General features: G+C 35.6%; 6 protein-coding genes, 1 long non-coding RNA gene and 2 pseudogenes across 23 annotated transcripts; 4 read left to right on the top strand and 5 right to left on the bottom strand.

Annotated features, from left to right (window-relative positions):
* Positions 1 to 5,269: 5,269 nt before the first annotated feature.
* On the bottom strand, positions 5,270 to 10,109 carry LOC147409682 (valine--tRNA ligase, mitochondrial 1-like; annotated as a pseudogene). Its single transcript, XR_015170587.1, has 5 exons — positions 10,101 to 10,109; positions 9,719 to 9,977; positions 8,758 to 9,258; positions 6,869 to 7,012; positions 5,270 to 5,875 (listed from the first exon to the last, which is right to left on the bottom strand). The product of XR_015170587.1 is annotated as a valine--tRNA ligase, mitochondrial 1-like (transcript).
* Positions 10,110 to 20,587: 10,478 nt separating this feature from the next.
* LOC147409683 (beta-xylosidase/alpha-L-arabinofuranosidase 2-like) lies at positions 20,588 to 28,113 on the bottom strand. The gene is made up of 7 exons (XM_086431422.1): positions 27,470 to 28,113; positions 25,271 to 25,558; positions 24,771 to 24,940; positions 23,818 to 23,915; positions 22,924 to 23,274; positions 21,722 to 22,132; positions 20,588 to 21,334 (listed from the first exon to the last, which is right to left on the bottom strand). The coding sequence occupies exons 1-7, from the start codon at positions 27,881 to 27,883 to the stop codon at positions 20,757 to 20,759; spliced, it is 2,310 nt and encodes a 769-aa protein (XP_086287548.1). The 5' UTR covers positions 27,884 to 28,113; the 3' UTR covers positions 20,588 to 20,756.
* Positions 28,114 to 43,845: 15,732 nt separating this feature from the next.
* Positions 43,846 to 48,594, bottom strand: LOC147409684 (pleiotropic drug resistance protein 2-like). 6 transcript variants are annotated; one of them, XM_086431435.1, is made up of 10 exons: positions 48,133 to 48,593; positions 47,460 to 47,631; positions 46,939 to 46,999; positions 46,686 to 46,846; positions 46,484 to 46,587; positions 45,073 to 45,177; positions 44,856 to 44,975; positions 44,664 to 44,715; positions 44,421 to 44,491; positions 43,846 to 44,296 (listed from the first exon to the last, which is right to left on the bottom strand). In XM_086431435.1, exons 2-7 carry the CDS (start codon positions 47,575 to 47,577, stop codon positions 44,907 to 44,909), a joined length of 618 nt encoding a protein of 205 aa, XP_086287561.1. In that variant the 5' UTR covers positions 47,578 to 47,631; positions 48,133 to 48,593; the 3' UTR covers positions 43,846 to 44,296; positions 44,421 to 44,491; positions 44,664 to 44,715; positions 44,856 to 44,906. The 6 variants fall into 6 exon arrangements, with proteins under 6 accessions (XP_086287561.1, XP_086287568.1, XP_086287573.1 ...); XM_086431442.1 differs by having other exon boundaries at positions 44,614 to 44,715; XM_086431447.1 differs by lacking the exon at positions 44,664 to 44,715 and having other exon boundaries at positions 48,133 to 48,594.
* Positions 48,595 to 62,521: 13,927 nt separating this feature from the next.
* Positions 62,522 to 69,400, top strand: LOC147409685 (putative oxidoreductase At4g09670). The gene is made up of 2 exons (XM_086431474.1): positions 62,522 to 63,085; positions 68,689 to 69,400. Exons 1-2 carry the CDS (start codon positions 62,624 to 62,626, stop codon positions 69,307 to 69,309), a joined length of 1,083 nt encoding a protein of 360 aa, XP_086287600.1. The 5' UTR covers positions 62,522 to 62,623; the 3' UTR covers positions 69,310 to 69,400.
* A 2,641-nt stretch (positions 69,401 to 72,041) lies between these two features.
* On the bottom strand, positions 72,042 to 88,559 carry LOC147409686 (pleiotropic drug resistance protein 2-like). Of its 10 annotated transcripts, none has more exons than XM_086431521.1 (9): positions 88,022 to 88,543; positions 86,171 to 86,342; positions 85,646 to 85,988; positions 85,404 to 85,564; positions 73,446 to 74,949; positions 73,214 to 73,287; positions 73,022 to 73,073; positions 72,779 to 72,849; positions 72,062 to 72,654 (listed from the first exon to the last, which is right to left on the bottom strand). In XM_086431521.1, the coding sequence occupies exons 3-5, from the start codon at positions 85,840 to 85,842 to the stop codon at positions 74,870 to 74,872; spliced, it is 438 nt and encodes a 145-aa protein (XP_086287647.1). In that variant the 5' UTR covers positions 85,843 to 85,988; positions 86,171 to 86,342; positions 88,022 to 88,543; the 3' UTR covers positions 72,062 to 72,654; positions 72,779 to 72,849; positions 73,022 to 73,073; positions 73,214 to 73,287; positions 73,446 to 74,869. The 10 variants fall into 10 exon arrangements, with proteins under 10 accessions (XP_086287664.1, XP_086287660.1, XP_086287653.1 ...); XM_086431507.1 differs by having other exon boundaries at positions 72,063 to 72,654; positions 85,646 to 85,983; positions 88,022 to 88,542; XM_086431527.1 differs by having other exon boundaries at positions 72,055 to 72,654; positions 72,972 to 73,073; positions 85,646 to 86,342.
* An 8,597-nt stretch (positions 88,560 to 97,156) lies between these two features.
* LOC147409687 (putative oxidoreductase At4g09670 pseudogene) lies at positions 97,157 to 99,708 on the top strand (annotated as a pseudogene).
* A 5,490-nt stretch (positions 99,709 to 105,198) lies between these two features.
* Positions 105,199 to 110,064, top strand: LOC147409688 (very-long-chain aldehyde decarbonylase GL1-9-like). The gene is made up of 2 exons (XM_086431484.1): positions 105,199 to 105,819; positions 109,275 to 110,064. Exons 1-2 carry the CDS (start codon positions 105,589 to 105,591, stop codon positions 109,815 to 109,817), a joined length of 774 nt encoding a protein of 257 aa, XP_086287610.1. The 5' UTR covers positions 105,199 to 105,588; the 3' UTR covers positions 109,818 to 110,064.
* A 1,646-nt stretch (positions 110,065 to 111,710) lies between these two features.
* On the bottom strand, positions 111,711 to 118,819 carry LOC147409689 (uncharacterized protein At5g64816). 2 transcript variants are annotated; one of them, XM_086431498.1, is made up of 2 exons: positions 118,702 to 118,819; positions 111,711 to 112,243 (listed from the first exon to the last, which is right to left on the bottom strand). In XM_086431498.1, exon 2 carries the CDS (start codon positions 112,188 to 112,190, stop codon positions 111,813 to 111,815), a length of 378 nt encoding a protein of 125 aa, XP_086287624.1. In that variant the 5' UTR covers positions 112,191 to 112,243; positions 118,702 to 118,819; the 3' UTR covers positions 111,711 to 111,812. The 2 variants fall into 2 exon arrangements, with proteins under 2 accessions (XP_086287624.1, XP_086287619.1); XM_086431493.1 differs by lacking the exon at positions 118,702 to 118,819 and adding an exon at positions 117,710 to 118,069.
* Positions 118,820 to 125,084: 6,265 nt separating this feature from the next.
* Positions 125,085 to 127,074, top strand: LOC147409690 (uncharacterized). The gene is made up of 3 exons (XR_015183123.1): positions 125,085 to 125,276; positions 125,417 to 125,528; positions 126,970 to 127,074. It is a non-coding gene; the product is annotated as an uncharacterized LOC147409690 (long non-coding RNA).
* The last annotated feature ends 1,691 nt before the right edge of the window (positions 127,075 to 128,765 follow it).

The following is a 128,765-nucleotide window of genomic DNA, read 5'->3' on the forward strand; positions in this document are numbered from 1 at the left end:
TCTTTCATTTAAATTAAGTCAATAGTCGATCAAATGTGTTTGCAACTTAAATGAATAAGAAATATTGGAAAGCTTACTGAAAATACACACTGAGTCTTTGAATATTTTTTTTTTTTTTTTCTTTTTTTCAAAAGAGGGTTTACGGGTGGTTCGTTCATTGAATCTTCACTTCGCCGTGCTTGAGAATCTTTATTTCAAGATTTAGGCCATGTAAAAAAGACAAAGATGGACTTCTCACCTAAATTAAGATACACCACAATGTCTAATGTTGGCTTTAGAACATGTTTTAACATATGCCAAGATCGGCCAGCGGTTGCACATTATCCTCTCTATAAAGCATTCTCTTGCTTTAAACTTTAACACTCTATTTGGATAGAGAGAAATGGAGAGAAAGGAAGAGGAGAGAAAGTTACTTTCTCTCTATTTCTCCCCCCATCTACTTTCTCTTCTCTTTTCACTTAACCTTCGAAACAAGATAAATGGAGACAAAATCGATTCCTTTATCTTCTCTTCTTTCCATTTCTCTCAATCCAAATAGAATGTAAAGGGGACATTCCTCACCATCAAAATGTGTTATGGAATGATGCTAATGAGGCACCCAATAGTAGGCAACAACCTTAAGATATATATATATATATATATAGGGTCCCGTTCGGCACCCAACCATTTACCCAACCATTTGCCCAACATGTTTTGTCCTACATGGGTTAGAAGTTTTGGAATAGGCTGATTTTTGGTGAGGATGATCTTTATGGTGAGGAGATCATCCTCACCAAAAATCAGCCCATTCCAAAACTTCTAACCCCATCACAAATGATTTACAAAAAATGGACGGTCCACAATTTTTCAACTTGTAAACATGGGGTTAGAAGTTTTGGAATGGGCTGATTTTTGGTGAGGATGATCTTTTAATCGTAGAGATCATCCTCACAAAAAATCAGCCCATTCCAAAACTTCTGACCCATGTAAGACAAAACATGTTGGGCAAATTATTGGGTAAATGGTTGGGTGTTGAATATATATATATATGAGAATAAGATGAGGCCTTGGAAACTTTTTTTCGGCATTATGATTCATTCGGGATCGTTTGTTCATGGGGCGCCAATAGTAGCTCTCTGAAATATTTATATTACTTTATAAATTATATGGCTGATTGCGTGATCCTAAAAAATCAAATTTGTAAGGTTTATAGGATAATTGTTAATATAGTGTTATAAAATAAAAAAAAGATGGACCAACCGGTCCGAACACATTTAATTAATGATAAAATCGATTCTTTTAGTGAACCCTAGATGCTTTTAATGTTGTTTTTTAACAAAAATAAATTTAGGTAGTTTGGGCAAAAAAGAATATACCTTTTAAAAATATTTAATTTATGTGACTTGGTACAACCAAATTGAACCAATGTTGGTTTGAATTTGGGTTCGCAGTTCATGTTTTGCCACTCAAGAATGAACCTCGTTCGTAGGGGTAGAGGGAAATGAGGGCATTTGAATATTGAAATGATTAGTAGGGTAAAAAAAAAAAAAAGTTGAAGATGACAGATTTTAGGAAGAAAAAACTAAGTTTTTTTTATTTATAGATTGAAGATGTGGGTTTTTAGTCATTTTTCATTAGTCTATTAATAAATCCTAAGGTCAAAGGGGTATGGTATCAATTTAAAATTTTAGAAGGATATCTCAAATATTATCAAATTAATTTAAAGTAGAATGGAGTTCGCTTAATTCGCTACAATGCACAAACCCACAACAAACTGTATCACGAACTAATTTGGTACTTTATTAACAAATTGGGTAACCCTAGTTTGATCAATTTAATACATGTTTGGTCTGGTCATTGTTTTGGTTTTTAAACATTGCATAATACACATTTATATTTAAATTTATATTAAAGAACTACTAACCACTTACTCGTTTGCTTATTAAATGAAAAATAATCTATGATGGAACTTTCTAATTATATTATTATTTTTATCGCAAATCATTTTATTGTTTATAAGATTGTTAATGAATGAAAATCACAATGATCATCTAATGAGTTTGACTTTCTAATGACAATCCCTGGATTCTAAAAGGTTTTTTTTTTTTTCCTTTTGATTAATTAAAAGGTAAATTTATCAAAAGATGCACTAGAAGTCGAATAATTCCCAAAATGGAGCACTTTTGAACTTATTTTCGAAAATGGTAAATTACCATTTTTGAAAATATGTTATTTACAAAATGTTACAAATGGTAATCTTCAGAATTTTAGTACCTAAAATATCCTTTTTTTTTTTTTTTTAAAAGTTCAGTGTTAATGTGATCCTTTTGACATTGGACACAAATAAATTCTAATCTCATGTTAAAGGGATCCTGTTGACATTGAATATTTTTTCAGTGTTAATGGGATCCTTTTGACATGAGATTAATCAATGTCAATGGGATCCTTTTGACATTGTACAAAATAAATTTTGATCTCATGTTAAAAGGATCATATTGACATTAAGTATTTTTTTTTATAATAAAAGGTCTTTATCAATGAGATTCTTTTGAGACTGTACAAAAATAAAATTTGAACTCATGTCAAAGGTAATTTTTTTTATAAAAAATACTCAATATCAATATGATTATTTTGACATGAGATTAGAATTTATTTTTATACGATGTAAAACTGATCCCATTAACAAAGAACATTTAAAAAAGAGTAAATTTCCAAATAATTAAAAAAAAATTGGTATTTCCAAAGTGTTGCTAATGTTGAAAATTTTATCATGTAATGTTAAACAATTTGATAGTATTTTGTCAACATTATGTGGTAGTTGTGTCAACACAAATAACACTTTCGACATTTTTGAAAATTTCAATAATAATTTTGGAATTTACCCTTAAATTCAATGTCGCCAGGATCATTTTGACATGAGATAATAATTTATTTTTGTATAGTGTCAAAAGGATCCCATTGACACTGAACTTTAAAAAAAAAAATGGTATTTTTGGTACTAAAAGTCCAAAAATTATTGTTTGTATCGTTTTGATGAAATAAAATATTTTCAAAAATGATAACATACAATTTTCGGAAGTAAGATGTATAGTGCTCTGTTTTGATAAATAATTATGAAAAATGCTCCATTTTGATAAATTTCTCATAACAGATATCTTTGAACATGAAAGCCTAATTTGATACTTAAGTTTTCTTTAATATGTTGGAACATAACTTAAAGGAGAGGAGATCTTACCATATCTTAAAATTAAGTTCTCATATGAATTCATTATAAAATAACCCTCACAAAAAGTTATACTTTTATTGATTTTGAAGGAATGTAATCTACTTGCTTGTATCTCTACCCCCAAAATATATTTTGACTATATTTTAGGTCAAACTTAGAGCTTCCTTCTTGGAGAATGTTAAACCTAATCCCCATTTCTCTCACCCCTATAAAGATTAAGATCTCAAGTCAAGAACACTAAATTAAAGGAGAATGTTAGACCTCATCCCCATTTCTCTCACCCCTATAAAGATTAAGATCCTAAGTCAAGAACACTAATTTAAATCATAATTGATTAATAATTATTTTTATCTTTCCATGGATAAATCAATCTCGTGAATGATCTCTTCGGATTCAAGAACCAACATTTATGTATGGGAGGGAATAATATTCATGTCAAAATCATATTTTGACACATGTAAAACCCAAGCACTGCCTGCATAATGTACGTACTTTTCTTCAGCTACGAGACTGAAAATGGTTTCTCTATAACATGATCTGATGCCACAAGGTTGTAGAGGAAAAAATTCTATTAACTTTGAAAGTTATTTTCACCATTGAATTTTCGTTTTAAATTTGGTAGTTCGTTATCTGTCCATTTTCGACACTTTGGATCAAGCTCAAAACAAATGTTTTTCTGAATTTATTTATTTATTTTTGTTGAATCTGAGTTTTTCTATAAAATCTGTAAGGTTGTGACGTTGCATTGCCAATGTGATAATCCATGTGGTCCAATGACCCATAGTAAGGTTTGAAATCTTACTAAGTTAGTCAGGCTAGCCTAGTTTTCACTCGAATGTTGTTGAGTAACAAATTTTATGAAGTAAGGGTGTTTTTGTAATAAAAATGCAATAGATAAGTCTGCCCAGTAAATCTCTCTATTTATAAAAGAGTGCTGATAATCTGACTTAGGCACGTGGCAACTCAATCGATTTACCTGAAGTGATAGTCTCGAGAACCGTAGATGTGTTTTTCTTGAGATACATAACTATGGTTCCCCATAAAAAAGTGCAGTTTTGTATCTCGGGGAGAGCAGATCTATAGTTTCTGAACCTATCACGTCAGGTAAGTAGATTGAGTATGCCACGTGCCTAAGTCAGATTATCACGACTCTTTATAAAATACTATTTTCTAACAAAGCTTCTATTGGCACCCAAACTTTTACTTATAATACCCCAATTAAAGAGTAAAAAAAAAGGTGAATAAACATTTCGTGTGTTGAATATGATGAAATTCCGAGTTTGGTACAATGTTCATATTAATTCCAAAAACATGCATGAATCATTTTTCAGGGAATTTGTTGATAGGTATTTTTAATTTGAAGTGGCGAACTTGCTGATAAATTACCAACAAATCCGCCATTAAAAAATACAGATACTTTGTCTTAAAATTTACCTCTGAATCGTCTCTTTAGTACAAGCGAATTTGTCACTTTAATACCAGAGAAATTGTCACTTTAAATCAAGGATATTTTGACTTTAAATTTACCAACAATTTCATCACTTTAATACTAGCGAATTCATCGCTTTAAATTAAAAAAACTTACCAGTGAATTCGCTGGAAAAAGATTCATGCATGTTTTTGAAATTAATATGAACAGTGTCTTGAAACCGGAATTTGAAAAAAAGTTGAGCACGTTTTTGGGAGAAATACCAAAAAAATAAATAAATGAATTGTTGAGAATAAGTCAAATGGGGTCCATTGGACACTCTCCCTTTTGTTTTTGTTAGATTTTTATTTTTTAGGTTTAGGAAACAACTATTGAAATTGTTTGAATCGAGTGTCGTAGTATTTTGTAATGTAGAGATAATAACTTAAGCCAAACCTTAGTAGTGTTAGGAGAGTGTTTTTTAATCTCTAATTGAGGTGTAATAAGTAAAAGATTGGGTGCCAATAGCTGCTTTATTTTCTAATGAATTATCTATTTTTCTTCTCTTCAATACTTCATTGCAATGCAACTTGGAGACTAAAATTGCTGCAGTGATGATATGGGGTGTAATTAGTGATAAAAATTGAAATTGCACTACAACTAAACAATTTGCCATTAGCAACGATTACAGTGAGATGGTAAAAGAAAAAAAAAATGATTTTGGGTTTGGTAAAATATTCTCTCTCATTCATATATCTATTTCATCTTTGTCATTTACGGATTCTCTCTTGTTCTTACATGGGATCACAACATTCTCTATACTCATGAGTTCAATTCGTCTTACGTCGCGTCGTTGTAGTCTTGAATTGGTCTTACGTCGTCGTTGTTGCCATTTAATGGAACAACATTCGAAAAGAAAATGAAAGAGATAAAAGACTTATACCCCTTTTATGCATACTTTTTTGTCAGGAGAATAGACATCACTCCTATAGTTATAGACATCGTTTAGAAACCAATGTCTTTTCTGCACAAGTGTGAGTAGACAAACAGAGAAAATTGCCAGCCATAAGAGAGATTATTTTACTTTCTTCAATCATCCTCACCAGCCATTGTGTGTTCCAAATTACGGTTTGCTTCTTCAACAATCTCAAGTTCTTGCATGAGCTTCTCTAGCTTTGCAACGTTCTCTTCATGTAACATGGGTTGGGACTTTCTGCTTATAACCTGAAGCACTCATCTTCTGCTTCAAGTTTTCCTGTTGTCTGCCAAACGAAATTCAAAAAAACAAGAAATGAAATGCAACATAGAAGTTCAATTAAGGACTACTGCAGTTTTGCTTTTCAATCAGAACCCTTAAAAGGGTAAGATGATCTGATCTAACCAAACCTATATCAATATAAGTAGTAACACGGCAGTTCTATCATGTAAGTACTGTAAAGATTGAACCCATCTAGGTCATAGGACATAGCCCGTCAAAAAAGACCACAACACAACGCTCAGAGGCAAATCTCAAGGGCCCTGGACATACATCCAATTGGTCATTTTAAAGAGAGATGTGATGCCAAAACTAACCTACTCTGTTTACAAAGGCAAGCTTTGTGTATGGAAATTTTTATTATTCTCTTTATCGGTCGAGAAAATATAGTTAATCATATGAAACAGATGATCTTGACGGTCTTAACCGAAGTTAAGTTAGTTCGCTTGGTTTGAATTTGGGTTCGAGGATCACCACTCTTGAACGAACCCAATTCATAGAGGTAGTTTGTGGTGGCTATTTAAATCATTCATGTTAATCTCATAGAAGAAGATTCAGGTCAAGGGGGCATATCATCAGTTTAAAAACAAAGGGGTATCTTTAACATTGACCAAATCTTGGGATTTCTAAAATAGGACCATGGGGGTATCTCTAAAATTCACCAAAATAAGAGGATTCATTAGGTTCATTGTTTTTTATGAGCTCACTTCGAACCGAACCTCGAATTGGTTCGGTTTGAACTAGTTTGCAGTTCGCTACTACATTGGTGAACCCAGTAACATAGGTCTTAACCGTCCCAATTAAAAGTTGTCCAACATGGCCCAAGTGTATGTGATATAGACCATATAGTTATGTTGTGAAATCTCATGTGCCATGAGTAGAAAGAACTTACCTACTAGAGAGTCTATCTTATTTTACCACTAAAGGGAAAAAAACTTTTTTCCCAAAATAACAAAAAAAAGGAAAAAAAGAAAGATTGAGCCATGGAAAAGAAACTCACTTCTGTATCTCCTCTCTTTTTCCTAAGCTTTTCAAGTTCGGCTTCTGCATTGAGAGCTCCTTGTAGCCGGAGATAAGTTGACAACTGTTTGTTTACGACATCAACTGCACATTCAATTTGCCTAGCATCGTTCTCACCCAGAACCTTCAAAAAAGTTTATTTTGGTGGTGTTAAAAACTTTAACCATACAGAAGGACCAGAGTGTGAGCCAAAAATGCAATTAACACTATAAAAAAAAAAATGCCAAAATGCAATTTATGAACTTATATTTGGGATTAATAAGATTATAGAACTGATATTGGCACTCCAACTTTTACTTAATACACCCCAATTAAAGATTGAAACACACTCTACAAAGGTTTGGGTCAAATTACAATCTCAACAATACAAAATATTGAAACACCCGTTCAAACAATTTCTGTAGTTATTTACAATTATAAAAGTTGGGGTACCAATAGCAGCTCGCTAAGATTAGCTGGAAAGCAAAATACCTCATGATTCCATATACTGTTGAATAAACAACCCTGGTTAATAAAATGATGTGGATTGCTATTCTTGATTTTTTTGGGTAGGTGAAGTTAAATACAGTAAATAAAAATAAGTGCAGAAAGAAACAATTTCCATGTACAACAAGCCTTAAACGGCAAGCAGTCAAGTTAAGTAACAATGCCAGTGACACTACAAATACTATTTTGACACAAGGCAAAGTAAGAGTAATATCAGATATAAACTAGAGGTAAAAACATTTGTCTAGAGAGGCATGAGCAGTAATGCCTTCATATGAAATATTCAACAGCCTGAGCATGCCCATTGAAATCTGGCTGACACCTCATCCTTCCTTGGAAATCAAATTGATTTGAATTCCCTTCCAAAGGTTAGGAATCAATACCAAATGTCTCGTAGTGGAAAAAAATGTTCATATATAATTTTAAAAAAAATCTGTGTTTTGTGTGTGGTTGCATCTTGCTTTATTTTCTTTCTTTATTGTTCTTGGATCGATTTCTCTACACGTACTACATTCTACAGATAGTATACTGAGAATAAATGACGGATGTAGTTCATACATGAGTAGAAAAATGATAATTGACACAAGGAGATCATTCCAACTTCAAAGCATATGTAGTTGTAAGAAAATAAATAACCCAAAATCCAACTTAAAAGGGAAGCTATGAAACCCACTTCCAAAGATGATAGAGAGGCAAGAGTAGAAATCTCCAATTCGTGGCTTTTAATGATCTCAGTGACCGCATCAGTCCGGAAAACTACAATAGCTGGTCGTCTAAAGAAAACCGCAATATTACTAAATTTTCTTAAATTAGAAAGCTATTGGAGTGCAAAGGAAAATAATGAAACTGAGGTCAATTGTGCCATAAATCAACCAATCAAATGATTGTCAATTTTTTCTCTGGCACATTCATCATGTCCTCTGACCTGGAAAATATATAAGGCTAAGGATCACTTGATCAGATTCTTTACAGCCTGAGAAATTCCCTAGGTAGCAGACATCCTACGGTGTCCCCTACCCCATGTTACACCATTCTAATGGTCTACTCTAGGGTTGTCAATGGATGGGGCTCTAAGGATCAGGGTCCTGATTGGGCCAAACCCAATTGATGTACAAAATCTTAATAAACATCCTATATTTATACAAATATATAATTTAATTTATATAATTTTGAATATTTTATCGGATCAAGACATGGTCAATCTAGATCAGATGCAATAAGATATCATATCAGAACCTTAACGGATTGGATCCTTATCAGAATCTAAAACATCAATCCAGACCCGAAGTTATCAGATTTCGGGTGTGATCCAACCCATTGACAGTCCTAGTCTACTCAATTGGCCTCCTATTTTCCCATATGAATTATAGAATTTGTTCTGACCTCTGTAACTGATGGGTACTCAGATACCATTAACAATTCTTTTCGGGCACAACTTCCAGGTACTTGAGGAAGACGTTGCCACAGCTCTTCCGTAACGAATGGCATAAATGGATGGAGCAACTGCAACCCATTGTCCAAACAAAACCACAAAGTGTTGCGGGCAGCTTCTTTGAAGAAATGAAATTTGGATCAGTGCCAGCAAAGTAAGGTTTGATAGCTTCAATAAATATATCACACAATTGGAATTGCCACCATGAATATACTGCACTGGCTCCATCTGAGAACTCATAGGAATCAAGTGAAGACACGGTTCTCAATATTGCTTTGTTCAAGACAGAGTATCCATTTACAGCTGAATGGCATAGATTCCAGTACTAGACCTACAGGAGAGGTATAATCGTCTCCAAGTTTGGTAATGGCAAAGCGAGTGGTGTTCCACAGTTTGTTACACCATTGTCGGTACCCAACAACTCTTTGTATATCCAAATTTATCCTATCCAACTGGAGGAAGAACAAATAATTACTTCGTTACTAATTCAAAATCAATCCGATTAGCCTTACTAAGATTTCAACTCTTACCAAGGGTCGTTGACCTCACCTTGTGGCATCCAAAAACATGATCCGATCCCACAGGATTGTAGACAACGAAATTCTATGAACTTTGAAAAACAAAAAAATTATCTTTCGGAATTTTAATTTTAAATTTGGGGAGTTCTGTGGAAGTCAAGTAACCATCCATTTTCAAAAACCTTGGATGAAGCCCAAAAAATTATTGAATTGTTTTTGGATCTGAATTTTTCTATGAAATCTAGAGGGCTGTGGTGTTGGATTGCCAATGTGGTAATTCATTTGAGCAAAACGGCCCTTAGTATGGCTTAAAATCTTACTTAGTAAGGAAATTGTTTTTCATTCAAAATTACAAAGACAACAACAAAAGAAATAGATGGGTGGAGAAGAGAACCTGAGCTGTGTACAAGACAAGGGTAAAACGAAGAGCATCTGCACCACATTCAGTGATACCATTTGGGAAATCTTTCACTTGTCCTTCTTTGGCAATTACCAGTTCACTAGGGTCAAGGTTACCCTCCACCAACCTTCTTTTGTAGAGAGATCTTCTAAGGACACCCCATTTATTACTTCAAGCGGATCAATAACATTTTTCCAAGGACTTGGGACATTTTACGCCCATGAGCATCCCGAATCATTGGGTGCAAATAACCCTGCAGATTAACTTAGTGAATCCGAGTCTTCGCTACGAAAACTAAAGCATATCAACTAGACCAACTAAATGTGTTGAGTAGCCCATGTGAAGCCCATCAATCAGACACCTAAGATCCACTTACATCTACCATGTGTGAGCATGAAGGAGTCAAAAAGAGAGATGCAAGAGAAAATGACAAAAAATCATTTACTCACATATATACATCATAAGTGGAAAATATATTTTACTTTAAACGATTCATTTATAGTCCCTGAGCTTATACTAAATTTCCTTGATTATAATAAATAGCATTTTAGAAATACCCCCCTCTTAAAATTTGATAATATTAGGTTTACCCCTTTGACCGTAAGTCAAGGTTGCGTTTTCTTGATAATTTTAATGTGAAATTTTGATAGTTTTTTTTTTAAATTCTCTTCAAATACTTAAATTACTAAATCAAAATTTGAATTTTTTTTTTCAAAATTTCACTAATTATATCATCAGGAAAAAAAACTGTTGACTTACAGTCGCCGGGGGGGGGGGTAAACCTAATCTTGTATTTTGCAAGGGAGTAAACCTGATATCACAAATTTAACACGGGGTGTTTCTAAAAACCCTGTGGTAAACCTATCCCCACCTATGGTATCCCAATGGTCTAAATGGGATGGTACGATAGGCAACACATTGGCAACTGATTCCCAGCAAACATTCTGTTTGCCTCCAACTGAGCTTCTTCTTCATTCCTCCCCACCACCCAATGGTCACAGTACGCGCCAAATTCGTTTAATTGGTCATCCTCTAGAGTAACATACCATGCTGGAATATGTTGGCCCCACCAAAGTTGCCTTGAAATACACCAATCACGAATATTCTCCAACCATCTGTAACATTTAAAAACCAATTAAAAAATAAATTAGAGAGCTGCTATTGGCACCCCAACTTTTAATTATAGCACTCCAATTTATTAAATTATTTATCACCCCAAATTAAGATTAAAACACACTGTTCAACATTACAAAGGTTTGGCCCAAATTATAATCTCAACATTACAAAACATTATAATAGGGGTGCAATTTGGTCCGGTTCAAACCGATAGCTTTAGGGTGGTGTGGTTCGGTTCCGGGTTACGAAAATGGGGAACTGATCAATTTGGTTCAATTCTCGAATCAAGCTTGTATAGAACCGAATCCCTAAGAAATAAATAAATATATATGTATGTAATAATTATTATGAATTATTTTAGGAGTTAGGATATAGATTAGAGATCTTTTATGAATAAACTAATGACTTTTTATAGATAGATTTGTGATTTATTGTATGAAATTTTATGTTTGTTTTTTCATTAAAAAATATTACTTATAATTTAAAGAATATTGGCAATCCATCATACTGAACCAAACCAAACTGACTTTAATTCAGTTTGGGTTGGTTTGGTTCTAATGGAATTTAGTTCGGTCCTGGTTCTTATTTAGTGGAACTGACTTGTATGTTGGTTCGGTTCCAATTTGACCTCAAACCGAATCAAGTTGCGCCCCTACATTATAATACTCGTTCAAACAATTTCAATTATGATTAGGCTCATATAAAATCCTAGACCCAAAATATAGAAATCTAGCACACACACACACAAAAAAAATAAAAATGAGAGAGCTTCTATTGGCACCCCAACTTTACTTACTCGGAACCATTCACTTATTTTCTTTATTTTGAATTGGGGTGTAATAAGTAAAATTCAAGGTGCCAATAGCAGCTCTCGAAGATAATTGATCGGGTCTATTTGAGCCAACAGAAATCTGCTCGGTGAGTGAACCTCCCCGAATCATTTACATGCTCATGAAGGACATCATACTAGCTGTTCCATATAATGTACACAATAAAAATGTAACATACAAGCAATAAGATGGCATGTGACAGCACCTCTTCCACTCTGCAGAGTACTGCTTCAGAATGATCTCAATCCTCTTATTATCATCATCCATAACAGCATCAAGAGCTTCCTTTGCCATACCATTACAGTTAACAAACCATTGCGGCTTTATCATTGGTTCCACAACATCATTGGTTGGCATCTCATTATTTTGGGCAAATATCCAAATAGTAAATATAGCAACCTGAACTAAAGGGACTGAGTGAGAAACAATCTAAGAAGGCTAATTACTGAATATCCCTGGGCTGGAAGAGGTTGAATGTGTTGAGTTGAGTGTATATTTTCTTCCAATCTCAGGTGTGCCATACCCTAGTAATGTCCCGTGACCCACTTATATATGCAGTTCTCCCCCTCTCCAACAGATCGATCTTTTGGAGTAGTTGGTTGATTGGTTAACAAGGTATAGGTCACAGGTGAGGGGCGTGTTGAGTGTATATTTTCCTCCACTCATGGGTGTGTCATACCCCCAGTAAAGTCTTGTGACCCTCTTACATTCACAGTTCTCCCCCTATCCAACATACCGATCTTTTGGAATAGTTGGTTGGTTAACAGAATGTACCTTAACAGCACCAGTCCCGAATTCTGGATCAACAAGTACTGCATCACAAACTATGGGTAGTTTTCTTCCATTGAATGGATGCATAGCAAATTTTGTACCTGTTGTCTTCAGGATGTATAGCAATTGTTGTATCACCAAGCATTGTTTCCACTCTGGTTGTGGCAACCACAATGTCACCCAGCCCTCCCTCTCAAGGGTAAGCAAAAGATGTCAAAATGCCAAACTCCACCAATTTCTCATACCCAGGAACCTTCAATAGAGTCCTTTCTTTAATGTCCTTGTAATCTGCCTCAATATCAGATATAACCGTTCGCAATACACAATCCCAATTACACCAATGATCCCTGCATAAGAAGAAACAAAGATAGAAAGCTTTAAAAAGAATATATTAAGTGAACAGAGCATAAGTGCACAGTAGTCATGTAAAAAGATTCTTGGTGTATATTTTTTTAAATTTAAAAAAGAAATGAATCAATTATTATGCATTCACTTGCTATGATGAATCACAAAAGGCACATAAAATACTGGGTAGTATGGATGAAGCCAAACCAAAGATAACAAAAGCAACTAATATCATAAAATAAAAAAAATAAAAAAGTCTCATTTTAAATATACCTATAAATAAGACCTTCCCTGTATAGCCGGACAAAAGCCTTGGTGACAGCCCTTGAGCTTTTCTCATCCATTGTGAAGCACTGATGATAAGCAAAAAAAAAAAAAAGAACAAAAATAATGCACCAAGTAAAAAAAAAAACACAGTCAAAAAAGTGTTGCAATCAAAGAGTTACTTTTCCCAGAGCAAAGGCAAAAGGCTACTCTCAACGGTTGGACAAAATTTTAAATCCTAACCTCGGGAGTCCTGTCAAGAGATACACCCAATCGACGTTCTTGATTTAATATGGTACCTCCATACGAATTTTTCCATTTCCAAACCTTTTCACCACAACATCAACCAGATTCACCGAAGTTTAGAAGTTAATGAGGTAATAAACATTTGTATTGGAAGTTCATTCACGTTCTTAATAACGTTGAAACTAATTCGTGACAGTTCAAACTTACTTCAGACACAAGCACTCCTGACCTATATCATGCCTTGTTAATTTACTTTCACGCATTATCTTCTTCTCCACAACAACCTGCAGAATGGCATGCAGATATTAAAGAAAGTTATCGAATAACATCAGCATACAAAGAGCAGCAATTCTTTATAATATAAAACATGAAAATCCAAACAGACATAAAAAACCCAAATAACTTCTCTAGTTGATGACTGGTTGAAGGGATATTCTCTAGCTAATATTTCGGCAACCTCAATTCTCTCCTAACATGTGAACAAAGTAATCGTAATGAGTCAATAAAATCCAAGAAGATTTCATTCACAATGAAGGCAAGCCTACACAGAATTGAGAATCAATCTAATGAACTCAATTATGTTTGATATGAAACTTTGACATATTGCATCAGTGATAATGAGTACTAAAGCATTGTGTTTCATACTTGAATGTATCAAGAAAGCATGGCATTAAGTTTCTACGTTTCATACCAAAATATTTATTTTCCACAGGGGCTCAACAGGAAATTCTACATATATACATACAAGGGGGGTTCATTGTTCGTTTAGTGAAATATTTCAGTTTTTGAAGTGTAATAATCAAATTTCAGGTATAAAAATGCAACATTTTGATGGAAATATTTAGGAGAACAATTAATTTTGACCAAAATATTACTATTTTAAATTTGTAATTGAGAAACACTCTAAAAAAATCACTTAAATTATAAACTGTCTAGATACATGGAAATTACATAGAATATTCACTTATAAGTAGGAAAAACTATATATCAACTCATTTTGACGTATCCTAAGAAAATTAGCATATGCATTAATGTGAATGCAAATCATATTTTTCATGTTCTCATTAATTGAATATAATAATAATAATTTGTTCATTGAAAAGGGGAGTTGTTCTACATATTAACCTGTATGTAATTAATTTGACAAATTTTTTTTTTTTTTTTTGTTAAGTTAAAATTTTATTGATTTAATTGGACAAGATTATTATCATTTCTGTGTAGAATCAATCATTTTGGCTGATAGGTTCTCAGATACCTATGTCAGTGTGTAATGGAAGGTTATTGGATCTTCATTCCCAGACTACTTATGGTTGTTATTGTAATTTTTTGATAACTAAAAGTGTATTCCATGCTTGTTTTTTCATTTCCAGCCGTTTCAATGATATTTCTGCAATATTTTCATCATTTCCAGGAAAAATTTATTAATTTCAACATTGAACAAAATAGACACTGAAACCAACATAAAAATTTAAGTGCAAGATAAATTGTTGCAAGCTATTCAATACATCACTTGTTGTATTCGTAATGGAAAATGGGATTATACAATGACATGGAATATAACGGATTTCCCTAATAAGTAATAAGCTAATCACAAATACCAATCATTAACGGATAGTTAACTTGGGCTTCGCCAAACAGGATTCATCTCCAACAATCAGGGACGGAGCCAGGATTTTGCTCATGTGGGGGGCAAGCAAGAGTAGAAAAAAATTTGTGGGGACAATTAAGAGTGAAAAAAATAGTTGTGGGGGCAACTAAGAGTCGAAAAAAAAATTGTGGGGGCAATAGTGGCAGATTTCTTTATCCGCCGCTAAAATCTGTTTCAATAGCACATTAATCCATAAAATTTGAAAACTCTTGTGGGGGGACTTGCCCCCACTCTAAATCTGCCCCTGCCCACAATTCAAAGGCCTTCTTCACATTAAATTAAACAATCTGAAATTCGCAAAACAACCCTTGAAACCTAAAGGCAATCCTATTTTTACCTAAAATTTTTGAAACTCACGTGCAACCAACTAGCCGCATAAAAACATAATATATAACCTTGATAATATACAATCCAGCGATCAGTTACAAGTTTATCTTAACTATTATAATGAGAGAAGGAAGAGTAGAAGTGGTTCGACACCAAAATTTGGATCCCACAAACACCCCCACCTTTACATTTAAACTTAGCACAACGTTTTGGATAAGTAAATTGGGCCAAACCAGCCTTTAGAATCAAATAGAAAAATTCAAATCCCTTGGTGGTGTACCTGTTAGAAGCTTGGCATGCAATTACAAAATTCCAACAGTTCATTACTTTTACTGTAAGGAATTGAAAAGTTATTGAGCAATCTCAATGCCTATAATAAGGCTAAAAGCTGCAAGAAGATTCATTATACATCCACCTTGAATCCGATTGTACCAACTACCAATGGAGTTTCTTTATTATTTGATTACTCTTTTATGTTTATTCGCATGATCTAATATTCAATTCCTTAAAGAAAACTAATAAACCAATAATTCTTAAGTTTCTTAGAACATTTTATCTTCTAAGTTGGCTGTTTGGCAACTTTTGTTACCAAACCATACTACGACATGAAGTATCGAATGCAAGGTTGCAGTACTCCTATTATGATCCATAGCGGAATACTATATGTTTAATGAGGTTAATATGTGAATGAAAAAAAATCAATACATGAAATGAATGATCAAAGAATATTTTCAGTAATTATAATTTGTTGTTCACAATTTATATCTATACAAATTTAAAAGGGAAAAAAAGATTAAAAAAAAATTGAAACTATTATTTTGGCATTGTGGGGACCCAAATCCTAATACTATTTCAGTGGAATGAAGTTCATTAAGAAATATTTTCAAGAGTTTTTGGGATGTTAGTAAAAGTGTCCTAATTTTCTTAATATAGTATATTCATATATAAACTACCTAGCTTGGATTTTATTTATTTTTTAAATATTCATAATAAATAAAGAGATGGATCAAGATAAATTTTGGATCAAAACTGTCTAGTTTAGCTTCTAGGAGTATGATTACAGTAGTTTCTGGTAGTTATTACAAGGTATTCTCATTGAATCACTTTCTTGCCACTAAGTAGTTGGTCAAACTGATCACATCCAATGCAGAATTGATCCAGGAGAATCTACATGCATAATCTATAGTAAATTTGACATAACTTTGTCATTTCAACGATTCCAAAGGCATTGGAAATAGGACTTACGAAAGCGTTTAAACATCGTTTACCCCTCTAAAATCACAGTCAAAGTTGGACTTTCTATTTATAGAATCTTTGATTGCGAATAATTTTAATTCGATTGTGATTCTGAAGTTGTTACAGAAAAGAGTTTTTAGGTAATTCAAATTCTTAATTCAATTACAAAGTAATTAGTATTTTACTATTTTTAGTAAGTACACCAATTAGAATAGAACTAGGTTTTGTTCTTTCTTCTTTTATAAATACCATTGTAACTCCATTTTGGAGGAGAGATACAGGAAAGTAAGCTCTTTCTTCTTCTTCTCCAATTATTTGATCTTGTTCTTCATTATCGAGGATTGTTTGGATTAAGAATAATGACAATAACTCTTATTTTCAAGGTGTGGTTGATTTGCTTCCACATCATAACACAAGAAGCTTAAAGATTTTTAAAATTGCAGGATACACATATCAGTATTAGATTATTTTTTTTAAATGTGTTTTTTGATCTCTTAGAGGTGAAATCTAGCTTTTATCTCCTAGCTTAAGACAAGATTTTTTATTCTTAAGAGAAACAATTTTCTTTTCATAAATATAGTGTCAATCGTTCTTAGGTAATTTATTCCACCCAATAACTAAGAATCTAGAGATCTGAGAAGACACCATTAGCAATAGTAAGTGAAACAAATAATTTATCCAGATCATGGCTCCCAACCAAAGGTCAAGGCAAATGAGTTGTAAATTATATTCATGAGATATAATTTAATTATCCATTAGATTTCTTTACGTTTAAATTATATTCATGAGATTTTGAACTGGCTTGAATCATGGGAAAACCTTTAGAAGTAATTTTTGAAGTCACAACCATGCAAATAATATAAAACAAATACTATAAGAGAAAAGAATGGGTACCCATTATAACTTTGGAAATCCCAAATTACCATGACAATGAACAAGGATTATTATACAAAGCTCTAGGATTGTTCCCTTTAAATATTTGATGGGATGTTTCGAAGTTCTTTTTGATAAAGAAATATGGAGGAATTGACATTCACAACTGAGTGAAAAAATCAACTCAAGAAGTATTATGACAAGATTGGAAACGAAAACAAAAACGAATTTGTTTTTCAGGGATTCATATAATTATCATTACTAACATCTACCCATCTATCCTAATTGGGTTTATCTGATTGGTCGTTACATGTCACTATAGTATCATGTTTCATATCTTGCCTAATGCCTAGGGTAGTACATGTTATGGACAACTTCATCACTATTTATAAATTGTGACATGTCACTCCTACTATTACATAGTAGTAGACACTTGAAAATGTTGATCTATTGGACAGATAAGTAAATGTAAGCTTTCATTAATGTCTCTCATTGCACCAAGTCTTTAAAAAGAGGATTCATTGAAACAGTCCAAAACCAAATGTAGTGTTAGTGCATAGGTCATTATAATATTAGAATTGTTTTTTCTCACTGTTAGATAAAGACTTGGTGCAATAAAAAACGTTAATGGAAGATTTTCCAAAAACAAACAGTGCTGCCAAAGTTAAAGTCCAACAAGCGAAAATATAGGATAATTAACAAAATTTTTTTTTATTTATTTAAATTAAGGGACATCTTGATCACCTTTTTTGTGTAAGGGGAAGAAAATGACAATCTAAATAGGGCTTTCTTGGAGATTACCTATGATGGAAGGGTCATCTCCTTTGCCTAACCAACAAAAAACCTCAACTCCTCTCAGAAAGTCAACCACAACAGATACATACCAAGCTTTTTTTTTCCATAGAGAAAGAGAGATAGAGGGTGGAAAGAGTTAAAGATGATGTATTGAATATAATAGATGTCGATTGATGAATAAGAATTTGTAGAGAAGTTGAGGAGGCAGAGTCAGAAACGAAGTAGGCGTTTGGATAGGACTCCTTGGCTACTTCTGACTCTTGCTGGGAGTTAGAAGTCGTTTGGATGCGTTTAGATGAACAACTCCTTCGAAGAGTTACTCCGCGCAAGAGCAAAAAATTACTCTTTGTGAAGAAGTCGAGAAAACCTATTTCTCAAAACTCATCTTGCGGGGAGTCAAAATCTAACGGTTCGTTTTACCAAAATACCCTTAACTTCATTAATTTTCTATGAAAATATTCCTAATTCATTTGCCCTTAAATCAAATGAAAGAAACATTTATTAATATTAATTTTTTTTTAAAATTTTGGGTATAATGGATTTAAACACATTATATTAATATTTAATATTTAAAATATTATATTATATTAATATTTATAGTTAAAATGTCAAAAACAATATAGTTTGAAGTCATATTATGACACTAAAAGACAGTTTGTCAATTTTTTTTTTTTAATTTTGAGTATAATGGATTTAAACACATTATATTAATATTTAATATTTAAAATATTATATTATATTACTATTTATAGTTAAAATGTCAAAAACAGTATAGTTTGAAGTATATTATGACACTAAAAGACAGTCTGTCAATTTTTTTTTTTAATTTTGAGTATAATGGATTTAAACACATTATATTAATATTTAATATTTAAAATATTATATTATATTAATATTTATAGTTAAAATGTCAAAAACAGTATAGTTTAAGGGCATATTATGACACTAAAAGATAAAAAACGGTAACTGGTATAATATAAGGGTATTTTTAAACTGAATAATCAAGGTCATTTTGGTTAAAAAATCAAGAAAATTGTGACTAAAAATCGAGTTAATTTCAAAATTACAAAACTATCATTTTTCACTATATAATCTTCATAAATAAGCCCTTTTCATATATCGATACATGTTTGCACATGCCACCTTCTAGTAAAAACAATAGCACTAGAAAACTCTAGCATTGCTAACGATATTCTCATAAATATGTTGCTCAAATATAAATTTTAAAATAAATCATTAAAAACTTGAGTTTTAATAATATAACTATTCCATCTATTTATATCTCTTTTGATAAATTACTATTAGGTGTTATTTGTTAAACTGAAAAAAAAAAAAGTGTTGAATGACTTTAAGTGCTGAAACTTATAAGCGCTGAATTTAAGTACTGAAAAAGTTGTTTGTTAGATGCAGAATCATGTTTGTTACACATTGCTGAAATTGATAAATTATCTTTTTTACCATTATACATTGTTTGCATGTTTCAAATGTTCATTTCTTATCAAACACAATAAAATATATTATTTCTTATAAAATTAAAATACAATTCATTTTTAAATAATAAGTAATACTCAAATTTTCAATTTCTAAATAATAATCTTTATTTCTAAAATTCCACAAATTTTAAATTAAAAACAATAATGTCATACAAGTCACCAAAATTTGAAATCAACATTGAAAGAACTTAATTTTGGATGAATAATTTTCGATGGAAATGAACGATGTGTAATTATAAAAACACCCCACGAATTAATAAGGGCAACTCACACCATAGCCAATTTTTTTTTTATCTTATATGGGTTAAAGTTTTTGGAATGAGCCAATTTTTTGTGAGGATAATCTATATGATTTGGAGATCATCCTCACCAAAAATCAGTCTATTCCAAAACTTCTAACCATATCAAAACTGGTTTCCAAAAAAAAAATAGACGACTTACGATTCTTAAACTTGTTTTGATGCGGTTAGAAGTTTCAAGATGGGCTAATTTTTACTAAGGATGTTCTCCTCGTTGTAGAGATCATTCTCACCAAAAATCAACTCATTTCGAAACTTGTAACCCATGGTGTGGGTTTATTAATTTGTGGGATGCTTATATAATTATCCATGGGAAATAAGAGGTAATATTCTTTTAAGTATAAGGGCATACTTGTCCGTGCCAAAAAAGAGAAATGCTTACCACTTCAGCACAAAAATTAAACATCAAAATATTGCTGAATTTTTTTTTTTCTTCTTATTTTCAGCTATAAGCATTGAAAATATGGAGTAGACAAACACGCTAATTTGACAAAAAGTGCTAATTTTTTTTTTTTTTTTTTTACAGCATTAATAAGCACTGAAAAATAGTGCAAACAAACAGCCTCTTAGTCTCATCATTCAAAAAACATCAATCAAAAGGTAAAAACCATGCAAAGATATTGAAAATCAAAATTTGGATCAAATTGGTTATTGTAAATTTGAACAATTGAGAAAATTTAAAAAAAACTCTCTCAACTTACAATTAACAATTGCCTTTTTGTTGAAGCTCTTATTATCTCCTAGGAAAGTTGGAGAAATTTTCCTTAACTTTTCCTAAAAAGATCTAATTCAAATCTTCAAACTTAAAGAATGTTTCAAGTTCCCTACATGAAGAACATGCAAACCCAAAGCCACTTTTTTGCTCCCAAGTTCATCAACCAAACTCAAATCCTTGCAAACATCCACCTTGAACTTCACTAAATCTTCACTTTGGGCTGTCAAGAAAACCTTCTCAAACCCTAACAAATGCTTCTTAGGGGCGTTGTGAACAATAGGGGGACTAGTGAACAAGAAAACTGTATGGCTTCCATCCATGCTTCCCGTGTTCTTAATTCTTAAATGAACACCAAAAGTTAGGTTTTGGCAACTGTTACTGTTCTCAAACAGTTCAATAGACTTGCATTCTTGGGAGTGACAAATATGATCCTTTTCTAAGGGGATGGAGACTAGTCTAGGTGCTTTAACAAGATTATGGTTGAACTTGGAGTAACTTAGGCCATCGCCGAATTTATATACAGTTTCACCGGTGTAAAATCGGTAGGTTCGGCCGGGGTATCCATTGGCGGGGTCTGGTCTCATGTTCATGTTTGTCATGGGTACCTTATCTACAAAATCTTGTGGGTACCATGTCATGGGTAGTCTTCCACCTGTGGACAAACCAAAAGAAATAAAATGATTAAGCCGCAAAATTATGAGACATTCGAGGTTTTAATTAGTACAAGATGACACATTTCTGAGATTAGCCTACATAGTTTATTCTTCGATGAGTAAGATTAGTTCGGGTACAAAACATTTTATAAGGTTGATCCATCTAGACTAAAATCCTCAGATCAAATCGATAGACATGGCTCGGGTATGTCATGGAGATGGTTATAGGCATGTGGCGGGGGGCTTACTTCCCCCCTCCCCACACGTGGCACATGAAGAAATGTTTTTTTTTTTTTTTTTTGATGATGCGGTGTCTTGACCCATAGGCTCGACTAGATATTTATAAAGTCTACTCGCTTTCATAAATAAATAAATAAAGAACTTACTTGGGTTGAAGTATCCAAAGATCACATCAGCTATGGCAGCACCTCCGGCTTCTCCAGGGTAACCAACCCATAGGATGCTTGTAATCTTGACGTTGTCTTTGGCAAAAGAGATATCCATGCCCCCACCAGACATAATAACAAGAATCACAGGTCCCTTCGACGCCTTTGCAACCTCGGTGATTAGAAGCGGTTGTTCTCCCGGGAGAACAATATTAACCCTATCTCGGCTCTCTGCCTCAATCGATTGATCAGCTCCTACTATTAAAACCGTGGCATCCGCTTGTGCTGCAATTCTCTTTGCATCATCTAGTTTTGCACTCGCACACGCCACATTCGAGCAACCAGCTTCATAATAAGTTGGAATTATGGCTGATAGGCCTGCGAGAGGGGATGTGTACTTGCATGGAGTGCCTGAAAACAATATTAGCAAAGGTCGAGCGAGATATTAGAAAGCTAAAGCAAGGGGACCATGTTCGGATTGGTGAGCGATGATGGGTTGGCTCGGTTTGGGGTCAAACATTGACCATAGCCTAACCCAACCTGACACCGAGCTTGAGATGCTCAACCCAAGATTTTCGCTAGTCAATTATTTCACAAAATCCTCACCCTACATTTCAAAACGATCATTTGAAAAAAATTTGAGATCATAAAATTCAAGGGGTGTAAAACTTAGAACTAGGGAAAAACTTTTAACAAAACAACTAAGAAAGTATAAAAAGGTTTGGATTGGTAGATACATGGAAAGGGAACTCATATGTTCACTCACAATATCAACTGTCTACATGTGAAATACAAGGGTCATGATGAAAAAAGTAACCCGAGAATATAGCACGAATCCCAAAGATAGATCCTAACAGTTGGATTTTGTATTTACATGGTTGGATTTATGTGTGAACACATAAGTTCATTTTCATGAGTCTACCGTCCCAATCACTGTAAAATACCCTCTATATTAATTGGACTCGGGTTGTTCGGTTTGAACAAAGCCTTGGTCCAAGCCCAATATCTGAACCAAATTACAGTCATATTGGGCTCGGCTGACCATATAACAGGCTAGCTCTTAAGCCCTCAACCCAGCCCGATAGCTAATTGGACCTAGTAACACTACACAAATCAGATCCATGACTTATTGGACTGGGAGAAATCAGGCCCATTGACAGCCCTATATAACCCTTGTTTTCTACAGATATAAGTAGAGGTACCTTCATAGTTGCCAATCATGGTTTTTGTGACATCGACATTGGGTCCTATCAGTGCCAATGACTTGATGACACCTGGCGATAATGGCAACGTTCCTCCAGTGTTCTGTAACAAAACAATCCCTTGTCTCGCAGCTTCTCGAGCTAGCTCTTGGTTCTCAGGGGTACAAACGTCTTTTGGACCGAGATTTCCAAATTGTTGCTTACTCGGATCGCCATCGAAGAACCCGAGTCGAATCAGTGTGGCGAAATTGTTAGAGATTGCATTGTCGATGGCCGATTCATTCACTAATCCACCTTTGACTGCCGTTTCGGTATGTTTACCAAGGAAAGATCCACAATCAAGATCCAAACCTGAACCATCAAACACAACTCTTAATCATTTATTAGTTCCATTGATCTAGCCATTACGAATACGACAATGATCATGATCAAGCACCGTCAATGGATTGGGTCCAGATCGGATTAGGGTTGATCCGGATCGATTTGATAATTATCGTTAGATCCACAACCGATCTTATAAACATTCGATCGGGTTTTTATCCAAAACCTGATCCAATAACAATTGGATAGGGTCCGGATATAGTAAAATCCAAATAGACATAGAAAATCTATATAAACTTCATATATATGAAACGAAAATAAAATATAACCAGTCCGATATGTTATCGGATCGGATCCCAAGTACTGTATCCATGCAAAGCTATCAGAGTCGGGTGCTGGATGATCCAGAACCAGTCTGATAGTTATTGGATCGGATCCCAAATAATCAATCCATACTGGAACTTATCGGATGTGAGCTTTGGTCTGATCCGATACATAGATACCCCTAATCATAAACATCAATCACTATATGTTGACCATCGTGACTAAATCCAACGGTGAAAATTCAATCACCTGCCAATATGGTCTTAGCGGCAGCCTCCTCTGGTGTTTTGGTGTAGTGTTGGGAATTATAGAGCACATCCACTGAATCACAATCTGACACAATGTACCTGCAGGCGCACGATAGCAAAGAAAGGGATCAAAATACAGAGTACATCTCTTATTTGCGCAAGTTGCGTAATGCGCTATGTGGCCCAACTTGTGTCGGATAAATTCATCACACATGATAACCAAGTTCGGATTTCAACAATTACATTATTGGGAAAATTTCAAGCAAGCTTTGATGAAAAGACATTCAAATACAAATAGGGAATTTTTTTTTTTTTTAAGAATCCACAATTTTCTTTACAAAAGTGCAACAAATTTTTTTAGAGGCTCTTTTTCAACAAATTTTTTTTGGCAAATTTACCAAAATATGCACCACATTTCGACTATTTACCAAAATGGTAAATTGTAGTAATTAATTCCGAAAATGATAATTTACCATTTTCGGAATTAATATTTTTTTACCAAAATAGTAAAAACAGTAATTTACCAAAAATACCTTTTATTTATTTTTTTTAACTAAAATTATGAAAAAATCCTCTCCTCTTTCATATTTCTATTTAGTGTTGGGAAGATTAAAAAGAAAAGAAAGATTTAGTTGGATTTTAATTTATTTTTAAGGTTAAAATGGTAAATATATATGTAAAACAAATAAGGGTATTTTCGGTAATAAAAATTATATTTTACTGTTTTTACCGTTTTGGTAAAAAATATTAATTCCGAAAACGGTAAAATTACCATTTTCGGAATTAATTACTACAGTTTACTGTTTTGGTAATTAATTTTGAAAACTGTACCGTTTTGGTAAATTATTCTTTTTTTTTTTTTTTTCCAAAATTTCATGAAAAAAAGTCAGCAAATTATGTAACTATGAATCGAAAATCTTAAAAGGATAAAAGTTTAAGGGAAAGAGAATAGACCCATTTAGCTTCCAATCGCCTCGAATGATCCCAGAGAGGAGGTCGGGATCAGCACAGGTTGGTATCCCATTAACTTTATTGTAAGAGCACATCACACTCGCAACATTTCCATCAATTACACAGCTCTTGAATGGAGCATTATAAGTATCATCCAAGTCTTGTTTAGTAACCTACCATCAAAACCAAACCACAAAAGATAAATCACATTTCATAATTATCAAATTGTTAAAAACCAAAAAAAATCTTATAATCTCCTTAATTTTGAAAGTCTTTGTTGAATCTAGATTCAATTCCTTCATACACAATTAACGCCGTAATTAGCATAGTAAAGTTCGGAACTTGGAAAGTTTTGTCTCAATTAACGTCTTATAGACACTTTCCAATAAGTTGCACACAAAAAAAAAAAAAGTCATGATCATTTCCTGAGAATTGATTTTCCTTGAGAAATTTTTTTTTAGAAAATCATAGAGACCCTTAGTAGTACTTTTAGATTTATGTACCTTGGCATCGAAGTGGTAGCGATCGACTCCTTTCCAATTATCCAAATCGTAAGCTGTATAATGTTTACAGCAAGCTGCAACCTTAAGCCGATTTGGGTCACCTCCATCAGCTTCCTGCAACCCTTTAACATAACCGGATCCATATTTGCTCGAAAGTAACGGATCTTCTCCGGGTGTCTCTTGACCTCTACCCCATCTCGGGTCTCGAAAAATATTGATATTTGGACTCCAAAATGTCAACCCGGCTAAACCCACATTGTACATTGCTCTAGCTTCTGTTGAAACTACCTGTAAACATGTTTCCAAGTTCTATAAGTCATCTTTAAGACTTTAATTTAGCTTTTTATTCACCAAATCAAGAAATATTTCAGATTAAATTTTGTAGAAAACTGGGTACAAGAGAATCAATGACAACAATATAAAACACAGATAAAAAATAAATAAAAACAAAATTTTACGTATTTCGACAAGAGTGTCTACGTCCAGGGGTGTAAAATTTTACAAAATCTTAATTTTACTTATTATTAAAAAAAATTCTTAATGGAAACCCTAAATTGAGTTAGCTATGAAATTATAATTCATACAAAGACGAAATTGCCCTTTGAGAAAAAAAAAAAAAAAAACTGGGAAATTTTGGAAAAATAATTATGAAATTTGGTAAATGAACCCTTTTGTCAATCTTGACAAAAAATAGCTGGTTCAATAATTTTTAAAGAAGGAAAAATCTAGTTTCAGACACCTTTAGATAGAAAATCTTACTTGGATCTTAAAAAAATTTAAGTGCTTTAGCAATAAATTCTTCTCTCAAGAATCTTTGCATAGTTGGTTAAAAGTCATTCAAGATACCAACTACCTTACTGTTACCAAGTACAAATTAGACTTATTCTATATCGTACCACCAAAATTCAAAGTTGAAAGCCAACAATTTCCAAACCTAAATATTTCAAATTACACCAACTTTTCTTTATGCATCCGCCAATGAATCTCACTTAATGCTATATCGTTAAGGTTTTAAAATAATTTATTAATATATATATTATATGTAAACAGGACTTTAATATAACTTGAATTCTTATAAAATAAAAGACTAATAATAGTAAAATTGGATAGTATAGCAATTAGAAAGGAAATGTCGCAAAATAAATAAAAATATATATATATATATATATATATATATGGGTCGGGTTTCGTATACCCCTATTACGACACATCGTTTTGTCTTATATGGGCAAAAATGTTTGAAATGGGCTGATTTTTTTTTTTTTAGGATGATCTCTATGGTGAGAAGATCATCCTTGCCAAAAATCAGCTCATTATGAAATTTCTAGCCCCATGCTTACAAGTTGAAAATTTTAGACCGTCCAATTTTTGTAAATCAATTTTGATGGGGTTAGAAGTTTTGGAATGGGATGATTTTTTGCCAGGATGATCCCCTCATCACAGAGATCATCCTCACAAAAAATCAGCCTATTCCAAACATTTTTGCCCATATAAGACAAACGGTGTCTCGCAATGTGAGTCGTAACAGGGGTCGTAATAACGCTATCCTATATATATATGTTGAACAGTCACCAACCCGAATCAAGTAAGTCGGTAGAGTCGGATTCGGACACGGATCCAGATCAAAATAAAAATTGGATATGGATATGCTTATATCCGACCTAATTAAAGTCCTAACTTGATCCCACGACCTCAATCATAACACAACTTACTATTTTAATTTATATCTTTAGATCTATAAATCATCCTTCTCATCTCTAATAAAGATCAAATGAAAACAAGGAAAGAATGTGAAACACACAGTAGATATGATGATACATTATTACTATAGAGAGAGAGAGAGAGAGAGAGAGAGAGAGAGAGAGACTCTAAAGGATGTCTATGAAGCTTAGAAAAGAATCAAACCCATAACTCAAATTCAAACCAAATTATCAAACAACAAACATAAAACAAAATAAAGAACATAAGCAACAACTCTCAACCCCATTGCCCAAAAAAAAAAAAAAACCATAATCAAAATCGAATTATAAGACAAACCCATCAACCAATTCATTAAAAAAAAAATGGATTGAAGTACAGACATTAATCAAATCCATCAAAATCAAATTATATATAAAAAACCCATCAACCAATTCACTAAAAAGAAAGATCAAACGAACAGAATTCTCCAAAAGAATAAGATAAAAAAAAAAAAATTACCTTTCCAATGGTCTGAAACAGAGTAGTATTAAAAGAAGCAGCAGTTAAGATGACTTGAGGGAAGCTTGTAGCACCAGGAACCACATTAGAGAAATGTGTCCCAGGACCCACATATGAGACTCCATGTAAAGCTTCAGACCACCACTCATAGCTTGGAATTCCAAGCCTATCCACAGCTCCAGCTTTATTAACCAAAAACCCAATTTTCTCCTGCAATGTCAGCCTCTTCACCAAATCGCTCACTCTTGAAGTAATATCCAACTTAGTATTACAGAACCCAAAGTTACCATAATCGGGATTCTTATCAACATCACAAGAAAAAACAGGAGAGTCGCCTAAAACACTATTAATTAAGAGATAATGAACAAAGAGTAAAAAAACAGAACATTTTGCTCTGTTTTGAGTAGAAGACATATTACTTCTCTCTCTTCTCTGGTTTTGCAGAGAGCTTTAATGGAGGATATATGAGTAATGGGTTTTTTTTTTTCAACTTGTATTTATGGATTTTCTAAGTTTTAAGAGATGTTGTTTGATTGCAACCCGTGATTGAATATATGTGGGCGTCTCTGTACTCTATTAGGCTTACTTGCAGGAGAGAGAGAGAGAGAATCTAAGGCTGAGGACTCAGTGGACTTGTTAGTCCGTGAAGATATTTTTTTTTACGAGTCTTTGGGGGTTTAAATAAAGACGAGAGAGAGAGAGAGAGAGAGAGTCTTCCGGGAACAAAAGATACACTGTGATTCACGGGAAAAGAATATAGTGGCTCCATCGTAGCTAAGCTGCCAAAGATGACGGCTAAGAAATGGCGTAGCTAACTGGCACTAGTAGCTTAAAGTGAGCTAAATACTTAGATAGTCAACTAGCCGTCGGCTAGCGGCGGGTATTGTGGGATGAGGTCCGGAGACCGAGTTTTACAAGACCGATTCAAATTGATGACACGTGGTACACTTACTGGTATCCGCCAACTCATGATCTTATCTGATCTATCAAACTCATGACATGTCTCTTGACCTTAGTCTTCTCTAACATATAATAAAAAAATGACCTAAATACCCTCATCTTCTACCTCTAACAAAAAACTGATAATCTTTGGCCTATTGGGCAAAAATTCTTCAATTTAGTCATCAACCTTTAGATTCTATTTACTTTTCAACCTTTAAACCTTAAGGAAATATAGGATTTTTGAAAAAAGAAAAAAATCTAGAATTTTAGGTAGAAAACTTAGGATTATCTATAAAGGATGCATGCCATGGATTGAAGACAAAATTGATTAGATTACAAATAATTCACCATAGAAGTTGAAGAGTTCGAAGACTACGAATATTTAGGAGAACAATCAAAGGATTTTTGGTTGGAGTTGTAGGTGATGGTATTTAGGTCATTTTCTAATCATTAATAGAAAAATTATAAAATGATTATAAAATATTGGACAATGCTGAATATCATTGAAATTACCATTATTTGGGACATTGATGATGTGGATGTGTCTATATACCCATAGATGTCTTTATCGAGATATGAGTGAGAAGCATCTATAGTTCCATGCACACCAATGTCCCAAACAATGTCAATTTCAATGTTACTGCAATACGTGCGACTTTAAATTATTTTGTGTATTTTAATGATTTTGAAAATCATTTGACATTCCAAGTCATCTCAGTAACGTTGAGACGAAACGCTATGACCAAGTCACCTTTGTTTTGAGGATGATCTCTACATGTTAGGGATCATGTCAACTAGAATTAGCTTTCTAAACTTGTAACCAAAACAAGTGGATTTGAAATTTGAAATTGAAACCATTCTTCATAGTCTATTTTCAAACAAATTTTGAGTCTTTAGGTTTCATAAATATTCCTTTGAAACATTCTATACCCTAATAAATAGCCTTCCAAAGTTGAGTGATTTTATTTAATAGCCATTTGACATGTAACGCAAATACATTACCACTCGAGAGAGAACTTTTCTCCTGACTACTCTTTCTACACCTATTAAGTTTCTTGAAAAATCTCTATTAAAAAAAAAATCAAACTTGATTCAAGGTGTTGAAATGGATGGCTATCGAGCACCCAAATTTAACATTGAAATTTCACAGTGAAAAATATCATTTTTTTTTTTAAAGTTCATAAAATTTCGTTCTCTAAATCACATGGCATCAGATTATATTTTTGAATGCTACAAGGTAATTCGAAGAGAAATTTTTCTTTTTTCATTTTGCGTAAGAGAGAGAAATTTTCTATCTTTTTGTTGATGTTACTTGTGTCACATGTCAAATGGTTGTTGGGCTATAAACGAAAAATCACTCATTTCTTGGCTTTGTCAATATTTGTATATACAAATGTGTGGTTAAAAGAATGGGATTGCATCCAAACCACAAGTGTCAAAACATCAACTAGAACCTAGGACTAGTACTAAAAAAAAAAAAAAACCCTTAATTCAAGAATTTGATAACAAAGATAGGACGATGATTGGGAATCAACACTACCACATAATTGATCTCGAGAATAAGAGAGAGATGACAATTACAATCGCTAGAAATCAAGGACAACATTATGAATACATTGATAATGGAAAGGGAAACTTCATGAAAGAGGGGAAGAATAGATCCATATAAAAACAGAGGTAATTGATTGGATTTGTGTGAATTCGAATATATATACACACATTAGTTTTAAGCTGGCAATTTAAGGAATCCGGGCTTAAATTTATATATTACACTAATGCCTACAATTAGAGAAGAGTGGGTTGATTGTGTGAAGGATCTTGAGGTGTATGATAGAAGAAAAAATTAATCCCATAATAAAAGGTAGGGGTACAACTTGATATGATTCAAACCGATAGCTTTGGCCTGATTTGGTTTGAAACAAGTTGTGGTTCGGTTTTGGGTTAAGAAAATCGAGAATTGATCAATTTGGTTTGGTTCTCGGTTCAAGACTTGTATAGAACTGAACCAAATTGAGAATTAAACCTTTACAAGGCTAGATAAATATTCCTCTCCCACACCTCATTCTATTACAAGACTAGATAAATTTTCTCTCTCTCTCTCTCTCTCTCTCTCTTAAATATTGATGTTATGGCCCCCACTTTTAGATGGTTTGATTGTTGTCAGCCAAGTAGGCAATGATATAGACTAAAGGATTATTTATAGCGTCGTGTTGGAGTGACACAGGATTTATTGTGATTCTCACAAGTCGGACATGGACATGTATACATAACCTTAGATGGTTTTTATTTGTATTGCGAGGAAATACATTTATGGTTATATGCACATCCCACGTCAGACTTGTGAGAATCGCAGTAAATACTTTTTGTCATTTCAGCATTTTCCTTATTTATAAGGTAGATTTGAGAACGATAGACTCATTTATGTCAATTTAGTTATTAGGAGACACTTTTATCACAATTCATTTCTTTGACCCAGCTCAAATTTCCATCGAGTCTAGTTAATAACTCCAGAGTAAATTAAGACTAGTTGAACAATGATTTCTTACATTTATAGAAATTAAAATTATTTTTAAAACTTTTAAATATTGTCCTCCACAAAAAATAAAAACTCAAATAACTTATTTGATTCATTAATGCAACACGGTGCATTTTTGAGATGGCTCAACCAATTTCATTAGTTGACTTGATGAGCTGGTTTTATGGAGTTTTGTAGTCAAGTCATCTCCACACATTCTAGTTGACTAAACAAATTCGATTCAAACCAAACCCAAAAATTCGATTCGGGTTTATGATTAATATAAAATAAGATTTTGTGAATCACCTTATTTCGATTGTCCAATCTAAACCGCAGAGAAATCCTAAGACGATTAATGGGTAGGTTTAGGTTGCGATCATAAGCTTGGATAAATCCTAACCAAACCCTAAAGAGGCAGAATGTACGTTAGACCCCTAACCAACGACGATTAAGCCCAAACTTGACCCTAATAGGTTAGAATTAAGTTGCATAATAAAAGTGTAAATTCATGCATCTTTAAAAATCGTTTAGAACATTGGGCGCAATTTTTAATAAAAGGAGTCAAACATTGATTTTAAATGAAATAGCGCTGGAGATCATAATGAGAGTTAACTTATATTTTTATTTTTATAATAATATATCTAGATAAAACAAAAATATATACGATTGTTGGTACAAATGTTTTATAAACCAAATCGAGGATTGGACCGAAAATTTGACAAAGAATTGTGAGGAGTCATGTGATGATGGGCATCTTGAGGATTATGTTTGGGAGGGTCAAGCGCAGGTTGCATAAAGAATTGTGCCAATGATATTTTATGGAAGTTTTGTGCAAAATTTGAGGCCTACGGTCTTTTGGGAGGGGCCACTTTACGAAATTTTGACATCTCAGACGTAACCCCCTTCAAATTTTTGTAAATATTTAAGATACCGTCGTAAAATTTATTTCACATCTCTAAATTTCCATCAAAATTTGAAACACCTCCTTGAAAATACCACGTGTAATCCAATGGAGAAGGTTCCTTCAAAATTTTTTCTCTCTGTGATTAGTTAAAATACCTTTAAAAAGTAATGATAATTTGACACTCCCACGTGACATACTCAAAATACTCTCTTGATGTGGGAAGTGCCAGAACCATAGATTTTCTTTCATCAGGATACACAACTGCATAGATTTATGGGGATGTACAATTGTGTATTCCGAGGCATAAAATTTATGGTTCGTCATGTTAGGAGAGTATTTTGAGCATGCCACGTGGGAGAGTCAGATTCTCACAACTCTAACCTAAATGCTCACGTTTTCAAACTCAATCCGAAAACCTTAGTATTTTTCTCGAAAGACAAAAACCCATTGTCTTCAAACTCATCAACTTCCAGAGTACCTTATCTTCAATCCATCATCAAATTCAACCTCATCCTTGATCACCCTTTATTTTTCTCAAATTTTAAAGGTTAAAGGAAGTAGAATCTTGATGTTGGGAATGAGCGTAAAATGTTTATCTGAAATATTAGAAATGATAGGTTTAGAGAGAAAACAATCAAACTTTTCTAGTTATAAGTGGAAGAAGAGGGCATTTAGGTGATTTCTCTATTAGTCTCTCATAGAAAACCACGATCAAGGTGGTATGTCAACAGTTGGGTATTTACATGACTTGACTAATGTCACTAATGGCACTACATCATTAATCTAACAACCCCAACTAAATAGGATGAAATAATTTTGGTTGATATTATCACTTGAGATTTCTTAGGATCCAAAGATGTTCAATATTGAGTTTCAAGCAATCGATATATTGAGACGAAAAGTGAAATGTGAGTTTCTTAGGGACCAATTATCAAAGGGAAATTCCCCTAGACAATATCCTCTCATCTCAACCGTATGTTGGATTATGTGTCCAATGATGTTTAATATTATAATTTTCTTATTATTTACTAGAAATGGAATTTGGTTAAAATACATTTTATTTTATTTGTACTTGAAAGTTTTCAGATGAATTATATAATTTAGCAACATTTTAAATTTGTATACTATTATATTATTATTATCATTTCTAATTGAATAATTGTTGATAATGAACAAAGTGGATGGAAGGGAGGTTATTAATTGGATAACAATTTTCTAGATTTCAAGAACATCTTCTAATATTTTGTGAGCTAGGTTGGAAAAAATGATCAACTCATGAAATATTAGATTGATTCATAAAATCCACAGATGATAATACGCACATTCTATTCCTACCTATGGGTGATGATATGATAGACCTAAGTCTGATTCTTGTTAGCACTGACTTACTAATCTCATTAAAATCAGACCTACTAACTTAACAGAAAGAGGGTCACAAAAAATTTTACTCCTAAGGAAACATCACAAGATCCTCCAATTATTATATGTGAAATATGTAATACATGTTCAACATGTAAAGTCTATGTTCATGGCAAAGTTGGTGTTCGGATCGACTGGGACCGATTTGGAACAATCTAATAAGGATCAGATTGGACTCAAAATTAATCTGATAAGAATTGGATTAGACCCTTTTTAGATCTGGTTTATTAACAGATCTCAGAAGAATTTCAACTCGAGGATCAACTTGACTCAATCCAAACTTGACAAACATCAATTTATTCCCAATCTAACCTTGGGCATACAATGCTCAACCCGAGCTCAACTCAAGTTGGATTGGTTAAGTTGGCTTATTCTCATTAATACTAATCATTTAATAATGATAAGGGCTTGTATAAAGACAAGTGGAATATAAATAAATATAAAATCTATAATTATTTACCCTAAAAATATGTTCCAAAGTTTACACATGAAATCATAATTATTTTTTTAAAGAAGATGATGATGATTAACTCAAGCAACCACCTCTATTTATTATTAATCACAATTTCTAGTAAGAGATGCATTTACCTTTGGTTGAACTAATTATAATAAAATAAAAAGGAAGTAAACCCTAAGCAATGGAGTGAAATACATAAGGGACATTAGTGACATTGTATTTACTTGAATGATACTACAAATCTCCATCAAAGTATTTATGATTGAACAAAAGAGAAGTCTTCTATCCTTCCTTTTCGTTTAGATATAAAAGGAAAAAAATAAAATAAAGATTCCGAGCACCTTTGGTCAAAGTCTATCTTATTTTTACCACAAGTAATTTTCTTGGCTAATGAAGTTACAGTATAAAATTGTATGACAATAGCAAATTACACGAACAAAAGCATTAATAAGAAAAAAAAATTGATTATTTAATGAAAAAAATCACAAAATGATTTTGATATTTAAATAAACAAAAGTATACATAAAAATGTGAATGAAAAAATTAAATAAATACAAAGAGTAAGACAAGATCGTCTCGAAAAAGTCTATTTTGAAATTGATTTGGAACCAATTTGCTAAGAATTGGATCTAACAATAGCACGAAAGAGACCAGATGCAAGAGAGCAATGTATGAAAGAGAGAAGAACTCAATATAATCCTTTTGAAAGATCCCAAATTTAAAGCATAATGCTAGAAGGAATAATAATACAATAAATCAAGAGCTAGCTGCTTCTAGGGTCGTAGTTTGTTCCAATCACGACGATCGTTATCAACAATTGTTTGTGTGTATCCTTTCAACTAAGTGTCGAAACCAATCTTATAAGCATCGGATTAGACTCTTATGGGATTTTTATTATTTTATTTATTTTTATATTAGATCTCAATATTAAGATCCAAACCCAATTATTAACAATCAGATCGGATTTAGATCCAGTCAAAACCAATTTGAAAGATGAAATTTAAATAAATCTCATATATAATATAATGCATATCCTTTCTCACATTTATCGAATCAGAACATAATTGATCAATAATCAATTTGACCTTAGCAAATCAAATCTTTATCAGAATCCAAATCCTCGACCCACATCCAAAGTTGTTGGATCGGATTTCAGGTCTATTTAGATCCATTAAGTGCATTAAACTTCGAGTCTAGCCGAGCCGAGCCGAGCCAAGCTAAGACATCAACTTAGCCAAATCCAAAAAATTCTATTCTAGTTCTATAACACCAAAAGTTCCAAGCTAAGCAAGTCTAATAGGTAGTCTGGACTCGAGCCAAGCTGGAATTTTTTTTTAGAAATTCCGTGTGGGTGCGGGTGGAAAACGAGGAGAAGGAGACAAAGCAAGCGCAGCCACTAAATCAATTGAGGCCGCCCGTGATTGGCTGACCGAACAGCCGAAGCTGTTCTAGATTTAGAGCTGTCTCTCAATCTCATGTGAGCATCTGTCAGATCACCTAATTCTCTTTTCTTATTGGTCCATTAGTTAGGCCTGCAGTTGTAACCTCACCCCCACCAAGAAAGGTGGGTTATTTAGAGATACCCCTCAATGTTTTGCTGAATATTTGAAAAACTCCTTGACCGTGGTCTTTTTAAGAGCTCAACTTACAATGACTTAAATGCCATCGTCTCCAACTTTCTAGCCAAAAAAATCCTTTATTTTTCCCTCCAAATGTTCATCATTTTCAATATCTAACGTAAATTTTTTAATCTCTATGGTAATAAAACAAGTTTTTTAAGAAATTTTATTTTGAGAGAAAATTCAAGGTTTTCCAAGGGTTATTTCTTTCTATCAAAAGGGTGCATAAGAATACTCTATAAACAAGTCTTTCGTTACACCTACTTCTCCATTTCGGTGGACCACAATAGATCTTATCTATCTTATGTGAACAGATTCGACAGGACAGTAATTCTCTTCTCATTCATATTTTCTTGATTTGAATCGTTCCAATAAAGTCTTTGTAACAACAAATTCACTATGGTCAAACTACGAAACCTCCTCAGTGTAGGTGCCTTAACTATCTCTTAGATTATTATCAAGAATTGCACAATCAACTTCGAATGGTTGGTTCACCCATGCTCACCTTAGATGCCTCATGAAGTTAAAACTTGCTATAAATTGAAGTTAAGGGCATTTAGGTCATTTTATTTTTCTTTCATAGAAAACTGATGTCAAGTTGGCGCATGTGAGTGACAATAGGGTATCTAAAATGTTCATCAAAATGAGAGGGGCATGTCTAAATTACCCAAATAATAATAATAATTTGTGTAGGTGGTGTGTGTCATCAATCCTTTGGGTGGGCCCTATCTCCCTACCAAACTACCTTTATCCCTTGTTTGGATATTGCATGTAATCATCTTGGGTATCCACCTATTTTAAGATTCTTAGAGTATCAGTGAAGCAAAAATCATATAAGTATGTATCATTGTATCAACCCTTCATCACATCCCTATGTTGACCTTTAGATGTCTTTATTGTTTGTGTGATGTGAATCTCAAGGTGATTGGCAAAGGATGATGAAGGCATCCTCAATCATAATCAAATAAAATTGACAAGGGTCTTCATCAAATAATGAAAAAGAAAGTGATTGAGAACTTCTATGACTAGAAAACATACTTTCAATAAGTTTTATATACAATTATCGATAAATTATCATTATTTTATATGAACCGAACGTCTGTCCCAACCCATAATGGGGACACATTTTGCTAATTAATCCACATAAATTTGAATCAAGATTTTGAGCTAATCGCACCGACGAATAATAAAGAGGCACACTGAGCATTTTAATGTCTATCACTTTAAACTTAAAATATGATCTATGAATCATTTTGAACGTAAAATATGATCCACAAGGTGTGAGATGCGACATAATCAAATTGGAAGGATCGGCACGACATCCCCAGACAAATGGATCAAATGGATGGTGAAACTTGGTCCTCGAAAAAGAAGTGGGCCCACTTGGTTCAAATAGATCTTTAGGAAGGACAAGATTCTTTATTTTTAGGAAAATTATTTATCCATCATAATTTTTTAGGTCTTTAAATTTGGAGATAAGAGTGTGATGTAAAATATTGATAAAAATATAAAAATGGAAATATGTTTTGTCATACTCATTGGTTGACATATTGCAACCTCAACTTGGAGGTAATGGGGTCAAATTCAACTTAAAATATTTACCGAAAGGGTATAGAGTCCCCTAGCCTTACTAACTTAGTAAGGATTTCACCCTTTCTAAGGTCCTTTGGTTCACCTCTTGGCATCTAAAAATGTGATCCGATGCTTCAAGGTTGTAGAGTATAAAATTCTATGAATTTATTTATTTATTTATATATATATATATATAAAATGTAGTTTTCACCGTTGAATTTCATTTTTAAGTTTGAGAGTTATGGAAGTTCAGTAGCCGTCTACTTTCAAAACCTTTGATGTAGTTAATTTTTTTTATCTAACCTTTTCGATGAAACTTAGAGGACTGTGATATCAGATTTCTGATGTGATAATCCATTTGAGTAAAATGACCCTTAGTTAGGTTCAAAATCTTACAATATTAATGAGGGAAGGGTTTCACTTCTGTGTATCTTTAATTTTGTCAAAATGGGTTTCAGTTGTACAATCTCACGTTTGCAATTCTTATAAAATTAAAAAAGAAGAAAGAATTATATTTGTTATTTAGGATTTATTTCAGGTTAAAAAAAAAAAAAAAGACCAGAAAGGTAAAGTGTGAGGAAAAAATAAGAGAGATGCTATTATCACACAAACTTTTACTAATGTCACACCAATTCTTATGTAAATCATCAAAGAATTGCACATAACTAGTGGGCTGTGAGTAAAAGTTGGTGTGAAAATAGTAACTATTAAAAAAAAAAACCAGTTCATGACTTAAATTCACTTAATTGACCTTACAATAGTTACCCATTCTATAAAAATAAATAAATAAATAAATAAATATCAAAATGGATATATAATTCTTTTGATAAATATTTTAAAAACACGAAGAGTCGATAATTTCAACAAAATGCATGAACGTTTCGAAAAACCACTTTAAAGGTCCCCCAAACTTTGATACTGTGCCATCATATTCAGCCATGGCTGGATAAGCAAGAAGACAAACTATATGTCACCATCAATAATATGTTGGTGGACGGCAGGTGAGTTGGCTATTAGCTTTAACCCTTTTATAGGCTAATATAATTTATTAGTAATTCCACACTTTTCTGATTTCTTCCCTCTCTTTGTCAATGAGATTATCCTTTTTCCACAAGTGGTGGTTGTTGAATAGACACCACCCCATGAGGTCTAGGGTTTATTAGAAGAGTATGGTGGAGATAATGTGAATGGAATTTTATCTTAATAAGATAATTAATTAAATTTTAATATAATTCTAATAAAAAAATTTCATGATTCTTAATCTTTATAATTTTATTCATTTTTTTTAATCTTTCAAAAAGAAATGAGACGCATTCATTGAATCCGTAATATTCCCTGAGTTTGTTTGGTTTGAAGAGTTGTATTGTTAAGGTTGAACTTCTGAAGTTCAACTTCTGAAAGTTAACATTGAGAGTAATTATAACTTCTGTATTTGATTGCGAGAATTCACTTTGGAGTATGTTGGATTAGATATTGTAAATCCTTTAATAGGGTTGGTTGCCCACTAATATCAATTGTCGCAATATCTATGGACCACTAATATGACTTATTCGTTAATTATTTAGGAACTAAAACGACGTTTGGCAAAGGTCAAGTTTCTAACAATGTATTTTGATTTAGTAGAATATGATGATGACCATATCATAATTTGTTTCCTTATATTAGGCTTTAGGGTGAGTTACCAACTCTCGCTTAATAAAAAGTTTTAACCTCACACATTGGACTATGAAAAGTTGAAAATTTTAAAGTTGGGTGTTCAAAACACGTATGGATCGATATGATAACTTCTATGAATTGTCAACTTTCTTCCCTAACTTTTCACCTTCAAACATATCCTAATTTCGCAAGAAAGTCCAAGAGATATTTTAGATAGGAAGAGAAATACAAATTTCTTACGATTCAAATTTCTTATGGAATATCTTACCTCTACAGCCGTTCAATGGTTTGAACTACTATATTCAAAGTTATGATATAGGATTTTAATGTTCTAAATGACTAAATTATAAGAAAAAAAAATTAAAGAAATAAATATATTTATGAAGAAATATTAAGTCTTTTAGGATGAGAAATCATCATAAGTTTTTTTTTTTTTTTTTAATGATAAAAAACGATCGTTCTTAAAAGAAGAAATGTGGGTTTCTAAAGAGGATTGAAGTTGAGGGGGATTCTTGGAAGAACACAAAATCTCGATCATTAAAACTCAAAATCCAGTGGTTAGGATACGTACCCCGATAATACATATTCCCATACACATAAAAAGAATAATGCTCATTTCAATAATTCATATCCCTAGGATAAATTTTAACAGTTGGATTTTGTGTTTTAATAGTATTCGGATCATGTGTTCTTTCACTACGTGAAAATTAGAAAATTCTATAGAAAAATTCGATGGGCCAAGGCCCATGAATTTTAGAAGCCAATTTTGAACCGCTTCAAGCCCTCGTAATTTGTGATGTTCCCTAGATTCGATGGCCTAAAGCTGTCGAATTTATTCCATCCTCCATTAATTTGACAATTTTGGCTTGTTGAAAAAAAAAAATTGACAATGAAAATTTTGATGCCCTGATCCGTCAAATTTTACGAAATTTGACGACATCGGGCCATCGAATATGAGCTTTTTTCATGTTGTGTTTGATGAGTCATCTGATGGTAATGAACCTTTTACAAATGTTTTGTATCCTTTTCTCAAAAGGTATCATATATTGACATGGATTTATAATTTTCATTATAAAATAATAATAAAAACAAAAACAAATCAATTCTTTATGCTTTATTTTACCAAAATAGCCCCCAGAATCAATTCTCTGCACTTTTCTTTTTAGGATGCCCCAAAAATATTATTTTTTTCTTCTTCTATTGACTCTTAAATAGAAAATTGTGATCTTTTGAAAAAAAAATTGGTTTGTGCGTTTTTCTCAAAAGACACTATATATTATTAAATTTGTATTTTTCTTTCTAATATTAAAAAATTATAAACAAATCTAATTTCATAGATACTTCTTTTTTTCTTGATGAGATAGATCCTTTGACCATGTTTTTAATGTTGATTATTTGATTATACCAAAACACAATAACATTCCTAATCTCGGGATAATAAATAAGACTTGAATTTTAAATATTTGGAATATAGGTTACAGTTTCATATCGTTTGTACCGTTGGATTGGACTGATATTTTATGATGATTATCAACGTAGTGGAAACAACTTTGTTTAAATGATAAAATATTGTTTGATAGAAGAAGGAAGATCTATTGCTTGTTGATTAATATTATAAGGTTTAAAATCAGGAAAACTATTAAAAAACAATCATAATTCTTAATCTTGAGGGGAATGATTGTCCCAATCATTCGTAATTGTCATGAGATTATGTTATGGTACACCATATTACAATGAATCATTTCCCTAAGACATTATTATGAACAAATAAATAATATTTTTACTTAATTATTAAATAATATAATGGCAAAAAAGTATCTACACACCTTTATTTTAGGAGTAACAATTCTAACTTGACTTAAAAATGAGACGAAGTTAATGAGTTTGTGTTGAGACTAATGGTGTCTAGATTGTACTCACGTCGACTCATCTAACCGACTATTTATTAAATGGGTCATATTCAGGTTAGAGATGTCAATTTGTGTAACTTATTTTGACATGTTTAGTTGTCATGTTACTAACGTATCGTGTTGATTCGCGTACAACCTGATGATCCGTATATAATCATTTAATGATTTTAGTACTATTTTTTAGTAGTGGAACTTGTTTTATATTTTGTGATATTTAATTTATATTAAAGTAGGTTGGTATCAAAAGTTATACTCATGTTTGTGTCATAATTATGTCTTGTTCATGAGTTATATGTGTCAAGTGAACATGACACATCCCAACGTAACACTAAATGGGTTAGATGGGTCCACGTCGTGTTACCCCTATTTCATAAATGGTTTAGGTTTGGACTTGTTTAACAGTGAGATTTGGGTTAGATAAATTTTCAAAATACCCTTAATTACTTCATCCCCATTGCCACCCTTACTTAAACATAAAATGACACCTCAAGGTCATTAAATCTTGAGCCCCATCTTCTTAAAGGAAACATGAACACAAGATCTAATTCCCTAGCCAAGAAGCAATATATATCGAGATTTGACATCCTAGTACGAAGTTCGAACAACTCCAACATTCAAGAAACAAAAGTAAATATAACGCAAAGGGATCAAATTAAATTTTGGAGATAAGAAAAATATAACGATTAATTGTGATTCTTATAAACCATTAATTGAGATTAAATACTATGAATTACGATATATATGTTGTTTGATTGGGCATGTTGTCCTGATAAAAGATATCCGACGTTCATTCACTGTGTTTACAATTGGTACAAATCTCATCTCTTGGGGACCGACGAAGCAACAAACTATCAATTGCACCATTTGATTACAAAAATATAGAAAAAAGTTAGTATAGTTTTTTAACTCATCGGATGACTTGAATTTGGATCGAGTCGATTGGAAACTCAATGGAGTCATCTCGATGGAACAAACTCGTCAACTAGACCAAGTTAACTCGAAAATGCACCAAATTATCGCTACATTAATACTTCTATTGATATATTTTTATTAATTATTTAAAAACTTATAAAATTAATATATTTTAATTTGAATTGTTTGAGTCGACTTATGAGTTGTCGACTTTGCTCGATTAATTATAGGAGTTAGTTATGAAGATATTATATATTAATGAAAAGTCATTGAAAATCACATGTATATAGAAAATAATTGCATGCAAATAATTAGGTTGGGGTTGAGAAATCAATTTCATATTGGTAGCTTCTAACTTACATCTCATAATTTCATAAATAAATTTGAAGATATCCTTTAACATGAATGTCATGATAAAGTATTCCTCTTCTGGCCCCACTGATACATTAATGATTGGTCTACCCTTTTGGTGATGCTACACCTAAAACTAGATTGATTGGTGATTTTTAACTACTGGTTTCTAGGATCCCTTTTATTTTGGGAAAATTAGACTTACTCCTTTGGATTTTGGTGAATATTTGGGATATCTTTTTGTTTTGAATTGATGACAACCCCCTTGACCTTAGTCTTCTTGAGAGGCTAACTGAAAATGACTATAGTACATTTGTCTTCAACCTCTTATTAAAATTTCTTGACTTTTTGCCTTAGAAAAGGTTCGCCCTCGACGTTGGGTTTTGATGAGGAGATCACCACTTGTTCTTTTACACGTACGGTTTGATTAATTCCAAATTTTCTTTATTATTTTATCATTTAAATCATTGAGAAGAAACTAAATATGTCTTGTAACCTTAGATGACTTGGCCAAATAAATCAAGGATTGAAGATGATGATCAATTTTTATTTTTTTTAAATTTGAGAAAAAATCAAGAGATTTGGTATTTTAAAAAAAAAAAAATCAAAATGTGGAAGAGTTACTAGAAGATCATGAACAAGCGCGATATATCATCAATCTGAATGCAAAAGTATCGTAAATATTCACAAAAACCAGGAGAAGAGTGTCTAAATTACCCCTTTTTTTTTTTGCCTTTTCATTTGCCATGGGCTTTCGATAAAATAAGTGAACTGAAAACCAAATGTTCTGCTGATTGGTGATGGGTGGATCCACATACCAAAAATCAGCTTGATTGGCAATTTCTAATAATTGGATTTGAGATATTTTTATTTTTTATCATAGTCTTTATGAATGGGTCACTTGGTGGGTCTAAGCCCATGATGTAAAAAAGGGTTCAAGTCAACGGTTACACTTAACAAATCAGGCATATATTTTGATACATATAGTTCACCAAAGCAAGAGCCAAATATTCATGTAGAAGTGGGCCAGAGGTTAGTCTTCCAACTGAACAGACTTCGCCTACCCAACCCAAAATCAAATTGGATCTCTTTTATCTTACTTAGCCCGATCTATTTCGGGCTGGGCTTCATGTACACACGGCCATTTTCTTTTAGGAGTGTAGCTTACATTAGTGGACCCTAGCACCTCAAAAATTGTTTCTTTCCATTTTCAAAATTTGGGTTTTAAATTTATCAATTTCTCTCTTTTTATTTTCTGATCTGGTCATGATTTTGCGAACCGATTTTTGGGATCGGTTAGTGCAAAATCTGTTGGACCAGTTTGTTTCGGTTTGAATAGGCGAGTCAGTACTTTTCGAGTTTGCTCAAACCAATTTTGATATCAATTGATAGTATATGTTTTGATTTCAAAAATAATACATTTTTCTCTTATAAATCGGATTAAGCTACAATCACAAAATAATCTTATATAAAAAAGAGCACCAAAATCTATCCAAACCGCTCGTCCAAATTATCTAGTAAACCAGGCAAATACAAACTAGGATTGGGCGAGATGAGGCATATTTGAGCTTAAAATTAGGATTGCACGAGTATAAAATCCAGTCATGACCATTAATTTTATGTGATTAATGTTAATCAACCAACTACTCCTAAAGACTGATCTGTTGGAGAAGTGGGAGAACTATGAATATAAGAGGGTCATGTCGAAAAATACATTCGACTGTTTGAAACAGTAGAAAATATTTTCGACGGTCTTAAAACCGTCAAAAAAAATAAATTTGACAGCTTTGGACTGTCGAATCTGGAGCTGTCGAAGGCTATTTCTTTATGATGCTTCTAATACATTGTTTTCTTTGCAAAGGTTACCAGTCGAGGACCTTCTATTAGAATACATTGTTTTCTTTTATTTATAATTCCATTGTTACTAAGCATTGAAAGAAACACAAACCTTTGCACGCAAATGGATTTACATTTGTGTATGCAAAGCAAAGGGCTACTGAAAAAGGAAAAAAAATCAACTAATTTGACACAAGAAAGTGGTGGAAAATCCCTTCATACACTGGTGCTGAATTTTGGCCTAAGAGGTTATCTTAAATGTCACATCAGAACCCTAAAGCAGTTTTCTTGCAAAATCATTCGCGTTTGGTCTATCAATAACTTTTCAAATACAGATTTTCCCCACCAATTTATAGCTCAAAGCAATGTAGATTGCCTAGTATTTGCCTGCCTCACCAGCAAGGAGAAAAAACGTACAAAGCCGAATAATATCCAACAGTGCTGCCCTCTTCTCCATCGCTTCAGTTGAAATTAGAAAAAGAATACCCAACATTAAAAACTAAACCAGCAGCAAAATTCAAACTATGTTCTCACAATTTTTCCCAAAAATACACCAATCGTGCAGCAAATTGGGTGTCACGGGCATTTCATGAATAGGAGTGTAGTAGTTGTAGGTTTTCTAAGATTCTTTTGGACCATCCCCGGGCAGGCCAAATATGCGGAGGTTTCAGTCCATTGACCCTATTGCCATATATTTTGCATCTGCGCCAAATTTTTGACACACGTTGCTTTGCCTGCATTCGGCACAAAGTACAATACCCAAATCTCAGAAACTGCATCAATCTAAGATCATTAATAATTTCACAGCACTAATGATTCATTTAAGCATATAAGGAAGGAATGTTTCCTGTACAATACCTGTGCCTGACAAATCGGGGAAAGTTTTGATACATTTCCATTCTGCTTTGACATTGGCAACTTGGTAAATTCTGCAGTAATTAAATTACTTTAATGAGACTGCAAGATTCCAAGTATTCTATAAAATAGTGTGTTAAAATAACTGCATTTGTAAGCATTTATACATCAAGTGTAGTCAAAGATTGGTGTGTACTACAATTCTAAATTGAATTCCGATTCTTTGGGATTTATTGGATTACCGACCTTATGTCTGAGCCCACAGTTGCAAGATAACTTCCACTATGATCAAAGTCCACTGCAAATCCAGACACAAGATCATGCATTATGTATTGTTCTTGTTGAACTAGCCTAATACCATACATTGAGGAAAAGAACACAAATAAAGATTTACTCATGGCCATGAAAAAAATCAGTTGATGAAGAAAATTTAGATACCAGAATTAGTTGGTGTGCTTGAATCATAGGGAGTAAGGGTCTGGAAGTTCCTCAATTTACGTAGATCCCACAGCTTAACACCATCATGAGAACATTAGAACGTGGCATGACATCCCCAACCTGCAAAGCAACTAATTATTCAACTTGGAACACACAAAGGAAAAAAAAGAGGAAGAGGTGGGGGGGGGGGAGGAGATAGAGAGAGAGAGAGAGAAACCTGAGTAAGGCACAACCCAGAAGAAAGATCATAAAAGCACCAAGTACTGTCAAGTGAAGCAGACACCAAATACTTTTGGGTGGCATGGATTGTAACAGCTTGCACCTGACAGAATTAATAGAGATGTTTCCAATCAAAAAACAGGCAGAAACACTGCTAATTTAAAATAACATGATTGAAAATGGAATAATACAATTCAGTATATGTGATCTACTCAACTTATAAAGGGACAAATCCAGGGAGCAACTTGAGAGTTTTCATTTAGTTATTACGAGTATACATTTAATTAAACGAAAGAGAATGTACAAAGGCAGTCGGGGCGACCTACCTCACAACAATAAACAAGAATTAACTCGAACACAACAACTCCCATCTAAAGACAAAATCTTTGAAGAAAACACCTTTGAACTCTAAAAAGTCTACACCAACAAAATAATAACCTGAGAATACTTAATAGGAGCTCATGACCCAAGAGATAATTTAAAATAACACAATGCAATAATACAATTCAGTATGTGCAATCTATTCATCTTATAAAGGAACAAATCCAGGGAGAAACTTGAGAGTTAAGAATTATACATGAATAAAGTAGGTATCTCATAACATTTAAGCAAACCCTTACATATCTGCAATTATTTAGGAATGCTGTTAGATTGAGTGGTGTCCTTGCATTAAAGGATTGTCCATAGAAAGAATGCACAGCCGTGATTTCCTTTCGATATGTGGTGTGAGTGCTCCTTTTAGGAATGATAATTTTTATAAACTTGTTTTTTTCTGATTAAAATTAATCAGATTGATAAATTTTCTGTTCTACTTGTTTTGTTACCCATGTGTTGTTTTTATTCTAAAACCATCAAGCATCACATAGTTTCAAAGGGTTAAATGTTAAAATTGGGAACATTCTGTTCTTTTCAGCCCTGTTGTTTTCAATTTTCCAGTTAAATTGATGAATCCAATTGACTCTATGACACCCAACAAAAAAGAGACACATCAATGCAAGTTCAATTGATTGTTCCACATGCAACCGGACTTCATTATTACACATAAAGAAGAATAGTATATACACATCCCGAAAACTTACTATCTTGAAAACTGCTTATGAATTCAATGTACAAAACTAATCCAACACAGAATATAGTTCTCGAACTTGAGAAATGATCACTTACGACTGAAGTAAGTCAATGTTAGAATAAAGAGAATACTGAATAAGAGAGAAAATACCATAAGAGCCCCAATACCAATACTCATCCACAAACAACCCTCTTCCCTTGAGAAGGGCCTTTCCAACCGTGGGTTGACGAGTCAAATAGCATTAATCTTGGATGATGGAGGCTTGTTATAGTTTAGATGTAGATGCTAGCATTCAATCAAGAAAACAAATAATAATTGTGAAACTACGAGGAGATCTTACATTGTTCCATCTGTCATCAAGAAATTCATTGATGGTTATGGCATTTTGCCCATACATCATAGGAGAAACATAGTAGCCCCAAACCATCCATGGTTGAAGATCATCTGCCGACATAGATAGAAATAAATCCTTAGAATCCAATATTTTTCATCAAATGTTAATAGAATCCAAGTACACATCAGTACAAGAATCAAATACTAACTTTTGGCGACAATGTAACCTCCGAGGATAAAAACCGTTAGCAAGGTAAATGTACCAAGCGTATTTGCAACAACCATTGTTCTACCCGCTGCAGCAATGAACCGAAAGAGAGAGAGAGCCATCTGATGTACACCAAAGAACGCCAAGAACTGTCGGAAAAACCTACATATATAGAAGATGTGTCAGAAAAGAAAAAGAAAATCAAACAAAAGACCTTCCAACTTAATTGGAATCATATTTTTAGTGGCAATTACCTGCTCGCAGAAGGAGCGAACCCAATCGTGTAGTATGTAAGAAGAATCCATATCCCTGATTCTAGAAATGAGATGGAAATCCTAAGGACCCAAATTGGCAAACCAAAAGCCCAAGCAGGGAAGAATAGAAAATGTCTTTGTTTATAGAATACAGGAAGCCTGAAAACAGTCATGGCAATTAAGCTCTACCATCCCATCACTATGTGAAAATACTGAAATATCGACGCCCAGAACCGTCGAATTATGGATCCATTCGACAGTCTCGATCGTTGAATTGGACCATCGAATCAAGGGACATCTATCCTGATGACCTCATCAATTGGAGGATTGTGCTCTGCACTAATATATGAACCAAATCCAAGCACAGAAACAAAGAAAAATGCTTGCATAGAGTTTCAAATTTCAATAGTGCCTGGTGTCACAACCACTAGATTAAGTTTCAAAATTTTATTCTAACTTACAAATTCAAGAAGGCCTTAAAATTAAAATTCTGAACCACAAACAGTTCAAATCAGAGTTACCTGGAGCATCAGCAGTAGAAGAGGTTGGCGAAGGCCTACGGCTCACATCATTACCTAACCGAGTAGCAGATGCTGCATCCATCCCCCCTTCACATTTCTGCCGGGCCTTCTCAGCCATGAGTTGCAATTGACTTGCTTCCTAGTGTTCTTGACTTTCCATCTGTTCCTACTCCTGAGGCAAGGCAACATTGATTCAAGAACAAAGTGAACATTAGTTGTATTAAAGCTCAACATGGATCGAGTTAAAGTAGACAAGAGATGCTAATCAAGAACACTAGGAAGCAAGTCAATTGCAAATAATTTAAAATGAAAGACTTAAAAAAATAGTGGGTGGTGATCCCATATGGAAATTTTATCAAATGGAAACAGAACACTGTGGGAGCTGACCAAGAATTCAGTTGAGGGAAACCTGAAGGGTTCACCAATAAAAAATAAACAAAGATGCAGAAATTTCAGACACCAAGCTCTCTACAAAACATAATTTAACTCAATAAGATTATTCAATTGAAATAGCTACCATTTTTCATTGAAAACTAGAAGGCAATGTATCAACAGATTTACAACAAAGAAACAAAATCAGAAGAAATTAACAGATTAACAACAAACAAACAAAATCAGAAGAAATTAACAGATTAACAACAAAGAAACAAAATCAAAAGAAATTAAGCAATACCTCAGACGAAGAAGAGAGATCTAGAGTGATTTTTTTAGGGTTTGTTCAGTGTCACTGGTGAGTGAGCTTCAGTTCTTAGTGTTTTCGACTTGAACCTTGATTTACTCTTCAATTTGAGCTTCGAGAGATCAAAAATCCATTGACGAAGTGAAAAAAGCTAGGTGTTCTTCGATTTGAGGGACGTGAGCGATTGAAGAGGCGTAGAGTGAGAGTGAGAGTGAGAGTGAGAGATCGTTCGGTGCTGTCGAATGGCTCATTTGATTGATCGGTGTTCTCTAATGCTAGTTTGATCGATCGGGATTCAATATTGACGGATTTGTGAGTTTTCGATCGAAATGGGAGATTGAGAAGAAATTCTCGTTTTCCTTGAGAAAGAAAATCGAATGGGAGATTGAAAGAGGAGGTTTTCGAGAAACAGGAGATTGAAAGAGGAGGTTTTCGTTCGGTGATCGAAAGAGGAGGATTTGTGAGTTTTAAAGAAAATTTTCATTTTTTATTTTGTTAAAAAATGAAAAATCCGGTGGTTCGTTGGGCTTAGCCCGTTAAATAATTTTGTTGGGCTTACATGTGGATTTTGGGCCAGCCAAAATAAACGCGAGACTTGGGCCGTCGAATTTAACGTTATATTAATAATGAATTTTAACTTTTTTGAGGTAGTGACAAGACTTAATTGGGGTTTGACCTACACGAGAGTGGACGAAAATATACACTCAACACTCCCTATCACTCATAAGGGTGGAAAGTTTTGAACCCACTCCTTGTTACATTACGTGCACCTCATCATATCAAACAATCAGACATTCACCAATATTTCATCTTTAACCAGAGTTCAGTTCTAAGAGTCTAACCCCACTATGAACATAGGGAGTGAACATCGAACCATGTGCATTATATGCAAAAGCACTAAATACACGGTCGAGTACGATCCAAGATTTTTTACAATTAAGGCCGAGCATGCCAATGCCATCAACTCATACAATACCTTTAGGAAACCTAAGTCCAACTCATATAGTTAGACGTACCACCCCGATACTAAATATCATCATTTTCCTATCTAGAGCACGCTCGTTAGATCAAAAACCTGAAAAGACAATCTAGGCAAAAGATAGAACAACAAAAAAAAAATTCTCCGTTGAATCGAGGACCTGAAAAGACGAGCCGAGCCATAACATCAGAAGTCTGAATGACCAAGCTTCAATACTCAACTTAAACCAGGCAAAGACTCAAAAGCCACATGTATCTTATCTACGATTGATCTGAAAAGTTTTACTTTTCTAAATGAATTAACGGGGATAAAGAACATATTCTATGATGAATTTCATAAAGAAATACTTTGTTCAAATTTCTTTGAGCTTGACTCAAAATCTTCAATATAAAAAGTCAAAATTAAAAGTTAAACTTTTATTACGCTTGCGACAATCAAAGATTTCAAATTATCATAACAAGGGCACTTCTTTTTTATAAAAATTATATTCCCCCCCCCCCCTCCCCTCCCCTCCTCTCCTCTCCTCTCCTCTCCTTACACTAGGTGCATTCTTTTTCAAATAGTTTTCAATTGTCTCCAATACCATGTTTCCTGTCAAACTAGGAACATTTTGTTCTAAAACCTCCCAAAGGATAAGGTTAACCTTGAATTAAGTTACCCTCTTACTAGCAATTTTTGAAAAAACCCAAGGTTCAAAAAGAAGTTAAAATGTTGGTCCGAGATTCATTTTTTTTGAAAATCCACCGTCGAGGGTCTTCTCGGATTATGCTCAGACACCGCATTATCAGATTTTGCTCAGGCACCGATGAGGGTTTTCTCGAATTATGCTTAGACACTATTGAGGGTTTTCTCGGATTTTGCTCAGACACCGCCGAGGATTTTCTCTGATTATACTCAGACACCATCAAGAATTATCTCGGATTTTACTCAGACATTTCTTGGATTATGCTCAGACACCACCGGGGGTTTTCTTGGATTTTGCTCAAACATTGCCGGGGGTTTTCTCGGATTATGCTCAAACACTACCAAGGATTTTCTCAGATTATGTTCAGACACCGTTGGGGGTTTTTTAGGATTATGCTCAGACACCGCCAGGAGCCGGGGATTTTCTCAAATTTTGCTCAGACACCGTCGAGAGTTTTTTTATATTTTGCTTAGTCGCCATCAAGGGTTTTCTCGAATTATGCTCTGACCCACCAAGTTTTATCAAATTTTACTCAGATTATGCTAAGACCCCACTAAGATTTTTTCTTGGATTTTGCTCAGATTATGTTCAGACTATGCTCACCTTAAGCTTAGTTTTGTTCAGATTATGCTCAGTTATGCTCAATTTGTGCTCAGTTATGTTTAATTCATTCAATTTTTAATTCATAATTTTCTTAGGTTTTGCTCAGATCTTATGTTAACCTTGTGCAGTTTTTCACTGTTAAGTTTGTTATCCTCCCAACATGAATGCGCATAATGGAGATGCACCATTTCAAAATCATTACTACACTATTGCACATACACGCACTCTCATTGCATTTGCATTAATCAAGAAGAATTTTTCGAAATTCAACGATTTGACATTTTTTTAGCCTAAGGAGAGCTTACCTTCAAGGATCTGGACATTTTGACAAATTGCTGAATTAGACTGCAAAATGAACTATCACTGGCTTTGGCATTCAGATATCGCACTATCTACCACAATAGATTGACCATCTAGTTTACTTCCACCCTCTGTCAAAGAGGAGCATCTGTAGATACCCCACTTTTGCATCTGCCTAATTTGACAATTCGTCGTCCGATTGTCATGAATTCCTAATAATAAGCGCAAAGAACTCAAAGGCTTGTGAGTACTATTCCTAATTCCTTTTGTTTCTAGTCTTTTCATCCCCCTTACTTGCTACAACTCGACATAAAAATTTAAGCACGCTTAGGACCGCTACACCTGACACCCGATTTAGCAAATACGTACACTTAGGTTCGTTACACATTTCGATAACTTAGAGATCTCGCCACGTTAGAAAAATACAACTTTGAAACTTAGAAATAATCACATTGGGACTGAAAGAAACTTCACGCTAAAATTCGTAAAAATCTGCAAAAATCACCAAAATGACGAAAATACCCCTCATAAATTTCAGACCTCCAGAAAATCTCGAAAGCACCTCCATTGCACTCAGAATATTATTTCAAATCTAACAGGATCCAAATCGATAAAAACAGAGAAATTTAGGAAAAATCATAAAAATAACCGAAATACCCTTCAATATCCAACTCTAACATAGAGATCTTAATCATTAAGAAAACATGAAAAATAATTAAAATCAAACCAAGTTAAAAATTCAATCTAATGAAAATAAAATTTAAGTCAAACTCAAATAAAAAATCAACAATAAAAATTAAAAATCAAACTCAAATTAAAAATCAAACAATTAAAAAATTAAAAAACCAATCAACCAATAAAATCAAAATAAAATTTTTAATTAATCGACTAATCAAAAAAATCAAAATAAAAATTTTAATTAATCAACCAATCAAAAAAGTAAAAATCAATTAACCAATAAATTCAAATTCAAATTCCATTGAAACCCAACTAAATTAAATCAACAAATTCAAAATTCAAAATCGAACTCAATCGATCAAATCAAATTGAAATTAATTCCTAATTGAACAATCAAAATTCGAAATTGAATGCAAACTCAAATTAAAAGAATTTTTTTTAAAATTTAAATTAAAATGTCGACAAAACCCAATTTAAAATCAAATTGAAACCCGAAACAAAAATTTATCAACCAACAAAATCAAAAAATAAATTTACCAATCACAACTCATCGACGGAGGGCTATCGTGGTACAAGTAGCATGGGATCCCCACCATCATTCTCTAAAAAGGAGATCAAAAAAAAAAAAAATATATATATATATATATATATATATATATATATATATATATATATATATATGGGAAATGTTGAGCACCCTAAGTTTTACCACACACTTTAACAAACGTTTTTTGTCCTACATGGGTTAGAAGTTTTGGAATGAGCTGATTTTTGGTGAGGATGATCTCTATGATTAGAAGATCATCCTCCCCAAAAATCAGCCCATTCCGAAATGTTTAGCCCCATGTTTACACGTTAAAAAATCGTGGACCGTCCATTTTTTGTAAATCTATTTTGATGGGGTTAGAAGTTTTGGAATGAGCTGATTTTTGGTGAGGATGATCTCCTCACCATAGAGATCATCCTCACCAAAAATCAGCTCATTCCGAAACTTCTAACTCATGTAAGACAAAACGCGTTTGTTAAAGTGTGTGGTAAAACTAAGGGTGGCGAACGGGACCCTATATATATATATATATATAAAGAAAGAGAGAGAACGTATAAGAAGAAAAGGAGAAATAAATTAAAAAAAAAAAAGAAGACTAAAATAGAAACCTAGGGTCTGTTCTTTACAGAAGCCAGCTCCAGCTCCAGAAGCTGGCTTCTGGGAGAAGCAGAAGCCTAGAGCCTGAAAAGCCATATCCAGCAGAAGCCTGTTCGTTACAGAAACACAGAAGTCAAAAAAGCATGTTCGTTTTACAGCTTTTTATTGCTGGATTCTGGTAAAATGACCAGAATACCCTTAATGTTGATAATACATCCAGAATGCACAAAAAATGATCAGAAGAATACAATAAATATATAATTACACTAATATATATATAATTTCTATTAAAAAATTATTAAAATAATTATTTTCAATTTAAATCAATGTATAAATTTTATGATTTTATCGAAATTTCGGCAGCACTTCCTCTTAAAAATGGACATATGAAATTTTTCTGATAAAGAAAATACCTGTATAATACACAATTTAATATCAACATAACATCCCATATATAATCCGACATTCACATAACATCTTATATACAATCCGACATCCACATAACATCCCATACACAATATTCAAACAAATACATACTATACGGAAATCAAAAGTGTTACAATGTCATACAAAAATATATATAATTTTCATTAATAACAAACTCAAAATATATCAAAGTTCTTAAACTCTATCATAAGCAGCATATAATGCATTAGTTATTCCAGTCCTTGTCCTCTCCATGGTAACACGAGATCGACGATCTACATGCTCATTATTATTATCATGTTCAGATGCACCCCCTTCATCTTCCACAATTTGTTCTTGCTCGAAACGTAAAAATTCTTCGTCTGCAATTGCATGCTTCCTTATGAAGTTATGGAGTGCCATACAAGCCAATGTAATATCTCGTTATGTTTGAAATTTGTAACGTGGCATTTACTTTAAAATTGTCCATTTGGCTTTTAAAACCCCAAAACATCGTTCAATGACATTCCTAAGAGAAGAATGCATATAGTTAAATAATTCTTTATCTGTTCTTGACCTTGACTCTCTTCTAAAATCTTGTAAATGATATGTTGTACCCCGATAAGGTGCGAGGTAGCCTTCCATCAATGGATATCTAGAGTCGACCAAATAATATTTACCTTGAAAAAAAAACGACAACTTATTAATAATGACATTTTCAATATTTTATTTTATCTTTACTTAAAAAAACTAACCTTGAGGAGGATGTGGAAATTGTAATGATGGCTTCGCAATAGTATCAAGGAACACACGAGAATCATTAGCAGATCCTTCCCATCCAGCTACGACATGTGTAAATGTCATATCAAACGCACAAGTGGCCATAACATTTTGTGTTATGCCTTTGTGTCCTCGAAATCTATTTTGATGCACGAACGGGATATGTGCACTGATGTGAGTCCCATCGATCGCCCCAACACAGTCCTTATATTTACATAATTCAAATATAATTAATTATATTTGACGTTATTTATAAATAATGATAAATAAAGAAAAATCATTGAGAAAATACCTTGAAATATGGCCAATATCTTTCATTGGTTCGTATATGCATAGGGACTTCGTTGAGATTAGGAGGAACGATCAAAAACTTTGATATTTCAAGTAAAGCTCTAAGAACTACATGAAAATATTTGTTAATAGTATCCAATGAATGCTTAAAAGTAGCCCTAAGTACCCTATGCCTTTCATTGTGACCCACGGTGTAGACAAACATTGCAACTTGTTCTTGGATCGATATCTTCTTTTCATCTTTTATCAGACCCCTTCCTTCTAATATGTCACACAAACTTAAGAAAACATGTCGTTCCATCCTAAATAAATCATTGCATGTGGTACCAAGTCCATCAATGACATCACGAACATAATCTGCTCCAATATAACAAGAATTCCTATGTGGTTCTCTATAAATAAATGTGTCCATGTATTGATGCATTGCAACAATGGTACCTGTTACCAAAATATCTAACGACAAATCATCATCTACAGCATTCACGTCATGAACTTCATCATTACTGGATATATCATCGTCGGTAGACGTACCATCATGGGTGGAAATATCATCATTGGAATTCATAAGTCTGTATAAATACATAACTACAAATTATTCATTTAAAACTATAACATTCAAATAATATAGATAATAAGATAAATATGTTTAACATTCACTATATAATAAACATTGTCAATAGCATTCACCACGTAACGGACATATTACACAATCCAAGGAAAACATAAAATAATAAACAGGAATTGTCATACCACCATAGGGGTGGCATATAGTTATAACCATCAATGAAAGATGGTAATACAAAAAACACATTAAAACCACACAAACATATTAAAATCACACACTATTTGGAATGATGAACTCGAGCATCCTCCATTTCGCCATCCAACCACCCAATACGGAGTTCATTTGTTTTCAGCATACACCAAATTTGCCTGTACTCCTTCTTCATACTGAATAATTTCAGTGCAAATCGATACCGCTCACTATTAAGAATGATTTCTGTTGTTGCATCCAACAAATCAATACATTCCTTAATGCTACCGGGTTGTGTAGGTGGTGGTGGGGGTGTTGCACTACTTGCACTCGTCCTCGTTGACACTGCTTCAACTAAGCATTCAATTTGTCGTCCTAACATAGCTGCACTCGTCATTTTTTGTCGTTTGGAGTGTTGAAAATCTAGGTTACTTCTAGATTTCATGCGAGATGGTGCAACAAATGGAGGGATACCATCACCATCACCATCACCATCAAAATCAGGACTAATATCGATAGGTGGTTGGGACCTTGATGGCTGGGACTCTGGTGGTTGCGTTTCTTGAACAAACGCAGCATCATCATCATCATCATCATCATCATCCCGAAGCTCGTGCTCAACTGCTCTAGATGATTCAGTGGATGGACGCACACCAGGATTACAAGAGCTTGCAACATACTCTCCGGTAGCATAAGTCCCTCCAAATAGTATGTCCAACTCTTCAACATGTTCCAGTCCGATATAACGCCATTGTGTATCAGTTTTATTTTTCTACAAAATAAATAAACTTGTTTTATAAGTTTGAATTGATAAACGTAATATTCCTATTTGGTAATCTAATCGAAAATTACCTCCAACCAAGAATTCCACCATTCATCGCTCGCCAATATCTTATTGTTAACAGCATCGTAACCCACTCCAGTACATGCTTTTAATTTAATCCATCTAGCCCAAATACCTTTCGTTTTATCCCAATGATTCTTATGTTGTTTCTTTGTGTAATTAAGCCCGGTCGTTGTCTGAAATTGCTTCATTAGAGATGAATACCCTGATACATTCAATGAAGTACCGGGTCTCTTTCCCTTCTTAACCAATTCCACACAGATATCAACCCAAATCTTATGAAGATAGGGTGTCCATCTTGCGGAATCAATTTTTGACTCTATTTCTTTTGGTTCTGTTACTTTTTGTCTCGGCATCTGACAAATTTGATTATTCATTTAAAAAAAAATGAAAAGTAATGGATAAGAATAAGGAATAAAAAACGTTCTGAAATATAAGTAACAACAACAAGAATAATGAGCAAACAAATAATTATCATAAACAAATATCACTGTAAATAAATGTTAAAAATATCAAACAATACACTAAACCCATCGGTCAACCGTTGCGTGTGCAGACACATACTACATAAGATCTTATTTGTCGTTAAATGAACACTTTAATGGAATAAATACATCAGAGATTCAACTAACAGGCTTATTGGATTAAGAGAAGAGAAAAGTAAAAGTTGGTGCCAATAGTATCTTTCATAAATATTGAGAGATGCTATTGTCACTCCAACTTTTACTCATTTAATCATATAAACTTTAAGTCATACAAAATCTAAAGAGAGTTTATATTAAAAATAGAGAATGAAAACCACATGATTACAAGAAAGTAAAACAACATACTAGCATGATTACAATATAGATGTCATAAAATTAATGCCCATGTTTAGGAGTAAATTAGTTCAATCCAAAGACCCAACGGTGGTCCCATGATTAGGAGTAAATGGTTTCATATGACATCTAAATCCTTAAAAATAATTAATTATTTCCTCTTTCAGCATCAAAATTCATGTTCAAGAAGATAACAAACACAGTCAAAGCTCTTATGGTTTCAATTGGAGAGTAGGTTTGGAAAAAATTTCAGCGAATTCTAGAAATTTGTCATAAAAACTCTTATGGGGAATGAACAAAATATTTGGTGAGTTGAACTTAGGAATCCTAGAAAATGAGATCAATAATGGATGTGGTTGGAAAATTATGAAATCCAATTTACCTTAAATTAGATCAATTTTCTCATCTGCTTTCATCTATAAATTGGAGCAAAAGGAGGGATGTCCCTACCAATCATTTTTCTCATCTGCTCTCATAATGTTTCTGTACAAAATTTTGGTAAAAAATCATCCAATCATTTTTGTAAAAAACTGGTTGCATCATAGTTCCTTCACAAACAACTAAACAATGAGCTCCATAAAACACAACTGGTTTTATTGTTGTGTTGCAAAATCACTCTTTTATTTCAATGGATACCGAGCTCGCCTATTATTCTAATACCATTGAACAATCAGATTCTACCAAAAAGATGGAAGAGAGATTTTGACAGAGAAGTGTGTGTCACTTGAAGAGGTGCTGAATATAAGTCGATTGCAAGGTTCGAGATCAGTCATATGTTGAACCATAGTACATTCACAGATCAAGTCGATTTACAATAAAATCCATAATAAAAAGAACTCCCCAATTTGATTTACAGTAAAATCAGTAATAAAAATAAATAAATTAAAAAGCAATACCTTAATTGATCGTTAATGGAGGAAAGCTAGGGACGAGAGCTGCTGTTACAGAAGAGATCGTTAATGGCAGCCTGTAATGAGATGAGACGAGATCTGCCGTCACCGTTGGGGCTTTTTACTCGGTTAGTTATGAGGAAAAGATGAGAGAGAGGGAGGAAATGATCTGTGCAACAAGGATCGATGAGAGATTCGATCGGTTTGAAGGAGACGAAGTTGAGTTCGACAGTCGACAGTCGATTGGGCGAACTTGTTGGAGAAGATGAGAAACGTAAAACGTTTCTCGTTTCTTGTAACGTGAGGGACAATCGATCGATTAGGTTGAAGGCGATGAAGTTGAGAGAGGAGAAAGGGTTGATAATCGATCGGCTCGAAGAAGACGAAGAGGATCAGTTCGATTCTCTTTCGATTTAGGTTAAAATCAGTTCGAAAATTTTATTAAAAGTCAGGGGTATTTCGGTATTTTCACTTAAAATATATTTCGGTAATTAGCTCCGCGCGAGAGCCCAACTTAGAAGCGAGCACGGGACGACTCTTAAAATGAGCCATTTTTTGGCTTTTTTTTTAATCGGTTAGCGTTAAAAAAGCTTAAACGAACGTTGATCAACTGGCTTCTTCGGCTTAAAAGTCAAAAAAGTTCAAAAAGCCGGCTTTTGAAGCCCAAACGAACAGGGCCCTAGCTTCTATAAAAGGAGCTGGACGAAACAAAGAAGTTCTCATTTGTTTTTGAATTGGTTGTCTTCTTCTCTATTGCTGCAACTTGGTGCAACACTTTTTTTGACTGAGTTCTGCCCTTCTCTACTCACTTTGATGTTCTATAACAGCCCATTGCTGCCCAACATCTTCCTCAGAACCTGCTCTCTCTCCACGTTTTCTTCTCCAATGAAGTTACCCCTTCTTCCCTTTGAGACTGCACTCATCTTCTTCTCTGTTGCACCTCTTCTCCTCTCTCTGCCCAACCAACTCCTTGTTATCATAGCTTCCTTTCCCTACAATAACGTTCTGCCCAACTCTTGGCCCTCATAGTCCATTATAGACCTTCTCCAACATGTAGCTGTTGCACCTCTTTCTTCTCCCTCATAGCCCACCTGCAACACCTCTCTCTCTGCTTGCACCTCCCTCGTAGCCCACCTGCAACGTCTCTCCCTCTCTTTTCACATCTCCATAGACCACATCTCTATTGAGTCTTCATCAATCACATGTCTTTTATTCTCTCTGCCTTCATTTCTCCCATGTTTTTCAGCCCCCTTCTCCTTCATATTTCTGTCCTTCTCTCTCACTCTCAGCCCTCCTCTCCCTCTCTCACGTTTGGTCCTACAACAACCCAACTCATTTTCATCATCTCCATTGCCATACTTCTAACAACCCCACTGCTGCATTCACGTCAAAACCCACAACCCTCCCAGCCATCTCTCTCAGCCATCATCTTCTTTAGAATACAACGCAGCCATCTTCCTCACCACCACAGTGCATACCAGTACATCTCTCTCTACTCTCGTCTTTTCGCAGCCGCGAATATTCGCAAGTCTTTAGGTTGGATCTAAAGGAATCAATTCACTACTATTTCATTCTATAGGCAAGTCTTTTTTAGTTTTTATTTATTTATTTATTTTTCTATTTACTTTTGCACGTTGGTAGTATTAGGAGAATCTTTTTTTGTATTATTTATGTTTTCATTTATTTTTACGTATCAATAGGATTGGTGAGATATTTTTTATGTATCTCTTTATGTTTTTATATCAAAGAGATTATGAGAACTTTTTATGTATACTTTTCTAAGTTTTATTTATTCTTTTGCAAGATGATGAGATTAGGAGAATATTTTATATGCATTTTTTTATTTTCTTATTTTTTGCGTATCAATAGGGTTAGGAGAATATTTATTTTATATATCTTCTTTAGTTTTTTATTTATTTTTGCATAACGCTAGGATTAGGAAAATATTTTTTTATGCATTTTTTATTTTCTTATTTACTTTGCACATCGGTAGGACAAGGAGAATATTTTTATGCATCTATTTTATTTATTTATTTTATTATTTTTTTTATTTTCGCATGTTAATAGGATTAGGGGAATTGTTTTTTTTTTTTAAATTTTACAATTGTTGTGCTTGAATCGGATTTGTATGGCTTATGATGATATAGGTTTAAACTTTTTGTATTATTTTAAGGTTATTCCATATGATTAGTGCCCTTCTCGTCTTAACAAATATGCATGTCGTTGAATGATAATTATTTTGAAAAAATTGAAAATTACGTGTGCCTGTTCGTTTAGTTAATTCAAGAATTTGATGAATGTGGATTTTTTTCTTTAAATTTGAAAATTTTGTATGCATTGATATTTATCAATCTCCAATTTGATAAGCATTATAACATTTTTTTTTTGTAAATTTTCAACTTAGTGATTCATTGTAGACTCATGATTTTTCTAATTTGGGATTCCATATTCACAAGATCCTTCTTTTGGAAAGTTATAAATTGTTGGAATTTTTCACTCAAATTTTCTACTTTGAAAAGTTTTGAGCAAAAGTTTGTTTCGAAAAATTGATATTTGAAACTTTCTAATATGAAAATTGCATGATTTTCTATTTTGGAAAAACATATATTCATAAATTTCTAATTTAGAAATTTCAAATTTTAGTAATTTCCCAATTTAGAAGATTTTATAATTTCTTTTTTAGAAATTTCATGTTCATGGAAATTCTGGATTTTTTAATTATAGATATTTTATTTTTTTCAAAACTTTCTATTTTGGAGAGTTCATTTTTATAAACTTCTAATTTGGGAATTCATCACATTTTCTTCAAATTCTAATTTAGGAAATTTCAAATTTCAAATTTAGAAACTTCATAAGTTGCCAACTTAGCAGTTTTATATTTATAATTTTCCTATTTGAGAAATTTCATGAGTTTTTATTTTAGACGATTTGAGAAATATTATCATGCGAATTTTAGAAAATGATATGAGATTAGGGCTTTTTCATAAATTCTGTTTTTTGTGCGAAATTCGAGAAATCATATAATAATTGAAGAATCTTAGTAGTAAGATTCGTTTGGCCAACCCGGTACAGATTGATAATGATTGGACCTTAGTTTGATTTTTAGTCTTTGTATGTTGACCATAGGATAATTTTGGATTGTAGTAGAGACTGATTATCTCGATTGGGCGGGTTCAGTGCCTAACCCATTTCGAAACCCGTAATCTGACCCCTTACCCATTTCTCTGATTCGTGGACCGATCCGTATGCATTCAGAGTTATTTGTGATTCCTAGACCTAAATTAGGTGGCGATTCTCATTTTTAAAAAACCCCAATTTACCAATCAGACCCCTCTACACTATTTAGTGAAAAAGGGTCGAGGCAATTTCATGCTCATCGTGAACTGAGCACGAATATCGTCAAGTCTGAGCCTATAATGCTCTGCCAACTTCAAGTTTACCAACTCAATCATTTGAATGATTTGGTAAAAATTAGCCGTCATTTGGCTAGGGGCCTTGTGGTAAAAATTGAGGACTTGGCGAGTTAAGGGACTCAAGGGAATTTGGAGTCAACAAGGAGCTGATCCTAGTAGATTACTGTAGTGTCCTTCTCCCATTGTTCCAAGGGTTCGAGTGCCTTAGTATAGGAGGTGGGGATAGAGTTAGCAATGGCGAATTGATCATTGACAGATTCAATTTCCAGTTTAACAGGGGGTATATAGGTTTTTTTTTTTTTTCTTTCTATACTAAGAGTTTAAAAGAAGGAAAATAAGAGAAAAAGAAATTCAAAAAGAAAGTTAAGAGAGAAATGTACATTAAAGACGAAGAGAAGTAGAAGGAGAAGAACCAATCTAGGAAAGAAGCACATGGAAAGAGACAAGGGGCACTAGGGCGAGATAGAGGAGAAGATGACAAGAAATGGGGTAAGTGGTCCCTTAAATAGAAGAAGGGTCTTCTAGATTTGTGAGAAGTCAACTACCTGAGTCACATTGAAAACCCAAGTAATGATGGGGAAGACGAACCTCAAGAGATGATGCCACCAAGTAAAAAACTTGTATTATGAGGCACGACGATCAAGGTCACCAAGTGGAAACGGTTGGCAATAGAGCCAATGAAGGTGTAATACGTGTGTGTAAGTAGTAAATAATCGCCAACATAATACATGAGACATAAACACCTCTTTGAATCCATTCACATTGTTCTGTCAACACATTAAATATGACATATAGGGAATCAACACGTAAGCAAGACCTTAAAAGAGGATCTGGGGATGCTCAATCAACACGCCCATTAAAAGGGGAATGAACCTAGCAAAACCACATGTACAATGCCTTGAGGCATAGGATTGGATAATGAGCCTTAGAACCTTAGGTTGTGCCTAAACTTCCGAGAGGGGGCATTGTGGAGGGAAAATTTATCAGCCTTGGGTTACAGGACACGTGGCAAGAACATGCAAGAGTATGGCATCCGAACCTTCGAGAGAGATGTGTGATCAGTAAAACGAACGACATAACGTACAAGGTCGGAGAGTACGTCTAGGTCCAAATAACATTGTAGATCCCTAAAATTACGAGATTTAATACTAAATGAAGCAATCCGACTTCGAATGGGATACGAACCGACAAAATAGGAGAATATCAAGGAAAAATGCTATTAGAGAAAATGATGAATAAGGAAACTTACTAAAACATGGAAACTATCTTAGAAATCTATAAATGGGACTTCTATACTATGAAAAAGGTATGCAAAATTTTCTTAAAGTGAGATACATATTTTCTAACATTTTCGTGACTTGGACGTCAGAGTGTTTGTAGTGCAGGGACCACCAATTGAAGGGTAAATCAAGATCGATCGAGTGAAGGAGAGCAGATCTCGAGACAAATCACAAATTTGACCCCTACAACTTTAATTTTAAGAGCTTTAAATATAAATTAGTTTCATAAAAATATTTTCTAATATCCAAATCAAATATATTTGGCATCTACGGTTATAGGCACGCCATCACATCATTTTTGTCACATTTGAATATCCGTTTGTGTCATTCCTGCATTTTCCTAAACAACAATACTAAAAAGTGCTACGTTTCTCGTAAATGAGGAAATACGCGGATGGTGCGGCAAGGGTACATAATCACGTTTTCATCGGGATACACAGGAAAAAGATGTGCGGTTCTGTGCCCTTGATGCGTCAATTCATCGTTATTCATTTCTTAAAGATTCTAAAAGATTCCCATCCCTTGGCTTTGTTGGAAATAAAGTGTCCCAAAAGCCCAAAACCCGGCCTCCTATAAATCTTCCACAATTTTATCTTCTAGTTTCTGAACCAGAGTCCATTAATGGCTGAAATACCGGTCCGATTCGGAATCCTGGGTGGTGCAGAGATCGCTCGCAAGGTATCGCGAGCCATAATTCTGTCTCCCAACGCAGAACTCTACGCCATCGGGAGCCGTTCGATCGACAAGGCCAAGAGATTTGCGGCTGAAAATGGTTTCCCTTCATCAGCCAAGATCTACGGTAGTTACGAAGGGGTTCTTGACGATCCACACGTAGAAGCTGTGTACGTGCCTCTCCCTACGAGCTTACACTTGCGATGGGCAGTGTTGGCTGCTGAGAAGAAGAAACACGTGCTTCTGGAGAAACCAGTGGCGTTGAATGTAGCTGAGTTTGATCTGATATTGGAGGCTTGTGAGTCCAACGGTGTACAATTCATGGATGGAACCATGTGGATGCATCATCCGAGGACTGCAAAGATGAAAGAATTTTTATCCGATTCGCACCGTTTTGGTCAACTCAAATCGGTAAGTTCTGTTAAATTTTACCATTAGAATTTAATTCAAATTATTATTTTAATAATTTCCTATTATATATGAATTTTGTGAGGAACTAAAAAACAAATCAATTTTTTTGTTATTTACCTGTATGAAATATATTATAGAATAAATTGGTAAAGAAATTCTGTTAGATTTTTTGCATTTGGAATTAGAATTTCGTTGAAATTATTATTTGGGTGATTTTTCAAAACATGCTCTGAAAATTGAAAAATTACCAAAAACGGCACACTATTCATTTTAATTCCAAATTCGGTAATTTACCATTTTCGGAATTAAAATGTTTTACTTAAAGTAAAACAGGGAAAGTATTTACTGTTTTATAAAATAGGAAAAAAATTTCCACTTGAACGAAAATGTTTTAATTTCATTTTCGGAATTAAAATGAATAGTGTACCGTTTTTGGAATTTTTTCAAAATTTTTTTCTTTCCGTTATCGTATTGATATTTTTGTGTTGTACTTGTATATTAATTTTTTGTGGAGCTGAAAATTCGATTATTTATTTATTTATATATGGAAAGATTTTTATAAAATAAATTTGGTAGTGAGGGATGAAGTAGCTCAATTCAGGTTAGTAATATCATAGCAAAGAGGATTTTTAAGGAATTTATGAGGATAAGGAAAGTTGTTGAACTATTTACAGCAAGAGAATTTAAGTCAAGTTGCACGTCACTTTAAAAAATCCTCACTGTACTCCAAAAAAGAAAAAAAGGGAAAAGGAAAAAAAAAATGACGGGGGTATCCCCATCCTTCGGGTGAGACTAATCCTACGGTCACACACACACGCACTCCGCCCCCTTAGAAAGTTCTGCGTGCAATTGGTTGAGTCGAGGGTCAACCGGACCTTGGAGGGTGGCCCCAAGGAATCCATAGCTTTGTGGGGTTCCTAAGGAGCTTATCAAGGCCCGGCTTGCCACTGGGCCAATCCCTTTTAGCTAATAAGGTTAATATAGAAATTTAACTATGTTGCTAATGAAGTACAACTAGTAAGGTTAAAATAGAAATTTAATAAGGTTGCCCATGATTGTAAACATGCGTTTTTATATATTAGTTTAAAATAATACATACATTTCGATAGTAGCAATGCTGAGAAGTGCAACTAATAAAGTTAAGATATAAATTTAAAATATAAAAATAAAAAGTAGAAAAATGGGTATATTCTTATGTTGGGGTGTAACCGATATCTTGTGAAAGGCTAACAGTCAGTCCTTGAAGTCAAAACTTCCATATTCGGATTGCTTAGTCAAAGCTGAGAATATTGAGCTAGCTGAGTTTGGCAGAGTCAAGAGTCACCTAAAGATTCTGACTCAACAATCTTGATTTGACTCTAGTGAGTCAAAAAAGGTTCCAAACCACGAGGCTTTTGATAATGTGTGTTGTGAAAGGCAAACTTTTTTACAGTAGCATTGCTTAGTGCCCTTCACCAATCATGTCATTGTTAGAAATTATATTCATAAAATTGGGCATACATAGATCAAACCATGAAGACATGTCGACAGTCAAATCAAAGGAATGGATTGCTAATGGAACCTACTTAATTGGTTATCAATCAATACATAATAAGGGTCCATAACACATCCTACTCGTACAATAGGGCATGTAGTATGTGATAGAGTTAATGTGGAATCCATTGATTGTATAGAAACCATGTACAAAACGTGCCCCTTTAACTATCAAGTAGAAACTGTGTTTCGTTTGTGTAGAAACCATGTTGCCTTTAAGGCATGAATCATCTTTTATGATGGGTTAAAGACGGTGTTAGGGCCTATAAATAGGGTTATGATCCCCATACTACCTCAAAAAATATTATGTACTTTCCCACCAAGATATTGCATAGGAAAGAGGCGGGACAGAAGACCACAACCATCAAAGTAGCGATTAAGACCATTGATAACCGAGATCATGGCAACAACTAGACTATCTATTAATTTACTTTAGACAGGCAGATCATATCCTTGATTAAATACATGGATTGGAGTATGTTTGAATCCATCAATGATTGATGATGGACTTAAAACCATTTGGAATTCATAGGACTTGAAATTGAAGTCGAAAAATGATTAAGATGCTTTAACAATACATCAACTGTTTGCTTTATAAAAGTAGATAAAGCCAAAAGAAATTCTGTCAGTCAAAGTTGCACCACGGGTCCTAAACTACGTTGAAGTCGATCAAAGCAATCTGGGACAAGATCGATATAAATTATAATGGTTGATTGGGCTGCTATATGACCCATTGAAAAGAAAGGTGGCTTAAAATGATTGCTTGAGCGGAGAGGGTTGTGAATCATTTAGTTTAAAATGACTTAGTCAACTTTTTCATTCCAACTTTTAGAAGATCGGGAAATTCCTGTTGGTTTAAAAAAAAAAAAAATTCAGAATCAATCTTATGCAAATAAACCCCTTGTAGAAAAGAATTTTGAAGCATAAAAATTTAAAGCATATTTGTCCCACCATTTTTAGCATATTTGACAAGAAAATAATGGAGGAAAAGTGTTGGTGATAATACCAAATTCCCATTTGAGTATCCAGGGGATGCAATATTTAGCAAAGAAGGAAAGGAGATGATAAGTATATGGATACCAGACATTATCAATTTTATGCTGAAGAAAGGCCTCTTTAAGGGGAGAATGGAGGATATGAACAATTGCCCCAAACTTTTTAAACCAAGAAACAAACCAATATGGTAATGGAGCTTGGAATATTTGAGCAAATTGGACAAACCATGAATGTTTGAAGACAGTTTTGAACCATGAAGACATTTTCCCAGGCTTTCTGTAGTCGAAATCATTATAGAAAACTATTGTTTGTCGAGAAGTGCAACAATGTGCATGAATGTTCCCACATTCTTATCTATGTCGTGGAATGACATCAATGATTATGAATTTTGAGAATGCCCAAGAAATTGCCTTCTTTGGCTGAATGAGATTTTCAAGGATATATTGATAGTAGTGATGGGTTTTACCGTATGTTCAAGAATGAAATAGGTTTTTGAGGGGAAGAAGAAAATTATTTAGCAATAAGGTATTCGATTTGAGAATGTGGTGGAAGGTCACAAGGTTTAAGGAGAGAAGACAAAAGGTGGTCCTGTACATAAAGGCTGTGTGTTAATGAATTCTGAGAGTTTTCTCCTTTAAAGCTCTTTTGAGATGATAATCTTTCTTAAGAATCTTTTTAAGTTCTTTTGGGAGTAGATGCATCTTAGTCATGTTTATTACTTTGCCTTTAAGATGGAGTTAATGTTAGTGATTATGTCCTTTGGGGACTAGGTAAGACTTTAAATTTGTTCGGTTGTGCCATGTCCCTGCAAAAATTCTGGAGTAAGTAAACCACAGAGAAAAATTAGTATTTCCTTTGATAAATTAAAATATTAAATATCAAAAAAAACATCTTTCTTCCGAAACTTCTTTCACAGATCCACAATCAATTCTTAGAAGAACTTAATAAAAAAAATTCTTACAAGAATTTTCTGATTAAGTAGATTGACTTAAAATTTTTGTTAATACACATAACTATATAAATAATCTCTTTCTTTAAAGTGGAGAATTTAAATTAAGCGAGATCCATACTCGAGAGGTAAATTTTTCCAATTTTTCTTCACCACTTATTTTTTTGTTCAGTAATATTATCATATCTTATGTCTGAGGTGTCATTTTAAATGATCGTGTGGGCTTTTAGATGGGCAATATTTAAAAAAGGGAGTGTTATTGATTCCTTGGTTATCCTTTAAACTACTTGAGTGAGTGAAAAATTCCAATCAAGAGTATTATTTTTTAAGACATTGAGAAAACAAAGCTTTTTCTTCAACAAGATCTTTATAAAAATTTGAGACATGGTTAAGACATCCAAGTAATCTTTGTACTTGAGTTTGGGAAGAGTTTTATCTTCTTGCTAGAAATCACTAGACCATTACTTTAATTACTTTAAAAAAGATGTTTAAATGCTTCCAATGTTTAGAAGAATTTCTATTTTCTCATATATTGAAAAGTTTTAGTGCTCACACTCATACCTTTATAAACTACCTTATGTGTTGTACCCAATCGAAGGATGGGTGCACTTACTGCCATCTGACGGTACATTGGGAGGTGAATTGAGAACTTAACAAAGAGCTTAAGAAGCTGATTGCTTTCATTGATGTATGACTTCTCAATGGCTTTAATTGAAGGATTGAAATTATCTATTTTATTTTTTCCTTTTGTGGACCCTTCAGATGTCATTCATGGGCATTTGTCATAGAAACCTATTCTTCCTTCTCAAGGGGACAATATTTTGGTACATATCATCAAGCTAAACAAGTCTTGGATCTGGACATTTTTGTCAATTATGCACTAGAAATGCAGCTGATCTAGTCTTCATTCTATAGATTTTCGTCTATTCTTCTACAGTTATATAAGTGTTCTCTCTGTTTTATCTTTTTTTTTTCTTGACAATATCTTTGCTTTATTTCTCTTAAGATAAAACCTCAGAAATTATTAAGTGAAATACTTTTTTTGCTTTTGTTTTGTTGTCTTGTTTCATAAGCATGAGATAGAACTTATAACCTGATAGTTCAGGCACAAAGTGCTTTTCTGTTGAGATACAAGTTTTAGCTTGTTCTTACTTATGTCCCTTGAACGCTCCTCCAACTTAAATAACCATATAATTGCTCTCTATCACATTTTTATTTGTTTTTAAGAATATTATTGGAGTTCCAACAGCAAAGTAAATAATAATTTTATAATTAAGTTGAATAACTAATAATGGATATCATTGTAAGGATCTTAGCAAAAGCCTTCCAATCATTCAATTTTTACTACAAACCAACCTATTGAAACCCACTAGAATTTGAAAATCCAGTAATTTAAAAATAAAACAAAATATTTTGAATGGAATGGGAACTTGTGGGTTGTTATTGAGAAGGGGAGAGGGGATTTATGATTGTTTTGTCTCTACAAGTTACAAGGCACTTTAATTAAAATGACAATTGTTCTTAATTTTGCAGAGGTTTCATATAAAAGTAATGTATTTTACTAGTTGAGATTATGAGGGCTTTTGATTGAAGAAACATGGGGAAAAAAAAAATTCAATGGCTATAGATGATCTGTTGTTTTTCTTATGAGATATACATTTTCCTTTACAATTATGGTTGCCACCTAGATAAAGAGACCTGCCATTAGCACCTCAACTTTTACTTATTACACCCCAATTAAAAATAAAGAAAATAAGTGGATGCCTCAGAATAAGTAAAAGTTGGGGTGCCAATAGCAGCTCTCTCATTTTTATTTTCCGCTAGATTTCTATTTTTTTGGGTTTAGGCTTTTATATGAGCCTAATCACTATTGTAAACAACTACTGAAATTGTTTGAATGACTGTTATATATAATGTTTTGTGTCATGTTGAGATTATAATTTGAGCCAAACCTTTGTAATGTTTGAAGGGTGTGTTTTGACTGGGGTATGATAAATAATTTAAGAAATTGGGATGTAATAATAAAAGTTGGGGTGTCAGTCGGTGAAACCTCACTCCATATGGTTCATTTAGGTGTCTACAATTGTTCTTGATATAGTCAGTCAGTCTTCCATGGGCTTTGCAGGTACACAGTGTCTTCACATTTGGTGCAGATCCCAATTTTCTCAAGAACGATATTCGGGTGAAATCAGATCTCGATGGCCTTGGAGCTCTTGGCGACGTTGGTTGGTACTGCACCAGATCGATTTTATGGGCTGTAGATTTTGAACTTCCCAAAACCGCAACCGCACTCCGTGGACCCATTTTCAACGAATCCGGAGTACTTCTATCATGTGGGTCTAGCTTTCAATGGGAAGATGGCAAGGTAGCAACCTACCACTGTTCCTTCCTTTCCAATCTGACCATGGATTTAACTGTGATTGGGACAAGTGGAACCCTTCATCTTAACGACTTCGTTATTCCTTTTGAGGAGGACTCCGCTTCATTTACTCTCTCATCGAAATCTGGATTCACAGAACTTGTAACAGGGTGGAACCCGTTGCCAAGCAAGCATATCGTCTCGACAGATCTCCCCCAAGAAGCCCGCATGGTGACGGAATTTGCAAGCTTGGTTAAAAGGATTAAGGAGTCTGGTTCAAAACCGGAGAATAAATGGCCCGCCATCAGTAGAAAGACTCAACTTTTATTGGATGCAGTGAAGACTTCGATCGAGAAAGGTTTTGAGCCTATCCAGATTGTAAGTTAAATTTAAACCTTTTTATAGTCTCTATATGTTGTTTATACTTAAGTATGACAGACTTTTAATTAAATAAAACAGAATGATCCAATTCTCGTCATTATCACTGTTTATGTTGAGTAATTAGTAATTAGATCATCATTATCATCAAATCCTTATACCAAAAATTTGTGTTTGTTGCAAAAATTAGTTTAATCACATTGTGTTAATTCAATAATTATCATATTGCAATTTATAAAAGGTTTAGGGGTCTTAGGGGTTGTTATTTTTGCATCAGAAAAAGTAATTTTTCACGATCTATTGGATCTTCCCACCAAATGTTATCAACTCTCCTTTCTTTCATTTATTTTAAAATCATATATATAATGGAAATTGATAAAAACTCAATGATTTTTCAAAATACCCAAGGTACAATTCATAAAATTTACCTAGTGTCAAACCTCGACACTGAAATGAATATATTATAGCATCGAGGCTTAACATTATCTATCATCGAACGTTGACATTAGAATGTATTATAACATTTTTTTATAGGTATTCCTCAAGGTTCGATAATAGGTAACATCGAGGCTCGCCATTGTAATACATTCATTTTAGTGTCGAGGTTCGACACTAGGTAAATTTTATGAATTATACCTTATAAAATTTCACGAAATCATTGAGATTTTTATTATCATTTTACACTAAAAATATATCAAGGTTGACAAGAATATATAAATAAATTTAAATAAATGAAAGAAAGAGTGATAATGTTTGGAGAAAAGTTCCAATAGATCCTGAGAGTGGACATAGCTACAAGATTCATTATCATTCCTCAAAGCTAGAGCCTTGTTACAGAGCTCCAATGGCTATTTGGTAGGTATAAAAGGTTGGGAGGGAGGAAGTTATAATTTAGAAGAATATTCTTCAATGGCTTACTAAAGAAATTGTTGGTGGGGGTATTTTTGTCCAAAAACATGAGTTACGGTAGGAAATTACCATATTTTAAGTATTAAAAAAAAAAAAATGGCACTTTTTTGTTATTGTCATGAACCTATGAAAATTTTATGCTAAATGTCTATTATTCTACAAGTAAAAATGACGTTCATTTTGAATTTTGACTTTGTGGTGTCATTCTCATCAATCAGGGTGGTGAGATCCTTGAAGGGAAAGGTAATAAAAAACATTTTGAAGGGAAAGGTAATAAAAAACATTTTACCGAATAATTATATATTTTTTTAAATCACACATTCATGGGCTCAACATGGAGACGAGTTGAATGCTGAATTTGTTCTCGTGAATATTATATGCTGATTTTTGCCAGGATGATTATCATGACTCTCAAATGATTTTGTTGAAAATGAATTCTGAAGCAAACTCTTCCCATGGAAAGCATAAATGAAAATGTTTGATATTTGAATGACCTATTTTGAGAGAGGATTTTATATAAAATTTAGATTTTGTAACAAAAAGTAGCCTAACTTATGCTAGAAATCAACCATCATAAATGATCAAATCTAACGTTTAGAAGTCACTAATCAAGTTGAATGTTTAGTCGCATACCCCACGAGACACAAAGTTGGCCTTCTATCTTAGATCTTCTCATATGTCCACCTCTCGCACTTTGCATAGCTTGTATTATTTTACAGAATCCTGGATGGACCAATCATAAGCACCCATATGCATTGAGGGCATCTCCAAGTTACAAAACTACTCACTAGGTTCCATGCGATTAGTCAGCTGAGATTCTGTGAAATTCTATGTTTATTATTCTGTGAACGAAAAATCACTTTGACATCATCTTATCCTTCGCTCGTTATTTGGATTAAACATGCCGCACACCAAATTGTGTTGTTGTGACACATTATTTCCATGCATTATTCAAGTTAATATTGATAATAAATAGTCAATAAAATCTCAAAGTTAAAACTAATTTTTATAAGATTAAAACTATTAGAATGAGAGTCTAAAATTTGCTTAAAAGAGGATGCTAAACTGGTAAATGAACAACATGCAGCGACATGTAGATCAAGATAGGTTTTGAAATATTTTACTAATTGTACTTTAACTATCAATTTTAATACTTTTATTAACCCTAACCTCCTTTTTTGGGGAAAAAAAATCAATCTCACAATCTCTTCGAAAACAATTAGCCCTCTTTCGATATAGAGAGTACTCTCAAGATCTCACAGTCTCTTTAGAAGACCTGTGAGGCTTGTTTTATGCGTTTCAAGGTCTTTTTGACAATGGATGAGCCTTAATAAAAAAATTTCCTCACTAAGATAGTAAGACTAGTCAGACTCTTAGATTTATCGATTGGTAACCCTGTTCACTGTTATGGGTGGTGACTCCATTTAGTAAACTTTTTATTTTTTAGTGACCCCTCATTATTGGTGAACTCACCACTTTTTATTGTTGAGTTCTCCACTTTTTATTTATTGTCGAACTTGACAATAAAAAGTGGTGAACTCGACATTGGTAAAACCTACCCATTTTCGATTTTCAAGTTTTTCCAACTAAAATACATGGAAAGATTGACTAAAAACCTAAGATAAAAACTTGTTTAGATAATTTCAAACCAAAAGAATATATTCGACGGCTCAAAGCCGTCGAATTACTGCAAAGGCTATTTCTTTATGATGCTTCTAATACATTATTTTCTTTGCAAAGGTTACCAGTCGAGGACCTTCTATTAGAATACATTGTTTTCTTTTATTTATAATTCCATTGTTACTAAGCATTGAAAGAAACACAAACCTTTGCATGCAAATGGATTTACATTTGTGTATGCAAAGCAAAGGGCTACTGAATAAGGAAAAAAAATTAATTAATTTGACACAAGAAAGTGGTGGAAAATCCATTCATACACTGGTGCTGAATTTTGCCCTAAGAGGTTATCTTAAATGTCACATCAGAACCTTAAAGCAGTTTTCTTGCAAAATCATTCGAGTTTGGTCTATCAATAACTTTTCAAATACAGATTTTCCCCACCATTTATAGCTCAAAGCAATGTAGATTGCCTAGTATTTGCCTGCCTCACCAGCAAGGAGAAAAAAGTACAAAGCCGAATAATATCCAACAGTGCTGCCCTCTTCTCCATCGCTTTAGTTGAAATTAGAAAAAGAATACCCAACATTAAAAACTAAACCAACAACAAAATTCAAACTATGTTCTCACAATTTTTCCCAAAAATACACCAATCGTGCAGCAAATTGGGTGTCATGGGCATTTCATGAACAGGAGTGTAGTAGTTGTAGGTTTTCTAAGATTCTTCTGGACCCTCCCCGGGCAGGCCAAATATGTGGAGGTTTCAGTCCTTTGACCCTACTGCCATATATTTTGCATCTGCGTCAAATTTCACACACGTTGCTTTGCCTGCATTCGGCACAAAGTACAATACCCAAATCTCAGAAACTGCATCAATCTAAGATCATTAACAATTTCACAGCACTAATGATTCATTTAAGCATATAAGGAAGGAATATTTCTTGTACAATACCTGTGCCTGACAAATCAGGGAAAGTTTTGACACATTTTCATTCTGCTTTGACATTGGCAACTTGGTAAATTCTGCAGTAATTAAATTACTTTAATGAGACTGCAAGATTCCAAGTATTCTATAAAATAGTGTGTTAAAATAACTGCATTTGTAAGCATTTATACATCAAGTGTAGTCAAAGATTGGTGTGTACTACAATTCTAAATTGAATTCCGATTCTTTGGGATTTATTGGATTACCGACCTTATGTCTGAGCCCGCAGTTGCAAGATAACTTCCACTATGATCAAAGTCCACTGCAAATCCAGACACAAGATCATGCATTATGTATTGTTCTTGTTGAACTAGCCTAGTACCATACATTGAGGAAAATAACACAAATAAAGATTTACTCATGGCCATGAAAAAAATCAGTTGATGACGAAAATTTAGATACCAGAATTAGTTGATGTGCTTGAATCATAGGGAGTAAGGGTCTGGAAGTTCGTCAATTTACGTAAATCCCACAGCCTAACACCATCATGAGAGCATTTGAACGTGGCATGACATCCCCAACCTGCAAAGCAACTAATTATTCAACTTGGAACACACAAAGGAAAAAACAAGAGGAAGAGGAGGGGGGAGGGAGAGAGAGAGAGAGAGAGAGAGAGAGAGAGAGAGAGAGAAACCTGAGTAAGGCACAACCCAGAAGAAAGATCATAAAAGCACCGAGTATTGTCAAGTTAAGTAGACACCAAATACTTTTGGGTGGCATGGATTGTAACAGCTTACACCAGACAGAATTAATAGAGATGTTTCCAATCAAAAAACAGGCAGAAACACTGCTAATTTAAAATAACATGATTGAAAATGGAATAATACAATTCAGTATATGTGATCTACTCAACTTATAAAGGGACAAATCCAGGGAGCAACTTGAGAGTTTTCATTTAGTTATTACGAGTATACATTTAATTAAAAGAAAAGAGAATGTCCAAAGGCAGTCGGGGCGACCTACCTCACAACAATAAACAAGAATTAACTCAAACACAACAACTCCCATCTAAAGACAAAATCTTTCAAGAAAACAACTTTGAACTCTAAAAAGTTTACACCAACAAAATAATAACCTGAGAATACTTAATAGGAGCTCATGACCCAAGAGCTAATTTAAAATAACACAATGCAATAATACAATTCAGTATATGCAATCTATTCATCTTATAAAGGAACAAATCCAGGGAGAAACTTGAGAGTTAAGAATTATATATGAATAAAGTAGGTATCTCATAACATTTAAGCAAACCCTTACATATCTGCAATTATTTAGGAATGTTGTTAGATTGAGTGGTGTCCTTCTTGCATTAAAGGATTGTCCATAGAAAGAATGCACAGCCGTGATTTCCTTTCGATATGTGGTATGAGTGCTCCTTTTAGGAATGATAATTTTTATAAACTTGTTTTTTTCTGATTAAAATTAATCAGAATTATAATTTTTCTGTTCTACTTGTTTTGTTACCCGGTGTGTTGTTTTTATTCTAAAACCATGAAGCATCACATAGTTTCAAAGGGTTAAATGTTAAAATTGGGAACATTCTGTTCTTTTCAGCCCTGTTGTTTTCAATTTTCCAGTTAAATTGATGAATCCAATTGACTCTATGACACTCAACAAAAAAGAGACACATCAATGCAAGTTCAATTGATTGTTCCATATGCAACCGGACTTCATTATTACACAATAAGAAGAATAGTATATACACATCCCGAAAACTACTTATGAATTCAATTTACAAAACTAATCCAACACAGAATATACTTCTCGAACTTGAGAAATGATCACTTACGACTGAAGTAAGTAAATGTTAGAATAAAGAGAATACTGAATAAGAGAGAAAATGCCATAAGAGCCCCAATACCAATACTCATCCACAAACAACCCTCTTCCCTTGAGAAGGGCCTTTCCAACCGTTGGTTGATGAGTCAAATAGCATTAATCATAGATGATGGAGGCTTGTTATAGTTTAGATGTAGATGCTAGCATTCAATCAAGAAAACAAATAGTAATTGTGAAACTACGAGGAGATCTTACATTGTTCCATCTGTCATCAAGAAATTAATTGATGGTTATGGCATTTTGCCCATACATCATAGGAGAAACGTAGTAGCCCCAAACCATCCATGGTTGAAGATCATCTGCAGACACAGATAGAAATAGATCCTTAGAATCTGTAGATGCACGAAATGGCACTACACTTTCCTTCTCTTTAAGCTCGGGGGGACCTGCAAAACAGCCCACTCCGACGATCAAGTTAGCCAAAATGATCAGTGTAATGTGCTTTTGAGAAGAAGAATTCGAACCTCTTCACTCATAATCTTCTTCCTTATATAGGTGTTCGACTTGTTCGTTTTCTGTGCCACCCCTTGAGGTGACTTGGGGTAGTTAGCCTACTCCCTGACATGTCAGCTGCAGGAGTTGATGCAACTGCCCTATCGCTTCTGAGAAAGTCAGGTTTGGTCTGACATGACGTGGGTGGTTAGAACTGGCAGTCTATTGCAGGCTTATCTGTCAGACCTGTCATACCGACCTACGAGCTGATGGCACAGTTCCGAGCTTCGGATACATGCATTCGTCGGGATTAATAAACCGAGCCACGACCTCAAATCATTAATCTTGGCCCCTGATCGAGCCACGTGTCCGTGCTCAAGAATTTCCCCCCACAATACCCCCTCCCGAGCGCTCGGTCAGAATGATCGGGTACTCGGGAATATTAATAACAAAAATTGACACGTGGATGCCTCTCATTGGGTCTCAGCTAAGATTAATGATATCTTCATGGCGAATAAAGAGATCGTTCTCACTTCTCGAGGGCGGCGGTCGGTTGGGCTCTTATCGCAGTTCGCGCCCTGTCTGTTGGTTTAAACGGCGCAATTATTGCGTGGTGTACACGTGGCGCCCGGGGAATGGCTCGATTCGCGTGCAATGGGGCGAACGGTCGTATTGGGTTTCTCAGCATTTAATGCCTCATTATTGACCTGGGAAAACCCTGTCCGTTGATCCTAAACGCGCATCTCGAGGCCTCCTTGCCTATAAATATCCCTCTCACCCCCTACTTTCATTCTCACTCTAGCTTTCCTTGCTGTTACGCTGCCCATTTGTCTCCTCGCGCGCCCCCTGTTTTCGCCAGTGCCTCCGCCGCGCCCTCGCCGTGCCATTCAGTCCTTTGCCGCCCAGCGACCGGACGCTTTCCAGTTTCTTCGAAAGAGTGAGGTAACGAAATCGAGGCCTCTCCCCTCTCCTCTATCTCCCTTCTCTTCTTTCAAAAGGAAATGGCCAAGGGGAAAACTCATTCCCCTGTTCGCCCTCCGCTGGACGCCGTTCGGGATGTTTTCGGCATCCCCAGCGGTGTGAGTCTATCCTACGTGGATGAGACCCTTACTCAGCGTGAGTGTTCCTCAGGTGCCACTGTGGTACACTGGGGGCAACTGAAGGCTGGCCTCCGAGTTCCTCTCAGTAGGCTTACTCGAGAGGTACTAAACTTCTACAGGAGGGCTCCCGGCCAATTGAGCGGGAACTTCTTCCGTCTAATTCAGGCTTTTGAGCTGATGAATGATAGACTGGAAGAAGGCCTGCAGCTCGGTCTTCCGGACATTAGGGCACAGTTTGTCCTTAAGAAATGTCCGAGTAGGCCGGGCTTCTTTTATCTTTCTAAGAGGAGAGGGAAGCCGTCCTTGATCGAGCTTCCCGACTCTGATAAGGATTGGTTTTTATTTCCAATCCGACTCTCCGGTCGGTGGGAAGGCGCTTCCGGGGACGAGCTTCCCCCCTTGCTATACCACTCCTTCAATCCCTATGGTGAGTGTTCCCTGGTTTTCTATCTTATTGTTTTTCTTCTTCTTTTTTTTTTTTTTTTTTTTTTTTTTTTTTCCGTGTATACTGATTTTTCGCTGTTCTATTTTGCGCAGATCCGACTAAAGATAAATTCCCTGGTGAATCCGTGGTGATCACCCATCTTCTCTCCAATATCGATCTCTACCACCACGCAACAGCCGCTCTACCCCCTACCATCCGTCCTTCCGATATGGCGCTTCAATCCAAGCGCCCCCCACCCGTCCTCGGATCAGACTCCGAGGAGGAAATAAACGAGGCTCCCCCGACCCTGCCTACTGGAGCTGCTGGGGTGGGGCGCGCCTCCATGGGGGAGGAAGAAGAGGAAGATCACCAGCCTCTCCTCAAGAGGTTAAGGAGGGGGCCTCGACCTCCGGCACCCATTTTCCAGCTACCACCACCTCCTGCACCCGAGGAGTCCAATGATCTAGCCGAGCCGTCCCAGGTATCTTCGGCTGGATCGGCTCAAAGGGGGAATATGCCCCCTCCCTCTCCATGGGTGGTACAACCCATGATCCGGGGGAGGCCGGTGTCTGACAAGGACTCCGCCTTATCTGACCCGGCGATAGCTCGGGCAATGTTTGATGTGACCGCGCTTCCTCGCGACGTCGAGAAGGTTCGCCGGAGTTTTGCAGCTGACTCGGCAAAGTTCTCGCGCGACGCTTTCCGAGCCTTGGCCGTGGTAAGATACTTGTCCTTTTCTCCTAATTTACTGTGTTTTGTTTCCTTTTTCATCGTCCTTTTAACACCGTTTTCTCCTTGCTGATCAGGCTCAGCACGCCATGGCCAAGCTCGTAGAGTCTCGCGACGCTTCCGTGGATACCCTTCGGGCCGCGGAAGGTCGTGTTCTTCAGCTTCAGGCTGAAAAGGATGCGGCTGCGGCCAATTCCGAGAAGCTCCAATCGAGCTTGGATAGCGCACTATCCGAGCTTGAGCAGAGCAAGGATAAATTGGCCCTGGCGGAGGGGAAGATCTCCTCCCTGGAGGAGCTGGTGAAAGCGAAAGAGGCGGAGCAGGAGAGAGCCCTCCAAGATCAACTAAATTCTCTCCAAGCCCAGCTGGACTCCTCAGAGGAGGCTTGGGAGACGGCCTACAACAAGTTGAAAGCGAAACTGAAGAAAGCCGAGGCATTAGCAAAAAAGCCAGAGGCGATCCCAGAAGCCGCTTCGATTGCCATTCCCGAGCCGATTCCCGAAGTCCAAGCTGCACCGGTTGAAGACCAGGCTCCCGATGATGCCGTGGTTGAGATTGAAACGGATGTATAGTTTTTTTTTTTTTTTTTTACCCCTTTTTGGTGGCCCATTTTTGTAACTGTGTGTCATTCCGACATATATATATATATATATATATATTTTTCGTTGACTCTTGTGCTTCCCTTTTTGCTTTCTCTTCTTTCTTTCCTTTTTCTTTTATGTTAAGGCTTATTGCTTAAAAAGAAGACAAACGAAATAACTTAGTATACCTAAGTCCTTAGGCTCGATCATAAGATTTTTCCTCCAAACCAACTCCTCAGTTGGGCTCGGCTCCTATCGAGGGGCCGAGGCTTTTCCTTAGACCAACTCCCCAGTTGGGCTTGGTCCCCGTGGTGGGACCAAGGCTTTTCTTCCAGACCAACCCCTCGGTTGGGCTCGGCTCCTATGGAGGGGCCGAGGCTTTTCCTTAGACCAACTCCCCAGTTGGGCTTGGTCCCCGTGGTGGGACCAAGGCTTTTCTTCCAGACCAACCCCTCGATTGGGCTCGGCTCCTATGGAGGGGCCGAGGCTTTTCCTTAGACCAACTCCCCAGTTGGGCTTGGTCCCCGTGGTGGGACCAAGGCTTTTCTTCCAGACCAACCCCTCGGTTGGGCTCGGCTCCTATGGAGGGGCCGAGGCTTTTCCTTAGACCAACTCCCCAGTTGGGCTTGGTCCCCGTGGTGGGACCAAGGCTTTCCTCCAGACCAACCCCTCGGTTGGGCTCGGCTCCTATGGAGGGGCCGAGGCTTTTCCTTAGACCAACTCCCCAGTTGGGCTTGGTCCCCGTGGTGGGACCAAGGCTTTTCCTCCAGACCAACCCCTCGGTTGGGCTCGGCTCCTATGGAGGGGCCGAGGCTTTTCCTTAGACCAACTCCCCAGTTGGGCTTGGTCCCCGTGGTGGGACCAAGGCTTTTCCTCCAGACCAACCCCTCGGTTGGGCTCGGCTCCTATGGAGGGGCCGAGGCTTTTCCTTAGACCAACTCCCCAGTTGGGCTTGGTCCCCGTGGTGGGACCAAGGCTTTTCCTCCAGACCAACCCCTCGGTTGGGCTCGGCTCCTATGGAGGGGCCGAGGCTTTTCCTTAGACCAACTCCCCAGTTGGGCTTGGTCCCCGTGGTGGGACCAAGGCTTTTCTTCCAGACCAACCCCTCGGTTGGGCTCGGCTCCTATGGAGGGGCCGAGGCTTTTCCTTAGACCAACTCCCCAGTTGGGCTTGGTCCCCGTGGTGGGACCAAGGCTTTTCCTCCAGACCAACCCCTCGGTTGGGCTCGGCTCCTATGGAGGGGCCGAGGCTTTTCCTTAGACCAACTCCCCAGTTGGGCTTGGTCCCCGTGGTGGGACCAAGGCTTTTCCTCCAGACCAACCCCTCGGTTGGGCTCGGCTCCTATGGAGGGGCCGAGGCTTTTCCTTAGACCAACTCCCCAGTTGGGCTTGGTCCCTGTGGCGGGACCAAGGCTTTTCCTTGGACAGCAGGCATAGGCACAATGATGGCTTTATTGATAATATTTCTTTAAATTGAATACATTCCATGGTGACTGAATTTCCTCACCGGTCGGAGTGCCCAAGTAGTAGGCGCCGCTTTCCCCGACTTTTCGCACAACATACGGTCCTTCCCAGTTACAGCCGAGCTTCCCACTATTAATTTCCTTGGTATTAGAAAATACCTTTCGTAACACCATATCTCCGACTTTGAACTCCCTGCAACGTACCTTCCGGTCATAAGATCTCTTCAACACCTGTTGGTACCGTGCCAACCTCTCCATGACCCTTTCCCGCGTCTCATCCAACCAATCCAAATTCCGAGCCACCATTTCGTCGTTGAATTCTGTCTCGGCCACCAGCGTCCTTGTTGTAGGAATCTGTATCTCGGTGGGAATGACAGCTTCTGTTCCATAGGCTAGTGCGAACGGAGTGAAACCTGTCGCCCTTCTTGCCGTGGTCCGGTATGCCCATAAGACGCTGTGTAGCTCGTCTACCCATCTCCCCTTGTGTTCCTCCAGCTTCTTCTTCAAGTTCGCGAGGATTGTCTTGTTTGATGCTTCGGCTTGGCCATTTCCCTGTGGATATCTTGGCGATGATTGCAGAGAACGGATTCCGTATTCCTTGAAGTACGATTGCACGCGGTTGCCCTTGAACTGAGTTCCATTGTCCGAGATCAGTGCATAAGGGATCCCGAACCGCGTTATGATGTGCTCCCACGTGAATTTGATAACTTCTTCCTCCCGGATCCGTGTAAGGGGAACAGCTTCCACCCATTTAGTAAAATAGTCCGTGGCCACCAGGATGAATAGCTTGCCCCCCTTACCCGAGGCAGAGGTCCCACAATGTCCATCCCCCATATCGAGAACGGCCAGGGTGATTTCATAGGGTGGAGTTCACTGGCTGGCTGCAATGCATGGGGGCATGTTTTTGGCATTGATCACAGGTCCTTACATACCTCTTACAGTCTTCCTGCATCCTTGGCCAGAAGTAGCCCTGAGTGATAACCTTGTTGGCGAGCGACCGTCCTCCCGAATGATTGCCGCAGATCCCCTCGTGGATTTCCGCCATTATGAGCTCGGACTCTTCTTTAGAAAGGCACTTAAGAAGTGGTCCCCCGAAAGACATTCTATACAGCTCCTCCCCAACGAGAGTGTACTTTCCGACCTGCCGAAGCAATTTCTGGCCTCTCCCTTGTCTCTGGCAGAACCTTTGAGCGCAGATACTGAGTGAATTTTTCCATCCATCCCGACGTTCTCTCGGCCTGTGCGCACTCCTTCTCCTCATGTTCGATGCTTGCTTTAGGCAGGTATTCCACAGGTAAAGACCGTCCCTCCGTCTCCCCTAGCATTGAGGCAATGTAAGCCAATGAATCTGCATGCCTGTTCTCATCCCTGGGTATCTGGCATATCTCCACTTGGTCGAACTTCTCGATCTCTCGTTTAACTGAGATCAGGTATCTTGCCATGCGTTCATCCTTTGCTTCAAATTTCCCGTTGCATTGGTTGGCTATAAGTTGGGAGTCGGTGCATAGCTTTACCCGGCCGATTTTCAACTCGCTCGCCATTCTTAGCCCGTGGATGACTGCCTCGTACTCCGCTTCGTTATTTGACGCCCCGTACCCAAGTTTAATTACCTTTTCCAGTCTATCGTTGCTCGGTGTTACGATTACTATTCCAACCCCCGAGCCCGAGTAGTTCGATGACCCATCGACAAAAATTCTCCATCCTGCCTGCTTGTCCCACAGCTCTACTTCTTCCGTCCCTTCATCCTCGTTCTCCAACTCTTCCCAGTTCGGATCCTCAACCGGGAAGTCCGCAAGGAAATCTGCCAACACCTGCCCCTTTATCGCTGTCCGGGATTCAAACTGTAAGTCGTACTCTCCGAGGATTACAGCCCACCTCGCCATCCTCCTTGACTTTTCGGATCTGTGCATCATCTCTTTCAGCGGGGTGTCCGTCACAACTCGGATGCGGTGGGAAAGGAAGTAAGGCCTGAGCTTGTGCGCCGAGTAAACGAGCGACAATCCCATCTTCTCCGTCCTGGTGTACTTAACCTCCGATATGCCCAATGTCTTGCTGACATAATAAATAGGATATTCCCGTCCCATTTCAACTTTAAAGAGAACTGAGCTTACCGATGATGGACTGGTCGCCAGATAAATCCCCAGCTCCTCTCCATCTTCCGGAGAGCTAAGGATCGGTGGCTGCCCCAAATACTTTTTTAGGTCGCTAAAGGCTACCTCGCACTCCGTACTCCATGCAAAATTCTTCTCCTTCTGTAATAACGCGAAGAGCGGGCGGCATCGATCGGACACCCTGGAGATAAACCTGTTTAGCGCAGCTATTCTCCCCGCCAACTTCTGCACCTGCTTTTGATTAGCGGGGCTCGGCATTTCTACCAACGCCCGGATCTGGTCTGGGTTTGCCTCGATACCTCTCCTGGTGATAATGTGCCCGAGGAATTTCCCAGAGGAAACGGCGAAGACACACTTCTTCGGATTCAACTTCATTTTGAAACTCCTCAGCCGATCAAATGTTTGCTTGAGGTCTGCCAGATGGTCTCCCGCTCTCTTGCTTTTTACCAACAGATCGTCGATATACACCTCCACAGTCTTCCCGATCAATCCTTCGAACATTTTTGTCACGAGTCTCTGGTAGGTTGCCCCGGCATTTCTCAGACCGAACGGCATAACTTTAAAACAGAACAGCCCTTGCTCGGTGATGAATGATGTCCGTTCCTGGTCTTCCACTGCTAAGGGGATCTGGTTATACCCCGAATATCCGTCCATAAACGACATTCTCTCATGTCCAGCCGTGGCATCGACCAACCTATCAATCCTTGGTAGCGGGAAGCTATCCTTTGGGCATGCCTTATTCAGGTTCGTGAAGTCGATGCACACTCTCACCCTTCCATCCTTCTTCGGCACTGCTACTATGTTCGCTATCCATTCTGGGTATTCTACCTCCCTGATAAACCCGGCCTTCAAAAGCTTTTCGATTTCCTCGTTCACCCCCTGCCTGAGGCGCGGCGACAGCCTCCGTGGCTTCTGCCTAATAGGTCGGAAGCTTTCATCAACATTTAATCTATGGCATGCCACTGAAGGGTCTATCCCAGGCATGTCCTCCAATGACCATGCGAATACATCCTTGTTTGCCCTCAGAAGTTGGAGTAGTGCTGCCCTCTCCTCCTGCAACATCGTGGTACCAACATTGACTATCTGTCCTCCATCGCCCCCGAGATCCACGGCTTCGACTTCCTCAACTGTTACTCGCTGCTCGGGCAGCGGCTGCTTCTGTAATTGCTACGAAGACTCATTAACAGTTGGAGTTACCTTTCTCTTCTTCGGTGGGGCGGCCTCAGTGCCTCGGTCCTGCTTCAACGCCAGGTGAAAACACCTCTGCGCCATCTCCTGATCTCCCCTGATTTCCATTATTCCTTCCTTACCCGGGAAACGAATAACTTGATGATAGGTTGACGGGACTGCTTTCATCTCGTGTATCCATCTCCGGCCCAAGATCGCGTTATAAGCCGAGTCTGCATCTATCACCACAAATCTTGTCATTACCACTTTAGACCCCGCTGAGATCGGGAGTGTGATTTCTCCCACCGAACTGCTAGCGGCACCGTTGAACCCATAGACGAGGGTCGGCGTTGGCTCCAAACTTCCTGAAACCCCCATTCTCTTAGCCGCGCTTAGGAAGAGAATGTCCACCGCGCTCCCCGAATCCACGAGTATTCTTCGGAGCTCGACGTTTCCCACTGGGAGTGCGATTACTAACGCGTCCTGATGGGGCCCTGCCGTCCCCCTTAGGTCACTCTCTGTGAATACGATTGCCCGGGGATCTGCTCCGTGGTTTGCCGTTCCAACTACCCGTACTCCTGACGCCACACTGTTAACCCCGACCATATGTCGGATCTTTTTTACCTTCTCCCGAATCTCACGCCTAGACGGCACTTCGGCCCCTAATATTCCTGTGATGGTATGAATTATCCTGCGCTCTTCCGTCTCTCGACGCCCTCCTTTAGCTGGCCTTCTTTGCTCGGGCTTTCGCTCAGCTCTCTCGGTAGTCTCCCCACTTCTCCTTCCTCCCGTGGAAACATAACCTTTGAGCTTCCCAGCATCGATCATATCCTGGATGATATGGCGCAGCCTGTAGCAGTCCTCAGTAGGGTGGTCCTCAGCCTCATGATACTCGCAGAATGGTTTTCCGGGTTTCCCCTTATACCCCCGTGGCGGCTGAACGAAATCGGGCTCCCCCCTTATGCGCCTCAGTATCACGGATAGTTTTTCGTTGAGCGGGGTATACACCCGGCCTCTTTTCCACCACGACTGCTCGTTCGAATCTCTCCGCCTTTTCTTACTTCCTTCCACTCCGGGGTAGGTCGGTACCTTTGAAGCGTCTACTCCTCCTTCGCTGTTAGCCACTGTCTGGGTGCTTCTTCTTCTGCCCTTCACAGATTCCTCCACCAGGATGTACTTTTCCACCTTCGCATACAAATCTTCTAGACGAGTGGGATCAGACTTGATCAGGGACTCATGCAACCGTGTTCCCGGGATCACCGCAGCGATGCACGCCGCGCATGCTGTGGCTTCGTCCATGCCCTCTACGTCCAGGGCTCTCGTTCGAAAACGAGTTACGAACGACCTAATACTCTCCCCGGGCTCCTGTCGAAGGTTAAATAGAGTGTTAACTCCGACCTTCTTCCTTCGCAGGTGCACGAACTGCCCAACGAACGCTTCTTCCAGCTCGGAAAAGTTCGTAATGGACCCAGCTGGTAAGGCCTGGAACCACGTCATGGCCCCAAGCCTCAAGGTTGACGGAAACAGCTTGCAGAGCAACGGATCATCATTTTGGTACAGCACCATTTGACTTCTGTAGTGCAGTATATGGTCCATGGGATCTCGCGTCCCGTCGTAAGTTTCAAACTTTGGCATGTGGAACGACCTGGGTGGTTCGGATTTCATTATCGCCTGCGAGAATGGTGTCCCTTTGAGCTCCCGAATTGCGTTCCGTACCTTTTGCGCGGGATCCTTTCCTCGCACGAATTCCTCATCCCTCCTTTTGAGCATCTCCTCCACTTCCTTCCTCGTCATGGTTTCTTTAACTTCGGAGCTTCCCTGCTGCGTTTTTACTGCTGCTGAATCTTCAGTCCAATCTACCTCCGTTCTTGCCGCTCGAACAGGATGGTCGCTACTCTGCTCTGCCCCTGGGCCTTCCTCGGTCTCCGCACGCTCGCCTAACCTTTGCCTGAGCTCTTCGTTTTCCTTTCTTATTTTCACTATCTCATCATTTTGTTTCTCCCACCCCCTGCGCATTTCCTCCCTCATCTCTGTGAGTAAGTTGTACATTGCTAGCATTGGATCCGGCGCGTTTGGGGGCGAGTCTGCTGGTAGTGGATTTGATGGCTCTCCACGATTTTCGCCTCTAGCTCTTCCCATATTGGTCGTTTTTCTCCTTGTAAGTTTCCCACAGACGGCGCCAAATTGTAGATGCACGAAATGGCACTACACTTTCCTTCTCTTTAAGCTCGGGGGGACCTGCAAAACAGCCCACTCCGACGATCAAGTTAGCCAAAATGATCAGTGTAATGTGCTTTTGAGAAGAAGAATTCGAACCTCTTCACTCATAATCTTCTTCCTTATATAGGTGTTCGACTTGTTCGTTTTCTGTGCCACCCCTTGAGGTGACTTGGGGTAGTTAGCCTACTCCCTGACATGTCAGCTGCAGGAGTTGATGCAACTGCCCTATCGCTTCTGAGAAAGTCAGGTTTGGTCTGACATGACGTGGGTGGTTAGAACTGGCAGTCTATTGCAGGCTTATCTGTCAGACCTGTCATACCGACCTACGAGCTGATGGCACAGTTCCGAGCTTCGGATACATGCATTCGTCGGGATTAATAAACCGAGCCACGACCTCAAATCATTAATCTTGGCCCCTGATCGAGCCACGTGTCCGTGCTCAAGAATTTCCCCCCACAGAATCCAATATTTTTCATCAAATATTAACAGAATCCAAGTACACATCTGTACAAGAATCAAATACTAACCTGTGACGACAATGTAACATCTGAGGATAAAAACGATTAGCAAGGTAAATGTACCAAGTGTATTTGCAACAACCATTGTTCTACCCGCTGCAGCAATGAACCGAAAGAAAGAGAGAGCCATCTGATGTACACCAAAAAACGCCAAAAACTGTCGGAAAAACCTACTTATATAGAAGATGTGTCAGAAAATCAAACAAAAGACCTTCCAACTTAATTGGAATCATATTTTTAGTGGCAATTACCTGCTCGCAGAAGGAGCGAACCCAATCGTGTAGTATGTAAGAAGAATCCATATCCTTGATTCTAGAAATGAGATGGGAATCCTAAGGACCCAAATTGGCAAACCAAAAGCCCAAGCAGGGAAGAATAGAAAATGTCTTTGTTTATAGAATACAGGAAGCCTGAAAACAGTCATGGCAATTAAGCTCTGCCATCCCATCACTATGTGAAAATACTGAAATATCGACAGCCCATAACCGTCGAACTATGGATCCATTCGACAGTCTCGATCGTTGAATTGGACCATCGAATCAAGGGACAACATCTATCCTGATGACCTCATCAATTGGAGGATTGTGCTCTGCACTAATATATGAACCAAATCCAAGCATAGAAACAAAGAAAAATGCTTGCATAGAGTCTCAAATTTCAATAGTGCCTAGTGTCACAACCACTAGATTAAGTTTCAAATTTTTATTCCAACTTACAAATTCAAGAAGGCCTTGAAATTAAAATTCTGAACCACAAACAGTTCAAATCAGAGTTACCTGGAGCATCAGCAGTAGTAGAGGTTGGCGAAGGCCTACGGCTCACATCATTACCTAACTGAGTAGCAGATGCTGCATCCATCCCCTCTTCACATTTCTGCCGGGCTTTCTCAGCTGTGAGTTGCAATTGACTTGCTTCCTAGTGTTCTTGACTTTCCATATGTTCCTACTCCTGAAGCAAGGCAACATTGATGCAAGAACAAAGTGAACATTAGTTGTATTAAAGCTCAACATGGATCGAGTTAAAGTAGACAAGAGATGCTAATCAAAAACACTAGGAAGCAAGTCAATTGCAGATAATTTAAAATGAAAGACTTAAAAAAATAGTGGGTGGTGATCCCATATGGAAATTTTATCAAATGGAAACAGAACACTGTGAGACCTGACCAAGAATTTAGTTGAGGGAAACCTAAAGGGTTCACCAGTAAAAAATAAACAAAGATGCAGAAATTTCGGACACCAAGCTCTCTATAAAACATAATTTAACTCAATAAGATTATTCAATTGAAATAGCTACCATTTTTCATTGAAAACTAGAAGGCAATATATCAACAGATTAAGGGTATGTTTGGTAACACTTCTGAAGTCTAAAGTCTAAAGTCTGAAATCTGAAGTCTGAAGTCTGAAATCTGAAATCTGGAATCTTGTTCTGAAAAGTTGTTTGTTTATAATTTATAAGAGCTTCTGGTTACAAACATAATTTTAAAACATAATGATCATTTTGACAATATTACCCTTTTGTAATTATAATAAATTGTTAACCAAAAAACATGTATAATGAAACCATCTACATATTTAATTTCAATTCCTAACAAATCAAACAATCCAAAAGTATTGTTTTCAAATTGAATTCTCATTCAAAGTACAAAAACAAATCATTAATATATAAAATAATATAATTTTTTTTCCAATTTTCTGTTTTTCGTCTCTCTCATTTATATTATTCTCTCTCTCTCTCTCTCTCCAATTTATCAAAACCAAGAAAATACAAGAACCAAGTAAAACACAATAACCAATTAAACAAATCATACACTCAAAAGAGTCCATCCAAGGACCAAGGAAACAACTCATACACCCTAAAGAGTCCACCTAAGGACTAAGGAAACAACTCATACACCTAACAAAACCTATCCATCTCTCTTTCTTTCTCTCTCTCTCTCTCTATTCGTCTAATGACCCAACTTTATGCAAGAAGAAAAACAAAAAAGATAGAAGGAAAGATAAAGAGAAGATGGAGAGAGAAATAAGGAAAGACGTTGAAAATGGTTCGATTTCTCCATAATGGGTTCGGTTGGTTATTTGAGATTTTAGGATTTTTGTTGAAGTTTTGATTTTTTATTTGGTTGTTTGTTAAAGTTTTGATTTTGGGTTTTTGTTGAAGTTTTGATTTTTGATTTGGTTGTTTGTTGAAGTTTTGATTTTGAGATTTTCTCAATATGAGATTCACATGCTATTAATCGATCAGGGAAGAACAATAGAGTAGTAGATGCACATACTTTTGTAGATCTTGACAGCCGAGTTGGACATGAAGGAGATGTAGAAGAGAAAGGAGAGGTAAGGGTTTAAAGATTTTTACAAAAGAGGGATAAGTGATGAAAATAATTATTTTGAGGAGGGTATTTTAGGTATAAAATATTTTTTCAGATTTCAGAACTTCGTCCAACAACTTTTTATGGCTGATTTTTTTCGGCTGAAAATGTCTTCTTGTTCTTAAATCTGAAAATAAACAAACAAGATTAAGACATCTGAAGTCTGAATTTTAATGGTGGACCACCTCCATTCAGACTTCAGAAGTGTTACCAAACACACACTAACAACAAAGAAACAAAATCAGAAGAAATTAAGCAATACCTCAGACGAAGAAGAGAGATCTATAGTGATTTTTTTGGGGTTTGTTTAGTGGCACTGATGAGTGAGCTTCAGTTCTTAGTGTTTTCGACTTGAACCTTGATTTACTCTTCAATTTGAGCTTCGAGAGATCAAAAATCCATTGACGAAGTGAAAAGAGCTAGGTGTTCTTCGATTTGAGAGACGTGAGCGATTGAAGAGGCGTAGAGTGAGAGTGAGAGTGAGAGATCGTTCGGTGCTGTCGAATGTCTCATTTGATTGATCGGTGTTCTCTAATTCTAGTTTGATCGATCAGGATTCAATATTGACGGATTTGTGAGTTTTCGATCGAAATGGGAGATTGAGAAGAAATTCTCGTTTTCCTTGAGAAAGAAAATCGAATGGGAGATTAAGACAGGGATTTGTGAGTTTTCGAAAAACAGGAGATTGAAAGAGGAGGTTTTCATTCAGTGATCGAAAGAGGAGGATTTGTGAGTTTTAAAGAAAATTTTCATTTTTTATTTTGTTAAAAAATGAAAAATCCGGTGGTTCGTTGGGTTTAGCCCGTTAAATAATTTTGTTGGGCTTACATGTGGATTTTGGGGCAGCCAAAATAAACGCGAGACTTGGGCCGTCGAATTTAACGATATATTAATAACGAATTTTAACTTTTTTGAGGTAGTGACAAGACTTAATTGGGGTTTGACCTACACGAGAGTGGACAAAAATATACACTCAACACTCCCTATCACTCATAAGGGTGGAAAGTTTTGAACCCACTCCTTGTTACATTACGTGCACCTCATCATGTCAAACAATCAAACATTCACCAATATTTCATCTTTAACCAGAGTTCAGTTCTAAGAGTCTAACCCCACTATGAACATAGGGAGTGAACATCGAACCATGTGCATTATATGCAAAAGCACTAAATACACGGTCGAGTACGATCCAAGATTTTTTACAATTAATGTCGAGCATGCCAATGCCATCAACTCATACAGTACCTTTAGGAAACCCAAGTCCAACTCATGTAGTCAGACGTACCACCCCGATACTAAATATCATCATTTTCCTATCTAGAGCACGCTCGTTAGATCAAAAACCTGAAAAGACAATCTAGGCAAAAGATAGAACAACAAAAAAAAAAAATCTCCGTTGAATCGAGGACCTGAAAAGACGAGCCGAGCCATAACATCAGAAGTCTGAATGACCAAGCTTCAATACCCAACTTAAACCAGGTAAAGACTCAAAAGCCACATGTATCTTGTCTACGATTGATCTGAAAAGTTTTACTTTTCTAAATGAATTAACGGGGATAAAGAACAGATTCTATGATGAATTTCATAAATAAATATTTTGTTCCAATTTCTTTGAGCTTGACTCAAAATCTTCAATATAAAAAGTCAAAATTAAAAGTTAAACTTTTATTACGCTTGCGGTAATCAAAGATTTCAAATTATCATAACAAGGGCACTTCTTTTTTCTAAAAAGTATATTCTCCCCCCCCCCCCCCCCTCCTTACACTAAGGGTATTCTTTTTCAAATGGTTTTCAATTGTCCCCAATACTATGTTTCCTGTCAAACTAGGAACATTTTGTTCTAAAACCTCCCAAAGGATAAGGTTAACCTTGAATTAAGTTACCCTCTTACTAGCAATTTTTGAAAAACCCCTAAGGTTCAAAAAGAAGTTAAAATGTTGGTCCAAGATTTATTTTTTTTGAAAATCCACCGTCGACACTGCATTCTCAGATTTTGCTCAGACACCGACAAGGGTTTTCTCGAATTATGCTTAGACACTACTGAGGGTTTTCTAGGATTTTGCTCAAACACAGCCGAGGGTTTTCTCTGATTATACTCAGACACCATCGAGAATTATCTCGGATTTTACTCAGACATCGTCGAGGGTTTTCTTGGATTATGCTCAGACACCACCGGGGGTTTTCTTGGATTTTGCTCAAACATCACCGGGGGTTTTCTCGGATTATGCTCAAACACCACCGAAGATTTTCTCAAATTATGTTCAGACACCGTTGGGGGTTTTTTAGGATTATGCTCAGACACCACCAGGGGCTGGGGATTTTCTCAAATTCTACTCAGACACCGTCGAGAGTTTTTTTATATTTTGCTTAGTTGCCATCAAGGGTTTTCTCGAATTATGCTCTGACCTACCGAGTTTTCTCAGATTTTACTCAGATTATGCTAAGACCCCACTAAGATTTTTTCTTGGATTTTGCTCAGATTATGCTCAGACTATGCTCACCTTAAGCTTAGTTATGTTCAGATTATGCTCAGTTATGTTCAATTTATGCTCAGTTATGTTTAATTCATAATTTTCTTAAGTTTTGCTCAAATCTTATGTTGACCTTGTGCAGTTTTTCACTGTTAAATTTGTTATCCTCCCTGCAGACACTCCAATTTGCACAAACCCATTAGGAAAATTCAAATTTCCTCGAATTGATTCCGATTTAAAACTCAAGATTTTCGACGGACCCGCATTGCCACGTGTCATCATTTTTCATGCATACATGCATCATACCACATAATTTTGCATACTCAACTTTGCCCCTAACCCGTAACCATTCTCCATTCACCGCTCCATCACCCATACCATAACCAAAGTCCATTTCCTCCTCCAACCTAATCCAAGTCTAAAACCCAAGTCCATATTCTAAATCCAAAGCCAAGTCCATTCTAAGTCCAAACCCAAGTCTATATCCTAACCCAAACCCAAGCCCAACACCAAGCCCACTCCAAGTCCATTCTCTCACCCCTTCACAAGATGACACATGCTGATACCTCATAAGCCCCCAATACCCAATGCATCATCTAATTGGAGGGTCAACTTCCCTTTTGTGAAAACTCAGGAATGCCCTTCTCAAAAAGTCTAGTCAAATCAAAAAAGGTTATTTGGTCTTTGGTAATAATCCATGAAGGTGAGAGAATTTTCCATTATGCCCTCAAAAGGTGGGAATCTTCAAGTACATACATGGAGTTCTCCCATTGGTCCATTTCAAAATTATACTTCCACCCTTGCTTTATTTGTTATTTACAAATGAATCAAGATATACTTTTCACTTACCACTTCACCTTTACACATGCCATGCTCCCATTCACCCTCCCAAAAGTACTTTTGTTCTCCCATTGGTCCATTTCAAAAATTATACTTCCACCCTTGCTTTATTTGTTATTTACAAATGAACCAAGATCTACTTTTTACCTACCACTCCACCTTTACACATGTCAATTCCTTATTCACCCTCCCAAAAGTACTTTTGCTCTCTCACCTCTATTTATCAAAAAATCAAGGATCAAAGAATGCTTTTAGGGTTTCTTCACAAATGTCATCTTTACCCTCAAAGAAATAAAAAATCCAAAAAGAAATAACCTAAACCTTATGTCCATTTTCATTATTTTTAGGGTTGTACCACTTTATCCCCAAAAGTTCTCCAAAAACTCTATAAATACCCTCATTTTCTATGAACAACTCATGCTTTCAAACCCCCATCTCTCAACCTAAAACTCTACCAAATTCTCTACTCATCTCTTATCTCTTAACCTTCAACTCTCTCAACCCACCCTCAACTATATCCTTCAACTCTCAAGTTCACTTCTCAAGCTCAAGTTCATTCAAGACTTCCAAGGGGACAAGGTGGGATAATAGTTGTTTATTTATTTTCTTTTATCTTGCATCTTCTTCTTCTAACCCTCTTTTTTCTTTTTAGAAACCCTTAAGATGTAATGGAGAACCCTCCTTCATCCCGAGTAGATTGAACCTCAACCTTGGGCATGAAATGCTTGAGGCGGTTTGATCGAAATGATGGAGGTTGAAGCCCTTTTTAACCCATTCTCATATCATGCATCATAATGTACACTATGCACACACATCACACATGTTTGGTCATGATGAAGAATTGTGTAGCTCTCTTGATGGGGCTAAAATACTAAATTTCTAGCTAAGCATGCATGCATTAAGGTTGTGGATCTAAAGGGAACTCCATCAATGGAATTTTTTCAAAATCCTAAACCAACATCTCAACTCATGCAAAAGTGTATTGACTCCATAAAATATCCTCTCCATAGGATATTTCTCATCTCAACACTAATATCAAATCTTCTTTCAAAGAGGTACATATTCACTAAGTGCACACACCCACTCCATGCATTTCATGTAATTTTGTTATGTTGATCTTTTCAAAAAATGGCCAAATCTAAAGGTAACCACCATAGGTGGAGAGAATGGGGTGCTTAACACCTTCCCCATTCTCTAACCAAATCCCCTTACTTAGATCTTAGGTAGACCATACCTTTTCCATGATTGAGAGTCATTACAATGCCATAAAAAATGATTTTTAAAATAATCGATTCGAGTGCCCATTCACACCATTTACAAAAAAGAATGGTGGCGACTCCAAACCATGTAGCATTGAGGTTCATTGTGAACATTTCATGTCTACACTCCCAACATGAATGCCCATAATGGAAATGCACCATTTCAAAATCATTACTACACTATTGCACATACATGCACTCTCATTGCATTTGCATCAATCAAGGAGAATTTCCTGAAATTCAACGATTTGACATTTTTTTAGCCTAAGGAGAGCTTACCTACAAGGATCTAGACATTTTGACAAATTGCTGAATTAGGTTGCAAAATGAACTATCACTGGCTTTGGCATTCAGATATCGCACTGTCTACCACAATAGATTGACCATCTAGTTTACTTCTACCCTCTGTCAAAGAGGAGCATCTGTAGATACCCCACTTTTGCATCTGCCTAATTTGACAATTCGTCGTCCGATTGCCGTGAATTCCTAATAATGAGCGCAAAGAACTCAAAAGCTTGTGAGTACTATTCCTGATGCCTTTTGTTTCTAGTCTTTTCATCCCCCTTACTTGCTACGACTCGACATAAAAATTTAAGCACGCTTAGGACCGCTACACTCGACACCTAATTTAGTAAGTACGTACACTTAGGTTCGTTACACATTTCGATAACTTAGAGATCTCACCACACTAGAAAAATACAACTTTGAAACTTAGAAATAATCACGTTGGGACTGAAAGAAACTTCACGCTAAAATTCGTAAAAATCTGTAAAAATCACCAAAATGACGAAAATACCCCTCATAAATTTCAGACCTCCAAAAAATCTCGAAAGCTCCTCTATTGCACTCAGAATATTATTTCAAGTCTAACGGGATCCAAATCGATGAAAATAGAGAAATTTAGGAAAAATCATAAAAATAATCGAAATACTCTTCAATATCCAACTCTAACATAGAGATCTTGATCCTTAAGAAAACATGAAAAATAATCAAAATCAAACCAAGTTAAAAATTCAATCTAATGAAAATAAAATTTAAGTCAAACTCAAATAAAAAATCAAACAATAAAAATTAAAAATCAAACTCAAATTAAAAATCAAACAATTAAAAAATTAAAAAACCAATCAACCAATAAAATCAAAATAAAAATTTAATTAATCGACTAATCAAAAAAATCAAAATAAAAATTTTAATTAATCAACCAATCAAAAAAGTAAAAATCAATTAACCAATAAATTCAAATTCAAATTCCATTGAAACCCAACTAAATTAAATCAACAAATTCAAAATTCAAAATCGAACTCAATCGATCAAATCAAATTGAAATTAACTCGTAATTGAACAATCAAAATTCGAAATTGAATGCAAACTCAAATTAAAAGAATTTTTTTTAATTTAAATTAAAATGTCGACAAAACCCAATTCAAAATCAAATTGAAATCCGAAACAAAAATTTATCAACCAACAGAATCAAAAAATAAATTTACCAATCACAACTCATCCACGGAGGGCTATCGTGGTACAAGTAGCATGAGATCCCCACCATCATTCTCCAAAAAGGAAATCAAAATAAAAATATATATATAAAAAGAAGAAAGAGAGAGAACGTTTAAGAAGAAAAGGAGAAATAAATTTTTTGAAAAAAAAAGACTAAAATAGAAACCTAGATTCTATAAAAGGAGCTGGACGAAACAAAGAAGCTCTTATATGTTTTTGAATTGGTTGTCTTCTTCTCTATTGCTGCAACTTGGTGCAACACTTTTTTTTACTGAGTTCTTGCTCTTCTCTACTCACTTTGATGTTCTATAACAGCCCATTGCTGCCCAACATCTTCCTCAGAACCTGCTCTCTCTCCACGTCTTCTTCTCCAATGAAGCTACCCCTTCTTCACTTTGGGGCTGCACTCATCTTCTTCTCTGCTGCACCTCTTCTCCTCTCTTTGCCCAGCCAACTCCTTGCTATCATAGCTTCCTTTCCCTACATTACAGCCCTTCTCCAACATGTAGCTATTGCACCTCTTTCTTCTCCCTCATAGCCCACCTGCAACTCCTCTCTCTATGCTTACACCTCCCTCGTAGCCCACATGCAACGTCTCTCCCTCTCTTTTCACATCTCCATAGACCACATCTCTATTGAGTCTTCATCAACCACACGTCTTTTATTTTCTTTACCTTCATTTCTCCCATGTTTTTCAGCCCCCTTCTCCTTCATATTTCTGTCCTTCTCTCTCACTCTCAGCCCTCCTCTCCCTCTCTCACGTTTGGTCCTACAACAACCCAACTCATTTTCATCATCTCCATTGCCATACTTCTAACAGCCCCACTGCTGTATTCACGTCAAAACCCACAACCCTCCCAGCCATCTCTCTCAGCCATCATCTTCTTTAGAATATAACGCATCCACCTTCCTCACCGCCACAGTGCATACCAGTACATCTCTCTCTACTCTCGTCTTTTTGCAGCCGCGAATACTCCCAAGTCTTTAGGTTGGACCTGAAGGAATCAATTCACTACCATTTCATTCTATAGGCAAGTCTTTTTTAGTTTTTATTTATTTTTCTATTTACTTTTACACATTGGTAGTATTAGGAGAAATTTTTTTTTTTTTTGTATTATTTATGTTTTCAATTAGTTTTACGTCTCGATAGGATTGGTGGGATATTTTTTATGTATCTCTTTATATTTTTATATCAAAGAGATTATGAGAACTTTTTATGTATTCTTTTCTAAGTTTTATTCATTCTTTTGCAAGATGATGAGATTAGGAGAATATTTTATATGCATTTTTTTATTTTCTTATTTTTTGCATATCAATAGAGTTAGGAGAATATTTATTTTATATATCTTCTTTAGGTTTTTATTTATTTTTGCATAACGCTAGGATTAGGAAAATACTTTTTTATGCATTTTTTATTTTCTTATTTACTTTGCACATTGGTAGGACGAGGAGAATATTTTTATGCATTTATTTTATTTATTTATTTTATTATTATTTTTTATTTTCGCATGTTAATAGGATTAGGGGAATTGTTTTTTTTATTTTTTATTTTACAATCGTTGTGCTTGAATCGGATTTGTATGGCTTATGATGATATAGGTTTAAACTTTTTGTATTATTTTAAGGTTATTCCATATGATTAGTGCCCTTCTCGTCTTAACAAATATGCATGTCGTTGAATCATAATTGTTTTGAAAAAATTGAAAATTATGTGTGCCTGTTCGTTTAGTTAATTCAAGAATTTGATGAATGTGGATTTTTTTTTTTTAAATTTAGAAATTTTGTATGCATTGATATTTATCAATCTCCAATTTGATAAGCATTATAACATTTTTTTTTGTAAATTTTCAACTTAGTGATTCATTGTAGACCCATGATTTTTCTAATTTGGGATTCCATATTCATAAGATCCTTCTTTTGGAAAGTTATAAATTGTTGGAATTTTTCACTCAAATTTTCCACTTTGAAAAGTTTTGAGCAAAAGTTTGTTTCGAAAAATTGATATTTGAAACTTTCTAATGTGAAAATTGCATGATTTTCTATTTTGGGAAAACATATATTCATAAATTTCTAATTTAGAAATTTCACATTTTAGTAATTTCTCAATTTAGAAGATTTTACAATTTCTTTTTTAGAAATTTCATGTTCATGGAAATTCAGGATTTTCTAATTATAAATATTTTTTTTTTTTCAAAACTTTCTATTTTGGATAATTCATTTTTATAAACTTCTAATTTGGGAATTCATCATATTTTCTTCAAATTCTAATTTAGGAAATTTCAAATTTCAAATTTAGAAACTTCATAAGTTGCCAACTTAGCAGTTTTATATTTATAATTTTCCTATTTGAGAAATTTCATGAGTTTTTATTTTAGATGGTTTGAGAAATATTATCATGTGAATTTTAGAAAATGATATGAGATTAGGGCTTTTTCATAAATTCTCATTTTTGTGCGAAATTCGAGAAATCATATAATAATTAGAGAATCGTAGTAGTAAGATTCGTTTGGCCAACTTGGTATAGATTGATAATGATTGGACCTTAGTTTGATTTTTAGTCTTTGTATGTTGACCATAAGATAATTTTGGATTGTAGTAGAGACTGATTATCTTGATTGGGCGGGTTCGGTGCCTAACCCATTTTGAAACCTGTAATCTGACCCCTTACCCATTTCTCTGATTCATGGACCGATCCGTATCCATTCAAAGTTATTTGTGGTTCCTAGACCTAAATTAGGTGGCGACTCCCATTTTTAAAAAATCCCAATTTACCAATCAGACCCCTCTACACTATTTAGTGAAAAAGGGTCGAGACAATTTCATGCTCATCGTGAACTGAGCACGAATATCGTCAAGTCTGAGCCTATAATGCTTTGCCAACTTCAAGTTTACCAACTCAATCATTTGAATGATTTGGTAAAAATTACCCGTCATTTGGCTAGGGGCCTTGTGGTAAAAATTGAGGACTTCGCGAGTCAAGGGACTCAAGGGAATTTGGAGTCAACAAGAAGTTGATCCTAGTAGATCACTATAGTGTCCTTCTCCCATTGTTCCAAGGGTCTGAGTGCCTTAGTATAGGAGGTGGGGATAGAGTTAGCAATGGCGAATTGATCATTGACAGACTCTATTTCCAGTTTAACAGGGGTATATAGGTTTTTTTTTTCTATACTAAGAGTTTAAAAGAAGGAAAATAAGAGAAAGAGAAATTCAAAAGGAAAGTTAAGAGAGAAAGGTACATTAAAGACGAAGAGAAGTAGAAGGAGAAGAACCAATCTAGGAAAGAAGCACATGGAAAGAGACAAGGGGCACTAGGGCGAGATAGAGGAGAAGATGACGAGAAATGGGGTAAGTGGTCCTTTAAATAGAAGCCTTCTTCTAGATTTGTGAGAAGTCAACTACCTGAGTCACATTGAAAACCCAAGTAATGATGGGGAAGACGAACCTCGAGAGATGATGGCACCAAGTAAAAAACTTGTATTATGAGGCACGACGATCAAGGTCACCAAGTGGAAACGGTTGGCAATAGAGCCAATGAAGGTGTAATAACCGCCAACATAATACATGAGACATAAACACCTCTTTGAATCCATTCACATTGTTCTGTCAACACATTAAAGATGACATATAGGGAATCAACCCGTAAGCAAGACCTTAAAAGAGGATCTGGGGATGCTCAATCAACACGCCCATTAAAAGGGGAATGAACCTAGCAAAACCACATGTACAATGCCTTGAGGCATAGGATTGGATAATGAGCCTTAGAACCTTAGGTTGTGCCTAAACTTCCGAGAGGGAGCATTGTGGATGGTAAAATTTATCATAGAAACCTATTCTTCCTTTTCAAGGGGACAATATTTTGGTACATATCATCAAGCTAAACAAGTCTTGGATCTGGACATTTTTGTCAATTATGCACTAGAAATGCAGCTGATCTAGTCTTCATTCTATAGATTTTCGTCTATTCTTCTACAGTTATATAAGTGTTCTCTCTGTTTTATCTTTTTTTTTTCCTTGACAATATCTTTGCTTTATTTCTCTTAAGATAAAACCTCAGAAATTATTAAGTGAAATACTTTTTTTGCTTTTGTTTTGTTGTCTTGTTTCATAAGCATGAGATAGAACTTATAACCTGATAGTTCAGGCACAAAGTGCTTTTCTGTTGAGATACAAGTTTTAGCTTGTTCTTACTTATGTCCCTTGAACGCTCCTCCAACTTAAATAACCATATAATTGCTCTCTATCACATTTTTATTTGTTTTTAAGAATATTATTGGAGTTCCAACAGCAAAGTAAATAATAATTTTATAATTAAGTTGAATAACTAATAATGGATATCATTGTAAGGATCTTAGCAAAAGCCTTCCAATCATTCAATTTTTACTACAAACCAACCTATTGAAACCCACTAGAATTTGAAAATCCAGTAATTTAAAAATAAAACAAAATATTTTGAATGGAATGGGAACTTGTGGGTTGTTATTGAGAAGGGGAGAGGGGATTTATGATTGTTTTGTCTCTACAAGTTACAAGGCACTTTAATTAAAATGACAATTGTTCTTAATTTTGCAGAGGTTTCATATAAAAGTAATGTATTTTACTAGTTGAGATTATGAGGGCTTTTGATTGAATAAACATGGGAAAAAAAAAAATTCAATGGCTATAGATGATCTGTTGTTTTTCTTATGAGATATACATTTTCCTTTACAATTATGGTTGCCACCTAGATAAAGAGACCTGCCATTAGCACCTCAACTTTTACTTATTACACCCCAATTAAAAATAAAGAAAATAAGTGGATGCCTGAGAATAAGTAAAAGTTGGGGTGCCAATAGCAGCTCTCTCATTTTTATTTTCCGCTAGATTTCTATTTTTTTGGGTTTAGGCTTTTATATGAGCCTAATCACTATTGTAAATAACTACTGAAATTGTTTGAATGAGTGTTATACATAATGTTTTGTGTCATGTTGAGATTATAATTTGAGCCAAACCTTTGTAATGTTTGAAGGGTGTGTTTTAACTGGGGTATGATAAATAATTTAAGAAATTGGGATGTAATAATAAAAGTTGGGGTGTCAGTCGGTGAAACCTCACTCCATATGGTTCATTTAGGTGTCTACAATTGTTCTTGATATAGTCAGTCTTCCATGGGCTTTGCAGGTACACAGTGTCTTCACATTTGGTGCAGATCCCAATTTTCTCAAGAACGATATTCGGGTGAAATCAGATCTCGATGGCCTTGGAGCTCTTGGCGACGTTGGTTGGTACTGCACCAGATCGATTTTATGGGCTGTAGATTTTGAACTTCCCAAAACCGCAACCGCACTCCGTGGACCCATTTTCAACGAATCCGGAGTACTTCTATCATGTGGGTCTAGCTTTCAATGGGAAGACGGCAAGGTAGCAACCTACCACTGTTCCTTCCTTTCCAATCTGACCATGGATTTAACTGTGATTGGGACAAGTGGAACCCTTCATCTTAACGACTTCGTTCTTCCCTTTGAGGAGGACTCCGCTTCATTTACTCTCTCATCGAAATCTGGATTCACAGAACTTGTAACAGGGTGGAACCCGTTGCCAAGCAAGCATATCGTCTCGACAGATCTCCCCCAAGAGGCCCGCATGGTGACGGAATTTGCAAGCTTGGTTAAAAGGATTAAGGAGTCTGGTTCAAAACCGGAGAATAAATGGCCCGCCATCAGTAGAAAGACTCAACTTTTATTGGATGCAGTGAAGACTTCGATCGAGAAAGGTTTTGAGCCTATCGAGATTGTAAGTTAAATTTAAACATTTTTATAGTCTCTATATGTTGTTTATGGATTGTTTTGGTACTTAAGTATGACAGACTTTTAATTAAATAAAACAGAATGATCCAATTCTCGACATTATCACTGTTTATGTTGAGTAATTTGTAATTAGATCATCATTATCATCAAATCCTTATACCAAAAATTTGTGTTTGTTGCAAAAATTAGTTTAATCACATTGTGTTAATTCAATAATTATCATATTGCAATTTATAAAAGGTTTAGGGGTTGTTATTTTTGCATCAGAAAAAGTAATTTTTCACGATCTATTGGATCTTCCCACCAAATGTTATCAACTCTCCTTTCTTTCATTTATTTTAAAATCATATATATAATGGAAATTGATAAAAACTCAATGATTTTTCAAAATACCCAAGGTACAATTCATAAAATTTACCTAGTGTCAAACCTCGACACTGAAATGAATATATTATAGCATCGAGGCTTAACATTATCTATCATCGAACATTGACATTAGAATGTATTATAACATTTTTTTATAGGTATTCCTCAAGGTTCGATAATAGGTAACATCGAGGCTCGCCATTGTAATACATTCATTTTAGTGTCGAGGTTCGACACTAGGTAAATTTTATGAATTATACCTTATAAAATTTCACGAAATCATTGAGATTTTTATTATTATTTTACACTAAAAATATATCAAGGTTGACAAGAATATATAAATAAATTTAAATAAATGAAAGAAAGAGTGATAATGTTTGGAGAAAAGTTCCAATAGATCCTGAGAGTGGACAGATCTACAAGATTCATTATCATTCCTCAAAGCTAGAGCCTTGTTATAGAGCTCCAATGGCTATTTGGTAGGTATAAAAGGTTGGGAGGGAGGAAGTTATAATTTAAAAGAATATTCTTCAAGGGCTTACTAAAGAAATTGTAGGTGGGGGTATTTTTGTCCAAAAACATGAGTTATGTTAGGAAATGACCATATTTTGAGTATTAAAAAAAAATGGCACTTTTTTGTTATTGTCATGAACCTATGGAATTTTTATGCTAAATGTCTATTATTCTACAAGTAAAAATGACGTTCATTTTGAATTTTGACTTGATGGGTGTCGTTCTTATCGATCAGGGTGGTGAGATCCTTGAAGGGAAAGGTAATAAAAAACATTTTGCGGTATTGATAATCCATTTTAATGAATAATTATATTTTTTTTTAAATCACACATTCATGGGCTCAACATGGAGACGAGTTGAATGCTGAATTTTTTCTCGGTGAATATTATATGCTGATTTTTGCCAGGATGATTATCGTGGCTCTCAATTGATTTTGGTGAAAATGAATTCTGAAGCAAGCTCTTCCTATGGAACCATAAATGAAAATGTTTGATATTTGATATTTGAATGATCTATTTTGAGAGAGGATTTTAAATAAAATTTTGATTTGGTAACAAAAAGTAGCCCAACTTATAACTAGAAATCAATCATTCTAAATGCTCACATCTAACGAGTAGAAGTCACTAATCAAGTTGAATGTTTAGTCGCATATCTCACGAGACACGAAGTTGGCCTTTTATCTTGGATCTTCTCATATGTCCATCTCTCGCGCTTTGCATAGCTTCTACCTTTTCACAGAATCCTAGATTGACCAATCACAAACACACATGTGCATTAAGGACATCTCCAAGTTACAAAACTACTCATTGGGTTCCATGCGATTAATCATCTGAGATTCCGTGAAATTCCAGATTCACTATTCTATGAACGAAAAACTATTTTGACATCACCCTATCCTTCACTCGTTATTTGGATTAAACATGCCGCACACTAAATTGTGTTGTTGTGCCGCATTCTTTCCATGCATTATTCAAGTTAACACTTATAATAAATAGTCAATAAAATTTCAAAGTTAAAATTAGTTTTTATAAAATTAAAACTATTAAAATGGAGTCTAAAATTTGCTTAAGCGAGCATGTTAAATTGGTAGATAAATAACATGCGGCCACGTGTAGATTGAGATAGGTTTTGAAATATTTTACTAATTGTACTTAACTATCAATTTTAATACTTTTAACCCTAACCTCCTTTTTTGGGAAAAAAAAAATCAATCTCACAATCTCTTCGAAAACAACTAGCCCTCTTTCGATATAGAGAGTACTCTCAAGATCTCACAATCTCTTCAGAAGACCTGTGAGGCTTGTTTTATGTGTTTCAAGGTCTTTTTGACAGTTGATGAGACTTAGGGTATGTTTGATTGCACTTGGAAAATAAGGTGGAAAATCAATTTCCATGGAAAATGACATTTTTCAAGTGTTTGATTGCACATGGAAATGGAATTCATTTTCCACCCCATTCAAAAAGTCCACTAAATCATGGATTTCACTTTCCCACCCATATGGGTGGGAAAATGAAATCCACCCATGTTTTCCATCATCAATTATTCCCTACCACCACCACTACCACCACCACCACCATTACACTAACCTTGCCGTCGTCGTCATCGCCGTCGTCACCATCGCCGTCGGCTCCGTCTCCGACCACCTTCTCTCTCTCTCTTCTTATTTTTCTTCTTCTCCATTCCTCACCTCCTCCGCTACCACCACCACCAAGTTCTCCCCCCATTTTCCTCACTTACCTTCATCGTCGCCGTCGCCACCGTCGTCGTCACCGCCGCCACCATCGTCGTCTTCATCGCCACCGTCGTCGTCGTCGTCGCCGCCACCGCCTCCACCATCGTCGTCGTAGCAGCCACCGCCGCCGTCGTCGCCGCCACCGTCGCCCTCGTCATCGCCACATCCTCCTTCTCCTCTTCTTATTTTTTCTCCTATTTTTTTCATGATTTTATCCAAGTGAAATCAAACAATGGAATTTGATTTTCCAACCCTACTTATTTTCCACAACTAATTTTCCATGGATTTCAAATTCCATGGAAAGTGACTTTCCATGCAATCAAACATACCCTTAGTAAAATCTTTTTTCCTTACTAAGATAGTAAGATTAGTCAAACTCTAAGAGTTATCGGTTGGTAACCCTATTCACTATTATGGGTGGTGACTCCATTTAGTAAACTTTTTATTTTTTAGTGACCCCTCATTATTGGAGAACTCACCACTTTTTATATATCGTCCAACTCATCACTTTTTATTGTTGAATTCTCTACTTTATATTTATTGTCGAACTTGACAATAAAAAGTGGTGAACTCGATTGTCGACAATAAATTTCAACGGATCTACCTTGAGATTCGTAAAATATGATTGTAAATGATTTTATTGATTTTTGATGAAAAGTAGATACAAATCTCAATGTTTCCTTTGATTAACAGTCAAACACAAAATAATGACGATGTATGTAGCTTTTCTTCTCTCCGAATTTCACGCTTTATCGATTGAGAAGAATACTTTTACGATGTCTTTGTTTTGTGATTGATCTTCTATAGAGGTTTTTATAGATCTTCTTCTTTTCGAGCTTCACGCTTTATCGGTTGAGAATGTTTTCTAAGCTTTCAGAGAAGGGCTTTATGCTTGATCTTCTCTTTAGTCAGAGTCCAGATCTCTGAAGAACCTTGTTTTGTTTCTGGAGGAGGGCTTGAGAGCTTCTTCATCTCTAGAGGGAGAGCTTCTGTCTTCTGAGAGAAAGTGATCTTCATCCCCTCTCAATGAGAGAGGCTCTTGTATTTATAGACTTAAAGGTAATTTAACTTTTCAATTATACCCCCAACTTAATGAAGTTTAATTGATTTATTTAAAAGGTTAAATTTGTCAAAATCCAATTTTAATGATTTAATTTATCATTATTGGGCCGAACTCATTTATTTGGATGTAGGGCCTAATACTTAATGTGTGGATCACTTGATTTTTATATAGATCATGGGTTTTATCTGCGAAAACCCAAAACCCAGGCTTGTAAGAGGCACGTTCCCATTTAATGGACTCAATTTGGATTTGAAGCCCATTATAAAATTTGTAAAGGCCTCCTCAAAATTTTGGTGCCTACATCGACGTTGGTAAAACCTACCCATTTTCGATTTTCAAGTTTTTCCAACTAGAATACGTAAAAAGATTGACTAAAAACTTAAGATAATAACTTGTTTAGATGATTCCAAACCAAAAGAATCATTCTTGATCGTTTTTCATCCAAAAACAAAAACAAAAAAATATGAAAAAAAACCCTTGAAAATATCTTATTATTCCTTCTTAAATTCTTTCCGACGGAATAGAATCTCCAAAATTTGATTGAGATGCCAAAGATTCAATTTTTTTAGATGAAAACGATGAGTTCAAATAATTAGGGCATTCAATCATGAGAAATGTGGAAAATGGGGTTCAAAAACCGATTAAAAATAAAAATTTTACTAAATGAAGTAATGAACTATTAAGAAAGGCCCTGCAACTTAGGAACTAATTAGAAAAAACACCTCTGCCATTGTTCTTTAAGAAGTTTTTCCAAGAAAAATATATTATTTCTTCGTGTGGTGAAAAATAAAAGAGTTGTGCTAAAGTAACATTTAAATTTACATAGTTTCCTTTCACACATTGCTGCCGTGGAAGTGGCCGGAGGACCATTGATGCTTTTCCCTCTTATCTCGATGAAAAGCATCTACGATTTCATACACACATCCACATCAGCAACGATGTAAACTTCAATGTTACTTCAGCATTTTCAAAAACAAAATTATAACAAAAATAAATTAAATGTTTTTATAATTACTGGATTCATCCAAAACTATCAAAATGGAGAAAAAAAAATTACTTGGTAAAAATATATTTTAAAATCAAACTCAATTGTATATAATTGTCTCCTAAATTACCATAATTTATTATATAAAAAGGGGACCTGATATTGGCACCCCAACTTTTGTTTATTATAAAATTTGTTAAATTATTTATTACCCCCTAATTAAATGAAATTATAAAACACACCATTCAAATATTATAAAATCTTGTTATTACCTCAACATTACAAAGCATTATGACACATTGAATGAGAATTTCAATAGTTGTTTACATTTAGGGTTAGGCTCATACAAAATCCTAAATCTAAGAGAGAGAGACAGATATTTCTAATGGCACCTCAACTTTTACTATTCTCAATCATTGACTTTTTTTTTTGTGAATCTGCATTTCATACATTGAATGGGCCAAAATTCTGGTACATAGTGAACTGTTCATTTTAATTCCCATACAATGAATTCGTCCCTTTTATAATCTATGAATTTGTTGATAAAATATTAACGATTTTATCTTATCAGTGATCTCGCAAGTAATTTATCAACGAATTCGTTGAATATTGTAAAAGTGACGAATTCACTAGAAAAACATGTTTTGGGCGAAACCAGAATTTGGACAGCACACATTTTGGGAAGCCTCAATCAATTTTAATTGGGGTGTAATAAGTAAAAGTTGAGGTGCCTAAAAAAGGTAAATTCTCACAAAAACCTATGGTTCACTAATCGAACCGATTTGTTTTTAAGAATTTCGGCTTGAACCGGTCTGGCTACCGGTTCGATCCAGCTTTTTGGTGTTTCTCTTCTCTTTTGATGGGAATTTCCCCTTTTTTCGGTCCCCTTTCAAACTTCCTCCAAACCAACGGTAAAAAAAGCAGCCATTTGTTTTTTTTTTTTAAAAAGCCCTAGAAATTCCCTTTTAAAATTCTCAAATGGATCTGAGACCATTTTATTTTTAAATTAAATGGATCTGCGACCTTTATCAAGGTCTTCTAATCTTCTCAGATCCATCACCATTGTTTGATTCCAAAATCCTAACTTCAGACTCAATGAGCCCTAGATCTGAACTACCGATCCACACTAATGCGATTTTTGAAGTTGTTTTGTTTTCGATCTCCTCATATCTGGAGATCTAATTGCAACCAAAAATGCAATTTGAGCAAAATATGATTTAGGGTTCAAATTACTAAAATAAAGTTTGGATTTTTTTTTTGATTAATTTGGGCCTCCACTGCATTTCAAGGTTCAATTTCCCCAATTTGATTCATCAAATATGGTTTTCTGGGAAGGGTATTTAAGCGACGAATCGATGGGAACTTTTGCGCCCATTATAGTTTATTGGGTGTATGCTGGATTTTATGAGATTTTGCCGCCATTTGATCGTTATCGTTTGCATACAAGAAAAGAGGAAGAAGAGAAGAATTTGGTTCCACTTTCTTCTGTGATCAGAGGTGTTCTTCTGCAACAACTAGTTCAAGCAATCGTCGCCCATGGACTCTTCTTGGTCGGTAATTGTTCAACTTATCCTCTTTTTTACTTTTTCTTTTCCTGAGTAAATTTGACTTATTTTTGCATGAGAGATGATGATGTATGATTGAATTTCAAAGGACACTTGTCCTTAGGTGAAGAATTGTGAAGTTTGATTCTAATGTTAGCTACACAATAAGAAATTGGGTTTTTTTTTTCCTTGAAATACTCTTGGATTTGGAAATTCTAGTATAGTGTGTGTTGAAGTTCTAATATTTCCATGGAGGATGTGGAAATCTTTCTTGTAATTTCAATCCTCCCTTTCGGGCCCAAATAAAGATATTAGTGTCTTTTCCTTAAACATGGGAATTCGGGTTCTCTTCAAATGGATCCATTTACCCTCGTGGTCCACAAATCTCTTTATTGAGCCACTGTCACAAAATTCTCTGAATCTTTTCAAAAGGAAAATTTTGGCGAATAAGGGGTTGTCCGATTAATTCACTGAATTAAGTGAATTAATTGGTTAATCATAGAGTTGAAAAATAAAAGTTATATGTAATTGGGGGATCGGGAACGAGAGAAACAACAGTGTTCAATAATAAGAATAGCAGCTCTCATGCAGGTTTCTTGGAGATCTTGAGTTTGTTATACCTTTGGTCAAAGCAGAGCATAGAGTTCGTGGGGACTACATTTGATGATTTTGTTTTTAGATGGCACTCCTTATGTAATTATTGATGATGTTTTTCTTTTCTTTGAGGCTCTCTCGGCCTCTTTGTTTCTTGTCTTCCCTCTCTGATTAATATATTATACTTTTCAAAAAAAAAAAGTTATATATATAATTGACTAACTCTGGCCTAACCTCCGCCTCTCTCCATCTCTCGAAACCCTACTCTGTAATGCACCTATTTTATTGGTTAAAAACATCATTTTTAAAATCCCTGAATTTTTCCAAAATGAGTTCTAAATCTTCTATGAATTTAACTGAACTGACCCCTGCCCAATAAATGCTGAACCCGAACTTGGTTACTGTGATTTGAGCTTTCGAATTTTATCTTGAAGTGTCTTTCAAGAGTTAGAAATCTTCCATACCTGTTGTTAGCTAGTGTTTTGATATCCTCCTATTGTATCTTTGTTTATGAGAGAGACCACACAAGGGCTGGCCTTGTCGTGTATCACCAAGCTTTTGTATTCTCAGTATCTCAATTTTCGACAAAGCAAAATGTAGCCTAACATGGTCCCCTTATCTTCTCTAAAATGTTTGAGAAATTATTTTCTAGCTGCCATTCACAACATCAAGAATCAAATCAGCTGTAGGAAAAGATAGTTTTCCTAAAATGTTTTCTATCTTTTGTAAAAAATTTCAGAAATTTTTTTCCAGTCTAGCATACTGCTTCATGTATGACATGAGAAGGACTATATGTGGATAACAGCTGAATCATGCTGACAAATATTAACTCCTCATAATTAACAAGCACACTGTAGAGCCAAACTGTCAGTTGTTACCATAAAATTAAAATGAGGTAAGCAAAGCAGCCTTGGTGCTGGCTATGATTTAATTGGAAATAAAACACTCAAAGCATTTCTTGTGAAATACACCATCTTGTTTACCTACTTCATTTGCATTGGACTCCAGCTTCTCTATCATTGGAAACCTATGTAACAAGGACACTCGATATTCTAAGACTTCGATGTATCGGACACAAGCCAATGTACTTTTCCATGCAAACCTCATACATGGCTAATATGATTTGCTTTCGTGTCTGTCACATCGATGGTACTGGATTATATGTAGCTTTATTTTTCTCTGTTGTTTTGTGGCACACATACCAGCCCTACTTTACTTATGAAGTCATATAGGGGTCTATTATCAACATCTTATAATATGGCTGGAAAATAGTCATTACCCATACCAAAAGAGCAAACTTCATTGTTAATTCATTTACCCAGGCACTCTCTGAGCTTAACAACCTTCCTAACCAATTCCATTCGGCTACTATTTGGGGTTCTAAAGCTCCTTCTAAGGTTTGTTTTTTCATTTGGCTAGCCACTTTGAATAAATTACCCACGCTTGATCTTCTTATCTCTCGTGGTTGTGACGCCCAATTGTTGTGCTCTTTGTCTAGCCAGTGGTGAATTCGTTGATTACATCTTACTTCATTGTGAAGTTTTCTCCGCCCTTTGGAGTAATTTCTTTGGTCTATTTAGGATTTCTTGGGTTCTTCCGAACACTACTTTCTCTCTTTTTCAAAGTTGGGATTTATCCTGTTTCTTGAGGAGAATGAACATTTTGTGGAAGTTTCTTCCTTTTTCCATCTGTTGGGGAATTTGGTTGGAAAGGAATGGGAGAATTTTTAGAGGGGTGACCTCAAACTTTCATGAGATTACCCTGAACATTTTGGGGATTTTATTTTTTTGGTGGAAGTTATACCTTGACTTTAAGGGGGTCTTCTACGAAGACTTTGTCTTCAGGTGGGAAGCTTTGATAGATTGTTAGGGGCTTTTTGGGTTGGTCACCTTGACCGCCTTGTAAGTCTCTATTGTATTCTTTCCCCTCATTAATGAATTTATACTTATCAAAAAAAAATTATTCTTATGCTTCTTAACATGATATTTAGAGCTTCCTTCGGATTTTTCTTTTTTCCTTGATCAGAGGAAGGTGTTTTTAGTTGTTTTCCATCTCCTCTCTTTTGCTTAATCTTCTTATTTCCTAGAGTCTAAATAGCAATCAAATTTTTTTGAGAAAATTCCAATTGATAACAAAACAAAAAATTAAAGGGTGTAAACATTGAGGCATACTGAAATGATAGTCCTGAGTATATGGTCAAGAAGTAGGGAAAATGAACCAATGAAAGAATGGATACTTTGGGTCATCCAAATTAGGGGAGTTTCCTTGGTGGATCTCTGTCTCGTCAAGTCATAGTCACCTAGTCGGGGTTCGGGAATAAGTCGGCAAGGGAAAATGGCAAAATTTAGAAAGTTCATGAAAATCAGGCTTGGGTTAGGACTAATTTTGTTCCTACCAAGTGGTGTTCTCATATTATATCATCAAATCCCATATTAAACTATAATAAATCACTAACCCCATGTTGATATCATCCATACATCTCAACAAAGTAATCGTAGGTCCACAACATATTTAGTCTTTTATTGTTTGAAATATAAAAAGATTACAATCATGAAACTGAAAGGAGAGAGGAGGCTGAGAAGAAAAACAAGAGGAGAGACGGACAAAGAGGGTTAGGAGACTGATGGTGAGAGATGTAGGGTTTTTTTTGTCTGTGTGTGTGTGTCTGTGTATTTAATAGGTGACTTTTTCATTTTTAATTGCAAAGTAAAGTCGTGATTAAATCGCCAAATTTGGTGACTATGCTTCATGTAACCATGTTTAACCTATCCCACATTGTAAACTGTCCTTAGAGTATACAATGGGCACCTTAAGAGTTTTTATTAACATTTTGTAAAGTATGTCTGTTGGTTGGCTTTTTGATTCAGATGACCTCGAAAGCAAGTTCATCGGGCATTGAAGTTCAACCCTCCCTTCAACTTCAACTTGTACAAATCATAGTCGCAATGCTTGTCATGGACACTTGGCAATACTTTGTACACCGCTACATGCACCAAAACAAGTTCCTATACCGGCATATCCACTCTCAGCATCACAGACTAGTTGTTCCATATGCAATTGGAGCTCTCTACAACCACCCCATTGAGGGTCTCCTCCTTGACACATTTGGCGGGGCCATTTCGTTTCTGATCTCAGGAATGACCGCAAGGACTGCTGTGTTCTTCTTCTGCTTTGCTGTTGTCAAGACTGTCGATGATCACTGTGGACTCTGGCTTCCTTGTAACATCTTCCATCTTATTTTCCAAAACAATACTGCTTATCATGATATCCATCATCAGTTACATGGCACAAAGTATAACTATTCTCAGCCATTCTTCCCAATCTGGGATAAACTTCTTGGGACCCATATGCCTTACAGTCTTGTGAAGCGCCACGAGGGAGGTTTTGAAGCAAGGCTGATGAAAGACTAGCCGTGTATTTTGACCATTTACATGACCCACGGGTCAGAGAGGCTGAACTGAGATGTTTGGAATTCCTTGTAGCAATTTTCCGAGGATTCGTTTGTTAGCAAAATTTGGGGTTGATATTAAAATAGTTCATTGATTTGCATTCTGTATACCCATACCATTTCATATGTTTGTGTAGTGTCATTTATGTTTGAAATGCAAATCTTGCAGTTGGAGTTTGATGAATTAAAACTCGTCGATCACCTCAAAACTTGGCCACCAAGTCGACTCAATTTGATGAATTGAACATATTCTCTGGAGTCATATTTTATCCCGGCATTCGGATTTCGTGTTTTAACGGTCAGGATTGCTTTAATGAGTTATTTTCATGTATACATGGATTCAAGATATACATGCATATGGCTTGGGTTCTGGTGATTCATGAAAAATAACTCAAGAAAAAACATATGAGCCCAACCTAGATTCAAACCAATACTCAGTTTTCTGAAAATCTCAATCCCGTTTTTGAAAATTTATGTACAAATGATTACAAAGATTTAAATATTTCTGATTGATTGAAAATTTATGTGATAGTTGATAACCATCCTGCATCCGTATTTTGTGTAAACTTCTCTAGCCTCAACCAGCAAAAGAAACTACTCCCCCAACTAAAGTAGAAACACATTGTTACTGAGGATTATAACATCGTCCAATCACCAAGAGTTTTCGTGAAAGAGGACAGATCAAAGCCAGTATATCGCATTCATTTCTACAGATTTAGAATGAATTAAGATCCCGAGAACTGACCAATACATCAACATAAGGTTGCCCAGAAAATTTTCAAATAATTAAGCTTAGATTTTCATTTGGTTGCTCAGCAAGTCACATTGAGTTTCAAACTTATTTCAATGGTTGTCAATTGTCACAAAAAGAAAGAAAAACAGACTTCTTGTATTACTACATTGGCATTTATTTTTAGAATTATACAACAGCAAACATTGGCTCATTTGAAGCATCGGTGGGGTGGGGGTGGGGTTCACCTAAATGCACTAACAAAGTTATCAAATCACATTAAAATTTTGAAGTTAAACAACAAATTTTCAAGAGATACACATGTTCCAAGCAACTAATAGGTAAGACATTTGTGTCCATGAGAGGCTAAAGGTTTTGTATCCTTCAGATATCTATACACCATCCTATCAGTGTCAACTCTAGCCCAGACATCGTCCCTGGATGAGCATAGAATTGATTAGCAACCAATTAGGGTATAAAGTGGGTTGTATTTTATCCAAAATCCAAGTGATCTGAATCTGAATATAGCAAGTTTGGACTCTTGGGGTAGACCCAAATAAAAGAAATGAGTCGAATATAGGTTGATGTCCCTTGATCCGTGTCTGATACGCATCCATCCCTATATCTGCCTAGATCTGAATGATATGCTCCTTTGAAGTTAATATTGTGTTTTTTAAAATATCTTTTTTCTTCTACATTAATTTTTATAAAATAAAATAATTATAATAGTTAAATAGAATAGTATAACAATTAGAAAAGAGATAGAACAAAAAAAATGTTACATGGTCTGAAATTATCAAGTAATTTAGTCAGGTCGGATCCGGAATTAGTGATATTATAGCAATTAGAAAGGAAACATAGCAAAATAATAATAATAATAATAATGTTAAACAATATGAAATTATCCAACAAGAATCAAGTAATTCAGTTGGGTAGGATCTGGATTTAGTGAAAGCACATGGTATTACCCAAAAGGGTCGGGGTTGGGGTCGAATTCAGATACTGATCTGGATCCAAGTAAAAAACTTGGATATGGATATACTCAGATCCAGGCCAAACCCAACACATTTTAAGCCCTACAACCAATTGACCACAAGCAAAAAATCACAGAATCAACAATCCATCTCTAACCAACCCATTGACATAGAAGGAAAAAAGCAATACACCATTCCAAAATCTGGTACACATAATTTAATTTATCAAGGAAAGAACACATTAAATCAAACCCTAAGAATGATAAGATGAACTTTTAAGGCATTCACTTTGACATCTCCGTAGGCAAATATCATTCCAGTTGGGTATTTGATGTTGGTTAACGCAGACGGTGCGAGCACAAGCATCAGAACATGCATCGATCTCAGAGACACCACAGACAGTAACACAAGTGTCAGGAGTTGGGTCCTTGGAGAACGCACCAACCCGCTTCAACATTCTCTTTGATGTACAGACCCGCTCACAGACAAAGATGTCATCGGAGCTCTTCTCCCTCCCACGGGCACTGTTAATTCTTTGCTCGTCCCCACGTCTTCTCTTCATCCTCAGAGCTTGCCCTGCAATCATGGCTGGAATAGTGGCCCCCAATAGGGACCACCATACTTCTACCATCACTGTTGTCCAGAGTTCAAGCCAATCTTTTGTCTTTACGGTTCTTTTTCTACCTTCAAAGAGAGAAGAAAAAAAAATGGTTGATTATATAATTGGTATGCATTTCTTTTCTACAAGTCATGGAAAACTAACCATCCAACCACTATATAAAGAGAGATTTTATTGCCACACCAACTTTTGCTAACGTCACCCCAATTCATAAGTAAATCACTAAAGAATTAGAACACATCTTGGGGTGGCATTAGTAAAGTTGATGTGGCAATAAAAGCTCTATAAATGAAACTATTTTTGTCAGCCTAGACAAAGCCATGATTTTATCTGAAGTCGGAAAAACAAATAGGGAAGGATTGGTGCTTCAAAATGGATCCTATTTTTGTCAGCCTAGACAAAGCCATGATTTTATCTGAAGTCGGAAAAACTAAAAGGGGAGGATTGGCACTTCAAAATGGATCCTATTTTTCTACTCAATTCTATCTAATATCAATGCATCTTCAGATCTTTTCTTAGTACTACGGTAAATGTCATACTGGCACTCCTACCTCCCTTTCAGAGCCTAAAGTGTCCCTATTGGTGTGTTAGTCCTCAGAGAACATGCCCAGACCATCTCAACCAACTCTTAAAGCCAGTGGTAGGCCTTCCCTTAGACCATGTTAGCCATTCAGCATACCCCAAACATAGAGTTACAGAAATAATTCAGGTATAATTGAATGTCAACATCCAAAACACCGATACACATGCAGCGAAAGGGGGACCAGTAAAAGATACGGTACAGAATGTATTAATTTTTAATAAAAGGTCAGGAGAAAATATTCAGCATATAAACATACAACAAATTGTGAGGGGAAAAAAAAGGAGAAAACAAGACTGCCACGCAGCACTACATTAATAACATAGAATAAGAAAAATAAATAATTCATAATAAAGCAGTCCATTTCCATCAAAACCAAATTTGACTAATAATAGAAATCTAATTTAAATCAAAACCAATGTATTAGAAACATTGAACAAGGTCAAAACATCAAAAAACTGACGGAAAGAATAACTACAAGATAATACAAAAATGGAAGAAAAGATTATCTGCTATGCATGCATCATTCACCAATAGAGACAGACAAAATGGAGAGAGAAAAAGGAAAAATGAGGATTAAATGAAGTATCAACTTGTGAGGAGGGATAGTTCACGTTATCCAAAAAAGTGGGGAGATTTGAGGATGAAAAATCTTAAAGATATGAACAAAGCCCTATTGAAAATGGCTTTGGAGACTAGGGCAGGAAGTTGAGCCATTGGAGGAGTGTCCTAGACAAGAAATAAAGGTACAATCAGCATCAATATGATACTAATAAAGTCAAACTTCTTATGGCTTAGCATAATGACCATGGTGACCTACCCTACAATCGACCACCACTATTGATGAATAGTTTGCAAACTCTGAGATGGTAATGTATGCAAAATGCTAACAAAGATAAAGAAAGAAAATTAAAATTCAGACCACTATGGATCAATCAAGACGAAGCTCAAAAGAAATTATCGAATTTTTTCCTTTAGCTTTTGTACAATGTACAAAGTGTTCATATGTTTGATTACACAGAAAACGGGTACGAAATCAGAAATCAATGGAAAATCACATTTCTTACCCCATTTTCTGTGTAATCAAACATGTGAACACTTTGTACATTATACAAAGTGTTCTCCCTCCCACACACCTCCCTTTGCCCCCCTTCTTCTTCTTCCCCTTTATCAGTTTTGTTTCACAAAAATAGGGCATCTCCCTCCCTCTTCCCTTTTATCAGTTTTGTTACACAAAACTGGGGCATCCCTCCCCTCTCTCTCTCTCTCCACCTCCATCTCCATCTCTTCTTCCTATTCTTCCTCCCCACCACCATCACACAAATGTGCAATCAAACAGTGAAATTCATTTTTTTTCACTCTATCAGTTTTCCCACGACGATTTCTTCACAAAAACAGAGCATCACTCCCATCTTTCTTCTTATCCCCCCCCCCCCCCCCCACACACACACACACATACCCCATGTGCAATCAAACAGTGAAATTCATTTTTTCACTCTTATCAGTTTCCGACAACCATTTTCCCAAAGGAATTCAAATTCCCTTCGAAAATGACTTCCTTGCAACGGGTCCCAAGTGACCAACGACCACTTAACCCTTGTTACACATGCCCCACGTAGCACCCCCACTCATGCACACCATTCAAAGAATGAGACAATTTTGGTCAGTTTTATAGTAGATGATGGAATTTGAAAAGACGGGGCACAAGAAATTTTCAAAAAAAGTTAGTTGAATTTCTTTCCAAAAAGAACCTCTCTCATTAAACTATGCCCACATGTAGGCCCACGTGGCACCCCCACTCATGCACTTCACCCAAGTTTGGCTCAGTCTGGCATTTTGTGGCATGGCATGCTCACACGTGTGGTTAGCACAACGACCACAACTTTACCTAGGGCTAGAGGAATTATCCATTCTACACACTATGAGTTTACTCTCCATGAGAAATGGTTTTTTTTTAAGCAAGCAAGTTAGTAGTTAGTAATTAGTAGGTGGAGGTGGTTTTTGAACCTAGGTTGTGGACTTGTAGTATCAACACTCATATGGTCAATAGCAATGATCACATCTCTTAACAACTACAACACAGTGTAATGTCAGCAACAAATATGTCCAAATTTTCCATTATGTTAAATCGATTTTTTTTAGATCTAATTTTACTAACACCTAGTAGTGGTTGGCCCCTTTTCCAAGCTCTTTGGTACTATCTTGATCATGCCAAGGAACATGAAGTAGGTTCGCAATAGTGGGTGGTAGTTATCTTTTTCTCCTCACAATAGAGTTATTTCGTCCTAGTTTCATTTTGTGATATGTTGGGGAGGATGGAAATACATAAACAACTAGCTATTTGAAGGGGAGGATGAGTTTCCATATAGATTACCAAATGTTTATTTCATGAGGAATTCCACTGTTGGATGTTTTGTCAGTCTAGGTTCTATCTTTTGGAGGGAATTGTCCCGTCTTCTGCATACTTTACTAATCCAAAAAGAGAGATAAAAGGGAGCTTTGAATTTGCAAGTAGGAGAAGGTGAAGAGGGAGAACTAGAGAGAATGAGCAAAGGAGAGTGAAAGGGGCAGGATATCACTACTTTTCTCATGTTTTATTACAGAATCCACAAATTAGTCTTATATGATTTAAATATGGGCAAAACATATGTTTCAAAAAGAAAAGCAAACTTTCTATATTTTAAATCATATTGATATACTTGTCTCGAACATAATTACATGTAACAATACAAATAGGTGGCCAACAAGGTTTCTAGATGCTCTTAGATGTGCACATTTTATTTGTTTTTCCTAGTCTCGCCAAGCATCCATATGAACATCCTCATCTCAACTATACTCATTTTATCAAGCTTCAGTTTCTCAAAGCTAACTACTCCCACTTGCAACAACCACCACCACCAAAAAAAAAATAAAAAAAAATAAACCTAACTAATCGTATGATTTCTGTATCACAGTGAAGAATCTATCTTAATGAAAAAGAACAAAAATAAGTCCAAGAATTTTAAGACAGACCAAGCAAGAAAAACTCTAGTAGTGTTCATGAGTGGAGGAAGAATCTATGTTACAATCACTATTAATTGTAGGGTTTTGATGTCAAGATAAAATCTCAGAAAATAAGTAAATTAGGTTTCATTACATCACTTTGAACCAAGAAAAACCTAGTTCTCAAAATTTTAAGGGCCTGTGTAGACACAAGAGCCAAAAATACTTTTCAAAAAAAAAAAAAATACTTCGAATTTTGAAATAAAGTTGGAGCCGAAGTACTGTTTGAAAGAGCTGAATAAGTACCGTGGTTTAGGATATGTGTTTGGGAACAAGTTCTGAGAAGTATTGTCATTGTACTCTTAAGATAGATTAGTGTTTGGAAACCATCTAGATTTCTTAAAAAATGATCAGAATGCCCTTATAAGTACTTGTAACTATTTTTAGCCCTACTAATCCAATTACTATGCCCTAAAATATGTTTTATGAACTATTAACTATGCAATGTAAATGATTTTTTTTTTCTTTTGATAAGTAAATATCAAATTATGTTATCTAATTATAACAATTTCATGTAATAGGGAGGGAAACATAAAGCATCATTTGGTGAGTTGGAAATGCGTGACCAAAACGAAGTGTAGAGGTGGCCTTGGGATCAAAAGGTTTGACTTAGTCAATTCAGCTCTCCTAGGCAAATGGCTTTGGCGGATGGCGTTGAGAAGGACAGTTTATGGAGACATGTTATTGCTTCGAAATGCAGAACAGTATTTCGGGTGGGAAAGCGGGACAAATAGGGATGCTCATGGGTGTGGGTTCTAGAAAGAGATCTTAAAGAATCTCCCTTTGGTTAGGGTGAAGACCAGCTTTAAGGTGGGGAGAGGGAATAGGGTAAGATTTTGGGAGGATAGCTAGTGTGGGGAGGAATTTCCTGCCTTGTATTCAATTTCCACTAAGAGGGGTCTCCCAATGTCAAATTTTAAGCGGTGGTTGGATGGGTCTTGGAACTGGGATTTTGGATTTCATATAGCGTTCAACAATAGGGAATTGGGGGCGGTTGGGAGGTTAGTGAATATCACCAATTCCTTTTCGATTGAATCTGACTTTGATGACACTCGGGTGTAGTTGGAGAGTAAGGATGTAATGTTCTCGATTAGATCGTTCTTTCGGTCAATCACAAATGTGGAGCCATCTTCTTTCCTGTAGGTTGCAGTTTGGGGGCCTAGAGTGCCTTCCAAGGTATCCTTCACGTGGACAACAGTGTTAAATATAATTCAGACCTTGGACTTATTGAGATACAGAGGTTTTTGTGGGGTCAGTTGTTGCACGTTGTGTCTAAGAGCTACAGAATCCGTGGACCATGTGTTGCTTCATTGTAGTGTGGCAGCTGAGGTGTGGGCCCATTTCCTTAGTCTGTTCGGTGTTTCTGGGTGCATGTCGGATTCTGTTTGAGTCAAGGCTTGTTATTGGGAGCTCCTTTCATGGGTTCAAGAGAGTGCTTTGGCGCCTTACCCACTTCACAATTTGTTGGGTTCTTTGGTTGGACCGTAATAGGCTCATCTTTGAGGATAAAGTTTTGGAGTCTTAGTCTTTCATCTTGTCAATCATAGGTTTCTTGTCTTTATGGTCGAAGGTGTATAAGGAACTTAGGGGGATTAGATTTAAAGATTTTGTAGCGAGATGGGAGGGGGTGTGTTGTATTCCATGAGACCTTGTGTATCTTTTGCACTAGGTTGGCCATAGATGGCCGACCTTGCTATCTATTGATGAAAATTTTGCTTTTCAAAAAAGAGAAAATGTTTCCTGTCAAGAAGTTCATTTTCAATTCCTTTTGGTTTAACATATAATGTGAGCTTAACTGAAAGATAAGAAAAAAGAAGTTCATTTTCAATTCCTTTTGCTTTAATATATAATGTGAGCTTAATTGAAAAATAATAGAATACACATAGATAGGTTACAAAGTAGGTAATACCTCCCAACATAAGAATCTCCTAATGAACAAATTGAATGATTGGAGGTTGTTAATGTCAAGAAGATTATTTTCATTTCCTTTTGGTTTCATAAAGAATGTGAGCTTAACTGAAAAATAGCAAAAATACATGGAGATAAATCACCATTTTTCTTATGGAGTTCGCACCAAAGTTCAAACTTGTTTTCCTCTGTTCATTCTTTATTTCAATTTTTATGATTTCAACTCTGCTTCATTGTCGTCTCTTTAAAGAATGAGATTTCAATTGTCCAACAAAACAGCAAAAGCAAAAGATATTCAGTGACTCACTTTTTTAGAAACCTTGAAAAGGATTTTCTAAAAAAATTGATATTTTTCTTCTTCTATGTACGATTCGAGCAAGAACAGAAAATGAGTTCTCCAAACTCGAAAGGCCAAGATCACCATAATAAATAAATAAATAATTATACAAGCTTTATCAGAAATGCTATAAATAAGAACATGTATACAGTAAAAGAATTACACTAAGAAAAACACCTTTAAAATGAAATTTCTATATTTCGCGCTGTTGGATTTGAGCTTCCAGGAGATTTAAAAATCGCTTGAAATCCGTCAAAAAACCTTACCTAAAATGATGATTGCGGCGAACCAATTCAGAGAAGAAAGGAACGAAGGAGAAAAAACCTTATTTTGTTCTCAAAGATATTTGATTGGATTCCATGATTTGGCTAAGGTCTCAAAATTATCAAAAAAAAAAAAAAAAAATCCCAGTTTTTTGGTATCCAAACACATACAAAGAAACCACATTTACAGATAAAAAACTACTCTCAGAAAAAGCAAATCAGAAACCCTAACATCAAATTGCTCCTAACTTCTAATCTGAAACTTCCCCAAAATACTAGGGGGGCGGAGAAGAAGGGAAGAAGAAACAAAATTAGGGTTTGATCTGCTCTAAAAGAAGTGATTTAACTATTGTTCGAAAAAAAATATATATATATTCGAGAGGAATTTCTCACCTTAAACCCTATCGCAGTCTTCGGTGCGAAAGAACTGTTCTCCTCTGTTGCAGGTATGTTGCGATGGAGAGACGGGTTTATGGAGGAAAGATATAGTGGTGCTGACTTTAAATACAATGGTGTCCGGCAGATCATTCAAACAGGCCCACAATCTAGTCAAATAGACCCGTTGGCCTGCTTCTGACTTGGACAGCTAAGGCCCAGGGCTTGATTTTAAGCTCGTAAAGTAAGCTAGGCTCATAATTTTCAATCCCGTTATCTAAGTAGGATTAGGGCCTGGGCCCTAGGTCCAAACAAAATGCTACAGTAAATGATGGAAAAAATTACTTCATAGACCGTACGGTAGGGACTTTTTCTAAATGCACCCTGAGTTTTAGGGCAGTATCTTAATAACATGGTTAGTAAAAACTTTCTTTCTTAATACCCCTACACCAAATAAAACACGTTGAATGCAAATCATCCATAATGACGTTTCAAATCAACCATTCATATCAATGATCTCGATGATTCATGTGAAACATCGAGATCATCAATTGTAACGAAATCAATATCAACCATTGGAGTGTTGATCTCGATGATTCATGTTCAAACATCTAGATCGACATTTAGCGATCTTTGATATCGATGGTAGTGAAAAAGTTGATCTCGACATTGGAACAAACTAGATGACACTTTCACTTGAAAAGGCCAACAATGAAGAAAACTCTCAGTCTTTCTTGACAAGCATATTGAATCAAAGATACCCACAAAAAAAAGAGTACTAAAAAAAACCAGAAACATCAAAAAATAAACAAATAAAAAACCAACATCAAAACCCAAAAAATATTATTAGTGAAAATCACCCACAAACCAACATCAAAATTTTAAAAACATGAGTATTACCAGATCTGAATTCAAATCAGAGAAAAAACTTTGAAACTTGAAAGTGAAGAAAAAAAAAACTCACTTGTAGTTCGATAGAAACCCTAACGACGAAACCTTGCTTCGCAATCCTGTAGAGAGTTGGGAGAGAGAAAGATTGGGTGAGCAAGAGATTAGCTCGAGAGAGATGGAAGAGAGGGAAAATGGTGGTATGTGTGAGAGTTTACTTGTTGATCGAGTCTTTGTGCGATAGAGAGAAAACCAAACAGGAAAACTCGTGAGTTCAACCCACGATATATCTCGCAAAATATTATGCTACTTTTCTAACTGGATTAGTTTGTGGCCCACTTTTAGTGGTAGCAACTAAGCATGCACAAAATAGGAAAAAAATGAAATAATTTGTGTTTCTGGCTCTCAATTTTCCCTTCGCATCACTCACACGACTGTGGAGGGCAATTTTCGAAGGTGTTGACATGTGGCTCCCATGAGAAAAAGCAACCAATCCACCGAGTTATGTGAATAACTACCGAGGCACACAGGTCGGTTAAATCTAGCTCAGACCACTTAAATGTTGACGTGACAACAACGACAGTACTATCACTGATGGGACACACGTGACAACTCATAATCTAATAGATCAGTTGTAACCACCACAGACTTGTCAGGGCAATTGTAGCAACTCCTGCAGCTATCGAGTCAAAGAGCAGGCCAACCACTCTGAGTACAATCACTGAGAATATCCTAGAGAATCCACCAATCAGGATTCCTATAAATACCAGGTTGCAGTTCACATCAAAGGTTAGAAAAATTCTTCTTAGAGAACTCTTTAATAGCTTGGCACTAGTTCTAACTTGATCATCAGAGTGGTCCTGTTGCAGGCCCCCACCGAGCTAAGAGTCGTCAAAGGAGATCTCGAAGTAGTGTGAAAACTTGCATCTACACAGACTATGGCTTCTAGCTTGACTAGAGTTTTTCTATTAAAAAAGTATGGCAGTGTAGAACCTTAAAACCTACCAAGTGTAGACACCCCATTATTGCATCTGCCTAATTCGACAATTCGTCACCCGATTTTGGTGGATTCCTAATGATGAATATAAAAGAACTCGAAGGCTTGTGAGTACTGTTTGGTTCCTTCTGTTTCTAGTTTCTTTTCATCCTCCCTACTCGTCACTACTCGACCTAGAAATTTACGCACGCTTAGGATCGCTACATCTTACACCTGACTTAGCAAGCACGTACGCATAGGTTCGTTACACAAATCGATAACTTAGAGACCTCGCTACGCTAGATAAATATAACTTTAGAACTTAGAAATACTCACACAGTGACTGAAAGAAAACTCACGTTGAAATTCCTAAAAAATCTGTAAAAATCACAAAAATGACGAAAATACCCTTCATAAATTTTTGATGTTCGAAAAGTCTCTAAAGTACCCCCATTGCACTCAGAACGTGATTTCGAGTCTAACGGGACCCAAATCGATGAAAACAGAGAAATTCAAGAAAAATCGTCAAAAATCGTAAAAATGGCCAAAACGCCCCTTAACATCTAACTCTAACATAGAGACCTTGATCCCTAGGAAAATAAAATTCAAATAAAAAAATTAAACCAAAATAAAATTCAAATTGAAAATTAAACTAAAATCCAAAATTTAAAATTAATTTAAAATCGTAAAATCAAATTAAATTTCAATACAAAATAAAAATTAAAATTTTAAGAAACCGATTAAAATACAAAATCAAAATCAAAATCAAATTGAAAATCAAGTTAAAAATCACTCAACCAATTAAAATGCAAAATTGAATTAAAATTTTAAATCAATCAACCAAATCGACCAACCAAAAATATAATTAACAAATTAAAATCCATTCGATCACATTTAAATCGAAATCCAATCAACCGACCAATTAAAAATTGAAATCAATTTAAATTTCAAATTAAAACGCAAATTAATCAATCCGTTCAAAATTTAAATTAAATTCAAATTAAAAAATTAAAACTCAAATTAAAAACGAATCACCCAACCAATTAAAATGTAAAAATAAAATCGAACGATCAATCAATCAAAAATCGAAATCAAATCAACCAACAACCAAATTTAATATCAAAATTCAAATTAAATTCTAATCGAAATTCAAAATTTAAAATCAATACAAATTTAAATGTAATATAAAATATCAAATTAAATTTCAAATCAAAACATCGATTAAAATAAAAATTAAAAAAATAAAATAAAAAATTTTTCGAAATCAACTAATTGGAAACAAAATCAACTCATTAACTTAACCAATCACGACTCATTGGCGGAGAGTTACTGTAGTACGAGAAGCGTAGGATCCCCCTCTCTCATTCTTTTAAAAATAAAAAAATAAAAAATTTCAAAAGTCCCCACGTATTCCACTCCTTCTTCTCCAACTTCTCTCTTCACCCACACAACACTCACGTCCTCACCCCTCTCTCCCTCTTTCTCCCCACTATCTCCCTCTCTCCCTCTCCCACCTTTTGATGAGGAATACCATTATAAAAGAGAGTGGAAGCAACGAATTAAACGGGGGGACATTTTTTAGCTTAGCTGCCATTGAAGGAAAAGAAAAACCTGCAACTTTTTTTTTCTCCATTTTAAAAATCTGTTATGGTCTCCCTCATCTCCACGTTTTCTTCTCTAACATTTCTTCTTCTCTCTACCTTGCACCTCTACCCTTCCCTATCTTCTTCCTCTCCATAAATTTAAAAAAAAAAAACATTTTTTGGGCTGCCTCCATTAAAAAACAGCACCCATTCATGTCCAAGGAAAATAAAAAGCAAATTTTCTCCTCCATTAGCAGCCCCATTTTCAGCATCATCAACATCACCATTAGCAGCCCCATTTACCATCACTAATATCTCCATTAGTAGCCCTATTTTCAGCATCATCAACATCACCATTAGCAGCCCATCTACCATCACCAACATTATCATTAGCAGTCCCATTTTCAGCATCATCAACATCACCATTTCCAACCACATTTTTCAGCTCTCTTACCCTTCACAACATCACGATACATCTATGTGCTGCCTAGTCACCATCCTCATCATTTCATCACATTAACACCCTCATCACATCAGCCACATCTTCCTCATTTCATTGGAGTAGTCGTCATCTCCATCACCTCATCACATTAAAAATCTTATCGTAGCAACCATATCATCTTCTCTATCACGTGTTCCCACAAATTATCATCGAATTCACCGTGAAGAATCTATACTACGACATTCTCCATCAGCCGTAGTAGTTGACACAACAAGTACTCACATTATTTCGAATTCTTTGTTGAAGGAATCCACGCATCAAAAATCATCCGGCAAAGGTAATTATTTTTTATGTTCATTTTATTTTATTTTATTTATTCATTTATTTATTTTTATTATTTTTCTTCATTTTTTTTATTGTTTCTTGATTTCGTATGCATCCGAATAGATACACCGATTTTTGGGGTAGGCGTGACGCCATGACAATTTTTACGATTTCAAATTATTAGTGGATCGATTCACAAATTTTGTTGATAAATTGATTGGTTAATTTGTTAACATCAAGATAGTGAACCGGCTCATTGTTGATATTTATCCGGTCGATTTGTCGATTTATGATGTTATTGGGCCAACCCGCTAACATTGATATTAATCAACTCACTAATATGTGGATTAATTCATGAATTTTGGTACACGTGGAGGGTAAAGAAATCGATTTTTTTTGCTTATCAAGATTGGTGAGTTGACTCGCTGATTTTGGGGCCATTGAAAATGCGAATCGAATTTTTTTAGAAATTGTACACGTGGGTTAAATCACATATTTAACACATATGGCAATTTTTAAAAATAATCAAAGATTATTTTGATTAACAAATTCCGAGTCGACTCACTGATTTTTGATACATTGGAACTTTGGTTCGATTTTTTTTAGAAATTGTGCACGTGGGTTAAATCACATATTTAACACATGTGGCGATTTTTAAAAATAATCAAAGATTATTTTGATTAACAAATTCCGAGTCGACTCGCTGATTTTTGGTACATTGGAAATTTGATTCGATTTTTTTTTAGAAATTGTGCACGTGGGTTAAGTCACATATTTAACACATGTGACGATTTTTAAAAATAATCAAAGATTATTTTGATTAACAAATTCCGAGTCGACTCGCTGATTTTTGATACATTAGAACTTTGGTTCGATTTTTTTAGAAATTGTGCACGTGGGTTAAATCACATATTTAACACATGTGGCGATTTTTAAAAATAATCAAAGATTATTTTGATTAACAAATTGCGAGTCGACTCGCTGATTTTTGGTACATTGGAAATTCGATTCGATTTTTTTTTTTGAAAATTGTGCATGCGGGTTAAATCACCGATTTAATACACGTGGCGATTCAAAAAAAATTAGGATTCTTTTGATTAACAAATTGCGAGTCGACTCGCTGATTTTTGGGACATTGAAAATTTGAATAGATTTTATTTAAAAATTAAGCATGTGGTTAACTCACCAATTTAATACATGTGGCAACTCAAAATTTGCAAGTTAACCCATTGAATTTAATGCACGTGACGACTCAGAAATCAAATTTCTTTGATAAATATCATCAATGAGTCAATTCATTAATTTCATGTACGTGGCATTGAAAATCAATTTTCTATTATTCAAAGTATGATCGAATTGATCCATTAATTTTTGGTGTCATGTATGCCTCATTAAATCATGTAATTATTTTAACCGTAGGATTTGTTTAGTAAATCCGATGCAATTTGATGATGATTGGACCCTAGTTTAACTTTTAGTCTTTGAATGTTGACCGTAGGATATTTTTGGATCGCAGTAGAGACTGATCATCTTGATCAGGCGGGTTCGGTGCCTAACACCTTCCGAAATCCGTAACCTGACCCCTTACCCATCTCGTTGATCCACGGACCGACCCATATCCATTTGGAGTTAATTTTGGTTCCTAGACCTAAACTAGGTGGCGACTCCATATTCTTTTAAAAATCCTCGAGATACGTAGATCGGACCCCTAATCCGCTATTTAGCGGACGGCCACGGGGGTCGAGGCGATTTCACCAAGTGAATCCAAATATGGAATGCAAAAATGATGTGAATCCTATTGTCGAACATTTGTCAATAATCATCGCTAGTTGTGGAATATTACTTCCTCAAGTCGAAAATTCTTATAGATGGTGGAAGGTGAATTGCAAGGTGGATTGAAATGGAACTTGTGTTGGGTTAGGGTTTACATTACGTGAAAATCATGAAAATTGAAGAAAAAAATTATTGGGCTTGGCCTGACGAATTTTAGAAATACAAATTTGACGGCCACAAGCGCACGAAATTTAGACAAAATTTACGCAAATTTTTTCACCTCTCTCTCTGGTGTCTTTGTGTTTTTTCCCCCTCTCTCTCACTCTCTCGCTCTGGTTTCTCTGCGTTTTTCCCCTTCTCATTCTCTCTCTCTCTCTGTTCCATGAGGAGCTCTCCCAATTATGAGAAATTTCTCTACGTTTTTTTCCCTCTCTCTCTGATTCGTGGGAATATCTCTCTCTGCTTGTCTTCCTCGATCACATCTCTATCTATATTTGATCGATCTCTCTCTATATCTGATCTCTCGATCTCTCAACACTGAAAATGATGGAGTGAAGATGAGATCTAGGGTTACTTGAAGCCTTAAAGTGATCTCTCGATTTCTTAGGTTGGTGGATTCATAATGTTGTTCAATTTATTGAAGATGAGATCTAGGGTTTATGATTCTACGAACTCTGCGATCTCTAAATTGATTTTAATCATTATTTACTTGGATACGATTTTCATTTTTTCTGTGAATCTGAACAGCAAGGATCAAGGTTCATGATCTCAGAGCTAAGTCGAAGCCAAATCTGTTGATCCAGTCCATCGTCCCTCACAATCCCACCTCTTTCCAACTCTCTCATCCGTCTTGATCAAGGTTCATTTTTTATTTGTTTTCGTTTTTATGATGGTAATTCGTAGATCTGATCTTAAAACTAGGTTTTTAAAGATTGATTTGGTGTTTAATTGCAGTATTGTTATTTTTTTAATGAATGTTTGTGTTTGGATTCCATCTTGAATGTGTAACAGTAGTTTGGGGGAAAAATTCTAGTTATATTTGTTCAAATCATATAATTTTATGGAAAAAATATTTAAAATTAGATTATGTAAATAGATATTCAGAATTCAGGATCTTGTTTTCTTCTTGTATTGTTTTTGAGAAACTGATTTCAGACTCTAGAATTAGAATCTCATTTTCTCAACTTGATTCTATAGTTGTGACACATAAAAGTAGAATAAACACATTTTCACAAATGCAAGAAATAGATGTTGCATTGTTTTGTAATTTTAGTCAATGTATTTTTAATTATGAGATAATTGCTTTTATGATCCAAATCAAAAGTGACATCAGATTTTAAAAATCAATTATTGGTGAAGTTGAAAATCTGAACCAAATGCCACACAATAATATCAAAGTTGCGTGCTAATTTAAGTTAGAAGTGACTCTTCTATGGCATTGAAAATCCTCGGGAGTGAGTATGTTGGATGGAGCTACAATCATTAAGGAATGGGAATTTTGCTCAGAGCATGATTTCCCTCAAAGTTTCTCTCCATATATTCTTTAGAAAGTTGGGGGGTTTATTCGTCATCAAAGCCTTATATCAAAGATTTTGGAATTTTCTTTAACCAAATCTTCAATAAAGTATATTGAGATTGATTTTTTTAGCTATCTCAATCCACATTCTTTTAATAGTGTTGTTCGTTTAGAATTTTCATTCTGCATGTTCCTTCTAATTATGATTGTGATGCAATTGGGGGCATGAATTGCATGAGATACGATTATTTGGTTTTGCAAGTTTTCTTTTTAACTCACCTAATGATGATGGTAATGGGATTACTAAAATCTTTTACACAATTTTAAAATAATTCCCAACATGCCAGTTTAAACCCAATTATGTGTTTCTATAAATTATTTGTGTGCATGGAGATGTTTCTGATTTCAATTTCGAATAACTCTGTTTCTTTTAGACATTTAAATATGATGATAACACTTGAATTTGCAAAGAAAAGTACCTTATATCACTTTCTGGTTGATCTATCTTTACGACTCTTAGTTCTCTCTTCCTGAAAATAATCAATAACTCTGTTTCTTTTAGACATTTAAATAGGATAATAACATTTGAATTTTTGAGCATATCAGATATTTTGTGTTGTGAAAGTGTGTATTGGGCTCATTGGTTTTTATCTAAATAGTTTTTTATAAGCAGATTTAATCATGTAGCTACTTAAGTACCTTTTGAGAATTTGTTTTTTCATTATTCTTTTAATGAATTGCTCTTCTTAAGTTTTTTGTTGATGATTTATGTACAATATTCCAGGGTGCACATGGCTTTATGAAGACACATAAATGGCGTAATACAATTGGAGCTTTTATCAACATTGAAGCATCTGGGATTGGTGGTTTTGGTAGGTTCCATCCAAAGTTTCCTAATATTATTTGACTATAATTTTTTACCAATGAATTTCAATTAACAGTAAACCTAATCTTAAGATAATATACCTGTAAGCGAATGAAATCAAGATAAGAATTATCATAGCAAAGAATGTTTAATTTTCAGTCAGTGCATATTTTCTCCATTTATGGTCGACAATTACTTTTACTAGCGTGCAGGCTCTATGTTACTCTTAGCATCATTTGATGGGAGGTAGTTTTGGGCCATGAGTTGGTCATCAAATTGTTTTAAATTAGTGGTCACTTGTGTCCTTATGGTTAGTGACATGTTAGGAAACAATGATGATCTGTACTTTTTCTAAAGAGGATACAAACTCTCTTATCTTCCTCATTAAGTTTATTACATCTTCATGTAGTGTTTGAGAGTGTTTGGCTGATTTATAGTTTTTTATTTGACAGATTTAGTTTGCCAATCTGGACCCGGGTCTTGGCCTTCTCTTGTCTATGCTCAATCAACAGTATATCCCATGGCACACAGTGCAGCACATGTTTTCCATTTACTCTCTCTCTCTTCCTCTAAAATATCTTTATACTATTGAATATGCCTTAAAAGGATGAGGAAAAGAGTGAAAAAGGATCTGAGTGAATGGTGATAGTAAGCCAAGATCTGAACACGTCTGAAAAAGATATCACCTTAGATATGGTGGACTATAGACCAGTATTCATGTAGCTAAACCCAAGTAGTTGGTATAGTGTATCACTGACTGATTGAAAGTTAATAATGTTGTTGGGATCTATCAAATGATTAATATTATCCTGCTCATGTGTGGATAATTTAGAAAAGCAATTCTCAAATCCTATTTCATGAACATCTTTTTATGGATTTTCCTGTCAATTTAATCAACGAAGTTAAATTAATGCAGTATAGAGGTATATTCTTCTATTATTTTATGGGAAAGGAGCTTATTCTAATTTGACCATCAAATGAGATGTGAAACTAAGTGTGTAGCGGTTGATTTGTCCATTACATCATCCAAAATAAGCTAATGTTGCTGCAGCTTAAAGGGGTCAAACGGGGATGAGTATCATGGTCCTAAACATAGCTTTATTTCACTAAATAATTTGAACACAATAATGTTCTTATCCATGTGTCTAAGGACAACTCCAATTTTTTTTTACTAGGCAAAGACTTGCATTCTTGGAGAATGTTCCTTGTTGCCTTGGTTTCGACGTTTCTTCAAGATGAGCTGAATGTTTTGAGTAGGATCACATTCCATAATCAGAAACTAAAATACCCATATCTCATACTAATTTTAGTCCCTATGGTGAGACCCCAAAACTCTGTGAGCGTGATGTAGCATCTCCAGTTCTGCAAGAGTTAGAAATTGTACTTGTTATTTTCTTAGAATCCTCCTACAGATGGTGGTCCTGGATTTCCGTTGAACTCTATTCTCAAATGAGTTTTGTCCATCACTTTGAAGGCGAGTACCTTTGAAGGTATTCAAACTTGCTATTGTGGTTATTTTTATTTTTGGGGCCATGGTGAGCACAATTAACATTCTAATATTCAACAAGTCAACAAGACGATGGCTTGTTTGGTAATTATTTGTTGAAAATTAGGACAAGAATCAGGAAATTGAATCTCCAAGGCTCATCAAAATAGGGGGCTTGAAGACAGCTTTAGATAAAGTCAAAATTTTATGGTCGCATGAGTCCCTAACG

The sequence above is a fragment of the Akebia trifoliata genome, chromosome 2 (assembly GCF_017979445.1).
Source record: "Akebia trifoliata isolate Shusen 1 chromosome 2, ASM1797944v1, whole genome shotgun sequence".
NCBI classification, from domain to species: domain Eukaryota; kingdom Viridiplantae; phylum Streptophyta; class Magnoliopsida; order Ranunculales; family Lardizabalaceae; genus Akebia; species Akebia trifoliata.

Bases quoted from the DNA above. Each gene is read 5' to 3' on its own strand.
- LOC147409683 (XM_086431422.1), bottom strand. From the start codon at position 27,883: ATGTCTTCTACTCAAAACAGAGCAAAATGTTCTGTTTTTTTACTCTTT. The intron at 25,559-27,469 runs GTAATTTTTTTT...ACATGTTTACAG, and splicing joins TGTTTCAGACCATTGGAAAG to GTAGTTTCAACAGAAGCTAG. The intron at 24,941-25,270 runs GTACATAAATCT...TTTTGATGGTAG, and splicing joins GCTACCACTTCGATGCCAAG to GTTACTAAACAAGACTTGGA.
- LOC147409684 (XM_086431447.1), bottom strand. From the start codon at position 47,577: ATGGCTGAGAAGGCCCGGCAGAAATGTGAAGGGGGGATGGATGCAGCA. The intron at 45,178-46,483 runs GTAAGATCTCCT...TAATTCTGTCAG, and splicing joins TTGATGACAGATGGAACAAT to GTGCAAGCTGTTACAATCCA. The intron at 44,976-45,072 runs GTTTCTCTCTCT...GTTGCTTTGCAG, and splicing joins CTGGGTTGTGCCTTACTCAG to GTTGGGGATGTCATGCCACG.
- LOC147409685 (XM_086431474.1), top strand. From the start codon at position 62,624: ATGGCTGAAATACCGGTCCGATTCGGAATCCTGGGTGGTGCAGAGATC. The intron at 63,086-68,688 runs GTAAGTTCTGTT...TGGGCTTTGCAG, and splicing joins GTTTTGGTCAACTCAAATCG to GTACACAGTGTCTTCACATT.
- LOC147409686 (XM_086431538.1), bottom strand. From the start codon at position 85,842: ATGGGATGGCAGAGCTTAATTGCCATGACTGTTTTCAGGCTTCCTGTA. The intron at 85,565-85,645 runs GTAATTGCCACT...CTATATAAGTAG, and splicing joins TTCGCTCCTTCTGCGAGCAG to GTTTTTCCGACAGTTTTTGG. The intron at 74,950-85,403 runs GTTAGTATTTGA...CTGTGTCTGCAG, and splicing joins ATGTTACATTGTCGTCACAG to ATGATCTTCAACCATGGATG.
- LOC147409688 (XM_086431484.1), top strand. From the start codon at position 105,589: ATGGTTTTCTGGGAAGGGTATTTAAGCGACGAATCGATGGGAACTTTT. The intron at 105,820-109,274 runs GTCGGTAATTGT...TTTTTGATTCAG, and splicing joins TCGCCCATGGACTCTTCTTG to ATGACCTCGAAAGCAAGTTC.